The following is a 144,179-nucleotide window of genomic DNA, read 5'->3' as shown; positions in this document are numbered from 1 at the left end:
CACCCAGTCACGGGGATTCGAACCACTGACCTTCCGATCAGCAAACCCAAGGCTCAGTGGTTTAGACCACAGCGCCACCAGCATCCCTTGCATAACTCGGATTTATATATCCATAAATCCAAAAGCACTTGAAGCATTTTTTAAAAATCCATTCTGAAATACGTACACGATCCAAAGCATCCCAGGCTTCATTGCTTGGTGCAAACATTGTATACGAGCCAGGTCCTTCAATCTCTTCTCTCAGTTTTGACATGTCAGAGTAGCGTTGAGTGGAGGTCGCTCCCACAATGCCCAAAGTACCATAGACATGATCGATGGGGGCAACTGAAAAAGACAAGAAACAAGCACACTGTACATTCTGTTTACAACGGGTTTGCCCTCCTCCCCTCACCTCAGTTAGTGCCACTTCATCTGGCATAAATCATTCATGGAATTTGCTGAATTAAATACTGCTTGCTGCAGGACCCCCAATTTAGCTCATGATTTGACTTAGGATGCAGCAGTACACAAACCACGTAACAAAGCAGATGTTCAAAGGAAGGCAACCCACCATTTCAGGTTGCTTAGGAACTTGCGCACTTTCCACAAGGACACTACTGAAAATAGCGTAGTTAGGTGGTCCACACACAAATGGTCCACTCAAGGGTATGAAAAATGTAGTTACCATACTTGGGGAGCAGCCAGCTTATGTCAGGGGCTGTATAAACACACAAGACGTAACCGGCTGTACTTTTGAATCAATAAGGTATAATATTCATTGTGTCAAATTGTAGATTTCAACAGAAGTCTCATAAAGTTCAATGAAAAAAGCAGAAGACCCAGTGGATCAGTTCATTCTCTAGTCAGTCCATGCATAAGGTCCATACAAGTATAAGTATCTACTCCACCTGTCTGTTCATAGAGTCCAATAATCCACTTATACATGTATGGACCTTATGCATGAACCCACTAGAGAACGAACAGATCCACTGGGTCTTCTGCTTTTTTCGTTGAACTTTATGAGACTTCAGTTGAAATCTACAATTTGACACAACGAATATTATACCTTATTGATTCAAAAGTACAGCCAGTTACATCTTGTGTGTTTATTGAGTATGTTTCACATAACCATAGGTTTGCTGTTGTTGTTTTGCTTATGTCAAGGACTGGGCAAATGGTGGAGGAATGGTGGAGACAGCCTCCCCATCCTGACTCTTCCAGGGAGGAGGAAGAGGAAGACAGCATAGATTTACAACAGGGGATTGAGGGAGGTTGCAGCTCAGAAGCAGATGAGGGGAAAAGCTAGGAAATCATGGGGAAACCAGAGGCAGCGGGGGGGGGGGAGGGAGGCAGCAGGCAGACCATTTGGGCAGCATGGAGCCTGTGCGCGCCCAAGCCACCGTGTCTCTCCCAGGAGAGTCCTGCCCGGCATTTTGTCACCCCCCTCAGTGGTGACACCCAAGGCGGCCTGTTCCCACCATCCTCCTTCCTCTGCCCCTGTCCAGAGGAACACCCAGCTGAAACATTGTCATTAGAAATTCCAGACCCTCCATCTCCCAGAACCCGGCAAGCCTTAAAAGTAGGAGAGCAAAGAGCTCAAAGACAGAGGGCACGTAGCAGCACCCGTAGAATGATGAATGAGGAAGTGGGAGAGATGAGGGGTGGAGATTCACTTGAGACAACGCCATTATGCGAGAGGCTGGGTTCTATAGCCTCTCTCTGTAAAGACTGAAATAAAAAAGAACGGTAAGAAACTTTTCCTTGTCTTTGTACTTTTCTGGGCAACCAGCCGGGAGCTGCTGACAGCATCCTGACAGATTGTCCCAAGTGAACTTTAATTGCTGGTTAAGTCATAAATCACACCATGAGAGAGTGTTTTGTCCCAAGGAGCTGGGGGGTGATGGCAACAGGTCGCAACTGCCACCCACCCTGAGAGCAGGTGAGTGATCATTTTGCACAATATTCCTTCAGTTCCTCATTTACGTATTATGCACAAACAGATCCATCTCGTGTCCTTAAAAAACAAGGCCTAGTTTTCATGTGTGGCTCTTCCTTAAAGCAATGCTTCATAACATAACAATGATCTCTCACAAGCTACCTCGTATCCCCACCTGCCCCCTTCTTTTGGGAGAAAAAGTAAGCAAAATATAAGCTTCTTATGTTCTCCAACATTACCTGCAGGGCATCCTCGTTCGCCTTCCATCTTCATATAACCAGGGCAGCATTCATACAAGACAGTTCTACAATATATCAACACAATATATCAATATATCAACATTTTATTTCCCCCGCTGTTGACATGTTAAACTGGCTTCATCATTTTGATTTCTACTTTTTACCAGAAAAGACACAAAGTTACTTATAAAAAATATTTTTAAAAAATGTGCAATGAAATAAAATACACAATACAAAAGAATTGCTGGAGATTTGCCCGCTGTGTTTGACCTGGTGTTTTTGTTGCTGAATCCCTAAACTTCCCTTAATAAAAGGGCTAGTGCCATGCTGTTTTTATTGTAATTTTTACTGTAATTATCTGCATAGTAGTTTTAATTATATTAAATTTATTTTTTATGATCCCCTCCTATGTTTTAAAGTGTTCTTTTTTTATTTGTTAACCACCTTGAGTCCTTGTCAAGAGGAAAAGGTGGGGCATAGGGTTAAGGCAATTCCGGTTGCAATGGCCGTATTCAACAACTTCAAGAGGAAAATGTTCAGGCTACAGTTGTACCCTTTCTGTATGAAGATAAGTCTGTGCAATAGGCTACATATATTTGATTGAGCATGAAATACTAGTTTATCACTTATTAGGAGACACAGTAAAACCAGTTTACTATTGGTGGCCCAGCCATAGCTTAACCTCTCTTGGGTGACTTTGCACTCAAAGAGGGAAATACACAACTGAAACAATCCCTGGAAACAACTGTCAGTTGCACAATACAGGAAAAGAACAAGGATACCAATTCCTAGGCTGACAGGACACTTCAGAACGCATTGCAAAGGCCCTTTTGGACCAGGTATGTTGAGCCTGGTCAACTTGGCAGCGCCTTAGCCACACCGGAAGCAAAATGCAGGTATCTAATTCACCTAATAAGACAGGCCACTTTGGGCTCTAGGTCTTTTCAAAGGGATCATGGATGCAACAGAAAGACATTTTAAACTTCCTTACTAAACTTACGTACCAAATAGGTAAAGGTAAAGGGACCCCTGACCATTAGGTCCAGTCGTGGCCAACTCTGGGGTTGCGGCGCTCATCTCGCTTTATTGGCCAAGGGAGCTGGCGTACAGCTTCCGGGTCATGTGGCCAGCATGACAAAGCCACTTCTGGCGAACAAGAGCAGCGCACGGAAACGCCGTTTACCTTCCCGCCGGAGCGGTACCTATTTATCTACTTGCACTTTGACATGCTTTCGAACGGCTAGGTTGGCAGGAGCAGGGACCGAGCAACAGGAGCTCACCCCGTCGCGGGGATTCGAACCACCGACCTTCTGATCAGCAAGTCCTTGGCTTTGCGGTTTAACCCACAGTGCCACCCCCGTCCCTTATGTACCAAATACTTATAGGATAAAATGGCAGTTTTCATGATTGATGAGACAATTGGTATGCATTTTCCAAGTCAATGTCTTAACAAAATTTGCCTTGGGAGCTACAGGAGAGTGGCCAAACTCCTACAGCTTTGATTTTCCTTTCATAAAAAAATAAAAGAGAGAGGCAGAAATGTAAGCCACCCCTCACCCCCTGCAGTGTTCTACAACAAATCCAGTAAAATAAAGGGGGGGGGAGAGAATTAGGTTAACACAAATTTGATACAGATGCGCCATAAATTTTGCCAAACTGTAATGGCTGCCACTAAAACGTTATATGAGTGTATTTTCGATTATCATGTTCTTTTAAACACATAGCACACTTCCTCTGGGAAGCTCCAGGGATTCATGTCTAGCCAGCAATTGCCTTTGAATATGCAAAGCCATATGTTCCCTCATGGTTCAGTGCATCTAGAAAACTGGTGCCTCACATATCTGAGAAGTGCGGGAAAGAAAGAGTTCCAGGAGATAGATGGAACATCAGTCTTTGCCAACGTCCTTGCGGGGAGGGAAAATATGTTTTTCTGTTTGATTCAGTTTGCGGCACCTAGTAAGCACACAAACATGAGCCCTAAACCAAACACATTTCAGCCTGTTTGAACATGGGAAAGGCTCTGAAGCCAAGTGGCATTCATCAATCTCCTCCTTTCGAAAGAAGAAGGGCGTTTAAGAGGGCTTAAAGCTTAACCCTGTTTGGTCCTGAATAAGCAAGCTAGGAATTCCTTCTAGTCTCATCCTGTTCTCCCATACAAGTAGGCAGGCCCTGGAGAAGAGAAAGTGGGATATTGTGTTCACTGCAAACCCCACCCTGTGTACGGGAGAGGGGTTTGGATCGCATACTTTAGGACTCTCTTGCACACTTTCCCCTTGCGTCACCTCTTCGAAGTTCACATCACAGAGACACCTATGGTTTTCTGGTTCTATATTTCCCTCCCTCACACACACGGCAAATTTGGCAGCCAAATAAAAAACCTATCACTAGTTGCCTTTCCTCAAGTACAGACAGTGCTCCATTGCATCATAGCCACACTTCCACTGTCTTTCCCCCTGGGATTGAAGGGCGAATGCTATTGCTGGTGAAATAGCAGCAAGACATATGCTAGAATAATCATTAAGAGGTCCATTCAGCGATTGCTTCTGTGACCTCTATAAAAACGGCAAATGAAATATATTTGTGTACTTATCTTCAGTAATTCTGTACTTTATTGCATTGCATATGTGAACCCTCCCTGCCTTCATATCATTTTTCCTCCAGCCTACCGAGCCAGGGAACTGTACCAGAGTCTGGATTCTAGGCCAGAGCAAGGCGCACATGGTTTCTTGCTCCTGCTCCCGGTGTTGCCACATGTCCTCATTGCCTGAGAAGCTTATGTCACAGGTTTGGTCACCCAGGTTTAATAGTCATGAAAGGCACGGGACTTACGCTTTTTTGCCACAGATGGCTCCCTGGTACCAATTCCTGCACGTGCTGAAGTATTTCTTGTTGGTGCCCACAACTTGTTGGAGAGCACAGACATTGGGGCTGGGAGAGAGAAAGAAGGAAACGTTAAGAAGTCCTAATGGTTCCCCACACATTTTGGTACTGGGGGTCTATGTTCACCTCAGACAGATCCTTCCAGTGTCTATTTACAATATTTCTAGTTGCTGCGAGTAAGTGACTTCTAGAGAAGTTAACCAACCAATTCAAATAGGAACAAGCAAAGGGGAACACCTTCACCTAGGGTTGTCATACATTTCCTGGACATATCTGGAATACTGTACAGCAGTCAAAAGCAATGTGTGGACAGAAATTGCTAGAAATGTCTCGGGAAATCCAGACGTATGGCAACCCATGTCAGCAGTGTCGTTTTTGGCGATTTCCCTTAAAAATAGCTCAAAAACTTCATTTTTTCTGTTGGAAATATGGCAACCCTACCTTCGCAGCAATATGGTTTCCCTTTATCCCATGGACAACATGGCAATGACCTATTTCCCCACAACAGCATACAAATCAATACCTAACTGACCAAGCAATGTAACACCCCCCCACACATACAAACAAACAAACTACACTGAACACAACCAACCAAGCTTAGGACACACTAATCTCTCACATTATCAATCAAAATAAATAAATACATAAACAATGAACCTACCCACATGATGCTGACACAAATCCTTACACTAATAATAGGCAATAGAACGAATGGACAATACCCCCATCTCTTTCCTGCCTCTCTCCCCTGTCTCTTTCCCCCCAACTTCAAGATGTCCGTGACAAAAATTGTCTTTCACTATATGTAAATGAACAGTGAAAAAGACGGTGAATTGAAAGTGGAGACAATAGATGTACCTTTCCCTGTTTATCTGTTTGTTTTGTAACACACACACACAAAAAAACTTTAATGGAATTATCTCAGGGAAGAAGTCCTAATGGCGCCTAATGCGTTCATCTTAAAAAGCAAAAATTGGCTGGAGTCTCTTTCCGATATGGTAGCTTGATTAAAGTTCATGAGAGTTCATGCAAGTGAAATATTGGGCAGAATTCAACGCTGGGCTGTGGTGAATGTCCAGCCAGCACAAACATTGCAGCTTGCCAGATGGAACGGTCTCTCCTCTATTTCCACGGCACGCTGTTCTCTGGAGGTTCTCCCACCTGCCCCCCCCAGTCAATTTCAGGGGACTCTTTTGATAAATCCTTCCCAAAGTGTGTAAAAGTTTACTTGCACAGACAAGGCTTGCAACATGAAAAATTCTCCCCCCACCCCCACACTTGAATGGCCAAGGCTAGAGATGGACAATAGGATTTCCCAACCACAAGTAGGCACAGTAGGAATTTTATGGTGAGGGTGCATCTAGACCAGGTATCTCCCAACTTCTCAGACCGAGGACCCAATTTTAACCAAAACACGCAATTGGGGACTCATTTCTGAATCTTTCAACATGGCAGTAGTGTTCTTCTTACGACCCAACTTGGATCAGGCCACTAGTTGAAAGACCAGTGATCTAGAACATGCTGTGCCATACACCAAATGATATTTCAAACAGCCACCTCTGAATTTCAATTCAGGAAATTTAATGTTGTTGTTTTTTTTACAGCCAAATCTTATCAGTTCCCAAATGATTTTTTTTTTTTTCCAGAGAGAGTAAGGTAATATGATAGAACTGTTGTTCTATCACTGGCAAGTTCTGTTGTTCTGTTGAAAGTTCTGTTGAAAGAACTCTTGTTCTTTCACTGGCAAGTTCATCACACTTCCCTCCTGTTTGGTGTCATCTTCTGCACAGCTGCAAAGTTTAATTTGCACTTGTGGGGCAGGGGGCAATAATGGAGTAAGGCAAACATTTTTTTTTCCTCTGCCGACCCAAGGGAAACTCTCATCTTCCATCGTACAATCGTTTATTTTGGTTGCCACTGTTTGGAATAGCACAAGAGCAGCTAAATAAATAATCCCTTCACCAAATGAGAAAAAGGGGGGGTGAAACAACCCACCCTTTTGAATATTAATAATGAATCCTTTTGATTTGAAAAAGGAAATGTCTTCAGAAGCTCCACTGAAATGAAGGATAGCTGTGCAAGAACAGGCACCATTCATTCCAATGGGGTTTGCTTGTGCATTCTGCTGTGCGAAACTTCCACCTTCAAAGTTCATGTGGAAGATAACTATGGAACGGCAGTGCTTTGTTTTAGATTAGGTTTCATTTAATTTTTTTTAAAGTATTACAAGCATTTCCATCCTTAACATTTCCATCTATATAAGCAATTGCTGTTTGTCCATAATGAACTTTTAACATACCATTTTAATTAGGCAGAATATCTCATAAACATTGAATAATGTTTATCACATTCAGAGGTTAAAGGTGAATCAAGAAACTGCTTGTTTGGGAAAAAAAGCAAAAACCCTCCCATATCATACTATTGCAATTATTTGGTAACAGTTATCTAGTCTGGGCTACACCTAAAAGGGTGACAGGTTGAGGAAATCTGAAATGGAGTTCTTCATGTCTCAAAAAGAGGTGTCAGGGCTCACATTTTTGTGCCCTCTGACCTGACAGTCTTTTTCTGCAATCCTTGATGAATGTGGGTTCTTGATTACTTAAGGAAATGTGCTCTGAATCTGCTTGTGGGGCAGAGACATAATCTATTCCAGAGTTGAGCCCTTGGAAAACAGATGTCTAAACTGAGCTCTGGCACAGTTTCACCCTCCTGAAATGTCCTGTTTTATGTACATGTTTTATACTGTATATAAACTTGATAATTTCTTTTTCTGTTCAACAGCTAGCTAATTTATTCAGTTAGCAACCTTCAACCTTCCAGTGTGTATATATATATATATATATTTCTTACAAATATTACTTCGCCAAATGTTATCCCCTTTTTGGACCCCTCCACTTTTGGCTGCACAATAACTTTGCGACCCCAGTGATGAATTTTAGGAGGACGAAATGCAGACTTACCCTTGATCACGTGCCCTGATCCGACTGTGGGTTAAAATCTTGTCATAATAAGCAGTGGAAGATTCTGCCGTATGGAAAACGGACAGAAAGCAAACGGTGGCTGTGGCAACCCAGAGGAGCTCCATCCTTTTGTCTCTCTGCTGCTCCTGACTAGTCTGAGAAGAGAACTGGCAAGAGGCTCCAGAGAGCTCAACGTTTATATACATGCTACAAGCACAGTGGGAGGGGAAACAGATCAACCTGAGACTTGGAACCACCCTCCAAGAAACAGGGACATCTGACGAGCCCAGTATGAAAGTGGAACCTAAAAGACACTCAATATCAGTGCTTGTCTTCTCTCCCCTTCCCTTGGCAGCCTGTACTGTGAGAATATAGGTATATAATGCATAGTTTAACACAGACTTGTTCCCCAGCCCCCTTCGGTGAATATTTAAAGCAGTCAGATAAATTGTATTAAAGTATCCATGTGTTGTAGATGTACGATTATTATTTATGACAACACCCTTAGGATTTAATTGGAATTTGTCGAGTTAGTCCAGTTCTTCGCTCAAAAAGGCCCTGGGCCAAGTTCTCCTCAACAGCAGATAAAAGGTAAAACTCCCCCTGCTTAGGGATTTCACATGAAGGAACGTACACACACACACAAAAATTGTCTGTACTCTGAAAACTTGATATCAGGGAAAGTTTTTTTCCACCCCTTGCCAAGCTTCTTCTTCTAGACTTGTTTCGTATGAGCACAATTGTTTTTGCAGACCTCCCCCCGCAGTCTGAAGAAATAGAATCATAGCGTCATAGGACTGTAGAGCTGGAAGGGACACCGAGGGCCATCTAGTCCAACCCCTTACAATGCAGGAATCTCAACTAGAACGTACATGACAGTACCTTCGGAAAAATGTCCGCCCCCTTATCAGCTGTTTATGAGAAGAACTGTGCCCCCATCTCTGCCCCCAGCAAGGCAGACATACTACCCTGGTTTGTAAGGACTTGGTTTTTGTTATTCCCAACTAATGTGCTGTCTGCATCCTCAGGGAAATTGCCATTAAACACTCGACAGGTGCAATACAGTTTATCCGGGTGTGTAACACTTCAGACTGCAGGAAGGGAATCATATATTTCAGCTCACGGGAAATCAGCACAGAGATGATTCAAACTAGCCTTCTCCCTGACATGTTTACAACTGGGTGTCAATAGAGTGTCTTCTGTGTAGGAAAGCCAATACAGTGGTACTTCGGGTTACAAACGATTCGGGTTACAGACTCCGTTAACCCGGAAGTTGTACCTCGGGTTAAGAACTTTACCTCAGGATGAGAATAGAAATTGCGTGGTGGCAGCACGGCAGCAGCGGGAGGCCCCATTAGCTAAAGTGGTGCCTCAGGTTAAGAACAGTTTCAGGTTAAGAACGGACCTCCGGAACAAATTAAGTACTTAACCTGAGGTACCACTGTACACTAATGCCTCCTCGAGTGTAGCAGCTTTGCACAAATAGGGATGACCTGCCTATCCAGACAATTGCACTCAACACACAGCTGTTAACAAAAAGACAAGACAGGTGGCTAAAGGCATAACCCTGTTCCCATCCATATATTAATATGTCGTACTTATAAGTAACCTGTGCATGGAGCTGTGGTGTGAACCTGAATATTCTGTGGTCTTCGTCACAGAGCAGAGAGGTTTCCAGGCCACATGGATATTTCTTTCGTTTTACGTATGAGACAAATCTGAAGGCAGGTGAGAAATGGTCACAGCATTTCCTTCAGCGTCTTTCCAAGGGCCTACTAGCCAAAGTCAATTACTGGTAGTGCTGTTTGTGTGCTAAAGCGAATATGTGTAGGGTTGAAATGTATAGTATATTTCAGGCATCCTCTAACTCAGCCCTCCAGATGTTTTGGGACTACAACTCCCATCATCCCTAGCTAACAGGACCAGTGGTCAGGGATGATGGGAATTGTAGTCCCAAAATATCTGAAGGGATGCCTGGATATTTGGTATAGCATGCCTACGAGATAGTCTTACCCCACATACGCCCATTTGACCATTTCGATCGGCGGAATTGGCACGACTGGAGGTGCCACATCCCACCAGTTCCATGTTTGTAAGGACTTGATCATTGAGTGTGGCCCTTTGGAACTCCCTGCCTATTGAGTTCAGGCAGGCACTTCCGTGTATTCTTTTTGGCTCCTGCTGAAAGCAGTCTTGTTTACACGAGCCTACCCAGATGCTTATAAATTTGAGGTCATTTAAAAAAAAAAATTATTTGTTTTCAATTATGATCCAATAATAGCCTCATCATAACAATACCAATTTATAATACAATTACTAATACCAATCGTTCAAATACCAAATTATATAATTTATATACGGTTTGGTGGTTTTCTTTATTTCTGCATTCCAAAATCTTAATTGATTTCAGTTACATTCCAGTCATAATAATAGTAATCCCTTATACAACAGCTGCAATATTAATAACTTCTATTCGACAGCAGCAAGAATACTGATTGCAAAGTATTGGAAGACACAAGATTTACCCACCCTGGAAGAGTGGCAGATGAAGGTGATGGACTATATGGAACTGGCGGAAATGACTGGCAGAATCCGAGACTTGGGAGAAGAGTTGGTGGAAGAAGACTGGAAGAAATTTAAAGACTATCTGCAGAAACACTGTAAAATTAATGAATGTTAAAATGATGTTGGATTGAAAATAAGTGGCATTAGCAACAAAGTTAACAAGAGTATGCAAAATTGAATTGATAATGGATGAAAATATAGAGTTATAATATGTTAAGATACAGAGTTAAGATAAACGAAAGAGGGTAAGGATTTGCTGATTTGATTACTTAAATGGGAATACAAAAAGGGGAGGTGTGAGGAGGCCAAAGAAATAAGATAATGAGTTAGGGTTACAAAAAATGGATTTGTTTTTATTCTTCTTTTTTCTTTTTCATGTATTTTTTTGTATTTCTCTCTTTTTATATGACCTTTTTAAATTTATGTTTTTGTAAAACTTCAATAAATATCTTTTTTAAATAAAAAATAAAAAATTAATAACTTTTATTCGTGTTGACACATTAAACGATTGATAAAACTACAGTTTGAGGTCATTTTAATCCATTTTCATATTTTAACTTTTAATATGCTTTGAAGCAGGGTTGTGATCCCCCCCCTTGATTTTACTATCTTGTCTTCGTAAGCTGCGTGAGGTTTCTTACGACCAAACGTTGTATATATGTGTTATGAAATAAATAATAATAATAATAATAAAGTAAGGTAGGGTAAACAGGCAAGCAATACCCCTAATGTCCCCACACATGCCAATTCCGCTTCCAGTCTTCGCACTCTGCAACTGAGACCCCTTTTCCATTTGTGCTCAACAAGCAAAGGTCAGGAGTGAAGCTGGAATGTGCAGGGACACAGGGTCAGGGCTTGCTTGCACACCCCTCTCACCACTTTAAGCCTGCACACTTTCAGATGAGCACATAAACAGGGCTAGCTACTTCTTAGCAGGCAAATAATTGTTTGATTTATTTCACTGAATCTATTTTTTTAAAAACGGCTTATAGCAGGCATAGGCAAACTTGGCCCTCCAGATGTTTTGGGACTACAACTCCCATCATCCCAAGCTAACAGGACCAGTGGTCTAGGATGATGGGAGTTGTAGTCCCAAAACATCTGGAGGGCCAAGTTTGCCTATGCCTGGTTTATAGTCTTGGAGGATAAGGTTGTCAATGGCTTGTTTAGTCATTTAGTCGTCTTTGTGACCCCATGGACCAGAGCATGCCAGGCACTCCTGTCTTCCACTGCCTCCCGCATTTTGGTCAAACTCATGTTGGTAGCTTCGAGAACACTGTCCAACCATCTCATCTTCTGTCGTTCCCTTCTCCTTATGCCCTCAATCATTCCCAACATCAGGGTCTTTTCCAGGGAGTCTTCTCTTCTCATGAGTATTGAAGCCTCAGCTTCAGGATCTGTCCTTCCAGTGAGCACTCAGGGCTGATTTCCTTAAGAATGGAGAGGTTTGATCTTCTTGCAGTCCATGGGACTCTCCAGCACCATAATTCGAAAGCATAAATTCTTCAGCAATCAGCCTTCTTTATGGTCCAGCTCTCACTTCCATACATCACTACTGGGAAAACCATAGCTTTAACTATACGGACCTTTGTTGGCAAGGTGATGTCTCTGCAAGTTCTGCCTCTACAGGCAGAGGCAGCAATGCTTCTGAAAGCCAGTGGCTGGAAGCCACAGGAGGAGAGAGTGTGAGTTTGGATCCTGCTTGCTAGTTGGCCACTGTCAGAACAGGATGCTGGACTGCATAGGCCATTGGCATGATCCAGCAGTATTTTGTTATGCCTGTTGCTCATCCATTGCATTCAAAGCTACTACTATTAGAGGGCATTTTTCTTTCGCACGTGGTTAGCTTTCCTGATCTTCAAGACAGTGCAAATTCTCTCCAGCAAACTGGAGGTATATTTAATCTGGTTAACATTCACACATTTTGTTTTCGTACTTTCACACTTTACAAACTGTCCTGAGAAGTTCCTGAACAGTCTGGATCTGTGACAAGGTTTGGCTTATCTAAAATTATTTGTGCCTCAAAGTATTTCTATCTTGAGAAAAATGTTTAATGCGCAGATAAAAGCCAAAATACGCATGGAAAGTGGGTGTTGTGTTTCATTTGTTGCCAAGCATTTCAGTGGGTACACCAGCAACAAGGGCAGGGGAGAGAACTTGATCACTGTCCCCTCCATGCCCCCAACAACCATGCCCCCCTGGAAGTTTTAAGGCCTGGGAGCCATTGGTAACATCTGGAACAGCAGTGGCAGGAATAATGGCAGCAGGGAGTTGATGAACTTGGATGAGGATGCTGAAGAGCATCTGGCCTGCAGTAGAAGAGAAGAAGAAGAGTTTGGATTTGATATCCCGCTTTATCACTATCCGAAGGAGTCTCAAAGCGGCTAACATTCTCCTTTCCCTTCCTCCCCCACAATAAACACTCTGTGAGGTGAGTGGGGCTGAGAGACTTCAGAGAAGTGTGACTAGCCCAAGGTCACCCAGCAGCTGCATGTGGAGGAGCGGGGAAGTGAACCCAGTTCATCAGATTACGAGACTACCGCTCTTAACCAGTACACCACACAGTTATTTGAAGGGAAGCAGATTCTGGAGCCCAGGTTTGTTTGATACCATGAAAAGCACGTAGTCTTGCAAAGACACAGAGCTCAAAGAGGTGGCTCGTTCCTCTCATCTGGGGAATGTCCTCAGACCATCAGGATACCACTATTAGGAATGTAGCTTCTGAATACCAGAAGACACTTCACAGGATCTGTCACTGTGAGGGCAATATCACCCACCGATAAATCTGACTCAGTTATTGTGAATAGCTTCAATCGTTATGGTATATAAAAGTTAGGAATTGGACTCAAGAGGGCGAGATGGATGAGAAATGGTGGAGATGACCCACCACTTCTCCTGATGCTGCGGTAGAAGAGGAATGCAGCATCGATTTACAGCAGGGGTTTGAGGAAGGTCACAGCTCAGAGACAGACAAACAAAAGAGTTGGGAAGTTTTAGAAGAAGGGAGGGGGGAATTGCAACAGGGCAGCCAGCTGACACATTGTCACTGGAGAGTATTTCTGTTCCCCCTTCTCCCAGAACGCGGCGTTCATTAAGGGTGCAGGAGCAACGGAATCATTTGACCACAAAGAAGGCTGCTCGCCGAAGAATTGATGCTTTTGAATTATGGTGCTGGAGGAGACTCTTGAGAGTCCCATGAACTGCAAGAAGATCAAACCTCTCCATTCTGAAGGAAATCAGCCCTGAGTGCTCACTGGAAGGACAGATTCTGAAGCTGAGGCTCCAATACTTTGGCCACCTCATGAGAAGAGAAGACTCCCTGGAAAAGACCCTGATGTTGGGAAAGATGGAGGGCACAAGGAGAAGGGGATGACAGAGGACGAGATGGTTGGATAGTGTTCTCGAAGCTATGAACATGAGTTTGACCAAACTGCGGGAGGCAGTGGAAGACAGGGAGTGCCTGGCATGCTCTGGTCCATGGGGTCACAAAGAGTCGGACACGACTAAACGACTAAACAACAACAGCCACCGTAAAGGGAGATGCTGTTGTTAGGAAAGAGGGAGGAGGAGCCCAGTTTGGAGCAACGCCATTGTTAAGGTTCGTTGCGTTCTTTTGTCTCTCGCTATTAGGATTGACTAAAACTCATTAAATAGGACTCTGCCTTGTTTTCTCTGCTCTTGCTGCAACGGGGGAGGAATAGCTGTCCCGAGGCCTTGGCAGAGCATTGGCAATAAATTTCTGCACGATAAATCAAAAATGAATCCTCACCACATCCAACCCAGCCTGTTGCTCTCCTTTCGCCATAAAGCCTTCTTGTGATTCTTTCGGCAGTTGTACTGATCAATCCACACCACTAATTCTCAGTTTGTGTGATGGACATGACAATACACCTGCCAAAAGAAATCAGTTACAAGATGCTGCAATCTTCAGTGCTTGCCCACAATGGATGGCACCTGTTAGATGTCTGAAGGAAGCTCTGTTCTGGCCTTCTTTCTTGCCGCGCAGCCTTTGCCCTGCCCGTGTGATTCTGCCTCATATTCTACATCTGGAATCACTGAGTCGTTTTTTAAAACAGCAGAACTATCTGCCCTCAGAAAATGTTGCCTGTCCCCTTTGTTCATAAGCCCCTGCTCCAGACTTGTTTTGTGGCTGATGCTTTTGTTTTTGTAAGAGTAACAAATGGTTTACCTTCCATTGTAATTCCGGGGGTATGTGTGTGGTGCCTCAGCTATCAGAAACCAGAGGCGTGCGTGCAGCGGGAGCTGCCCTTAGCAAAAGTGTGCCTCAGGATAAGAATTGTTTCAGCTTAAGAATGGACCTCCAGAACAAATTAAGTTTGTAACCAGAAGTTTTAGCGGTTTTTAGTGGTATTCACATAGCCTAAAAAGCCAAGTTGGTCAAGATATGGAGCTATTTGTGGGCTGGAGGTCATTAATAGGCAATAAAGATAGAGTTTATTTAAGAGCCTCTACAGTCGTACCTTGGAAATAGACTGGAATCAATTCCGGAAGTCCGTTCGATTTCCAAAATGTTTGGAAACCAAAGCACTGCTTCTGATTTGCTGCAGGAAACTCCTGCAGCGAATCAGAAGCCATGGAAGCCCTGTTGGACATTCAGCATCTAAAAATAGTTCGCAAACTGGAACAGTCACTTCCGGGTTTGCGGTGTTCGGGAGCCAAAATGTTCGAGAACTAAGCTGTTAAAAAATCAAGGTACGGCTGTGTTTGTACACAGTGCTAGAGTCCAACTGTGTTAGTCCAAGCTAACGTTACCTGGATTGGGGCCTTTATGGGCTTACTGCATGATTTCAACAGCCTCACTTTACCTTACTATGAAATGCAAATATTGATGAGCTCAATGAATTATCTGTGAATCATATAGTTGTAGGGTTGTAAGGGACTATCATCTAGTCCAACCCAATATGCAGCTGTCCCATACGGAGATGGAACTCATAACCTTGTCATTATCAGCACCATGTTCTAATCTAACCAACGGAAGTATCCAAGCTAAAGATTGCAAAGCCCTTCGCTGCAGAATTTTGTCAGTCCTTCGGCATAGCGGAGGGGTGCACATGACACTTCACAAAGGTGTGAGGGAATTGTGGGGTTGTATTTGGTGGGCTCCCCTCCTCCTGTGCAATGACACATGTGCTAAGCCCTGCAGTTGGCACGAATATGAAGGGGTCCTTCACACAACTACCACACATCCATTGATTGGGAAATAGCCCCAACAGCTGCCAAGCATATGCTTGGTCATGATAGCAGCCGATGAGCACATTGTCATATGGGGTGAAACTAGCCCGCAGGATCCTATGAGCTGCCGTACATGCTTTTCAAAGTGCAAGACAGTTTCCTCTAGAAATGCCCCTGAATGCATCAACCTTAGCATCGGCAGAACATTGTAGGACCAAGCACATAACTGCTGATTTTTAAGCCTACGCTAACCTATTTTGCAATGGTAATTTCAGATATACGTACATATACATGGAACAGTAACAATGCAAGCTTATTATTTTTAACCTTTGCCTTGGGAACCTTTAAACCTATCCTATTTTGAAGCTAATCATTTATGAATTTAATTTAACTAGACTTAAGATCTTGCTTAGAAAACTTCAGTGCCCTTTCTAAATATATTGCAAACCTAATTCTAAAGCAGGTTGTTTTCCTAAGGTGGGGATAGAACTATCATACATTCATATTATTTTCAAAATTTTCAAAGAAACTTCCATCTGGAGCATAGCTGGGGAAAAGAACACTGGACAATTTTGAAAAAAGTGGGAATTGCTCCAGTTCCTGTGTTTGCATCTGGTGAGGAACAGAAATCAGTCAAGCCAATATGATTGATAGTTGTTGTTCACATCTCTGCAAATGATACATAATTTTCTTTTGGGTTTTTTTACATTGTTTTGACATTCGCTTTAAAACCATTGGAATGGATTTAAGTTAGCTAAATAGTTACATAGTGGGCAATGAGAGGAATAATGTAGTATCTGGCAAAAACTGAACTGCAGGCAAAGTGGAAAGAGCGCTGATTGTGATGAATACAGGTCAGAATGGAAATCTCTGCCTTCTTAACATCCCTAGCTGGGGATTCCACATTCTCATCCTATGAGAGGAGGGAAACCAAGGGAAATCAACTGCATTCATCCATTCCTTACCATTTAGATCAGGGGTCAGCAACCTTTTCCAGCAGGGGGCCGGTCCACCGTCCCTCAGACCATGTGGTGGGCCGGACTATATTTTGAAGGGGAGAAAAAGAACGAATTCCTATGCCCCACAAATCACCCAGAGATGTATTTTAAATAAAAGCACACATTCTACTCATGTAAAAACACCAGGCAGGCCCCACAAATAACCCAGAGATGCATTTTAAATCAAAGGACACATTCTACTCATGTAAAAACACACTGATTCCCGGACCGTCCGCAGGCCGGATTGAGAAGGCAATTGGGCCACATCCAGCCCCCGGGCCTTAGGTTACCTACCCCCGATTTAGATTTTGTCCCCCACCTGTCTTTCAACAAATGTCAAGCTTAGAGCTGGGCTGCTATAAATTTACTACCCCGTTTTTCAGGTGGTGAATATGGGTAACCATTTCTGGCAATTTCTTCAGAGAAGAGGTTGGGCGGCTATTTTTGTGGAAGGGGTTTATGGGGAGCAATGGTAGTGGCTTTTTCTTTTTTTAACCTTAATTTCAAATAATTAAAGAAAAAGACCCTAGTTGTTTGCTAAGCACCGCAACAGTGAGGAAAATCAGTGTCAGTCAACAGCAGACAAGTGACTGTAGGAGTTTTGAACTTTTCCTTGCATTTTCTGCCATCTATTGTAAAGGCCTTTGAATATATACGATAAAAAATGACTTGATGTGACTATAGGAGTGTCTTCACTGTTATTTGCAATGCCTGTTAAGAAACCGAAATTTTTATAACCTATTAAAAAGTTTTTGTTGTTTTTTTAAAGGAAAACTTGCTACCTTCTCTCAAAAAATTGTAACCTCCTCCCGCAATTGGCCAGTAATTTTCAAGCCCCCTTTTCACTGCCCCCAGTCTCCTTTAAAAGCTTATCTAGGGGGAAAACAATCAGATCAGCACTCCTCTGGATAAAAAGTACTGCATCTTCTTTTGCATTTCTCTGGAGACCTCTAGTGGGCAAAATCTTGTAAACATTTTTGTTCACCTTTCTAAAAACGTTTGCATCTATTGCGATACACAGCCAGCTTGCTTGAGTTTTTTTTAGTTGAGTTTCAAGAAAAAAATACAATATAGTAAAAAAGAAAAGAAAAGTGTGATACAGCATGTTTGCAAATGCTCCAACGTTTGCGGCAAGGATTCTCATACAGTATTGGATTCCAGTTTTGAATTATGGTGCTGGAGGAGACTCTTGCGAGTCCCATGGACTGCAAGAAGATCAAACCTCTCCATTCTGAAGGAAATCAGCCCTGAGTGCTCACTGGAAGGACAGATCCTGAAGCTGAGGCTCCAATACTTTGGCCACCTCATGAGAAGAGAAGACTCCCTGGGAAAGACCCTGATGTTGGGAAAGATGGAGGGCACAAGGAGAAGGGGACGACAGAGGACGAGATGGTTGGATAGTGTTCGCGAAGCTACCAGCATGAGTTTGACCAAACCGCAAAAGGCAGTGGAAGACAGGAGTGCCTGGCATGCTCTGGTCCAGGGGGTCATGAAGAGTCGGACACGACTAAACGACTAAACAACAACATTGGATTCCAGACAAGAATACTCATGTTTCAGTCAAACAGCATGACTGGCCTCCTCTATCAACTCATGCAGCTTTAAGGAGTGATATGGAGTTTGACTGAGTTAATACCAGCCCAGCCTTTCTCTTCATGCTTGGCTAGCTGATGGTTCCCTGATTGCTTTGCTTAGTGTTTGTTTATCCATGTGTTATGGACTATATATTTGTGGGAGATTTCCCATTGCCTACTCATTTTGCTCATGAACAAATGGATAGGTGCACACACTCTGAGGTGGTGGTTGTTGTTTATTTCCTTGCTTGTTTTCATTTGCTATGGAAAGTGTTATATATAGCCTCTTTCTAGTGTGCTTTCAAAATAGATTTATTATTCTTACCTTGTCTCCTTCACAGACACTCTGGCTGGATCTACATGGACCTTTGTAACATTATTAGAATGGTATTAGATATATCATTCTAAAATGTTGCATACTGATAAATTGAAAACATTCCTTACCTTATTTTGTCAGTCAAAAGGCAGTTCCCCTACTGCGGGTTCCTGGTTGCTGTGATAGGAATTTTGAGGTCTTGGATATATGTTAAATGTTCATAAGTGTACCAACCAAGCACATACATAGATCAGCACAGGAAGACCGACCTGGAACCATTTTGATTCCCAAACTGTCCCAAACTGACCAAATGTTTTCTCTGCAAGGTCAAAGGAAAATGGAAAAGCCTCCCCATTGTCTTTTCCTTCACAAATCCTGTCTTAAGGGTATGTCTGTGTTTGAATAGGGTGTGAGCCTGTGACCTGGCCCAGGAACTAAGTATTTATCATTACAAAAGACTGGCCAGGCTCCCCAGGAAATCCAATCAAGTAACCTGCCAGACAGGAGATAAACAACGACAGGAGAAAAACAACATTCAAATTTCTGTTTTAAGACCGCCTTTTCTCTGATGTATCTGAGGGGTGGTCTTAGGTTACATCCGTTCTGTGATGTATGTATGATGTTTCTGGGGGTGGTCTTGATCTACAGGGTGGCAATTTCAAAAGTCTTTATAAGGCCTTGCGCGCCATTTTTCTGGGTTCCTCCTCTCCTGCGTGTGAGGGGAGCACCCTGTTGCAACAGATCAGTAAAGATCAAGCTTATTAGCTGCTTTGCTTCTCAATATTCTCTGGTTGGCCTCTGTTTTCTTCTCCTATCAATAGGGAACCTATGTAAGGACTCTATATGGGCTCTTGGATACCCCATAAGGGAAAAGGGCAATTTTTGTTTACAGCATTGCTCTGCAGCGCCCTATGGTGTCACATTTTAAATAACGCATTATGAATGTTAAAAGCAGAACTTAATGTGTCCATCCTCGCTATGAAAACCCTTCCTTAACCCTTCCTTAACATTATAAACCATGCTGCACCGCACTCACGATGTCATGCATGTGCAATGCGCTCCTCCCCAAATCTTGGGCGCAAGACAGCACCTCTGTTCCATGCTAAGGATTCTCAGGAAAGAATTGAAAATAAAACTGCTGATATTATAATGCTGTTACATAAATCTATGGTGTGACTGCATTTGGAATATTGTGTACAGTCCTGGTCACCTCGCCTCAGAAAGGATCTGGTAGAGATGGAAATGGTTCAGAAAAGGTTTTAAATGATGAAGGGGGGTGGAGTGGAGGAAAGGTTGCAGTATTTTGAACTTTTTAGTTCAGAGAAAAGGTGAGGACAAGTCGACATGATAGAAATGTTTGCAATTATGGATGACAGGCAGAAAGTGGATAGTGAAAAGCGTTTCTCCCTCTTTCATAACACTAGAATTCATGGACAACCATCAAAGCAAAATCTTGAACAATTCAGGACAGATAAAAGAAGGTGCTTCTTTGTGCAAACTATGGAGGTTCTTCCCCACAGAAAACTGTAATGACTACCTGTCAGGGACTGGACATCGGAGGACAAATGGTCTTCCCGAGAAGAGGTGGACAGTATAGATTTACAACGGAGGACTGCCTGCTGGGAGCCTGAAGGGCTCTGGCCTGCCTATCTCCACCTGGCTTGGGGCGGGGCCTGACAGGCTCCATAAAGGACTGCTGCTGCTGCTCGGCAGAGAGGGCTCCTTTTTAAAATTGTTCTTATTTCTTATCTATGTCATTTTAAATCGTAATTGATATTAATGTTGTATTTTTAGTTTTAGATTTTATGATTTATGTGGAAATTGTTTTCCATTTGGCTGTGTACCTTCTGACCACAGGATCCCGCCCAGTAGTTGCATCATATTACATCACCTGCTGCAGATAAGTGAGAAAGATCGAGTCTCACTGGAGTTTTAGCAAAGATTCCTTTAATCTGGTTGGCATGACTTAATGGGTTATTTGGGAGGGGGGAAATGGGCCAGCCCCATAGCCCTCAGAAGTATTTATCACAAGTGCAAGTTGTAACGGTTTCAGACTACAGTCGTACCTTGGTTTTCAAACAGTTTAGTTCTCAAACGTTTTGGCTCCCAAACACTGCAATCCCGGAAGTGAGTGTTCCGGTTTGTGAACTCTTTTTGGAAGCCGAACATCCAACTGAGCTTCCGTGGCTTCCGATTGGCTTCAGGAGCTTCCTGCAGCCAATCGGAAGCCGCGCTTTGGTTTCCGAACGTTTTGGAAGTTGAACGGATTTCCGGAATGAATTCCCTTCAACTTCCAGGGTACGACTGTATTCTGCACCCACGTTCATGCACCTTCCAACCATGCATCTATCTTTGTTACAGGATTAATTAATGCAACATTTTAACTGAATTTCGCCCCTCCGAATGCAGCTGCAAGTGGGAATTTTCTTTATATGGAATGGATCGGGGCAATAATTTGTAGAGAACTTTATGAAAACACACAGCCTGAATCTTGTGCTTCTGGAGGTGAATGTATGAGATCAAAAGAGCAATTTATATCTGGGGCTGGGGCAAAAGGTTTAGCATTTTTCTTCGAAATTGATTCTTACCGCATGTGCGCGTTACAGGCAAGGAATGGAAGTACACATTGTCCTGCTCCTTCTCCACTGGTGGCAGCCTGCTGTCCAAGGTAATTAGTGTTGCCATTTGTGTGCAACACAGTGGCATTTTCAGCAGAGAGATCTCCATCCCCAGGTTGCTTTCCCCAGCATGCCTCGGCATTAGAAAAAAAACACCTGCTTTTAGGGAACTGCGAGGAGAGGAAAATGGGAAAATAGTCTCACTTTTATTGACAAGTTAAGTATTCTGCACTTAGATATGTTCAGAATCTGGATCATACAGTGTTCGAGCTCCTGCGGAGTTAATTGGGCTATTTCATTTGGATATGTTAAAAACAGCAGAAGGCAACTAAAATAAGTCCACTTTCTTTTTAGCATTACAAATGGCAATCATGCAGCGCAACTATTCAGAAGTCAATATTAAGAAGGTGTCATTGCAATTACTTTGCAACAGGGGCTGCTGGGCGGGAGTTTTCTTCAGTAAGGAAGGACTGAAATCTCTCACACAAAAGTATATTTAAAAAAATGAAACAGAATAATCTGAACATTTACTTTCTCCTCATATATTGTGCATTGCCTGGACAGAGATACTGTGACCTGTGCACTGGCAACCTCACCACTGGGCTGCTGAAATCTCCTCAGTGTGGGGCTGCCCTTAAAGTTGGATTGGAAACTGCAGTCGGTGTATAATCCAGCTGCTATACATAAAGAAGTTGCACCGGCTGCCAATAAACAGGGTTAAGGTTTTTGTATTGACCTACACTGTGGGTTAAACCACAGAGCCTCGGACTTGCCGATCAAAAGGTCGGCGGTTCGAACCCTGCGACGGGGTGAGCTCCCGTTGCTCGGTCCCTGCTCCTGCCCACCTAGCAGTTCAAAAGCACGTCAAAGTGCAAGTAGATAAATAGGTACCACTCCGGCGGGAAGGTAAATGGCGTTTCCATGCGCTGCTCTGGTTCGCCAGAAGTGGCTTAGTCATGCTGCCCACATGACCCGGAAGCTGTATGCCGGCTCCCTCGACCAATAAAGCGAGATGAGCGCTGCAACCTCAGAGTCGGCCATGACTGGACCTAATGGTCAGGGGTCCCTTTACCTTTACCTTACAAAGCCCTGAACAAATTTTGGACCATAATACCAAAGGCAGCCCTGTATAGGGAAGGTTTTTAAGGTTTAATGTTTTACTATGTTTTTATGTATGCTGGAAGCTGCATTATTATTATTATTATTATTATTATTATTATTATTATTACCTGAATGCACCTGTCTGTCTAGAAGTGTGTGTTCATGTGTGCCAAGCACCTGGCAGGCAAAACAAACATGACAAACTTCAGAAGTTACTATTCTCTGTATGTGTAAGACGTACATCACAACCAGATTATCTTTGTAAAGTAGCTAAAAACACAGCTGTGAAACATTCCTGAGACTGGTTACATATTTTTTTTTGGTCATGTCTTCTGCATTATGCGTTCCCACAGTTGAACTGATCAGGTTGCAGTAGGCATGTGTCAATCTTAATTTTTCTGTGTTTTCTTACTGTAGATGATGACATAGGGAAGAATAGGAACATAACCTAATATAGCAAGAGATCCCCCCCCATCCCAAACTTTGGTGACACTGGTACCAGTCAGACCCCAGCCTCAGCTCCTGAAAGGCATTCAGAAAATTCTGAGTTCCTCACATTTTGCATAGAAGACAGCACATGCAAATTTAGTTTCCAAGTAAAGTCTATTCACTCCCTGAATGGAGACCATCAAGAAGATAATGTTAGATGATTTGAAGGCAGAGAGCAGAGAAAATGTAACCAGTTCAGTCGCAGCCCACTGGAATGCTAGACTTTCAAATGCTTAATTTGCAAGATAGGCAAGGTGATGATGCTTTTGAATTCTGGTGCTGGAGGAGACTCTTGAGAGTCCCATGGACTGCAAGAAGACCAAACGTATCCATTCTTAAGGAAATCAGCCCTGAGTGCTCACTGGAAGGACAGGTCCTGAAGCTGAGGCTCCAATACTTTGGCCTCCTCATGAGAAGAGAAGACTCCCTGGAAAAGACCCTGATGTTGGGAAAGGAAAGATGGAGGGCACAAGGAGAAGGGGACAACAGAGGACGAGATGGTTGGACAGTGTTCTCGAAGCTACAAACATGAGTCTGACCAAACTGCGGGAGGCAGTGGAAGACAGGAGTGCCTGGCGTGCTCTGGTCCATGGGGTCACGAAGAGTGGACACGACTAAACGACTAAACAACAACAACAGGCAAGGTGAGAAATGGGCAGGAACTCTGGGGGAAGACGACAGAAACTATAGAAACTGGTCATCTCAAAGCCCCCTACCTAAAATTTGTAGTCAATGGCTCTCTTAGTTTCAACAAGGACCTTCATTCAGCTCAGAGTCACAAGGAATGAACACACACGTACTTAAGGATAGCTATACTCTTCCTCCCTTGCCGTCCATTTCTTAGCTTACTATTATTGTGAGTCCTGCTGACATAACTGCCACACTCACTTCTCTAGGCTTTTGAGACTAGATAGGGATTCTTCCACTCTTTAGATCAATGGTGGGATTTGCTGCTTGCTTAAATTGTAATTTCACTGTCTGAAACAGCATTTATGTCTTCTGCCATGTTCATTTCATATAATAAACCAAGCTTCCTTTGTTCAGGTGTCTCTTGAGAATCTAACAGTAAAACTATTTCTTTGCCTTTAAATTACTGGGTTGCCCAGCTGATAGTTAACAGGGTGTTAGGATCACCCACCCAGGACAAAAAAAAATATCAGGTGTCAGTTTTATTTAGGCAGGAATAGAAGCAAACATATATTCATAAACAGACACAAGTTATAGCTCTAGTGAAAGATCCCCAACCTCCTCATAGTGTGTGCATGGCTACACGTGAGTGCTGGACACATATGTGAGTTCAGACATGCACTGTGACAAATGTCGTCCATTTGCTTATTTAAAACATTTTAATGCTGCCCTTAAGACGACTGATTCCACAGCTTACAAGAGGAAAAAGAAAATATCTAAAATCAAACAACAGCTAGCAGATCAAAGATCATCAAGTCAATATGTTTCGATCGTTGCACTCAAATAGAACACGCTCTATTGATGTGGAGATCACGATGGTCCTGTGCTATCTATCCCTTTTTGATCAGCATCAGTTTGCCATGTTCTCTGCAAGAATGCTTCAAGGTAAGAGTGATTCCTATGAAAATCAATTGGAGCTGCTTCCCCAGGTTCCAGCAGAACTCTTGTTAAGAGCAAGATAGGCTCTTAAAAGCTTAAAATAAAGAACAGAGTCCTCTGGCAATGATCTAATTTTCAAGATTGGGTGCATCATCTTTTTTGTGTCAAGCTTTCCAGACCCCTAATAATAAAAGAGGCCTGTTAAAAATTGTTTTCATTTTAACCACATTACTAAACATGTGGTGTTGCCAGATTTAGTTTCGTGCTATCATAGCTGCCAAGGGTAGATGTTGGTTCTTCTATGTGCTATAAAAAAAACAAAACAATATATAGTCTTCTGGATCAGGCATATTGCATTGAAAAGCAGGAGGACTCCTGGTGTTCGGATGAGATTATCTTAATGATGAGACATTAAGGTCTTCCTGGAAATTGAAACACACAGAGCTGTGATACTGTGAAAGCTCCATCTGTTTCTGCATCAAACCCAGAACACTTCAGTGCACCTTGAATGCGGTGCTAAACTGTTCTGAGAAATAGAGCAAAAAGGTTACTGGAAATGTGAGACAAAACTTGTAATGTGATACTGAAGTCTGTGAGGTGATAAGGCCCTCATTCAAGAAAAAGCTTTCGGTTCAACACACTTCTGGCCACCTAGAGTCAGTCCAACCCCCAACCCCGCTTATAAGTTTTAGGATGAATGACATGCAGCCGTGCCAAACTGACCAGGACCATTTCTCAGATGTTTCACCCCAGCTGTTTTGGAGGCAAAATCCCTCTGATTTTAGAATCTGAATAGAATCAGAGTGACTACTAACCCCTGCTCCCCAAAAGCCCCGTTTGAATGCTGGGAAATTCAAAATGGCTGTTGCCATAAAAAATGGCCGCTCAGTGATGGCTGCCATTAGACTGGACAACAGCTGAATATAAAATTCATGTTGAATTGCTGTTTTAGGGGTTGTTTTTTAAAGTCTGGAACAGATTAATCTGTTTTGCGTTACTTTCTATGGGAAAGTGCGCCTTGGTTTTGGAACGCTTTGGTTTAGGAATGGACTTCCGGAATGGATTGAGAACCAAGGTACCACTGTATTGATTTAGAAGAGTGGTTTGCAGAGGGGCATAGCCCAGAGGGGAAAAGCTGGGAAAGACTGGGTGAGGAACAGCTAGAAGAGAAAACACCAGGAGACAGCTGGCAGATTCAGTGTCCTTGGACAGCATTCCTGACCCCCAACCCTTCTCTTAAGACTAGACGGGCTTTGAGAGTGATAGAACAGAGAGCGCAACAGCAACAAGCTCAGATTACCTGACATAGGTGTGATGTAGATTAATGGGGATGGAGGGGGTGCACCTTAACTGGGAGCAACACCGTTTCTAGAGAGATATGCATTCCTTTGTCTCTTGCTGTGATTATTAAGGAAACTAACTGGTAAGAACGCTCCTTTCATTTGATCTGCTCATTTACTGCCACTGGGGGAGGGATCCAATTTCCCTAAGCCTGACACTTGCAGAGGGTTAAAGGGGGGGGGAGGAGAGGAAAAGGAGGAGAGAAACCCTTGGTACAGTTCAGTGCTGTGTTTCTATAACACCCCCTAACTTGTAGTCTTTTCAAAATATAGAAGAAACACCAACAGGAATGAGCTCTGGATTTAAATAATAGGTGCTGATGATTTGGTTTTTTGTTGCAAGTATGGGCCATTCTGTACACTGGAAGCTCCCCAAAGGACAAGCCTGCTGAGCCACATTGCAAGGTGTGTTGGTCAAGATCTGCAGCACCACAGGTAACCGGGTGAGTCAGTGGAGTGGGAGGATGCAAAAGAACATGGCTCTTTCTCTTCCACCTCCAGTGAAATGGGCCCGTTTCATTCATTCACCGCCTTAGAGCTACATGCATATTATTCCATTTCTGTTCACACTGTGAAAAATATTAAGAGAGAGAGAGGGGAAAAAACAACTACAATGCCCTTTCAATACAAAGCACAGTCACAAGTGATACAGCTGAAAAGCACTTTTTCCATTACAGGAACTGTAATTGTTACTTCATGTGGTTTTCGGATATGAAAAAAACTGTATCACTACCATGGGAATGTAAAATTAGTCTTTTAGAAATGCATTGTAAAAACGTATTTCATTAGCGTGGATTCACACGGAACCTTTGAGGATACAGTACATGATCCGAGAAGGGAGTGCTAGACTTGCATACACTTCAACTTTTTCTACCCAAAACCCCACCAGGCTGCTGCTGCCTGCCTACTGACACCCACCCACTTGCTGCCAGAGCCCAGGGCACCTTCCCCCAAAATGGAGTTGTTCCACTTAAAACAGGGTGCTTAACAGGTACAGGTGTTGGGGGAAGAAAACTAGACTTCAGATGATGCCCATAATGAGCTCCCCATCAAAACCACACTCATTGACTTTAAATGTGTGCTGAGTGTATCATTTCTGTGAGTGTAGTAATGCGGCAGCTAGACTGGTGATTGGGAGCGGCTGCCGAGACCATATAACACTGGTCCTGAAAGACCTACATTGGCTCCCAGTACATTTCTGAGCACAATTCAAAGTCTTGGTGCTGACATTTAAAACCCTAAATGGCCTCGGTCCAGTATACCTGAAGGTGCGTCTCCACCTCCATCGTTCTGCCCAGACACTGAGGTCCAGCGCCGAAGGCCTTCTGGCAGTTCCCTCGCTGCAAGAAGCCAAGTTACAGGGAACCAGGCAGAGGGCCTTCTCGGTAGTGGCACCCGCCCTGTGGAACGCCCTCCCACCAGATGTCAAAGAGAAAAATAACTACCTGACTTTTAGAAGACATCTGAAAGCAGCCCTGTTTAGGGAAGTTTTTAATGCTTGATGTTTTATTGTGTTTTTAATATTCTGTTGGGAGCCGCCCAGAGTGGCTGGGGAAACCCAGCCAGATGGGTGGGGTAAAAGGTAAAGGGACCCCTGACCATTAGGTCCAGTCGTGGCCAACTCTGGGGTTGGGACGCTCATCTTGCTTTATTGGCCGAGAGAGCCGGTGTACAGCTTCCAGGTCATGTGGCCAGCATGACTAAGCCGCTTCTGGTGAACCAGAGCAGCACACAGAAACACCGTTTACCTTCCCGCAGGAGCGGTACCTATTTATCTACTTGCACTTTGACGTGCTTTCGAACTGCTTGGTTGCCAGGAGCAGAGACCGAGCAACGGGAGCTCACCCTGTCGCAGGGATTCGAACCGCCAACCTTCTGATCGGCAAGCCGTAGGCTCAGTGGTTTAGACCACAGCGCCACCCACGTGCTGACCTCTAAACAGCCTCGGCTCAGTATACCTGAAGGAGCGTCTCTACCCCCATCGTTCAGGCAGGACACAGGTCCAGCTCTGAGGGCCTTCTGGCGGTTCCCTCACTGTGAGAGGTGAGGTTACAGGGAACCAGGCATAAGGCCTTCTCAGTAGTGGAACACTCTCCCACAACTGCCTGCCCTGTTTAGGGAAGTTTTTAATGTTTGATGTTTTATTGTGTTTTTAATATTCTGTTGGGAGCAGCCCAGAGTGGCTAGGAAAACCCAGTCACATGGGTGGGGTGGAAAGAAAGATTAGGTTTTGTTCTGAACAATTATCCATATCACACACACACACACTCCACCCTGGGATGTTCGCCACTGAAGAGACACAATATCCTATTTGGGCATATCAGAGGCTGGCAAGTGACACAGATTGGGAATCTTTTCTTGTTCAAGAGAGATCAGAACTATGGAGAGATAAACTTCAGTGCTCCCATTCTAAAAACAATTTAGATTATATGGGATTGTATTTCCGGATGTCTGGTGGAAGAGAAGTGTCTCCTCAGTATTTTTGAGCTGAGACCTAATGCCCTGTTACCAACCACTAACATGAGTAAATCAGATCATTGTGTGTTGCTATGGCAATCCCAGGCACAGAAAGCACAGTCATTTGCGACGCTGCCAATGAGGAAGACCTTCCTTCCTCTAAGAGAGGGAGTCTGCTAAACAGAGCATCGTTTATGTGGAGTGGGCCTGGTAGCAGGTTAATCATAACATTCAGCATAGAAGGTGCTGCCTCAGGTGTAGTGCGGACCAGAACTACATGAACAGATTTCAGGAAGGGTTGCCAGTTCAGGAGTCTAAACCTGAATCCTAGGGGCAGCCCCTGGTGATGTCACAGGAGACGGCCCCCAGTGATGTCATAGGGTAGGCTCTCATGATGTCATTAAGTATGATGCATTAAGTGTTAACCACAATGCCTAACCAACGGGAAACTCATAGAATGGTAGAATTTTAGAGTTGGAAGGAAACTCTACAACTCTGCAAGGGAACTTTTGCTTTCAACTGTCTATGCTCTCTGCCTTACCGCAGCCATGCTAAGTAACACCAAGATTATCACTTTAGAACATGGTGTATCAGCCTGTCCTCCTCACCGACGCAATATGGTAAATAGTGAAATGCTAACTGGAATGGTCAATTTACTAGAACAGATGTTCAGATATGAATGTAGTGTATATTAGTCTTTTTATAACATAAAACACCAGTCGTTGATGAGAAAGAAACAGACTGTTTAATTTCAAAAATTATTTTGGCTGACAGTAAAACACTTGTTTATGAAAATACTCTCAGATTAATAATATTGTACATTTAAAAGCCAATGGGCGGTACTCAACTTCGTTTTAGTCAGAGTATACCTACTGAAATTAATGGGGCTAACACAGTCATGTTCATTAATTCCAGTATGTCTACTCTAAGTAAAACTTAGTTGAATACCAGCCATCGTATTTATTGTGCAAAGAGTCAGAAAGGAGGCCACCAGCATCTCGGAAAGGAGACTGATTCGGTTCAGATTTGTCTTTAGAATATTTTGAATGATTGTCATAATTTGATAGCACATCAGTTAGATTATTCTGAAGCACTCTCGTGTTGCTAGTATAATACACTGGGATTATGAATGCAGAAGTGAAAAGAGACTTCTCACAAGAGTACGACTCACAGATTAATCCAAGCTTGAGTGTGTGTGGAGAGTCAGAACTGCTTCCAGGTTATCATTCAGAGACATTTTATAAAATATGCTCTCCCCCCCCCCCCGCAACCCAGACCATTGAGGGGTATGTGTGTGGCTTGGAGAGGCTAAGGATGGATTAACCCATTTTCCAGCAAAATGCATGTGCAAAGTTGCTTTGACATGGGCATCTTCCACTAAAGAAGTCTTAATATTTTATTTTGCTGCAGGGTTATATCTGAAGTTTTCAAATTTAAAAATTCGGCTGCAACATTTTTTAGGTATGGAAATGGTGATCGCTAATAGGGTATACATAAATAACAAATTTACGCTATTTTACATAAATAGCAAAATGATTACTAGTAAATTATAGGCACTAACAATTTCAATAAATTATTTCACTGTTTAAAATTTTATTTATAAATAAGATTTCTAACTAGTTAAATAATTTTGGGTAAAGCCAGCTAAATCATATTCAGAGCAGACCCACCAAAATCAATCTATTCAAGTTGTCCATTGCTTTCAATGGGTCAGAGTAGATATCCGACATTAATCATAGAGTAATACTGGCTATCACCCTTTGACAGAAAGCACTGACGATTCTCTCTCGTCCATTTTTAGGAATCCTAAAAAAAGGTTCATAAAGGCTCGCACCTTTGTTAAGCTACATTTATTTGCATAGAAAAATATTTACCATAGGCAATTAACTATCACAGGAGAGAAATGGCATTTATTTCAAATTGAAAAAGATAGCTAAAAAGTATCTGTGGGTTATTGCAACAGTACAAGAATACAAGATGCTCCCATTTAATAAAAAATGTAAAAGAAGCTGTGAAAGCTAAAGCAGGCTACAAAACAGAAGGCGCCTCCATTTCCTCTTCTTCACTGAGCTATGTTACAGCTATGTTGCCTCTGATTGCTTTGATTCTTTATTTTCTGATTTAAGCATCACCACCGCCAAGTGTGTTTCTATAGGCTTCTGCCTCTGCTCATCACAATCTTGTTGTCAGGTAATTGTCTTGAACAATTGTTTCTTGTTTCACAACAGAGTCACTACTACTGAAGTCCTGCTCATTGTCCGGAGAATCCTTTGGTGTGGGCAAATTAGCCTTCTTTATTTCAGAAGCAGCAACAATTTTCTCATCCACCTTTGAGTCCAGCGCCTCATTTCTGGCCTGATTATGAGTGCCTACGGTACAGCTTTCGCTGAGATCCCGAACATCGAGTTCACAGTTCACAACCAATGCTTTCACTCCCATATCAGGAGTTTTCTCACATTCTTCTGTTTGTTGGCGGGAAACTTCTTCAGAAATCGAGTAAATACTCGTCCTTTGCTCAGCACTTTTGGATTGTCTGTGAAAGAACCCAAACTTCTTCACATCACTCACAAAATTCACTTTCCTCTGCTTTTCCTTGGAGGAAACTCTCGTCATCATGGCTGACCCATTGCTGTGGCTGTGGGCTTCAGAGGCTCTTGCCACTGCTTTGGGGTGAATCATTGAAGTTATGTCAAAAAGGCTAAGGTTTCTCTTCTTAATTTTCTCGTCTCCTCCATTTTCATTTCCTTCATCAGATTCCGGCAAAGAGGACTCTTCTCTGCTGACTTTCGAGGACTGTAAATTAGACAGCTTGTTTCCTTTTAACAAACCCAGGACTTCAAAGCGGAAACTGGAAATATCTTGCTTTAACTCCTAAAACATTAGAAGAAAAATGCTATGCTTAACATGAAAGGAATTGTAAATAAATAAATAGCCACCCTTCATCTGAAGATCTCAGGGCAGTTCACAAGATAAATGCTGGAATATCATTAAATTGCTATTTTAATAAGTATCTTGCTATTTATGAGTAGCAAAAATGTTTTCGGCTGTTGAGAACTGACTATAGGGATGTCAGAATGAGAGATAGAAGGAAGTCTAAGCTCACTTTGAGCAAATAATATAAGTTGTGAATATGTGTATTGAATTAAATGAAATATGGGAAAATTTAATAAAAATTATGTTTAAAAAAAAAGAGAGAGAATTGAAACTTGGGTTTGCGGATGCAGTGTGGGTTTTGGAGGGGGAAGGGGGAAATAAATAAAAGTTTACTTGAGGCCATTTATAGTATTCCAAGTTCTCCACACCCCCACTTAGTGAATTGTTTCACGCAAGGTGAATACAGTCTGCCTATGGAAAGGTGCAAGAGACGTCATAAAGTTTAGCTGTTACGATTTTTTCACAAACCCTTCCCTGCTATGTTATGAGTGACAGTGTGTGGATTCCTGCCATGTTTTCCTCACAAGGCATCCAGATTTCATGGGTTGGCTATGCTTCTAGGTCTTGGTTTATTTCTACATCCAGTAAACCCTACAGACTGTGTTTCTATTTTTAACGTTTCATATTTGATATTAGACCCTGTATGTGAAAATTGTTGCATTACAATGTATTTCAAGTACGTTTTTGTGTGTAAATGCACTCAACTTTCAGTGGCAAATATCTTAGATTATTCCCCACCACCACATGAAGCTCTTTAATGTTTTGATTCATTGTTATTAAGGTGTCCAACATAAGAGCAGTCACCTTAAAATTCTCTTCGGTCAACCCCTCTTCAGTTTTAGCATCTCTTATCATTGCAGCCACGTATCTCTTAACCAGATTTCTCATGACCTCCTGAAAGATAAGAACAGTCCAATTTTGACAGCACTTCTGTGCTGCTTGACATTTGATGAATCAGAAATTTCATCACCTTTTGCTTTAAATTATGCAATTACAAAAAAAAAGGACTAAAAAAATCATTATATGTAGAGTAATTGCCAGCTGGTCACTTTTCGGGGAAACAGATTCTGCCACACAGGAGTTGTAAGGATCCAGGGGAACCTGTCTTCATTTTGACCCTTGTTTATAGAAAAATTAAATTTGTGCAGGTGCCATGTTTTGAACTGAGCTGAAGGGCCACAACAGCCCTTAGCTTTGGCCTCTGACTTGCTCTAGCACAAGTTGAGACATCAGCAAAAATGTCATTAATTCTCACAGTGCAATTGAAGTAAATACATTTGAAAGTAGCTTGAATTAGCTCAAAGGTGGATGCTGTCCATTACTTTCAATGAGATGATCATCTGGCTGTACAACCAGATATTCAAGCAAGTGAGGATGCCTTCCTGGCTTTCAATGAGATGTGCACCTGCATATACAGTGGTACCTTGGTTCTCAAACTTAATCCATTCTGGGAGTCCGTTCGATTCCTAAAACGGTTCGAAAACCAAGGTACAGCTTCCGATTGGCTGCAGGAGCTTCCTGCACTCAATCGGAAGCCACGTCGGATGTTCGGCTTCCAAAAAATGTTCACAAACCGGAACACTGGGTTTGCGGCGTTTGGGAGCCAAGCTGTTTGAGTACCAAGGTACCACTGTATATTCATTTGCAAATTCCCCAGGCACTAACGTTTATACCTGCAACTGGAAGCATTTATTCTTGGACAGCTTTGGGCAGAAGATAAGCTCGAATAATTGTATCCAACAATGGAACGGCAATATCTATGTTGGAAACTAAATCGGTATCCTATCCTGAGTGACATCCTGAGCAAAATGCTCAATTCCTTCCAGTAAAAAAAGTAAAAGATGAGATTAGTTACCTGATACTGATTATGCCTTCTCAAATTATCAGCTGCACGCCTCTGAAAATAAAGAACATAAATTAGCTGGAATGATATTTGAAAAGCAATTATGTCTGAATAGCAGAGATGTCCACCGTGGCCAAAATCATCCACAAAAGGTCTGCCTCAAAATTGGGCTTAATTTGATGCAAACCTTTTGTCAAAAAGATAATATCCAAGGAAGAATATGAATAGTGTTACATCTTAATGTGAAGTCCATGTCAATTTTACAGGAAAGACCCATTCACAAGAGCTCCCAAATTAAACCTTTTATTTCAAGGAAAGTAACACTTGGCTAAGAGTGATGGTCAAAGAAGAGGAGGAGAAGGAGAAGATTGATTGCTTAAGACAGCTGCAAAATGGTGAGCAGAAATGAACATGGATCAACTTCGGTGTCCAGGAAAGGCATTAGGATTTTGAAAACAGAGGCCACATTCAGACTACTTATTGGATCTAGCCTTGGCTCATGGAAATTGGACAGTGTAGGCAGAGCAGATATGAGGCAGTCAATAAAGAGAAACTTTGACTGAAAATTTAATATGTGTGTGTGTGTGTGTGTGTGTGTGTGTGTTAGGGGTGATATAAGACCTTATGGAGAATGTGCATATAATCTGCCCATGAAGAAGGAATTGTGTTCATTTCCTGGTCAATATACATAAACCAACAGGCCTTGGGGAATATGCATGTATCAACTGCATTTTGTACATTCTCCAGTCAGTATGCATAGCCTCCAAGAAACATGCTCTTGTCTTTTTTAATCTAGCTCTTGTTCAGAAGTGTGAAATCTGTGGCCCCCTGTCCTCTGCTTCTGGCCCACTGCCTAATCTTACATGGATTACAACATGCCTTCCCTGTGATCAGCCAAACATTGGAAAGAGGGGGTAGGTCTTCAGATAAATATTTATTTATTCTTTCTGTTAGGGATTGTGCAGAATGGCCAGAGAGTGCACAAAATGCAGTTAGAGAGATTTAGTCAATTTTCCCAAAGGCCTGTTGGGGTGGGGGGTTTGCATTTATTGACCAGGAAAGGTGCACACTTCCCTCTTCATGGGCAGATTCTTCAGGAGGTCTAGTGAATGAGCACAATGGCCAGTTTTTATGCGTATTAACTGCTCATCTTACATTACACCTAACATATACATTTAGGAAAAATATCCTTTGTAATGGGGAAAAGGAAGTGGCAAAATAGTGACTTGGGAGACGCATGACTACAGCCATGCTCGTGTGTGTGTGTGTGCGCGCGGGGGTGTGTGTGCGTGTGCGCAATTCCACACTTTATATGGCAATTAACTCGGGCTGACTATTGAATGTCCAATCCTGACTCCCTGATGTGTGTATTAATATGATACACATGCACAAACATTACTAATTCAGCAGTCTTTTTACATGATAGTAACTTGGGAGTTCTCATCCATAGCTTTTTGGTAATGAAAACCATCATTGGGGATTGTTTGGGGGAAAGTTATTTTAAGGTGTCAAAGTTACGGTACGTCTTTCCAAATTCGTAACACCTGACTCATTATTTTGGTGGTGATAGGCAACACCGATCAGTTCTGGTTTCCCTTAACCAGAAAAGGGAAGAGGTGGATATTTTCATTTTGTGCCTGTCTCCCAACAGTGGTATGAGATAGATGGAAAATAGTAGTGCCCAGGCTGGCTTTTGCCTAACATGCTGGTGTCTAATATCTATGAAAACACCTAAATATAAAGAAAGGCAGGTAGTGAGGAAAACGGTAATTTTTGCTTACCCCAATTGTTCCAAAACTTTCAGGTTTCTTTCTGATTTTTTTCCTGAAAACTTGTCTCCACAGCCATCTGATCAGGTACCAGAGAGATTTGGGACTTGGTATGACATTAAACGGAGTAGGCAGAGTCCCTCCTTCTTCGAAGTAACTCATCCAAAGTTTTGTTCGAGCAAATTTCCATTCAATGTCTGCATGATCCTGAATACAGGAAATATGGAAATATATTTTCATTTCTTATTGGAGAGAGCTGAAATTCTCCCTCTCTACCTATTTTTACACAGGTGCTGAAAACCTTTTTAGTCCATCAGGTATGTTACAGATAACGGTTTTTATGTTGTCTCCTTTGCTTTTAAAGCAAAAAATTTGAGTTATTTTTATTCTAGAAATTGGACCCAATTTGGATCACGGCTGTGTTACAATGGGAAAGGAACCTCCTCAAGTTGTTACTCTATACCAAATTAGAATCCCCTGTAGCTTTTTTAGGGGAAGCACAATTGTGTGAGGAGATCAAATCATGGATTTTCCACATAACTTTTACTTTGGTTCTAGGAAAGGGGGAAATAGATATAGATCTTGAAGGCAGAGAATATCTTTTTCAAAACCTGATCTGTAAAGCTACTTCAGGAGCCTTTTCTGCTGAAGAGGAGGATGGGAAATAATGAATAAACAAGGACACAGCAGTTAAAAGTAAAGAAAGAAGTAGGACAAAAGTAGGTGTGTTCAATGTACGATAAGTAAAGCAAACTGAATGGTATGGGGAAGAATGTAGGGAAAAAGGAAAGAACAAATGAAGGAAAACAGAAAGGAGAATAATGGGAAGAAGATAGAAAGAACCAGACAGATTTGGTCTTCTCAGTACAAGGAAAAATTAAAGTATGAATGTAAGTTGATGAAACTGAGAAGTATCTAGAAGAGAATCAAATGTATATAAGAGAATATAGGTCTAATAAGATGGCTGGCTAGGAACAGAAAGTCAGTAACATGTTGGCATAATTTGGCAAAACTAGAAATCTCTGCTTTCTTGCTTAGAAAAGTAGGTTCTTTATATGTCCCCCAATGTTGAATACTGATTAAATTATGAGATGCTGGGTGCTGAATACCAAATGGTATGGAAAGCCAGGCTTATTTAATTTTGCACCTGGTGAAAAATTATTCCTGCTGGAATGCTCAGGTAGCTGATTTCTGCTTCTTTGGAGGCTAGAGCACATTCTAGGGAACCTAATTTTGTAAGCATATATAAGCACAGGGCTTATTGTTCTCAAACAGCTGGAATTTTGGTCAACTGACAGATACGGCTTTCAAAGTGAACAAGAATCAAACCAAGGAACTGACAGCAATGAGCTGATAGGAATTGTTCATCATAGCTATCAACATGTTGAGAAGGACGACCAGAGAGATGACATTGTAGGTCCCAAACATGGTGGCCCCAACAAACTCAGTGAATTCATGTCGTGCGTCTACATTGGTCACATAAAGGTTGATGAGCCCAAACACGGACCAAAACAGTGACTGGAGAGTTTCAAACAAACTGCAAAGAAAGAAAAAAAGAAAAGGAAAAGTCTTAAAGAAAACAGAAGCATCTCATTTGTTTTAAATACTACATCCTCACCCCAAACTTTAGTTAAAACCTTTAAACTTAAAACAGCAAATGAGACATTTAAATGCAATTAAGTTATAGCCCAGTTCTAGGTTGTGCTCACTTGGATTCGAGCATTGATTAGCACATGGGGAAATCAGGTCCTCTTGCAAAGCCTTAATGGGTCATAAAGGGATTTTGGATAACAGGGAAATAGCAAAGAGGGATGGTGGGGCAGGCTATCTATCGTCCCTGGCATAGCATCCTAAGGGCACGTTGGTACCAGTGGAAACAGTGCAGCTATATAGGACTTGGTGGCTTTTACATGGCACTAGATTAGGTATTGAAATGCAAATTGGGGCTTGCAGTTCAGTACTGCAATTAGGGTGAAACTAGATGTTACAAATAAACACTGAGCTGCCGCTGAAAAACATCACCCCCAACTGAAGTCCCCCCCCTCCGTACTTATATATGTGCTGACATCATCATGCTTTGTATCTCCCCAGCTACTGCAGCCAATTATGCTGCCTCCATGCAGGAAAACGCACAGGATGAGAATGCATCTGTACATGATGTAAGTTTTGCTGCGTGTTACAGACAGGAATAACTTGAAACAATGCTGTCACTTTGGGTGGCAGCTCCATTTCATCATAACATCTAGATCTCCTATTACATTTCCTCAGTCAAATTTTTGGTACTGTAGGTGGAATATGGATTCTTTCATATCTGGGTTTTTTTTTTAGCAGCATTAAAGGTATGATTCATAAGAATATAAGCAAAGCCTGCTGGATCAGGCCAATGGTCTACAGCAGGGGTGTCCAACTTCCAAGAGACTGCGATCTACTCCCACTATTAAAAAACTGGAAGTGATCTACCCATCAAAGTTGTTGGGCTTTTTAGGGGAGAGAATGAGCCGAAGTTGTTGCGATCTCAATCGACCTGTTGGACACCCCCGGTCTACAGAATCCTGCTCTCACAGTGCTCAACCACATGCCTGTGGGGAGCCCACAAGAAGGATTTGAGGACAAGAACCCTCTCCCTCATGTGGTATCCAGAAACTGGTATTCAGAAGCATTAGTGCCTCTGGTCATGGAGGACAGCATAAACTATCATGGTTAGTAGTCATCAATAGCCTTCTCCTCCAGGAATTTGTCTAATCTTCGATTAAAGCTGTTATGTACTGAGTTGAATAGAATCCAAAATGCAGCAGTCTGATTGGTCCTAGAACAATAGGATTCAGAATGCAGCAGTCTGATTGGTCTGCAGGAGCCACCCAATCCAGCTCCAGGTGGAAGTGAATCCACAACCTGATTGGCCTACAGGAGAATCCCAGAATTAACCAATCATGTGGGGCCCACTGTGAAACTAATGTATATAAAGCAGACATTTTGGGGGAACTTCCATTCCTCACTACCATGAGCTGAATAAAGAGCATGAAATCCACACTTGACTCCGAGTATATTTCACTGGCAATGAAGGTGGGATCCCGCTGAGCTGACCGCCACACACAGCACCGCCACCTGCCACACCGCTGCCTCGCACCGTGTATCCAGGCTTCAGCAAAGCCATCTAAATCAGTGACCATGACTGTCTCCCACTGAAGCGAGTTCCATACTTTAACTATGTGCTGCATGAAGAAGTACAGTGGTACCTTGGTTTTTGAGTCTCCGTTGACGAACATTTCGGTTTTTGAACACGCCTCGGAAGTCAAACATGTCACACGGCTTTCACTGAGTGCAAGATCCTGAGGCCTAGCTGTTGGCTATTGAGTTTTCAGTTTTCGAATGGTTCAGAACTCGAAAGGTCTTCCAGAACGGACTACGTTCGAAAACCGAGGTACCACTGTACTTTATCTGTCCTGAATTTTCCAGCATTCAGCTTCATGAGATTTCCATAGGTTCTAGTGAGTATCAGTTTGTTGCCTTGTATGTTGTGCATTTAAATTCCTTCCTTAAAATGAAACCAGTTTGCCGCCCTAGACAACTCTCTAGCAACAAATCAACACAGAGCACTGTGCAATACAAAAAAGAATACCATGAATTGTTTAAGTAGGAAATGCTAACTTACGTTGAAAATGCATTATTCTGATTTTCACACCGAATCCCTTTACAGCGATTGGCATCATTTGTTTCATAATAGAAATATAGCTGGTTAAGTCCATTTGCAAAAGCTAGCAGCACAAGACAGTAGATGAAAAGAAACTTTAAAATGTCCAGTAACATTCTTCCAAGAGAGATCTGCAATGGTCCCAGATGAGAATTTGCAGTGAATAATGAGATCAGGCGCAGAGAACTAAAGATGTTTGCAATAGCAAACAGTGCCTCAGCCACCAGTGTTGGGTGCCACATATCCCAGCTCTGTCTTGGGAGCAGCCCACTGTACTGAAAACAATAGAGTTATGCAAAATTAGCAAGGTCTTTCCCCAACAATACAAAAACCATTATGTTCTGCAATCACTTTTCATTTCAGCAAGACCATACTCTTCCAAGACAGGCCCTCAATGAGTAATTGTTAGATATGACTCCTTTCATTTGCTGCTTCACAATCCTTTTGAGAATACAGTGGTGCCTTGGTTCTCAAACGCCTTGGTATTCAAACAACTTGGAACCCAAACACTGCAAACTTGGAAGTAAGTGTTCCGGTTTGCGAACTCTTTTCGGAAGCCGAACTTGCTCCATTTTGAGTGTTATGCTTCCGATTTGAGTGCCACACATCCGTTTTGAGTTTACACTGAGGTCTGTCAGTTTTTTCCATTTATTTTGTGTTTTTGTTTCTGTGGCTTTTTGTTTTGTTTTTGTGACTGTGTGGAACCCAGTTCAGCTACTGATTGATTGATTGTGTGACTGCAGTACATTGTTTCTTGCTTTCATTTTATGGATCAATGGTCTCGTTAGATAGTAAAATTCATGTTAAATTGCTGTTTTAGGGGCTGTTTTTAAAAGTCTGGAATGGATTAATCCATTTTGCATTACTTTCTATGGGAAAGCGCACCTTGGTTTTGGAACGCTTTGGTTTTGGAATGGACTTCTGGAACGGGTTAAGTTTGAGAACCAAGGTACCACTGTAATAATAATAATAATAATAAAATTGTACCCTGCCCATCTGACTGGGTTGCCCCAGCCACTGTGGGTGGCTTCCAACACATTTAAAAACAATATTTTGTGAGGTACCCTATATTCTGAACAGATGAACAGTCCTTCGCCTGTAACTGTGACCAGACCACTCCCCTGGAAATTCCCCACAGATAGTTATTCTGTGTTTTGTTTCTGAATATACACCTTCCAGAATATACACCTTCTTCACAAAAGCTAACTGGCCAGAACTGGGTAGATCTTTTGACATTTCACACGCTACAGTCATTGAGAAAGAGAGAGCAGTCTCTAAATAAATTTCTAAAACATCACCTAGACTATGCTGCAAAATCGAAGTTAAAACATCACAAATCTCTTGCAATGATGGCAGTCCTGTGTTCAGGACACTCATTATCTGTGCTAGCCAACCAAGTCTGTATAATCCATGTTCCAAAGTTCAATTGTCTTTTACGACCACTGGATGGTGACCCCACTGGGCACAGTAATCCAGCCAGGGAAAAATGGTGGCAGACTAGGTTTAGGGCACCTTTTCTAGCCCCTCCCCCTTTTTGGAGCCAGCAGAGTGGATCCTAAATAGGACTGCTCAGTCATAGATACAGCTGCTGAGCTACTCAACTGCCTCATTCCTTGAGTCGGAACGAATGAATCTGTATTCACTGCCCATGTGCCGGTTCATGACGAGGGGATTCCAGATTTCACAGTCCTGCCCCCGTTACCATTTGCCAATTGCCATGCGACTTCTTTGGGTCCAGGATGGGCTTTTGGAAGATGCCTGTGCGTGAATTTGTTTTATGTTGCAGTATTCACAGTAAGGCTTTTTTCCGATGGCATGAATAACACAACGACCAGTAGGTTCTTATCTGCTGCAGCCTTCATCCGCCTTCACAGCCACTGTAACATACCACTTGTTATCTTCTGCCTGTTCTGCCGTTGAGGACGTCTTGGATCATTCCTTGTCTCCCTTTGACCTTACTGCCTTGGGTGACCCTGCTGGGAGTACGAGACTCCCGATGGCTTCGTTCAAAAGGTCACAGGAACGTGCAAGCCCAGTCACCACGACAAGGTGATGATCCAGCAAGTGAGACATCAGGAATGGAACAGAACTGGTACATAAAATAATTCATCTCCACAAGCAGGCTGGATTTTACTGATCTCAAATACCTATAAAGTTTAACCTGAAATTGAATCCAGTCAAGATGTGCCTTGCAGGCTCTGGAGTTTGGGAAATGAGTAGATTTCCTGTTCTTGTTGGAATTGCTCTCCCTTGGAGAGTTCAGGTATGTTGTTTGGGAGGTACACCCTGATCTGATTTCATTTCACTAATCAACAGAAATTATTCAGGAAATTGTGGCATTTGAATTCCTTAACACTGAATTTCCATTTTGCTTTTGTCCTATTTGTTCACTTCAAAAATTCTAATTCAGAATGGGCATTTTCCACAATGAGCCAAAACTTTTGTTTAGGATTATCTCTTATCCCCAAGTTACTGATTACTGAATTGGCAGTTATTAATCAACAACGAAAGGCAATATAAAGAGAACAGATCCTGAGAAAGGGAAAACAACAATAAAATCACATTCAAAGTAAATGTCAAGTATATAGTATATTCACAATATGAATAGATGTCTTGATTACCTTTGAAAATGCAACAATTTTTAAAGATATTGTTGCCAGGTACAATGAGTTCATTACAAAATCCATCAGGTTCCACCAGTCATGAATATAATCCTGCAGGCCGCCATCCCACATTTGTTTAATTTCACCCCAGATAAACCCTGCAAATATAGAAAGCAGTGATATAAGTTAGTTGTATGAATTGCTTAAGCTGTTGTGTTTATTTACTTAAAATGAAATAAAAGCACAAGACATTTTAAGCATGCTCAGCTACAACCATAATAGCCATTACAATCTATTAGTCACATATATTGTTACTTTTCATTTGTGATTCACGTTTCATATATATATATATATATATATATGGCATAATCAACGGGAAATTTTCCAGTGCAGTCCCACGGAAGAGAACAGGAGCTGCAGCAACAATGGTTACTATTCTGCTCACCATGTACTTTGGTTCCACTGACTGTAGCCTAAAGGCAATGGGGAGAATTACTCTGAACTTGGCAGGCTGTGAATTCAGGTTCAAATTTATAACTGCTTTTCAAACTTTGATTTTTGACCTTTAAACAACACTTCCTGAAATTTAGCACCAGTGGTCACCTGCTGTTTAAATGGCACTTCAGAGGAACTGCATGTGATGAAAAACTCAGTCACCTAAAGTGAAATTTATTGTTGGGAAATAATTGTTTTATTACTCTTCACAGCAACGAACACCACCTTTTTGTTTTCCATAGCACTCATAACTGATTTAAGACACTCATTCTGGGAAACAGCTAATAGGAAACACTTATCAGATGTTATGCATACAGGCAGCTTTGCTTGACCAAATCAGGATATATGTCAAGCAGCTAATAAATTTCAGTGTGGCTGATATACCTTGGAAAATAATAGTTCTAGGGAGAGAATGTAAAGAGCCTTTTAGGGTGTAATCCAGTACTGAACATCCTTCAGCTGAGGGGCTAAAGGATTTGGTGACAACCATGGTAGATGCCACTCCAAAAATACAGGTGAAATGGCCAAAACAGGGCAGACATGGGTGAGATGTGGGTGGCACAGGAGAGTAAAATACTTGGATCAAATCCTATACCCTTAGAATTTTACAACAGCCACAGACCTGCTGCAAATAACTTTTCTCCCATTGTATTTTTTTTAAAGACTAGGCAACTTCCTGTGCCATCACAAGAGTGTATGATGTGAACTCAGCATCCAGTTACAGCATATTGCTGCCATATATAATTCCCCAAAAGAGATACCATAACTCAAGATGACAGGGTGAACACAACATGTGATTTGGTTATATATTTTTGTGCACATTTAGGAGTTCTCAAGCAGGAGCCATTAAATTCCAGCTTTTTCTCCATCACATTCACACATTCCCAAAACATTGCTAATGGTCTTTTTGATCATCATGAATAGCAGTAACTGGAATCATTGCAGCTAGGGCCAAAATAATAATGCCAAATGTATTCAGCAAAAGGACTTGGAAGTTAAGCGCATGCTTAAATCTCTTCTGTTGATTGAAATCAGTGGGTTAAAAAGAACATATGAGATGGTAAGCAGCTTGGAGGAGATTCTGATCAGAAAAAGGCCAGGAGTATAGAGAGGTCAGCACTTCCTTCCATATAACTACTTTGTTGAAAACTGCAACCAACTGGGGCTGATTTTAGTTGTTGTTTTTTATTTATAAAGAGAAACTTGCCAGGACCTTATTAATGTGCACTTGCATGAAAACACAGAGTTTGACAGTGTATCTTTTGCTCTACTGGTAATCCTCTCTCTCCCCTTCATCTCCGGTAATCTAGCAAAACCAACAAACATTAACCTATATTGTCTCAATACTAAGGTCAGTGACACAAGCAATTATTTTAGGGGAATGTCGCAAGATGTTTAGTGGTATTTACAAAGAAGAATGGTAGCATCTTTATGGGAAGCAAACATTTTGAAACTGCTTTTAGAATAAAGTCAAACTGTTCAAGATCTAACAAGAATCCCAGGAGCATAATGACAGGAATGATTAATATATTTGAGGCTGCATTCCTGCTCACGCCAGTCACAGGTTTCTTCACATAAACCCACTAGAGCTTATGCTTCCTACCCCAAGCAACTGCTAAACTCACTTTTCACCTTACCAACTCCATTTCTGCAACCACTTCTCCAACAGCCCTACAGCCCTGATCTGGACCTGTTTTCCACCTTTGCCCCCATGTCTGTGACTCCCCTTGCATCTTCCTCCTACCTTGCAACTACTAAACATCCTTATCATCCTCCACCCAGCTAAGAAGTCACCATCACCGCCCATATTTCAGACACTTTCGTGTTCCTGCTTTCATCTTTAACCCCTTTCCCATGCCTTCTACTCCCTCGTTTTGTGCAACCCCTTTTGCACCCCACATTTTCACCTCCACTCGCTTTCCCCCTCTACCTTCCTCATTCTTCTTAAATCACCCCCATTTCCATGCCATCTCCTCTCTCCTATTGCACAGCCCAATTTGCACACGTATGCTGATATACGTTCGTTGCTTTCAGATGACTATAATCCTAACAGCAAGCACGGCAGCTTGTTCTGTTAAGAGAATACTAAGTTCAGTTGATTGATGTTTATTTATGGGTGTTTGTTTGTTAATAAACGCATGATTGTGGGAAGCTACGATGGAATATTTGATGGCTTCACATACTTTACTTTGCCGTGCCAGTTCTAGGAGTGATGTAGCTGAGGGGGCTGAGAATCAGCCCCCTTGAGGGACTCTCTAGTGGCTTGCCTTGAAATGCCCTGTTTTGGGGCTCTCTACTTGCTTCTGCTGGTAGCTTACTGAGTTAGGGGCCCCGCCCCACATCGGTGGCACTCCTATCCATCATCAAAGGCCAGCAGAGAGGGGCCTGTACTGTAGTCTACCTTTCTACTGATCAACATCAGGTGTTAGGATTGCAGCCTTAGTGTTCATTGCATGTACCCTGATATGTATGTGCACTAAGCACAAAATGCAACTGACTAAGGAAAAAATAGAGGGAACATAGAGATGTATCAAAACAGTGACAATTAGGTGTCCCAGAAAGCTGCCTGAAAACAGGGACTGCCCCTAATAAATTAGAGCACATGCAGTAATAGTCTCAAGAAACTGGCCCAAAATGCAATGTCAAAAAATCAGACTTTGCCACAAATCAGTCAGTTATTGGCTCTTCAGTGGAAAGATATGAGTTATGGGTGCAGATTCTTATTTATATGGATTGTTTTCTATTAAGACAGAAGAACTTCCATTAAAATGGTGGAAGAAGCCCAGACTTTTGTTATACAATTTACTGCTGGCAATGAAGCATAATGATCTATTTTGTGTTTTCCCTACTGGAATGGTGGAACTTTGTTTCTGATTCCCCCTCTCCCCATATGGTTTTTTTTTAAAGCTACATCATTCCCCATTTTTAAAATCTAGAGCAAAAATGCTAGTTTAGCCTATTTGTCCAAGTGGAGAAAAGCATCTGGATCTGACTGCCCACCATTCAACATATTAATTTGAAAGTAATTTTAATTCTGAAATGAAATTAAAGTTGAAATTCCTTTCCTTAAAAATTCCTTAATCTTAAATGGAATTTTCTGTTATTGACCTAGATGGGTTGCAGATAGATTAATGAACTAGTTTATAATAGAACCATAGAATAAACTACAATGCCCTGCTGTATATGCTAGGCAAAGCTAGACAATTATGGAAGAGTTATGCAAGTCAACTGAATTTTCTTTACTAATACATTTACCCAGGACCCACGGTAATATCATCCATTCGACGATGGTTGGTGGAGGTCCCTGCATGTTCAGATCTGACCTGTCAATGTGCTGAGAGGCAAGCAGCAGAAGGAACAAGAAAGTCAAGTAGGATGCAGTATGGCAGATAAATTTGATGAATGGCTTCCTGATGAACAGACCCAGTGGGCTCTTGGGAGCTATCAGGTAGCAGATAGAGAAGACGGGAAAAAGAAATCCAATGATGACGCAAGTCAACATCTTCACGGCCCAGTGGCGCCTCCTCCAGCCAGGGAACTCATCATACCAGCGAGAGGCAAGCAGTTGTTGGCAGTTTGGCTGGGCAACAAACTAAAGCAAAAGAAAAAGAACAGTCAAATCTCTCCAACCTACTACATCATTACCTGTACATTGTACCATGGTGGAGGAATTTCAGCAGGTACCGAGCTGTTTCACCTGCTTGCCTAATGGAAATTATCTATATGACAATCTGAAATGGACTCCCTTTATGACCAAATATTAAAGGTACAAGAATCTTGTCATCCATTGCCTCCAGTCACATTAATGCATTTTCTTCTTCTTATCTCAGTGGTACAGCCATGGAAAAACCCACCTAGAGGAAATGTTCTCTTCAGTGCAACTTTTACTGGATCCCTCTCAAGGACTGGACTTAGCAACACTACTCAGCCATCATTAGATCAACTTTCAAATTCAAATAAAAATTAAAAGAACACAAAAGTCCCAGTTGCGATGGAATTCCTCTTGGGACTTAGAACACCAAATGTTCTGAACCTGCTGTGTGCTTCCATCTATAGGGCCCTGGAACTGAATCCAAAGTGGCTTAATTCGTGCAGATTTGGGTTTAGCCCAGAACTGCATACACGCACCTTTTAAGAACAAATGTTCTGTAACGGTATTAGGTTTGCCACTGTTTTATCAACCCTGACACTGCATCCAATGCACAGAAATTAGGCAGGTGGAATTTCCCCCTTACGTCAAACCAGCAAATGTTTCATCTTTGTCATTTTTAGCTGCTAGTAAAGACACAGCAGCAACAACTCTAAATGGAATATGCACTTAGTGCACAAATATCTGCAATTTCCTCTGCAACATACAATAGCAGCCACTGATAAAGAAGCAGCAGAGAAACCATAGTTAGTGTCTTTTGTCCTGCCTAATCCCTGCCTCCACTTCATAGACATGGAACAGGCATATCCACAATTAGGATATAATGTGAACAGAACAGGAATCATGAAGGTTATGACTAGCCACAGCTGAAAATAGAACACTAGACTAGATGGACCATCATTTCTGATGTTCAGGACTGCTGATGCTGAGAAAGCAAGAGGAAACTCTAATATTGTGACTATCTTAAAGTGCTTCTCTTGAGGATATACAGGATATACTATTTCCAGTCTGTGTCACTTTTACACCAATTAACTAAAAAAAGAGAAAAGTATGAAAATTTGAATTTAAATACATATTTTAAAATGTCTTTTCTTTATTTCAAAAAATAAGGATTGTGATGCTTTCTAAGTCAAGAATTATGTTGCAATAGTTAGAAAATTTGATTTGCATATTAGTTTGGAAGGGGCGAATCAGGCCAGCTCATACCGGAATTTGTAAAAATTAAATCCAAACATCTCTAGTTTCTCTTCAGAAGATAATCATAGGAACATAGGAATCATAGGAACATGGGAAACTGCCTTATAGTGAGTCAAACCACTGGTCCATTTTGCTCAGTACTTCATTTTCTACACGGGCAGCAACATTCCAGGATTTCAGGCAGAGAATATCTCCCAGAGTTTAGGGCAGGGGTCAGCAAACTTTTTTCAGCAGGGGGCCGGTCTACTGTCCCTCAGACCTTGTGGGCGGGGGGTGGACTATATATTTGGGGGGGGGTGAACGAATTCCTATGCCCCACAAATAACCAAGAGATGCATTTTAAATAAAAGGACACTTTCTACTCATGTAAAAACATGCTGATTCCCGGACCGTCCACGGGCCAGATTTAGAAGGTGATTGGGCTGGATCCGGCCTTAGTTTGCCTACCCATGGTTTAGGGCAATGAAGCAAGCCCAGAGAAGGCTTGAATGCAAGTGGAAGGAAACTCCAGACAAATGGAACCAAACGCTAGTAAAGTGCTCATTTTCATGTTGATTTGGTAGCATTGAAAGCAGTGGAGAAAGCATATTTTTCTGCTTTCATTGCATCTCCACTATTCCATCCATTCTGCCTCTCTCCACATGAACCCTGCATTCATCATCTGAGGCCCTTCTCTGGGTGCCCCTCTGAAGGGAGGTGGGGAGAGAAATGACGTGATAGCAGGTCTTTTTCGGTAGTGGCTCCCCACTGTGGAATGCTCTCCCCAAGGAGGCACAGCTGGCAACACCATTGCGTTTTTAGCTGCCAGGCAAAACCATTTTTATTCTCCCAGGCCTTTGGCCCTGAAGGATAATTTGGTACGTCTGTGGCACCTTTTTGTGCTGATCGCTTTAGTGTGGTGGGTTGGGTCAGTAGCAGTAGCATGTTATTTTATTCTTACTTTTTAAGTCACTTTGAGACACTCTAGTGAAGAAGTGCCAAATAACTGAAATAAATAAATAAATAAATAAATAAATAAATGGAAGCTCTAGTCATTGCACACAGTCAAAGCATGGCCAACAGAAGGAAACCATTAGCGTAATACTTAAGGCACTTTTCAGACTATTAAAACATGATGGATGGTTGAATTTAATTTAATCTACCGGATACTAATGTATTTTTAGAAACTCAATTATCTCTTCTAATTAAACATGTCAGTTGGTAGTTATTTAAATCCTACCAATTTATAATACATGCTTCAATGTGCTAGAATATAAAATCTATAGAAAGCATGGAGTAGGTCCCAGAATGCAATTACCTTACCCCTAAGAATTTTATCAGCATGGAATTATCATCCATACAATTGTTATTGGGTAACTATATAAATGTCAGAAATAAAATAAGTAAATAAACTAGATTTTTTGGGCAAATCTGAAACCCCTACCTTATGCTTGAGGGGTTTATTTTCTTTTCATGCTGTTGGAATAAAAGAAACTGAGACTCCAAAGTGTTGCAGGACAGTAGCAGACGTGATGGTGCTTATCTGAACACATGGTTTAAATATCTATTTGGGCATATGGATTGCTTATATTAATCTGTATATTTAAATAAGAATTGATGGAATATTATTATTGTGGCTGGGGAAACCCAGCCAGATGGGCGGAGTAAAAATAATAAATTATTTTTTAAAATAAATATGATGTCAGCTGAAAAGGCTGTTATCTCGGCTACCTTTTTTCTTTTTGTATTTGCAAATAAACATTTAAAAAGAAGTAAAAAATAATGATTTATACAAAGTACTGTTTTCACTGCCCTGGAGTGTGGGGGGCTGGAAACCCTGGTTGTGTGTGTCTTGTTTTTACCTGTGTTTATTTGTGAGAATGCATGTTTGTGAGAGAGGCAGAGTGTGCCTTCATGCCAGGTGACTGTGTGCATTGTATATGTGTGGGGAATATGCATATATGTGGGTGTGGGTGGGAGAGAGAGTTCACACACATACAAAATTAGCCATTCCCAGTGCTGGCATGTGGCCCTTAAGGAGGTGGGCTGACCATCAATATGACCCTCAAACCAAAAAATGTTTAGCCACGCCTGCTCTACAGTATGAACCTGGCTGATTTTGGAGATCATCTGGGGAGGCCTTCTGACTATCTTGCTGATAACCAAGACTTGATTTGTGGGAACATGTGATAGCACCTCCTCTCTTACTGTATTTAGGCTCAGAATGCCATAAAGCAAGGACACCCAATTCCCTCTCTTCTTGATGTCCTTTTTATTTACGGACATTGTGGTTTTTTTAACTTACAAACTTTATTGAAACATTTAAAAATAAATTACCAAACACAAAGTGTTGTCTTCCAAGACAGATATATGTACAGATATTATGCAGTCATCCATGTGACATCTAAACAAACTTATAAAATCTTGTAAATTAGAGTATACTTCCATCTAAAGCATTAAGATAATTTATCTACTGGCTGCTGCGACTGAGACCAAAGGGAGGTTACTGTACTGTTAATAAACAATAATACATTGAAAACCAACCCTTTATCACTTTCCAAAGGTGAGTCAAGTGTTCCATATGTGCTATATTACACACATATTGGGTCCAAGTTTCTGTGGTGGGAGGGAGTGTTTATTACAATTGGAAGCAAATATTTGCCTCTTTATGTTTAAAATTTGGGTTGGTATCATTTCCCATTGACAGCAGGGCTAACATGGGATCGGGTACAAGATGTTGCCCTATAACGGTGGATTATGAAAAAAATTGGGTGCAGAAATCATTAAGAGACACTCCCCCCACATGTGGAGGAATGTGCCTTTAAGCTTATATCCTCTCCAGCATAAGGGTGAGAGATTACCATATTTTTCTGTCTATAAGACACCCCCATGTATAAAACACCCCCTATTTTTGGGGACTCAGATTTAAGAAAATGGGGGGAGACATTATCCGTGTATAAGATGCCCCCTAATTTTTGACATTATTTTTTTGAAAAAAACAACACAGTCTTATACACGGAAAAATGCAGTAGCTAACTTCTTTAAAAGCATAGGGGCATCCAGGGGCATCTTATAATGACTTCCTACAGTTTAGCCAAAATGGTATGCAGTGTTAGTTTAGATCATATAGAACCCCACTTGTGTTCATCAATTTGTTGGCCTAAATCTCCTTTCCACAACTCTTTCAAGATTCTGCCCATTGCCCATTTGTAGGTTCAATAGTATCTTATAAAGTAGAGAAGACTAATCTTTAAGCTCCATATTAGATCAAATTCCCAAAGCTTCAAACATTACTTTATTTATTAGGATCTCACGCATATCTATGACTAATTATTTTTTCTTGTATTTTTGAATGTTTCAGTTCTTTTACTGAATATTGTCAATTGTGGTGTCATCCTGTTGTAAATGATCCAGAGTACCTGACATTGAGGCAGAAAAGTAAAACATAAGGCCTTTAGATTAAATAAATAGTATATGAAGATGCTGGGGAATATTGTACTCTGATTTTGAGTTTGATGTCACCAAGATACTGATAATTCTAGCTCTCATTTCCATGGTATTCCAGGGAGACTGATGAGATTAGAGCTGTATAAAATTAGAGCTTGTGGTCAGAAATGACTGGGTAGGGGCAAACAAACTGGAGCTCTGTACAGAACGGGCAGATGTTTAAGTCTATGCATTCACCTCAGATAATGTGGCTAAGATGAGAATACTTGCCCTGGAGATATTCCGAATACCTCTGAATGCAGGGTGGCTGTGATCCAAGGAAATCCAAGAAACAGGCCAAAGCTTCAGAATTGCTTGTGTTGTTGTCTAGTTTGATATATTTTTGTGATCTCCCCAAAAGTCTCCATAAATGGAAACCATCAGGCAGTCAGGAGGAGAAAAGCAGAGGATGTGAGTGTAGGTCTGTGATTAATAGCTCTAGTTTCCAATCAGGGAATGTCTTTACTTGGGGTCTCATTTAATTTCCAGTCACATTGCTAGTTCTGCTTTACCTCATGAGTCATGCCCACATCCACCTCTGTCCTAATTAGATCTGCACTATCTGTGTCATTAATGCGAATGAGTAGAGGATGTGTGTGTGTGTGTGTGTATCCCCTTTTGTACATGGTCCAGAACTGTAGTTTATAAATATAAACAACAAATTAAAAATAAGCTGGGGACATCTATCTGAAAGGCCTGGTTTAAGAATCACAATTCATTCTTAAACCATCTCATGCTGAAATTAATTTAGGTACTGAATCTGGTACTGAAAGGAAGGTGAATGAGGCTGACCAGTTATCTTGCCTCAATGTTTTCTGCTTGTATATAATGAAATACATACTTAAAGATTCTACTTCTGATGTTCGAGCAAAACTAGGACCCTGGTTTGAACAAATTAACACACAAACCTTATGTAATATTTTTTAAAAACTCCAACTTGTCATCATGCTCCGCAGTTCTCGCGTTCAGTAGGGGGCCACACCAACTGCGGCATTAGGTATGGTCGGCTGGCCCAGGTGAGCTGTTTAATGGAGGGGAGGTACTGTGAAGCCCTACCCCCTCCATTAAACGTGGCTACAGGAGGGTTTAATGGAAGGGAAGGTATTTCACACAGCAGTTTAGCAAGCCGCTTTGTGAAGCACCTCCCCATTCTTTGATGGGGGGGAGGGAGGGAGGGGGGGACTCAAGAGGGAAAAGGAAGGGCTTGGAGTAAACTCTGGGGGGATAGAGGGTGGCTGGAGGCACTGGATGAAGAGGAGTGCGGGGAGCACACCGCCCCCGGCAGCATGATCCCGGTGGGGTGCTATTGAGTCTGCCACCTGCCTGCACTGGGCGCCACATCCCCAGGACGTGCGCCACGCCCCTGTGGGCAGCGTGCCCCGCCCCCACCTGTTCTCTGCCCCCCAGTGCCAGAGCATGAAGCTCCGCCACTGACTGGAGGGTGGAGGAAGGGGTGGGGGAAGGGTAAAGGAGTAGGTGATGGTGGCAAGCAGAGCAGCAGCACCTAGTTACAGTGGTACCTTGGGTTACAGACGCTTCAGGTTACATACGCTTCAGGTTACAGACTCCAGTATCCCAGAAATAGTACCTCGGGTTAAGAACTTTGCTTCAGGGTGAGAACAGAAATCTCACAGCGGCGGAGCAGTGGCAGCAGGAGGCCCCATTAGCTAAAGTGGTACCTCACATTAAGAACAGTTTCATGTTAATAACGGACCTCCAGAACGAGTTAAGTTCTTAACCAGAGGTACCACTGTATTAATATTTTGTCAAATAACTTCCACCTCTAATCGCATTTTTAGCTTGGCTTAGTGTCAAATTCTGAGTAACTCAGCCACGCATAAGGCTTCTGGCAAATGATAAAGAATGTGCTAATGCAGTCCTTGAGGTTAGCTATTTACAAGTATCTCCTGCTTTGCTGAATCCATTTCTCTGGTAATTAAATATTATATCTCCTACACAGCATTATTTTCTCTTTAGGCTTTTGTTGAATAAAAAGAACATTGATCCACATTTCCGGCAAGTCAGCATTAAATTCACCGTTGTTAGTAGTGGGATGGCCATTTAGACTCTGCTCAAGTTGCACAGATGCATGCCTGCTCTAGAAAGATGTGGGTGGCAAGTGGCTATTTCTTATGCACCTTTGGCTATGTGTTTTCCCAGTTCCTTGGGGTAAAGTCTGCAAGCTGCAAAGAGCTCCTTCAATAATTGAGAAGCAGCTTGGCATGGGCAAGGCATTTCCAAGACCACAATGCAGCCAGCCTTCTAAAAAGGGGGGGGGGGTTTAAAATAGAGAGGTAGGCAGGCAGCGTTTGTGCTTATTTTATGCATTTTATATCTCTCACTATTTTTTCTCTCTAAGCCATGAACAATAAAATTGCATGAAATAACAAAAGGTTCGGCAATCAAATAAACTAATAATGAAAAAGTTGACCACAATCCTGGAAAAAGGTGGCAAACAAAACAACAAAGCAACATTGATATACAGTGGTACCTCGGGTTAAGTACTTAATTCGTTCCGGAGGTCCATTCTTAACCTGAAGCTGTTCTTAGCCTGAAAAGCCACTTTAGCTAATGGGGCCTCCTGCTGCTGCCGTGCCGCCAGAGCACAATTTCTGTTCTCATCCTGATGCAAAGTTCTTAACCTGAGGTACTATTTCTGGGTTAGCGGTGTCTGTAACCTGAAGCGTATGTAACCCGAGGTACCACTGTATTACATTGAGGAAAAATTGAGTTTATTTACTTACGTATTCAAATACGAAACTACAGTATGAACTGTTTTGCATAGTTTAAGTATAATAAGACGGTTGTAATGGATAAAAGAATGAATGCTTGAAGCAATTACTAATGAAGAAGTTCCTCTTTTTTTGGTGTCTGTGCTGAAATTTGTAACTTGTATAGCTATGAAATGATACAACAAAAAGTAATTTGTGCACAATATAAAGTAAAAGGTAAGATAAAGGACCCCTGGACGGTTAAGTCCATATAGGTGAACATGTATGCATACTGCAACTGATCCTTCTTATCAGGGCTCCCAGAAGAAGTCTCCCAGTTGCTCAGGGCCTGGAGTAGCTAGCACAGTCAATCTTATTACCGCTGTGCTCTTTCAATAGAACAGAATATTGCCCTGCGATCAACAGGGCTTGATGCTCCACCGCTCTTCTAAAGTGGACTTGTGATCCAATCTGGATACACATTAGTCAGATCGGGTGAGTCCATTTTGGAATCCAAGTTCTGCAGATCCCTCCTCCACAATTTCCCATCACTATGCAAGTCAGGGAAGGGGATTAATGGATTGTCTTTGTTCTTGTTTTTATTATGTATTTTGTTTCATTTTTAATCTCATATTTTTATGTTGTGATCCGCCCTGAGAGCCACGGATGAAGGGCAATATACAAATTTAATAAATGAAATGAAATAAAATTCCAGCCCACTACCACGTAAGAACTGGATTAAAATGCCTTCCAAACCAGTTGTTACAAACTTGGCAACCACTAGAAATGAGGAGTTCAGCTCAGTCTTCTCCCCAGGAACTGTTTCTAAACTGTTGCCCTCAATGACAGCTTTTCCTCAATTTGCATCTTGATTCTGCTCCTTAAATGGGAGACCTTTGCATTTATGAGGGTGCTGGATAATCCACATCAGTTGCACTCTAGGACGAAAACTCAATCCTTTGCTGTAAATGCAATATAAAATTTCTGGATTTTTATTAGCAATATGCTGTTTCCATGTCGACAGTCACTTTGAAAATTCATTGAAGACACTTTTCTATATTTATTGGAATATGAACCATCCTTACAAATTTTTCCCTAACTTGCCAACTTTTAACTCCTTCCTAATTGCCACATATGGTGAAACTGTTGGCTCTGACTCATTTGCTGCTGCTTTTTATCTACCAGTATATTGATTTTTCTTCCAGTAGGTGTTGTTAAAATCATAATTCTCTTTGTGCAGACAACATGTTGGAGACAAGGAGAGCAAATCAATCCTAGGTCAAGTTATTACATCTTGTTAGTATCCCACAAAAACAATGGGGCTGGAAATAGAAAGGTATACAGCAAAAAGCCAACAATGTGAAATAATTGGCACGAAGGAGGTCAACCCTGTTCCACCATACCCTGGGACAGACTCATAGACTTTGGGCACTTCCAGATTAGCTATTTTCTGGTGGGATTCCATCACATACTGTTATATCTAGCCCTGGCCTGGTACCAGACATGAGGTCCTTGAAGGATCAATCAGACACCCCACAGGTCAAGAACTTTGAGGAGCTAGCAGGGTCCTGTGAAACCAATGCCGAGTATCTCCTTGAGGGGTCCTCCAGGTTGGGACCTGCTGGAGAACCCCTGGAGCTATCAGAGGAGGAGGTAGCACCACCCATCAGTTCTCAAGAACACTGGCGCTAAAATATTTGGGTCAAGGCTAAAGAAAACATTACAGTATGCATCTATGGACCCAAAGTCAGTAGTCTACTGATGAGTAAGGGGTATACACATGAGTATGCAACTAACATCAACTGTAGTCAGGCTGTGGTCCAGGAGGCGGGAGTACATAATGTCTCCTTCCCGAGTCTTTCATTTGCTGGAAACAACACAACCTTGTTTCTAGTTCCCACGGCTTGATGAACTTATGATACTGATCTTGGACTGTTTCCTAGACCGATTCCCTGTGCTTGACCTTGGTTTGTTTGGACTGTGCTGCACCCCCAATCCTGACTATTCTGTTGACTAATTTGGTGAAAGGCTTATGCCTCCTGGGATTGGGACCTTAGCCTTTGAGGATATGCACTGTTTTTACTGATGTCATTGTTACTGAGGATTTGTCCTCCTAATGGTGTTGCATTAGTCACAAGTGCTCCCACATTAAAGTTATTTGTACTTTTAAAACTGATGAGATGGTCACATGGCATAAGTAGCAATCTGTGCATGATCCATAACTTTTGGCACATATCATTAAACTTTTCATACCAGAAATGTTCCCTTTTTTCTTTTTTAACTACTGATGTGCTATGGTACTATGGCAATGTGCCGAATTGAAGTTGCTTCTTTGTGAAATAGCTACTCCCACATGCTTCCTGTTGATGCTGTTTTTGTGGAACCGAGTGAAGGTTTAGCACAGTAATCACAGCCTGAATATTAAAACTGTAAAAGTGGAAGTATGGTGCTGGCATGCTGCCATTCTGCAAATAACTTGTACTTAAAAGGGGGGAGGGGGAGAGATAAAATTGCTGCCCACCTGCTCTTTTTTGCTGCTTGCTGGCAGCTATGGTGGCTCCACTTGTGTCAGGGGGGTGATCAAAGGGAAGCTTTGTGACTGGCTTAGCCTCTTAAGGTTTTGTTTTGCTCAGAGATGGGTGTATGCTTAAACGCAGAACAATGTGGTGGCTGTGTGTGTGCAGAGCAAGAGAGAAACTAGAGAGGTGACACTAGAGACACTGCAACACAGAGGCAACGGACGATTTATGTATTTTCCTCCTTCTTTCCCAGCTCCCTTCTTTCCAGATGTCAGATCTTTGCCCAGCTACAGGGCACAGGGAGGGAAGAAGAGATCAGACTTCCTGCTGCAGACTGAGAGAAAAGAACAGCTGTGCTACTGCTGGTGCTTGGAAAAAGCACAGTGATATGGCAGCATGGTATCATACAGCACATCTAACTTCTACTTCTGTAGAGGGGAAGGGTCAATAGAGTGGATGGTGAGGGTGCAAAAAATGGCCTTGGAATTGCTGGAGGATGCCAGTGCAGAGTCAATAATGCAGGAGTATTGGAAAACATTAGTGTGGCAGCAGGAGGATCAGACAAATACATTATAAATCCACATTGAAAGTGTATAATGCTTAGTGCTGCATAAACCTGGTATAAGACATCTGTCTGGAGTTGCTCAGACTGGCAAATTCAGGTTGTGCAACTCAAGCTGTTTGGGAGGTTGCATGCAACAAGTCTGCTTCCCACAAAATTCAGACTTCTTGCAAAAATAAAAATAATGCAAAGTTGCACTGGGAAGCAATGGGATGGTACTTGCTTTGACACAACATCATCAAACCTCCCCGCAAGCCAATTGGAATGAATACTCATTAAATGGCCAATATCATCTACTCTTCCTGCAAAAAAATCAGGATGTATGTTCAATAAACAGATATTCTGGAAGTGCTCTTACAAAAGAGAGGAAAACATTTTTTTAAAAAAAAATATGCGTGAATGAATTGGATAGCAGTGTTTCATTGCATAAATCAAGCTTTATGAATTAAATTCTTCATATGCTACATTAAAGGCAGATGGAACGGACTCCACAAAAAATAATCTAGGGTTCTTCTAGAATTCTCATGTGATGGGATTCTGTGCAAGCAGAAAATGGCTACATATTCATAATTGATCTACAAATTGTTGCAACAGATGAGCTGTTTGGATAGAAACAGGCAGGTTAATCCAAACAGAGATGCAGGCTGAGACAGTCACCCCTCCTGGCTTCTGTGTTTCTCATTGGAGCTTTTTACACTCCCTCCACACATACTTTTGAACACTCTCTTCCCACTACGGGTTAATCACAGACTGCTGTGAGAATATGCCTCAGTTTTAAAGGAATTTTATTGCTTGGGATGATGGAGCGGCATTAGAAAAGTACAATTCTAAAAGCCCACTTGGGGCTGCAGAATTGGTAGTCATGTGGTTCTTGGAATCTTAGCCATAATTAGTTTCCTCCTCCCTACAGTCTGATTTCAGGTAACAGCTAATTAAAAGGCAAAGGATGCCATCTGTTAAAATGGAGCTTGAGGAAATTGCTCAGCTTCGACGAAGTATCAAAGACCAAATGAAACCTCTGCAATATCATATTTGTTATGATGGCTTTCTAACTTGGTTATACTTTTGTTATAAAGCATAAAATGTTAAGGTGGCACAACCAAATAAGCAATGCACACGCATAACTAAATATCATCTTAGGACTGTTTCTTTAAATGAACTCTGCTTTAAAAATATTTGTATTTATGTTAGCTATTTGCAATGTCTGAAAATCTTAAAATATAATATAAAAAATATTCTCATGTTACACAATAAATTATCAGAGTAGAACCATGTACTATGAGGCAAACAGGATACCCTAACCCTGTGTTTACATTGCAATACTGAAGCTCCATGATTTGCAAACAGTATCTTCCTGCACCTATCTTCACATGACTTTCTAGTTATAAAGAATTATTTTTACTTAGTTATTAAAAATTATATACCACTTGATTATAAAAAACAAACAGAACTCGAGGTGGTTTACAAAAAAAACTCCTATTATCAGTTAAAAACAACTATTAAAAGCATTCAAAAATAATTAAAATCAATGCTAAAGGGTGTGATTAAAATATCAACATGTGGAAATTCATCAGTTATGATAAAAAAATAACTTTGAATCAAACAAAACAGGCTATCATCTCAAGCATCATGTGATTAGCATGGTGATCCAAATCCCTTTATAGACTAATTGGCTGGAGTTAGTCTCACTCACTCAGTGGTTGAAGCAGAAAAATCAGAACTTTCTGAATGAGTCTAAGAGGTGATAAAGGCGGTATTGCTCCCCTTGAGAACTGCATTACTGCATTCCTAATAATATTTTTTATATTTCTTCTTTATGCTTTTCAGCTTCAGTAAGTAAATTGTTTGGTGCAGCCTATTTATTCAAAAATAGGTTCAATTTACCTCAGTGGCACTTATTCCTACTAAATGTGCATAGAATTTTCTAAGACATACTTGCAACTACAGTCGTACCTTGGTTTTTGAACAGAATGCGTTCTGGAAGTCTGTTCGACTTCTGAAATGTTCAGAAACCAAGGCACTGTTTCCAACTGGCTGCAGGAGTGTCCTGCAGCCAATCGGAAGCAGTGGAAGCTGCGCTGGATGTTCGGCTTCCAAGGCAGAGTTCTCAAACCGGAACACCTATTTCCGGGTTTGCAACATTCGAGTTCCAAGTTGTTCATGAACTAAGCTGTTCGAAAGCCAAGGTACGACTGTATCGGACTTATAGAAGACATCTGAAGGCAGCCCTGTTTAGGGAAGTTTGTTTTTAATATTCTGTTGGAAGCCAACCAGAATAATATTACTATTATTATTTCAAAGTCGTTTTGTTCTCATTGAATTACTGGACTATTGTGGCTCAACCAAGAGGAACGTAACCCTTCTAAGTAGTTGTTCATGACCAGCACCTGATGTGAAGGCTGGAGTCAGAGTGGTAGCTGAAGCAGGGGCTGAGCCAGGAACCTCTAGGGCTGAGCCAGGGAGTTCCAGAACAGGACAGAAGGAGCTGGAAGAACATTAATGAGCTCAAAAGGGAGCTGTTAACCTAACAAAGGTTCAGAGAAGACCAAAAGAATTGCACAGTCACCACCAGCTCCTCCTCTAACAGGTTCTTTGCTGGGTCATTCCTTGAAGCTGGATTCTCACTCAAGTAGATCCTGGCAATAAAGCACTGTTTCTGTGACTCTGGCCTTCCTGTTTGGTTCTGCTGCCATCTTCACTCATGAGAGCTGGGGGGGGGGGGAGAATCAGAGATCGTGGCAGAGCTTGGCATGGGGTCCTTGGGTAACCTAAGTTTGACATCTCTGAAGTGGGGTACTTCAGGCTGCCTTTGGGTTTCCTCCAAGTCTTCAGTTGGAAGAGAGTCTGTAGGGGTCCAAGACTCTTCCTCTGAAGGGATCTCACTAGTGTCTGGGTCAGATAGGTTCCTACCAGTAGCCTCCATTTCCTCACCCAACACAGTGCCATCTGTCTGATTTCTATACCTTCACTGATTTGATTATCATTATTACATCATCATGAAAGCCTCCACACATTTACAGGAAGCAACTATTTGCAGTAATGCACATTGCTGCTTGTGGAGGAATTCTAGGCTGTAAAATGAATCAGAAAATACTTCTGTCTTTCCACAGTGCTTAACGTCAGGCAGTTATACTAACAGGATCTTTTTTCATGAGAAAACATGAGCAGCAGTACTTCTGGAATTCTTATATGCTGCAATATTTCAGTTTCTTGTATCACAAGAGCCTAATAACCGAATGTGCCCATTACCTTTTTTAAATTGAGACAATATGGTGAACAAAAGACCTTGACAGCAATTTGTCTCATTTGATGGGTATATCATCTATCTCATACATTATTTCAATTAAATCAGAAAAATATTCTTCTATACACTTACCTCTTTTTGACGGTACTTAATTGCCAGTTTGAGTCTTGCAAGTTCATTACCATTCTGCTCTTCTATTAGACTGTTATCATCTCTGTAGTTAAGAATAATTTCAAGTTCCCTGGAACTCCGTGTCTGATCCAAGAGGTCTTTTGCAAATTGTTTGCATTGCTGTGATAGTTCTTCATATTCAGATTTAAACTCATTTTCCACTTTGCTCAGTTCCTGAAGTTCCCAACTTAATTGGAAAGCTGTAAGAAAAGGATCCTCGCTTGACAGGGAAATCAAAGACGGACTTGAAAGAGCTCTGTAGATATTGAGCCTGGATCGGGAATGGCGAAGGCTATCCACATCTGAGCTAGAGACACACTCCACACAGTTACAGCGGACTTCATGCGGTCTGGGAACAGAAACACCTTTCTGTACTAAAAGTTTTACGATCTCATAATTGTTTGTATGGGCAGCCAGGATAATGGGTGTGATGTCTGGTGTAAACTCTGAGAATTGTTTATCCAAAAGAATGGGTGGTACCTGTGGGAAGGAAAGTGAATACAGTTATATTGGATAGGTGTTATCTGTAGCTCAAGGTACAAGATATCAAGGTATAATCATACAAGGACTTATCCTTTTGGGTAGTACAAACCAATCCAGAACACAACTGAACTGGATAGATTACCTACCTGCCAACAACATCTCCATCTTATCTGACCTACACTTTATTTGCTGCCCTCCAGTGACTCAGCCATTGATTAAGCTCTTCCAAAGTACTGCCTGAATCTGATGAAAATGAGAAATAGAGCTGGGTGCTATCCACATGCAGATGATACCAAATCTACTCCAAACCTTGCGCATTCTGGTTTCCTGACCACATGGAAGCCTATGTGCACACATCTCTATGTAAGGAGGCTTCCTCTTTGCAGACATCTTCAGTCAAATGTGTGGCAGGATCTATGGCCCTGAGATCGGGATGTCCTGCTTCCCCTCTTCATATATTGCTAACATCTAAAAGGCTTGCTTTGACTGGAGAGACTCTATCCCAGTCTTAAATGAGAACTTAAAAGAGAGTGAGAGGAAAGACGCTAGGCTGGCTGCTCTTTTATTCCTCAATTTCAATATTTTTGCATTCCCTGTTTGTTCACCTTCTTAGTGTCGCCGTAATTATTTCTGAGATATCATTACCTTCCTCCCCCCAAAAGACAAATGCTTGTTTTGTACTTCTTATTTACCTACTGTAATACTGTATATAGTCTGGAAACAAGTATTGTCTCCTGGTAATGCTCCTACCATTTCTATAAGGAAGAACAGAACCTGGCTTTGCCTTTTTACAGTAATTGCTCCCAACAAGTGATGAGAGAAATAAAACAGTGTGAGGAGGGTTTTCGTTTTGTCAGTAAATACAGAACAGAGGAGACTTGATACGTTTTAGAAGCAGCTATTTATAGTGCACAGGTGCTATTTTTAAATCACTTACTGATGGTGTGAATATGAAATGATTCTCATAGATACAATCCTGCATTTCCCTCACTATTTGTTTGAATGGACCTCTGCCCAGTCATGACAGAATTCCTTTCATTCCTTTTCCATACCTGAAAATCCCCCAACCACTCCCAATTAAACTTAGGCTAGTTCTTAGCTAAATTCACTTTAAATTCAGCTATTTCTCCATATTTGTAAGCATTTACTTCCATTCAGGACCTTCAGACTTTATTCCACTTATAGTTTTTTCTTGTCTCACTACTGTTACTAATGGTTCAAGAAATACTATCAATGAACTAGGGAGGGAGTAACTTTGCCCTGTTCCTCCTTCTGTCTTGAAAATTTCCCTTTTGTTAGGAACATTGGTGCTGGCATGGTGTATATCATATCCACCCATTTACATAGGATAAATCTTTTAAATCTGACTTAAGCTTTCCTTGTATCTAAAAGAAAATGCAGCAGCTGCCATATATTTTCAATTGCATAAAAGATCCTCTCCCTGGCCTGAGTTTTGGTTGCCCCTGATTTCCTTGACGTCTCTATAGTCTTGCAAAGAGTTAAGTCTTCCATCAGGTGCATATCACTGTATATTGTGTCCCTATGAGGAGCTTCTTGAAAAAAATTAAGGTCTCTTATGAACGGCTCAACAGTTTCGCTAGACTTCTGAGCTCTTTGATAAAAGCAAGCCCTCTCAAAGAAGACAGTTGGCTCATAGTCAGCAAAAGTAAATTTCTATAATTTATAAATGTTGCTGGCTTTTTGCCTGTAACATAAAGAAATGAACTTCGGTTCAAAATTCCTTTGCTGTGAGGCAAAAAGAAGCATTTTTCCCCCTGTTCATGGCATACTGCAGGGTTACTAAAGCTGAAGGTGTCTGACACACTGCATGTGATTTGGCTTGTTTTTCAAAGCTCTACAAGTTTGAAACTTAACTTCTCTGGCACCATACCAGTGAAGGTCATAGAACATCAATCAGCCATGTTCTTCACTGTCTCAAAGGAACAGGGACAAAAGAACAAAAGGAAATTCTCATCTCAGTCAAAACTGCACCTTGACCAAGCCATAGAATGGTAATTTCTCCTCTCAGTTAACAATGCAAGTCTTTCTCCTCATTATATTTGCCTTTGAAACAATGCAGATTATAGAAATGTTTTCAGAGAACACTCAACTATTGGCTTCGTCTTAATCTGAATCCACCTGGTCTACTGCCTTTAGTAATGCAAGACTCTCACAAAAGCAAGTGGTTCAAAACCGTGCATCAAAAACTCCTTACATGCGGTCTGCACTCACAGTCCCTATTATCAATGGGCCTCATCAAAGCAAAGAGTCTAATAGGCCAGCGCCTGAAAGACATCGAACGACAAAACAACCTGACCATCTTAAAGAAACTGTGCCCATGGTATACCTACTTTCCCCCTTCTCATTTTGACTCTCCAGCTTCATACTTGTCTAAACTAACCATCCCGAAATACAGACGTGCCTTTACATTGGCTAGATGGGATGTTCTCCCCTCTGCTGTACTCGAAGGTCGTTACCAAAAGACTCCATTTGAAAAACGACTCTGCCCATGTGGAGATGGTAACACGGAAACAGTGTCTCACGTCCTTCTTTCTTGCCCCCTCTACAAAGACCTAAGGAATGAGATTATTACTCCACTCATTCTCTCCAACCCCGGCCGTTCATCAGACATTACACTGTATTTTCTATTATCTGATACGGAAAGTCAGATAACAGAGAAGGTCGCGAGGTACATCGAGAGAGCTGCGAAATTGAGGGCCACCATCTGAGTGACAGACTTGTTCATCCGACGGACCACCTTTTGCCTGTTCTTTTCTTCCTTTTATCTCTATTTTTTACTTTTAACTCTTGTACAGCTGTGGCCTGTTGGCTTTGCTAATAAAGTTTTGTTGTTGTTGTTGTTGTAGAAATGTTTTTGGGAAACTGTGAGTGAGGACTGTGTCAACTCTCATGCTCTGTAAGTTGTCAGAAAGTTGTTGGGGCATTTCAGAAATCGTGGTAAAAAGAACCTAAATGTGTTCAACCTAAATGTAAAGCTGTAGGGAAAAGAACACCCTCCCCCTAGTGGTGGAAGAAAGTACAGAGCAAAGTAGCATCTGAACCCAGCATGCCACACTTACTTGAATGGATAGAGTTGCACTCTATGTTTTAACGTAACTACTAGAGTAAGTTGTTGTTAATTTATATACAGTACAGTCATACCTCGGGATAAATATGCTTCAGGATAAGTATTTTCAGGTTGTGCTCCGTGGCGACCCGGAAGTAACAGAGCGCGTTACTTCCGGGTTTCGCCACACGTGCATGCGCAGATGGTCAAAATGACATCACGTGCATGCGTGGAAGCGGCGAAACGCGACCCGCGCACATGCAGACGCACAGTTGCATCTTACATTCTGTTCAGAATGTGAACGGGGCTCCGGAACGGATCTCATTCGCATCCCGAAGATCTCAGGGCAGTTCACAACATAAAATTACAGGATAAAAGCACAAAATAAATAAACAAAAATATAAATACTCCAATACAAGGACCACTTGGAACAATGCTGAGGCCCAGTAGTGGACCATAGCCCATGGTTTGAGAAACACTATTCTCGGGGTTTTGTGATAGTGGCATAAGCGGTAGGGGTGACAGTGAAGCCTGCATATTGGAGGGGTTGGGGAGCCAGAAAGGCCTTGGGTTGTCATTGGTTCAGCTGCTCTAATTCTAGAGAAGGTCAGGGCAGGCAGAAAATCCTTAAGTAAAGAGGAGGAGTAGAAGAGGCAGAAGCCTAAAAAAGAAAGAATGAAAGGGGGAGGATGCAGAAACATGAGTGGGAAGAGAAACTGGGAGAAAAAACAAGCTAAGGAGGGATGCACAAGGCTGGGTACCACAGAGTTCAGCATATTGCTTCACAGATTTGAAGTATCGGGCTGCAATACTTCTAGTCAGGTTGTAACATGTTTGTTTGGCAACAGCTTATGATGGGATTCTTCTCCCTCTTGCTTTTGCCTCTTACGACAGATGTTTCCATTTGTAAGGTTAAGGGTCAATTAATGTTTTAGACTCAATATAGGAGCAGAAATGAACCCTGAGACTAGTTTGGAATAACATTCTAAGTTGGGAACCAAAACATTCCATGTGGGTTTACAAGTTTAGAACTCACCATCTGATATTTGTGTGATGCCTTAGTTGAAAATTTAAGAACTTAGGATTGTAAAAATATAGACTTCTAGTATATTATGCCTGCTGTAACTTTGCAAATCATAATACTGACAAGGGATTGAATCACTCAGTATTTGCACAGCAAACCAATATAAGCAGTATATAAACCTTGATAAACTACTGTAAATGCCATTGTCAATTGTATTCCTAATTATTTTCTTCTTTATCTTGCTCCATTTCAGTGTATTGTTATTTCAACCAGTATGAACATAAAATATTCCTTTCTCCCTTCTGGTCATAATAACGTATTAAATTACAGACTGGTCAGCACATTGCAATGTGAGTTGGTATACTGTGGTTGCCATGGGTGTAAGCAAGAAAGTCCTGGGTTGAAATGTCAGTTTTTGTAGTAGTAGAAGAAAAGTCTCCAACCTTTTTTTATGGGCACATTTAGAAATCTAAGGAACTGTTGCAGGCACACCACAAAATAGTAGCAAATGCCATCCACCTCTCCTAAAAAGCCCTGGGCTACACCCAAAGGCAAAACTGAATAAATTCCAGATTTAAAAAAATGAAAGGGTCACCATAGTCACCATATTGGGGATTCCAGAATTATAAACTCACTAGTGAATTGCCATGAGATCTTATGATGAAGGGCAGTATATTATAATAACAATAACAATAGCAGCAGCAGCCTTGGAAAAGACACTAGCTCTCAGCCCCCACTCCCACTTCCATCTTTAGTATTGAGTTAATATATTTATTTTTTAGTTAATAAAGTTAATTTTTAGCATATATTTAATGTGTACATTCTCCTAGGAGCTCACAGCAGCATACAGGTCTTACTCTCTTTTATCTTAACAATATCCTTGTGTGCTAGATTTAGGCTGAGATGGTGCTGCTGACCAAAGATCACTCAGTATTTTTGTTTCACATTTAGCCTGAGGGTGGTTTTGTGCAAATTAGTTTCCCTCACTGTGGTGTTTGGTTGGTTCTAATAAATCAAAGGTATTGTGTGAGTTCTGCTTTCAGGATATGCAGATCATCAAGGAGATTATGACAGCAGAGAACAAAGTGGACCCACATGAACCAAGCAAAGGCAACATTGGGACAAGCAATCTGGTTAGTACAACCAATCCAATTTATTCAAAGAAGTGAATCACACCACACTAAACAGGGCAGCAGAAAAACTAGCCGACAGCAAGAACCAGAGTGGTCCATCAGTATTTCTAACTAACATCTGCATGATGAACTAGTGCTATGGGAAAAGGAAAAAAATTATCCCCTTTGACAATCCATCTTTAGTCACAAAGTGATAGCTGGGTTCTCAAACCTTTACTTGAAGTAGACAAGAACCACAGGCACAGTTTAGCCCTAAATTAGTTTGAGGTGCTCAGTTTGTTGAATTGTTTGCATAGATACCGTATCTTAGGAAGTAATTCTGGCAGGCAACTGACTACACTGAGAACTAGAGTACTAATCTGATTGGCTTCAGGTTTATGCATGTTTTTTTCCCCATACAGAGAAACTTGTTAGTTTTAGCAATTCTTGCAAGTCCACCCGCCTCGCAAAATTGACATAGACCCTAGAGCTCTCATTATCTTGGAAATTTCAGGAAAGCAGCTACAGGCAGCTAAAGGTATATTTGAGCGCAGAATGAAGACTGAAAACAGTTTCCCTTCTCCCTGTCTGTGTAATGTTGCTAAACAGTTTGACATCTCTGCCTTTGTCACTTGCAGCAGAGTAATTCCACAAGCAAGGGAAATACAAGTTCTGAACCATGTGCTTTAATTCTGTGCACTGTAGACATTTAAATAATTCAAGCTTCAAGAGGTCAAATTTCTAGAGAAGAGGTGCTGTAGAAATGTAGAGTCATGATTTGCCCAGGAGATTGTGATGCAATATATAGCATATAGACTGTTCCCAAAGTCTTGTAGGAGGAGCATAGCGAAAGAAGGCAAATACATTGTCATTATTTATGTGTCCATGTTCATACATCTGCTGAATTTAAATGAGTCTGTATATCTGGATGTGACTCACAGTCTCCTCAATTATGATTGTTTCCCTGGCATAACATCATAAATAAAGACCTATCTGTCTTAGTGTGAAGGGGGAACGTTATTGACATTCCAGAGAGCATTCTCAGATAGGTTTGTCAGAATGAAGTGTTCTTGTTTTGCTTACAATATTTGCAGTCACATTCTTCTAAAAAGGAAGGCTGAATTGAAATACAGAGTGCAGCAGCAAATAAACCCTGTTTGGTATTCATGATAAGGGAGATCAGGGGCACAGAGTTATGCCTCAGTCCCTCTGGTGCATTCCTTTTGCCCTGTTTATAGCCCTCCATGAGTTGGAGGGCAAACCTCTAAAGCAGGGGTTCTAAACTGTGGAGGGAACCTCTAAGAATATAGGTGCCCCATTTCACAATTCTGCCTTCAAGCACATGAAGGGCTGAAAACAAGAAAATGACATGGTGGAGGGAGGTGGAGCTTCAAAATCTTGTCCCAGTTCTCCCTCATGCCATTATTCCTGCAGAAGCACACATATAAGGCTTTAGTCTTCCACCCCAAGGTGTCTGCGGCTGTCTGCAATTTTTCTAGCAATTTCCAAGATGGTTGTGGCAGCTGATTTGAGGGTAATCCCAATTATGGAGGGAGCCTGTGTGGGCATCTGTATTATGTGTGCATCAGGTAACATGCTCAGCAGCAATTTCTCACGGTGGTTAGGAAAAATGCCATTAAGATTAAAGCAATCATTTCTGACCATATGCATAATTTCCCAGTCTACATCTGCATTTATTTAGTTTCAACTATATACTGCAGCTGATTCATGTAGCCAAAAATATACAGTGGTACCTCGGGTTAAGAACTTAATTTGTTCTGGAGGTCTGTTCTTAACCTGAAACTGTTCTTAACCTGAGGTACCACTTTAGCTAATGAGGCCTCCCACTGCCACTGCGCCACCACGCCACCGCTGCGCGATTTCTGTTCTCATCCTGAAGCAAAGTTCTTAACCCGAGGTACTATTTCTGGGTTAGCGGAGTCTGTAACCTGAAGCGTCTGTAACCCGAGGTCCCACTGTATTGTGCAAATCAGCCTTTAATTGATTAGCAAATGTAGGGCTCTTTTGGAAGAAAATTCTCTTTGTTTACTGTGCCTATACAATAATAATAATAATCTTAAATTTCTTCATTTCTATTTTTTTCAAAGTATTTTCCTCTGGTAATCATCCTCAAAAGTAGCACCAGAGGTATACTGTTTCTGAGCATATTGATTCATTTAGATTCTCTGGCTAGTAGCCCCTAACTGTCCTCCAGCTGCTTTTTAAATTATTAATGTGGCTATGTTTTTGGACATCACTTTAAAAAAGGCTAAGGCAAGATAAATTTGCAGAAGGTTGGCAGATATCTAATGAATATAACAAGGGGTTAAGTTTATTTCATAAACCTGACAGTTCAGAAGTCAGGTTTGATGAGGATAGGTAAATTTTTATTTAATACGAGAGTTCGCATGCCTGTCAACTCCACTTGCCAATTCTCTTGCCGTTCCCCATCACATTAAACCCCTAGGGCTTGCCCTTCTCACCCCATGCAACTGTAATGCTTGCTTTTCACCTTCTTAAGCCCATTTGTGAAGCCATGTCTATTTTATTGCCCCACCAACCCATCCCTCCTTCTTCCTCACCTTTTGTGCAACACCCCCACCTCCTTGTACACAAGCCACCTTCATGGTGACCTCCTGCATCTTCCTCTTCTTGCACACTGCAATGAATACTAACCAACCTTTTCACCTTCTGCCCAATTATGAAGTCACCATCCCCTCCTATTCTGCAGACCCTTTCATGCCCCTGATTTCATCTCAACCCCCATTCTTGTGTCTACTACTCCCTTTTTCCAACATTATTTGCACCCCCATTTTCACCCCTTTCCCTTCTCCCCCCTCTACTAGCTTTTCTCAACTCTTCCTTCTACATAGATCATCCCTGTTTCTATGCCTTCTCTCTCCTGTTCTGCAACCCCTTTGCTCACGTACAGCATGATCTATGTTACTGTATCTGTAAGATTAATAGAATCTTAAAAGCAAGGCTGTTTGTTAGCTTGTTCAGTTAGAGAAGGTTAAGTTCAGTTGATGGATGTTGTACATCAGAGGCACCGAGTTCCAACCGACATTGGGGGCCTTGTCATGTGCATGTGATGTCAGGGGCAGACTTTGGTAATATGGGGTCCTGAGCAAGGACAAAATCTTGTGCACTCACACCCAAATATTTCTTATTTTCGCAATAATTCCTTTGGTAGAGTTGCTTTTTTATGGATCTTCTCAGTAGGTCCCCATGTAAATATAGGCAATATTGTTATTGTTGTTTTGTGCCCCCTCAGCTCGGTGCCCTGTGAGAGGGAATTGCCTGAACTGTTCTAAATCCACTGCTGGCAGAGCACCCATTTCATGTATATTTCCTGGTACTAGGGAGTAATCCTTGTTGTTATCAGACAGCAACAGCATCTGTGTGTGCACGCGCTCATGGGTTTGTGTGTGAAATCCATATTGTATGATCTCCCCAATCAGGACCAGCAGAACACAGCTAACTTTCTACAGTAAACATTAGGCTGTCTGTAGGTTAGTGAAGCAGCAGGAGTAAGTGTACTCTAATTTTATGTTACATCACATTCCCATGACAGCCATTTTGTGTTATGCCATGCCTCTGACAGCCACTTGGTGACTTACAACATTTTGACAAAATTCGCTGTCCTATGGCTGTAATAAAGATTCTTCTTGTTGTTGTCAAAATTCCTAATGTGCCCTTTTGCCCAGAAAAAGTTGGCAACCCCTGTTCCAGGTAATTGGGCATGACTTCCGACAGCAGTCTAGCATATTCTACAGCTTTTTCAGATTCCTGGCATGCACTCATCTCCTCTTTTACATGTGAATATACACATCCCTCATTTTCTCTTTAAAAATAAAAAATAAATAAACCCTGCTACTGCAGACATGTTGGTAAATGCCCCAAGTTTGCTGTTTTTGCCACATGAAATGGATTCTGTCAAGGGAAAAATAATGTGTGATCAGCTGGGCAATATTTGACATGCAAAGTAGCTAATTTCTTACATTATCACAACTCCAGTTGCCAGCAGAATGTGCGAAAAGCATAACAAACAGAAGATAATTGAATTCCAAAAATAATACATATTCATCAGGAGGCCAACTAGTGGATAATCTTCATCATAGCTGTGCTTTTCACCACTATAGAAACCATTGTTATGTTGCCCTTGAATAAGGAATCTGTTTAATTTGTAATGAGGACTGGCTCCAAAGTTGCTAATTTTCTATTTAATGTTGTTGACCCATCTTCAAAAATAAGAACAGTAGGTCAAGGGATTTTGCAGGGATTTTACAAATGGATGTAACATTATCTTCCTGCCGAATGGATTTGTATTTTACTGGGTTTTTGTTGTTATTGTGATGGGTTTGTGGGTGCTTTGACTCCCCGAAATGCCTGTGTCTAATAGCTGCTGGGTCTAATTGGTGTTGGGAGTTCAAACAATGCTTGGAGTATTGAAATGGGCTGCCAGATGCTGGATTTAGGAAAAATATAGGCCAAACTAGCTTTCCCATTCAGGAAATCACCTGGGAAAAGAACCATCAGGAAGAACAAAGGGAAGGTGAAGAGCCATTAAGAAGATATAGGCTGTGCCAGACAGCAAGGGGATGGAGCCCCTCATTCCATGGAGTAATAGTTAGCAGAGCTGAGTTCAGGATTGCAGGGGTGACTATGTGACCTGGGGGGAAGTGGTTGCAGTCTGTTAAATGCGGCAACCTGAGGGGGGGACGGTCAGAACACAATATGAACTGACAGTTTGAATCCAAGGCTGCAGCAATGGGAGACACAGGACCCTCTTAAAGTGCAATGCTGGAAGCCGCCTCCCAACCCACATCATAGCCTCAGGTTGTATATATGTATAAACTATATATATATATATATATATATATATATATATATATATATGCGCCATATATCAAAAGGACACCACAAAGTCTCTGCTGTGTCTCATTTCCAAAGGAAACAAAGACCCTGGACCCCTGGAATCTTGCACCACTCAGAGATTGGGGTAGTGTGTAACATTATGTCGATATTTATTGTGAGCTGCTTGGAGGGCCTTAGTGGCGGGAGGAAAGAGAGGTAGATTTAAAAGTAAAGTAATAAAGAAGGCCAGTTGGGAATACTTCAGTAAAGTAATGGACAACTGGAGAAAATATAGGCATCTGAATACAATATTCTGAACCAGCTTGTTTGAACCTTTTCTTCTGTGTCAATCCAGAACTGACTCCAACCATGCCTGCAGGACATGAGTCACTAATTTTAATGGCATGGTGCAATTCTAAGGGTCTATAACTCAATGACTGAGCATAAACTCTGAATGCAAAAGACCCCAGGTTGACGCCCTGCTATTTCTGCCTAAATGGATCTTGGCTAGCAGACATGTGGGGACAAGCTACACATTTTAACACAATGAAGTGTGGCCAAGATGGGATTAAAATTTTGAACCACTTGGGCATTGCCCAAATTGCTGTACTCTCACCTATCAAAGAGGGCTAACAAGTCATTGCTAGTGACAGTTTTGTGTAGCAAAGTGTTACAATATTGCAGGTGTTAATGTAGTGTTGCAGCTTGGGCAACATATGAAGTGATAATTTAACAGAATAGATGCAGGAGTCATCTGTGTTGTGATAACAAACTAGATGGAAATCCACCCAGGGCCTTCAGAATAGAACTTCTAATGTTGCTGCAGAAAAAACTGGGCTCTGTCATACTAAAAACTTCATAGAGATCCAAAATAATAAAACCAGGTCATATGGCAAAGTACTTATCATAAATAGAGACTTATTGGCTTAAAAAAGGTAATTAATGCTACAGGGCAAAATAATCCCAATCATAAACTGTAAAATAGGTTGTAATTGAAATAGCTGCAAAATACATTATAAAGATTGGCCTTAGTGACTTGGATTTAATTTGTACAAAGATCTTTTCAAAAATGAAATGCCTCATTTAAACACTAGATGGCATTTAAACTATAGCAAAATCAATAGAAAGTTAGATTGTTCGCTGAAAATACGAACACTAATTGATAGCTAGATCTTCTAGCACCTTATAACTTATTCATTTTGTTCGACAATAAAACAGTCCGGAAAGTAAAAACAACCAGAGATGCAGACTATAAAAGAGCATTCCTTCTACCTCTCTCTCTGTGGCTTCTTCCATGAACATTAATAATGAGCTAAGAGGCTAATCATGTCAGCTTTTTCAGCTTCTTTACAGCTGATGTAAGGCAGAGGTGGTTTTAGGGCAGCGCCACTGGTTCCCAGTAAAGATCTTGGAGTCCTCCTGCTTCTTTTCCCAAAGCTGGGCAAACACTTACTGAGCTTTGAGAAGGAAGCAAGAGGGCTCTAGGACCCTGTCAGAGTCTTACACCTGCTTCCCAAAGCCTGGCACAGAACTTCAGCTCAGGTTCTGTGTCAGGGCCTGATGCTGGGTTCAGCATCTTCACTGCTTACATCACTGGTCTTCTTGAGCTAGCTCCTTCCTCCTCCTTTGTGCCAGGGTTCTGGCTGTTGTTCAGGTTCAGGGTCATGAAATCCAGGATCATGCGCACTAAATATAAATAATAAATCTGGGCTTGAGCAATCTGGGAAGGTTTGGACAGTGTTTCCATGAAAGATGAGTGCCTTTGAAATTCTCCATAGAAATAACACTCCGTAGAAGCAAGTGACTGGAAAACATCCCCAGAACAGTTGATCCATTGCAGCAGCACAGCCAAAGATGGAACAGTCCATGGGAGTACAGACCACTGCAAAGTAGTGCAGCACCTTAATCACTGCAAATGCTTCTGAGTTTTGTTTGTTCTCTCTCCATCTTGCACCCTCCCAGGGGAATAAATAGTAGCTATTATTAGAACAAGAAAGGGGGCTGCTTTTGCCCATTTTGAAGGAAGTATAATTCATGTCTACAAAGTCTGTGGCGTCTATCAGAGCAAAGCTGCAGGTCAGAGCTGGTGCATAACATTGAATGTCTGCCTGAGGCAGGTAGCATCAATGCCATCACCCTGTTTATTCACACACACCCTGGAATGTTTAGTGCTTTGCTGTGGCTAATGTGGCATTTGTGCTGGCTGTATCTTGGCCCCAAGCTCCCTCTTCCCTCTGTCTCACTGAGAAAGGGCCAGGAGTCCTTCAGAGCAAGGAATTTGGGGCAAGGTGACCCATCAGATTGCCTGTGTGGTGTCTAGAAATCTTTTTTTAAATGGTTAAAAGTTTTCAATAATAAAATACAAAACAGTAATGCAGTGTGTATTTACCCATTGTGGCATTAACCTCTTTTATTTAATCCCTGGTTGGTAGTGGTCCTTTGTGTGAGAAATATAAGAAAGCGAATGAAGCAGCCAAGGAGTAAAATGTTACCAAAGCAGCAGCAGCAGGCAAGGGAGAAACCGTAGTGCTAAAAGAGAATTAATTATTCTGTCCCCCTTCCACTGCACTCCCATTCATAATTTTCTCCTCCCCACATTGCAACTTATGAGGTAGTAGATTACAATGGCTATAAAGGCAATGCTATTTGAAAAGAGCAATAGAATCATAGAATTATAGAGTTGTAAGGGACCCTAAGGGTCATCTAGTCCAACCCCCTGCAATGCAGGAATATGTAGGTGGTCCATATGGGGATCAAACCCATGACCTTGGCATTATCAGCACTACACTCAAATGGGAGGGTTAAAGTCCAAAAGTTGATTTCTAGAAGGGAGCTATAAGTCACCGAGAAGGAAATGATTAGAGCAATGTTATGGGCCAAGAAAACAGTGCAATAGTTTATCTACATCTGAATAAATTTTGCATCTATTTTGGAGCTGTTAAGCAGATGCTCCATCAAAAGTGAATGGAAAAAATGTGGCTACTCTACTCCAAATTATTTTTTGGGATGGTGTCTTTGTTTTGGAAGAAATTGAAACTTACTAACATTCAGCCCAGCTCTCTATGGAGTGCAAGGTTTTGTTTTGTTTTGTTTGCCTACAGATATCCATAATGTATCCAGAACCAAATAGTCACTGAAAAGTGAGCTAACCTCTTCAACACTTTACTTATTTGTGCATGTTCTGAGCCCAATTCACTACTGTTTCCTAGGGTTTGCAACAAATCAAATGATTTTGTTCAGTGTAAGCAGTGGGGAACCTTTTTGGTTTGAAGGGCCTGATCCTTATCAGTATCAGCCTTGCAGGTCAAAGTTGACAGATAGTTGGATCTGCCCACCTGTCAAAATCCCTTGTATGGGGTTTGCACTTGGGAACCACACAACAAAGGACAACTGAGCATATGAAGAACAAAGTGGTTGTTTTTCCCTCACCCACCATTAATAAGGATGGGACAAACAAGGCTGAAATTTGCAAGTGGCAGCAGCAAGTAGGACTTCTAGGCTTTGTTGCTTGATTGGGAAGAGAGAAGCTTAACACTGGGTTCAGGAGTACCAGACAGCCCTCTTCAGGCACTCAACCCCAACACTTAAAAGCATATATGATATATGGAAATATGTAGCTCACTTCATAGTTGGGATTTACTGCAGTATTTTGATGTAGCCTGATATCCTTTTTTTGGCTTTGATTTACATAGCTTCCTTCTCTCATTTAGTTGTGCTAGCCAGCAATCAACTCTGAACATAAATAAGGATATGTGTAATAAATCAGACATTCTTGTACACATCAAACTGTGCAATATATATATCACGTTTGAACACATTTTTAGCTCTCCGTAACTCAAAACCTGTTTGCACTCAGATAGGTAAGCTGTTATAAAGATCAAGAGTCTCAGTTCTGCAAAGTCTTGTTCTGTGTTGTTTATATGCTGTGATTTTATATATTGCTACTATTTGCATGTCATTCTTTGTGCTGGAACTCTGAGTTATTCTTGTTTGTAAAGGGAAGTATTTTAATTTATTTTGGTCTTGGATGTTTGTTCCCAAGTCCATTTCTATGTGCACTTGCTATGAAGCAATTCTAATTTTTCTAGAGCGGCATTTGTTACAACTTCAGCATGCTTCTTTAATTATCTAGCTACATACCAGAGACATTATAGAATCAAACTCCGAACAAAGCATTATTTGGCCATATAGACAACTAACTGAGATGGTCCCTTGATGCAAGTATATCTATTTAACATTGACCAATAAAGTTTGGAGGATGACACACATATCCTGTGAGGGGATTTGCTGACATGAATTAGGTGTGTAGGAGTCATGTTATTCTCAGGTGGAAGGAAAGTGTGTTCAGGGGACATTCAGGGTCATGTGCTTAGCTCCATGCTCAAACTCATACTGCTTTCCTGCTCCCATCATTGCTGTCATTGCATTCAGCATAATGCCTGAAACAGGGAGCCTTCTCTATGCGTAGAGAAACTGCATGACTTTGAGTGCGAGACTAAATCAGAGTTGGATTATAATGGTGTAACTACAGCAGCTGCTCCAGGATCCATGCCACAAGGAGCCTCAGACCCTCTCATGCACACTCACTACTCACATACAGACCACAAACATATCCATGCCTCACTCAGTCATATATATATACACTTCACTCATACATCTCTCCCTTTCTCTCTGCCCAAGTGCATATCTCCCACACAGACCACACACACACACACAGCTAACATATTCATATTTATTTTGTACACACACACCTCTCACAGACCATAGGTACAAACAAATGCTTCCCCCTTTTCACTCACACATTCACACAAGTAGGACTTACGCATCCAAAACACGCCATATTCAGGCAAGATTAAGATTGGTTGAAACCTTGGAGCTGTATTAATTTTCAGGGATGAAAATATATAGAGTGGCCCATCCTTTATAAGGATTGTGGAGTTGAGAAAGCATTTCATATGAGAGAGGTTTCTTGTTTGTTTCCATCCTACTAAAAAAAAAATGGGCATAATCCAGACAAATACAAGCATTTATATGTCAGTCTGATGTCAATGGAAGACATGTAAACACACATAAATGCACCAACTGGAAGAATTTAAATGTGCTTAACTGTGGCTGAGTTGTGCTATGTGCTTTGTACTAAGTTTAATTATCTGCCATTTCTGTGCACCAAGAAGTATGTAACTCAGTATTTTTCCAAAAAAAATTAACTTTCTGCAATCCAAACCGTGCCCCAAGGAAAGTTGGATTTTATATTATGTATTAAATAAGCAAATTAATATATTGTATATTTTCTCTTATGCATAATGTATTCTGCAATGTTTGCTGTTTTTACATAATTCAAGCCCCTCTTCCATCTACTGGAATTATTATTCATATTGGTCCTTCCTCCTGGCTTCTGAGATTTCATAAAGAAATTATATGTTCAATGTCATGTTCTGAGCTCTTCCTGCACTCCTGCAGAATTGTGGCATATACAGAGCCCTAGTCATAACTCCAGAGCAAAGTAAAAAGTAAAAGACAGTAAAAACAACAACAACGTGATTCAGGAATTTTGCAGCTTTGGTAAGGTTCATTCTGGGTTCTTTCTTAGGGAGAGGTTTTACTTATGTAGAATTATTACTGGAATTTTGAGTCACAGAAGAATATATGAGGTCTGAAATTACAGGATACAAAACAAGCAATGTAGTATTCTGTATGAATAATATTTAGAAGAGGATATAGAGATTTCTCCTGTTCTCTCTTCCAAAAATGGAAAGATAATAAAGGGGGGGGGGGAGAATTCCAAAGGGGAATTGATTATTCCCTTCCATTCAGACTGCATAGCATTGCAACAGTGCAAAAACAGGGATGATACATTGAATGCTTTCACAATACAACAATGAGCTCTCATTATGCTATTGAAGAAATGAATTATACGTTTTACTTCTCTTTCACTACTGAATCCACAATGAGAACAAGATAGTGTAATTAAATGATACCTTATGCATTGTGAAATGCCCCCAGACATTTCAATATGCTGTTCATTTCAATATTTTAACAGTGCCCTGATAATGTATGAAAATTAAAGCAGACAAGAAAAGACCAGAAACTTACATCTATTTCTAATCTCTACACAAAAATGTTCTAGCACATCATTCAGGGGTGCAGGTCTTATATTATCTCTCTTGCCTTCTATACATGCTCGGATTTTCTATTTGCTAGGACTCTTCCCAGTGTTTCTGACTGACACAGAGCAGCATTTGCTGCAACCTCAGAGCTACTTTTTGCAGTAATCTCACTTACCAATCTGCCTTCACCACACCTTTCTCAACATTTCAGGGAGTAGAGCACCTATCAGCTTTGCATAGCACTTTACTATAATCCTCCACTCTTCTCCTATGATATTACTGCCATTCTGGATACACACACTGTGGCACAGCAGACTGTCCACTTCTGCATATTAAGCCACTTCTCTCCTCCTGCCTCATTGGCTGACTCTTACCCAAGGGCTCTGACATCCAAACTATTCTCATCAGAAGCAGGAACAGAGAGGCACAAGGGGACCTGGACAAATGTTGGATACTGGATACTCTAAAGTGGGGCTTGGGAACTGCTGGTGGCAAGGGAAAATATAGGTACAGTGCTATCTCAGTTTAAGAACAGCCCTGTTTACGAACTATTTGGTTTACGAACTCCACAAAACCAGAAGTAGTGTCCCAGTTTGGGAACTTTACCTTGGTCTAAGAATGGAAGCCGAATGGTAAAAGGACACCAGCGGCGGGAGGCCTCATTAGGGAAAGTGTGCCTCAGTTTAAGAACGGTTTTGGTTTAAGAATGGACTTCCGGAACGGATTAAGTTCGTAAACCGAGGTACCACTGTATATAGAAAGGAGACTTTCTGGTTGCCAAGATCCAAGTTTGGGGCAAGTGCACTTTGGTGAGAGAACCCAAAAAGAGATTTAAAAACACAAAATATGCAGCGAAGCAAATCATGGAAATAGACCTTTAAAATATGTCCTTGGGAGTTCCAAAATTCTTGCCTTAACATAGAAAAAGGCCACACGATTGGTAAGTTAAAAATGATTTACTTACAAACTCTCCAAAGGTCAGATTCATGTGTTTTTCCATACAGCATTCAGAAAGAGTTGCACAGGCAGTAAAATTTGGCTTAGCTACAGTGGTGTAGGTTCCTAATTATTGGTATTGGAACACAGTAATGGCTTGTAAGAGCCATGTGGTCTCAGCTGTAGCAACCTGCTCAAAACCTCTTCTTCTTAGGTAGGCTGGGAGCGAACAGTAGGCTTGATGACCTAGTTCCTCCAAAGGTGAGCTGAGCCTGGCAGGACAGCTTACTCTTTAGTCTTTCATACATTAATTAGACAAGTATGTCAGTTATGTGTGTCTGGTTATCACATAGGAACCTTACGTCAGGGATCAGATGCATCCCTCCAGGTGCTTTTCAGTTACTGCACAGCTGTCTCCCACTAAGGGTTAGGATCTTTACAACTGGCCTTTTCAGAACAGTTTAGGAATACAAACCTTTCAAAGGCCTAACCATTTGATGCATCCACATGAGGTAATTGGGTTTGGTTTTTTTGGTTTTTTAAATACATTCGAGGCACAGTCTCCATTAATTTCCTGCAGCATGGGAGGAGGTTTAAGTCTTTCTACACCAACCATGATCCTGAAAAGGATCGCCCCCTTTCCACACATACAGAGACTTAGAGCAGCAATTATCAACAGACAAAAAGCTTCCATTGGAAAATACCTGTTTCTCCCCACTGGGCCTCTTGTGGTTTAGCAGCAGCTCAACAGCTCCAACTACCTCTTTCCTGATGGCATGTAGCAAAGCATCCCCAACATAGACGTTAAAGTTCAAAAGTAGCTCTATGAGCTCCAGGTTCTCATTTTCTATTGCAATAAGAAGAGCCGTTCTTCCAAGGGGGTCAATGCAATTAATATTGATCTTGAAATATATCTCTGCTTCTTCCAGGGCTTGCTTCACACTGGCATAATCTCCTTTTTCCACAGCATTCAAATAGGCTTTCTCAGGAGGTGAGAGTTCAGACTCAGCTCGTACAATGCGTAGCGGGATTCGATCTCGGTAAGGGGCACTGACGCTTCTTCTATAATAGAACTGGGCCATAGTTCACACCAGCCTAACCATGTCTTTCTGCAATAGAAAAGAGAACGCACATCAGTTGAACATTCCTGGAGCACAATATAGTGAGTACACCATTATTATAGCAATGGAATTTCACAGAAATGGCTGTGTTCATGTTTAGCAACAGGAAGACGAAAAACTGCATAAATACTTAGATCAAAGAAGCTTAACTGGTTTTATGAATTTATGTACATAGCATTTTGTATTATCTTAATATTATTGAAAAACAATAGATGAATTAATATGATTTAATTGAATTACATAATAGACCAAAGACAGCCAGAGAGCTTAACCAAGAACAGTATTTGATAAGTATTATGCAGAGTTAACTCAGGTGGCCTTTGCCTGAAAATACAAACATTTTTCTTGCAAAGAAAAATTCAGAACCAAACAAAAGCCTAAGTCTTACTCGATATTTCTTGGGACTGCAACATAAGGTTTGCGTTTAGGCCCTCAAGCATTGCAAGGTTGCTCCATATTGTAGTTTAGGATTCTGTTGGGAGGCACTTGAAATCATTTCATTAATGTACTGAAATATCTACTGACTGGTACTGATTCTGTTGCTCTAAATTTATATCCTTTAAAGTTGGCCTTGCTAAAAGGAAAACACCTGGCCATTACCACAGTAACCTTTCTTTCCTCAAATTCTGTGTAGTCTCAGGGCAATATTTTTACCTCCTAAAAATAAAGACTGAAAATAAAATAATTCTGAAACATTTCGCTTGCATCTCAAAAGCAAAGGAAGCTTGTTATGATTTTGCTCTCCTTTGTTCCCTCAGGTGTCATTTTTTAAACGAGGCCAGAAACCACAGAATGAAGTTGAAAGACTAATATAATAGAAAAATGGGCCTAAACTCAAACCAAACTCCACAATAATAATTTTTCTTGTTTAGAATAAAAAACAGGTGTGTGTGCAGCAGGGATATCTGAACTGTGCAATGTTTTAAATGAAAAGGTTACTATTGCTCTTGTTTTTGAATGATCAATCTTACACATTTTCAAAAACATTATTGGCCATTTTAAACAAAACAATTTGGGACTCTTAAGTGGCCATGATATCTTGCAGAACATCTGCTGAAAGGCTGAGAGAGACTGTGCAGTAAGGTGAATCCGTGGTAATGTTAATACAAGGAAATACTATAGCTTTTTACTGTGAGTTCCTTCTGCAGCCTCTTGCATCACATTTCTTGCTTACCACTAAGCATTTTCTTACAGCTTTCAGAATACCCAGTATTAATCACAATTACAGCATAGTTTTCCACGATACCCCAACTTTTTTTGTTGAACCCTTTAGACTACATTGCACATCCTCATACACTATTATACTGATCTCTTTCTTTCATCCATCGATTCCCTTTGTTATCTCCCTTCTTTCAATATTCAAAACGCCACGCACACTGATTATACTGTATAAGAACAAACACTTGCATTGCATTAGGAAGGACTGTAGTTTGGGACTAATGCAGACTATTTCAGATAAGGAAATAAGTCTATGAGGAAGACCCTATGAATGACATGCCCCCACAATTATTCCATTTTGATTTTTATGCTAAAAGGGTGGCAAGTTCATATCAGTAAAGAGAGGCATGAGCCTGCAATGACCTTTATAGAACACAACTGAATACACCATGTTCATTACCAAGGAAGCAGTCTGGGTTTGGTGTAAGGGTCCTTAAAGGCAAGCCGCCTAGATCATTCATCCCCCTGCACTGGAGCTACAACCTGAATCCATTTCTGTCATACAGCCATGTAAAGGGATTTCTTCTTGCCCCCTACACCATGTAAGAAGACTCAAAAGACACCATATTGGTGAAATGTTATACAGTATTTAATGTTGTATGACAATCAGAATATCTGCAAAGTAACAAGCCAATTAAATAAGTGTGGGCAGGTGTTGTTAACTCACAAATCTGAGGGAAACATCTGCATTTTGTGGCTTCCCGTCAATGACTGGGATAAATATCTCTTCTTGCTAAAAGAACCCTGGAAACATGATCTGAGCCCAATGTAGCTTGCATTTCTTTATTAGACCCTAACTTATACACACATGTAGCATGACACCAAAATGTTCTAGGCACGAGAGGAAAATTTCCTTTGAGTCTTGACTCAGGAATGACTCAGAGGGGTAGGAATTGGAGGCACTGTATCACATTGGTTTCACTCCTACCTGCAGGGTCATCACCAGAAAATAGTACTAGGAGATTGTTGCTTGGTTCTGTGCCTTTTGAGCTGTGGGCTCCCACAAGGGTCCATTTTCTCTCCTATGCTATTCAACAGCTATATGAAACTGTTCTCTGTCATCTGTGGAGTTGGAACATGGCGCCATCAACATGCTGATGACAGGTAGCTCTTTCTCTCTCCATTCAATCTGAATCAGGAGAGGCTTGGAAGGTGTTGGACCAGTGCCTGGAAGCAGTGAAGCACTGGAAGGGGACCAATAAAATGAGGCTGAATCCTGGTCCTGAGGGTGGTTCCCATGTCTGAGAATTAGATGTACAACCTACATTGGGAGCAGCTGCACTTCCTCTGAAGCAACAGGATCATAGTACTCATGGATTCCAGTTAGTCACTGGAGTCTCAAGTGGCTTCTGTGGTCAGGAGTGCTTATGCCAGCTTAGGCTGTTTCCCAGTTTTGGTTGTTCCTGGACCAGTATAGGCTGGCCTCAGCTATCCACACTCTAGTGACTTCTCAATTAGGCTACTTCAATGTGCTCTATGTGAAGCCACCCTCTGAGACAGTCTGGAGGCTGCCTCTTGTGCAGAATGTGGCTGCTAGGTGGGTAAGCATGGCAACCCAATGGGACCATGTGTCACCTTTCAGTTTAGTAAGGTGCTAACATGCTCTACAGGGAGCTGGTTTCTGGCACCAGGCCAATTGGCAGACCAACTCTGTGCCACAAAGATGTCTGCAAACGTGACATGAAGGTGGGCAACCTTCATCAACCCTGCCATGTGGGAATCCCTTGCAGAAGACCACAGTGCCTGGAAACAGGCAGTCAAGTCATGAATTAATAGCAGTGACCAGAGGAGGAATGACCGCTGGGAGGAGCTCAAAGAGAAGAAACACCAGAGTGCATCTACAGCAGCACAAACGGATGCCTTCATCTGCCCCAGCCATAACAAAACTTGTCTCTCCCATAGTGGTCTCTACAGCCACAGTAGGTGCTGCGACCTTCCAACAGCTTGACCTCACCCACAAAGGTGCACCCTTCACTGTGTCCCAAGACAGACAGATGCCAACAACGTAACAGTTTGTAAAACAGCAATGTTTAAGTGTCTACAGTATCTTTGCAAGTGAAAAGGATAGGGAGAAAAGCAGAACAACTTGGTCACACCCCTGTGACCTCCTAGCAGCCCCACTACCTGTCACTAGTCATATGACATCTCCATTTTAATTGTGCTTTAGGTAATGGCAGAAAAGCAAGGCCTCAGCTTCACTAAAGGGCTTTATTATAGAAGCACTTATAAAGTAACAAAATCTAAAAGACAGTGATTGCATTGTACAAAATGATAGTTTCACATACCGTATTGCAAAATACAATGGCTTTGTAAATCCTGGCAGACCTCATTAAATCAAGCACTAAATTGCAAGCAAGTCCCTCAGCTGCAGTAAACAGAATTCATACAACAGGGTGGAGTGGGGAGTTCTTATTGAGTAAATAAACAAGTGGGGCTTATTATTAATAATAATTTGAAAGTTTTCAGAAGTGGTTACATTTTAACTCTGAAAGAATCAGTCTGGAAAAAAGTATTTTTTGTCTAAAAATGGTGTGTGTGTGCACGCACACATGCAAAAGGAATTTCGTGTATTTGATTTTATCATTAGTGAAAACGATCTATTTTAACAGTTGGTCAAACTTTTCGGTGCCAAATTTTAATGACAAATTGTGACATTTTCTTTCAAATATTATATGCATTTTTTCAGCTTTGCAGATGGTTAGTAACTGCATAATACACAAATCATTAAATCATTCTAACCAGCATTTGAAACCTGTTAAAATATGCTAAAATGGCAAACTTTCAAAAGATACTCATCTCTTATTAAATATACACTTTCAGGTCCAAAGAGATTTATCACTATTATTCTAAACCAACTAATTTGTTGGAAAGTAACCCAATGCCACTGAACTTCACATGATAACACATACAAGTAATTTCCCCCTGCTATGTGTTTAAGTCTCTTTTCCGCATGCAGTCTTTAATTCTTTCAGCTCAGTTCTACTACCTACATGGCCAAGACTTGCTATTGAGGGCAAATAAACTGAAGCAGTGCTCACTGGAAGGACAGATCCTGAAGCCGAGGCTCCAGTACTTTGGCCACCTCATAAGAAGAGAAGGCTCCCTGGAAAAGACCCCGATGTTGGGAAATATTGATGGCACAAGGAGAAGGGGACGACAGAGGACGAGATGGTTGGACAGTGTTCTCAAAGCTACGAACATGAGTTTGACCAAGCTGCGGGAGGCAGTGGAAGACAGGAGTGCCTGGGGTGCTCTGGTCCATGGGGTCACGAAGAGTCGGACATGACTAAACGACTAAACAACAACAAAGTGAAGCAAAACTAGCCTTGTGGGTATATGGTTTCCAGGTTTGAGACAGGTCAACTACCTGTTCTGGGCAGGGTTGCACTCTCCCTGAAGGACCAGACATGTCGCTTGAGTGTGCTCCTGAATTAATCTTTGTTGCCTGAGGTCCAGGTGGCTTCAACAGCTTAGAGTGCCTTTTACCAGCTTTGTTTGGTATGCCAGCAATTACCATTTATGAATAGGGCTCACTCAGCCACAGTGGTTCATACACTGGTGACCCTTATAAAGAGTATTAGGAGCTGATAAAAAGGCTCCCATTTTGAAACAGCTTTCTTTTTCCCTGCAATGAGATTTCCTTTTTGTTTGTTCCCCCTTGCTTTTTTGTTCTGGATGCAATTACCTATTCTCCACAAAGGCTCAGTTGGCAGAGGCTAGCACAGTTGCGTTCAAAAAAGTGTACTTGGGATCCCTACAGTGCTCCTATGTATAAGGAACCTGACCGCATTTTGAAAGGTTTAGGCCTTTTCTCGGGCACCGGGGCCTTTTTTTGGACTAAGGAACCACTTGCCACTTAGGAGCTGTGAGATAGTGGGGCAACTAACAACAGTTGTGTAAAATGGGCTGTATCACAACTTCTGCTCAGCTAGCCACTTCACTCTTTAATTTATGAATACTGCTTTGAAACTTGTGTTATCTTACAAGCTATTCAGGTTTTGCCCCTCTGAAGCTATGTGGGAATTGCATGCTTTGCTTATTCAAGGGGGTCTTATACACTCCAGACATCTGCCTTGATTCACTGGAATATTTTAATTGAAATTTGTGTTCAACTGCTCCATTTTTTTTCACAGGGCAAAAGTTAGTGCCTCTTAATGATTAGATTTTAGCCAGCTCATCCAAGACTGGGATAGATTGATCATCTACCCAGCTGTTGAGGTTTCGTTCTTTTTGCTGCTGCAGAGAGTCAATAATGAACCCTTCTTTTACCTGTGGATTTTATTTCTGCTTTATCTTAAATTTCTAGCTTTTTATCAAAGTGGGAAGAACCATCTGGCTTTGACCACCCATTTTTTACCACCCTAAAACCTGGTTTCAAAAGCAAAATTTATTTATTTATGTATTGATGCCTTTCATAAAATTTACACATTGTTTAATTTTTAAAAACCCCAACCAGAAAGTGGCTTACAAAAATGTTGAATTTGCAGTTCCTTTCCTCCCCACTCCAAAGCTTTCTTGACCTATAATTAAACTGTCCCTCTCTGATATCTGAGTGAGGAAAATGAGATAGGATGACAAGTATATACTGAACTGTGAAACCAAAGTAGCTAGAGTGGCTGCAATCCCAACCTCACTTATCTAGGAGTAAACCCCACTAAATGCAATAGGACTTAATTCTGAGTAGACATAGTTAGGTTGCAGCCATAGTTAGATTTATGATGGGCTATTAGCCACTTTATGAACTCTGAAAGGGAACATGCCAGGAAGTTAATCCAAATATCTGTTAATGGCTGAGACAAGCTGTCTGTTATAACTATTCATTAAGCAGACATATATTTCTGCATCAGCAAATGATGAAACAAAACATGGACTTGTGCAAATTAAGCCAACTGCAGCCGAGTGGAAAATACCAGATGAAAGTGCAAATGAATATCATAATGGATTGAGGCTTGTCCGTACCTCCCTAAACTCAGCAGAACAAAGAATATAACCATATTTTTAAAACAAATGAAAATCTGAAGTAGCAAATAAAAAGCAGGCTAGGATATGTTTTATCTAACTAGAGTCATCCTCCACCCACCCACAGAAAACCTCCATGAAATAAAATATTAGTGTTGATTTCACAAGAGTGCTACTGCTGGTGGGTGGGAAGAAGAGAGATGGATATGTTTTTATGCCTATGTGCTAGTTTTGTCACATGTGGTTCTTTTCTGTTGTTGTCTTTATAGTATAAGATAATTGTTTTTGTGTGGCACCACTTAATCTTCTTTTGCACATGTCGTGGTATAAGTGCATTTTGGAATTGAAATCAAGCTCCCATCCTCAAACAGCATTCTCAGCACAAGTTTGGTCCTTTAGTGACTGGGTCGTGGGAGTTAAGCAGGATTTCAGAGTGGTGGCACACAGTAGAGCCAATACTGAGCAAATGCTTTCCTAAAAATTATTGTCCCAATTCAGCATGAAGCTTTCCAATGCAAGCCGCTTTAAAATGAACAGGAGCTACACATGAGCACAGCATAGTTCTGACTAGTTTCAGTAGAGTTGGTGCAGAAGTATTTCCAGTTAGATTGTGTTCTTTGACAAATGGCAAGCTATAATGAATCACAACTTTTTCTTATAAGCAAGTTTGGGCTGGTGTCAAGATTATATTTGCTTTGAATAAATAAGAAGCACAGAAAAAGAACTCCTGCAATGAAAATAATACTTTACATCTAAACAATCTTTATCCCCACCACTGTTAATGAATGCACCCTGAACCTATTTTCTTACAGTCAGAAAAATATTCTCTGGGCCTGAAGCCCTATTCTAATTCTGGGGAATAACTCAGACGTACCAAGAGCTTCCCGCAAGTCACTGCAGGTGCTGCTTTCTTCCAAAGAAGCCTGTCTTAACTCTCTGTCAGGGCTGGCCTGACTTCACAAGCAGTACAAGTTTTTTGTTTGGAGAGCAGGGATTCTAACGGAATAGGATGAAATACAAGAAGTTTACCCAGGATCTACTGAATTCATCAGATGAGTAGTACAATGCCCAGCCTCTTCTGCAACCTTCTACTTTCATTCTGCAAGTGGTTGTCATCAGCAAGGAAAGTTTGCTCACTCTGCAACTACTCAACTGCTATTTAGCAGCAATTCCACAGAGCTGCAAAATGTAAGGTTCTGTTTCAAGATCAGTTAAAGTCTAGTCCATTTTTGGTGGGGGGGAACCTAAAGAAGCAGCCCCTTGCATTTCCGGAGGGGCTTCAACTGCCCACAACCCCATTCAATCATCCTCAACTGTCCACTCTGCTGACAAAAATCCTCATTCCTAGAGGCCTAAACTGACCTAAATCCCTTCTTCAAAATTCTGGTAAATGGACTTTGGTGCAGCCCAGTAGTAGAGCCACACATTCTTAAATCGCATAAATCCCCAGGCCCTGATGGGTTTACAAGTGAAGTTTACATATATTTTCGTGATGTTGCCTTATATCCGGTACACCTCCTAAATGGGATCCAGGACAGTGTCCCATTTTCTGATTTGTGGACACAATCGAGGATCACCCCCTGAGGATAGAATCCTCAGTATTAAATGTTTTTTATTGCTTTGACTGTTTTTTGTGTTATCTTTTGCAGTCCTCTGCATCTAATCCAAACTCTTCTAGACATTATAATGTGGACTTGAATGGACTTCTGCTTTGGATGCAGACTTCATCTCTTGGTGTGTGTGTGGGGGGTAATTTTTCTTGTTAATTTTCCATTTATTTTGTAATATACTAATGAAATGTTTTTTAAAAAAACAACAACAATAACCTCAGGGAACCACTTTGTTCCCTCAAGGGCAAGATAGTTTACCTGGAGAACCTGAGCAAGAAAAAGAGATTGGTGGGTCCCCTTCAGGGATGTAGAGTTCTCCCAAAGTTCTGTATTGGCACCTGGGCTTATTAACTTATTAATAAATGATCTGTAGTTAGGGGTGAGTAGTGAAGTGGCCAAGGTTATGGCAGGCACCAAATAATTCACAATGGCAAGAACAAAATGGAATTGCCAGGTACTCCAAAAGGACCTCTCTAAACGGGACGGATGGAGTGTAAAGTGACACACATCAGAGCAAAGAATCCTATACATATGCCTTCCTTCAAATATACTCTAATCTAATGGGGTTCAAACTAGAAATGACCAACCAGGAACAAGCCTTTGGTGTTAGCATGAATAGCTTGATGAAAATGTTGACCCAAAGTTTAGAAGATCAATAGGAACAGAGTTTAAAATAAAACTGCCAATATCATAAGGCCATTAATCTATGGTGCAAACTCACCTGGAATGCTGTGTACAGTTCTCATTGCTTTGTTTTAAGCTACCACTCCCCACACCTGCTGTGTCTTGCCCCCCTGTCCACTATACTCAACCCTCTGTCACTTTTCTCCTCGGTTTTTCTCCACCCCTGCTTTACTCAAACATCACCTGTTGCTTAAAAGCACTTTTCCCATTTCGGTGTTCTTCCCTTCTCAACGTACTCAAACTTCTCCCTCTTCCATCCCTCAGCTGCCCAATTTGAGATATGGAGGCTGCAGAACCCTCAAATATTCCAGTTTTTTACTCAAACTTTTGTCATTGTTTAGAACTATTTTCTTTTCACTTTTCTCCATATCTGCTTTACTAAAACCACCTCTTCCCCCCCCCTCTCAGTGTCTGTCCTTTCTCACTACTATTCCAAGGCCACTGCTGTTGAGCAAAATGATTTATTTTTTTTTGCTCCCCCCACCCCAACATGATGCAAATCCAGGATTCTTATGAGACATTGCAAATCCCCCAATGGCGGCTGCATGATGACAGCCTTACATTTTTATGCATTATAAAAAGAAACATTTTGCAAGAAATAAACATACATCTAGAAGTACTATGATTAGAGAAACAATATCTTCCAATACCAGGAAACCTAAGTCTGCCCTTGCCATAGCCTCAGCATACTTATGCCTTGCCGATCTAAGATAGCAACCAAAACCTTGCTCTACCACCACAGAGTCATCCCACTCCACATCCCACTGCTTTCTGCTATGCCTATCCTTCTGTGGACTGGGCTCATAGTCTCTCTTTGTTCTGCAGTTTGCTAACTTCCCTGGGGTAAATGTGTCTCTGATTTAGTTTTAGTATACATTTGAGCCTTCAGATGTGCTGGGCATGTTCCCTCCATGGGGAAGGAATTCTTGGATGAGGAAAGAGCTTCTGAGATTATCTACACCCTAGGGAGCCCAAGAGGCTTCCTGGGGTGCCACACACATCTTACTTTGTGGTGTGTATGATAAGCACTCTCTGTACTTTCTTACTTTCTCTTCCTTTAATATTCCTGTCTGGCGTAAGAAGTTTGTTCTGGAGTGGTCATTTTTAAATACTGAGCATTTTTTCACTGTCTCATTTAAATATATTTTGGTTGCCAGGTGTGCTGGGAATCGATCGAGGAGATGCTAGTGGAGGCAGTGCTTGTAAAAATCAAAATTGCCCAGTAGTGTATTCCATAGTTCTGAAATTCATCTTGTCCAGATTTATCCTATTTTATGGCATACCAGCTACTTCTTTTTCGATTCATGGTGCCTGTAATTTAGCCAGACCATCTAGGAGCTTACAAAAGTGAACACAATGCACAGATGAATTCCTTCAGTCACTAGGTTTACCATATAAGTCTGTCTGTTGCTCCTCTCACCACAGTTCTTTGCCATATAACCAACCTCTCATTTTCTTCTCTTCCCTGACTCCTTCTCTGTGCTTGCAGACTTCTGTAGCACTTGGCTTTATATGCAAACTGAAAAAGAACAAGCCTAAAGGGCTGAATGCTGCAATATTCTACTTAAGATCTGCTGCATGTTTAACTGGCTCCTATCAACTTTGATTTTTCAGAACTGAAAAAGATTTTTTTTACTGTAATCTCAAAGTTCACAAGAAGAACAAGATTCTTTGGAGGAACCTTTGAAAATTTGCAAGTCTTTCTGTTTAACCTTGAAAAGCAGTCTCAAACTGCAGGTGATAGTAACAGAACCATTTTTAAAGCGATGGTAAATAAAAATGTGAGGGCCCAATTTTAAGATTGTAAGGGGCAGCTGAGTGCCCCCTTTGCCCATGGCTTACCTCCCTGCAGTTCTTCCAGCAGAGACAGATTTAGGGTAGTTCCGCCGCATTGGGCACTGAGCCAAAGGGGATGCCAAAGGGTTTAGCAACTATGATGTAGTGCATGTGTAGAATGGAAAGGGATGCCAAATTTTGGCGTGCCACTGAAATTTGAAAGACTGAAGTTCGCCCCTGCCTCTAGGCACTGCCAGGATCATTTTTGGTATCAGAGACCAACTGTGGAAGGGAGCAGGAACATAAGCTGCAGGAGGGAAGGGGAGTTCATAACCCCTTACCTATATGGCCACCTGCACTTAAAAGTACCTCCCCCTCCCAAGTCTTGCATTATGTGATTAGAAAAGGCCCAGGTTTAAACAAATGAACCGCCAGATTCATGTAGAAAGGGCTAAGGAAGAAAGGTGAATTTCACGGGGCTCTGAACCTCATTCTCTCACTTATTTTACAAAACAAGGTTTCAATCGGATCAGTTTTTTAAAAATCAACATCTGATTGCAATAATTATGATTAAATTTCATGTTAACTCAATACAGCACAGTATTTTTCTGTTGGTCCTCACTTCTCCAAAATTCTTTCCAGATATCACTGCATGTTTCCACTCTCCTTCTCTGATGAACGTATTGCCTCATAAACCAATTCAGACTAATGCTTTTGTACCATACTTTCATTTCTCATCCATTTCTAGACAGAAAAAATGTCAAGCAAAAGTTGAAATTCTACAGAACAGGACTGTATTTCTTCTGCATCAATAACACCGAACCAATCTATTCAAATTCATCCAATGATGATGTGGGTAAAATCAAAAGGAGCAGCATTGGTCACCAAGGCTACTCATCTGTACAATAGGGTAATGTTCTCCCTTTAGTGCTACTGCCGTGCTCATATCTAGCAAGTAGATTTGAGAAACAAATCAATTTTTTTATTGACAGGATAGAACTGCAAAGTTATAGATAGCTGTTGTTTTTTTTTAAAAAAAAAACCAGCAACTGACAAGTTAGTAGTGAAATACCAAGACACATCTTGGTTCTGCGTGAGATTTAAAAGAAACAGCCTTGAGTACAGTTCACACATGTTCAAGCGATGTACACATATATGCATGAACCGGCTCTTGACCGTACACATCACTGTCTTACAACTTCAGTCCTACATCTGAAAAAAACGGGAACAACTTCTCTCACTGGCAGCATTATAAACAGGATTAAAAGTGCTGTCATTATTTTTTTTATCCTTTGCCACCTAGCAAAACCGATGACCCTCTCTCCTATGTTCCATTCTATAGTGTTTAAAAGGCGCTCCTATGTCTGGGGGAAAAAACACAAGAGAATTGGCTGAGGCACAGAGGCCGGTGTTTGCTTGGACCCGTTCACAAACACAGAAATAATTTGACAGAAACGAGGCAGCCCGGAAAGGGGAGACACAGGCCTGGGTTTTTTTGCTGCAACGTGTGAAGTGACCCTTCTGCAAGCCTTCAAAGAGAGCAATAACAATGCCTCCCTCTCTACCCCACAACCCGCCTTCTTATTTTGTGAGGATTTTAAGTTCCTCTGGATCTCAGCATCGGGAGGATGGGGGGGGGGGGAGAAGTCATGTTTGCCCCTCCAAGTTATGGGTCTCCCTAACCCACACCATCTTTTTCACACACCCCTTCTTGGGGAGAAATAGCCCCTTTCTAAAGCTTATAAGCGCCTCTCATGAAGGGGAACGAAAAAGTTACCCCTGGTGCTAAGTGATGGAAAACCTATACAGTACTTCCCATTTGACTTTCCTCTGGCAATGTTTCGTTCCGGATTGTTTTAAAACCGCTTCGAGGTGATGGTTGCCTGCCCCCCCCCCAATAATCTACGATTATGAATAATCACCACAGAAGAGTTGAAAAGGGACCCCCAAGGGTCATCTAATCCAACCCCCCCCCTGCAATGCAGGAATCTTTTCCCCCTAAGAATAATAAAAACCGTTCTAGAGATACAAAAAAAAAACAACAAGTCCTCAAGCAAGCCGGGGAGAACTTACTGGGCGTGAGAAGGAAAGGCAGGCTCGGCGAGGCAGCCGCATTTTCCCGAAGACAGCGAAGGTCTCTCTCTTTCTCTCCCTCAAGTCCTCTCGCCCGCCACCCCGAGGCGCCTTCGTCCGGCGCTCCCCTCAGGATCTCCTCAGGATTCCCCCCGGCGGAGGTGCCGCTTCGCCGCGGCGCAACAGATGAGTCCGGGCGGGGTGGGGGACCGGGAGAGAGCAGCGGCTTCTCCGGGGTTGGCGAGGCGGGAGGTGGGCGTGCGTGGGGGATCCTTCCGACCCACCCACGCCGGCTCCGGCAGGGCGGGCAGCGTCGTCGGAGAAGCTCCTCTTCGGCTCCCCTCGCACAAGGAACGCCGCTCGCCTCAGACGGAGGAGGGTTTCTCCCCGACTGGCTCCCTCAGTCTGCCGATACCAGCAAGAGCGCGCGCGGGCACGAATACACACACACACACACATAAACACCTGGGAAAGGCGGGAATTGGCGCCTCGCCTCCGCGCGCCCCCTCTAGGTTCCTGAGGGAACGCAGGCTTTACAACCGGTAGTAGCTGGCAGGGCGACCCGGCGAGGGCTCCGCCGTTCTTAAGTCAGGGCCTTTCCCCCACATGCCCTTACAGTGGTACCTTGCTTCTCAAGCTTAATCTGTTCCAAAACCAAAGCGTTCCAAAACCAAGGCGTGCTTTCCCATAGAAAGTAATGCAAAATGGATGAATCCGTTCCAAACTTTGGAAACCACCCCTAAAACAGCAGTTGAACATGAATTTTACTATCTAACGAGACCATTGATCCATAAAACGGAAGCAATAAACAATGTACTGCACTTACACAATCAACCAGTAGCTGTACTGGGTTCCACACAGTCTCAAAAAAAAAAAAAAAGGAGCCGCAAAAAGAAAAACACAAAATAAATAGCAAAAACAGACAGACCTTAGTGTAACACTCAAAAGGGAAGTGTAACACTCAAAATGAAGCATGTTCGGCATCCGAAAAAAGGTTCACAAAACAGAACACTTACGTCCAGGCAGTGGCGTAGCGTGGGGGGTGCAGGGGGGGCCGGCCGCACCGGGCGCAACATCTGGGGGGGGCGCTCGCACTCACAGCTCTCTGCCCCTACCTGGCTCACTCACTCTCTCTCACTGCAGTGCTGGCTGTGCGAATCCGATCCGAGCCGCCGGGTCGCCGCCCACTGTGGAGGGGGTGGGTGCCAGGCGTGCGGTGCGGAGAGAGAGCGAGGGACTATCTGGGGAAGGGACAGTGCAGCGGCCGCCCAGCGCAGCGCTGAGCGCGGGAGAGAACCACACCAGACCAGACCAGGCAGCAGCAAGAAGAAGCTGGCAGCGGCGGCAGGTTAGGGGTTGGGGGGCGCAAATTACTTGCCTTGCCCCGGGTTAGGGGGCGCAAATTACTTGCCTTGCCCCGGGTGCTGACAACCCACGCTACGCCACTGCGTCCAGGTTTGCAGTGTTTGAGTTCCAAGTTAATAATAATAATAATAACAATTTATTATTTATACCCCAGCCACTCTGGGCGGCTCCCAATCGAATGTTAAAAACAATACAGCATTAAATATTAAAAACATCCCTAAACAGGGCTGCCTTCAGATGTCTTTTAAAGATAGGATAGCTGCTTATTTCCTTGACATCTGATGGGAGGGTGTTCCACAGGTAGGGCGGCACTACCGAGAAGGCCCTCTGTCTGGTTCCCTGTAACCTCACTTCTTGCAATGAGGGAACCGCCAAAAGGCCCTCGGCGCTAGATCTCAGTGTCCGGGCTGAATGATGGGGGTGGAGACGCTCCTACAGGTATACAGGACCGAGGCCATTTAGGGCTTTAAAGGTCAGCACCATCACTTTGAATTGTGCTCGGAAACGTACTGGGAGCCAATGCAGATCTCTCACGACCAGTGTTATGTGGTCCCAGCAGCCACTCCCAGTCACCAGTCTAGCTGCCGCATTCTGGGTTAATTGCCGTTTCCAGGTAACCTTCAAAGGTAGCTCCACGTACAGCGCATTGCAGTAGTCCAAGCGAGAGATAACTAGAGCATGCACCACTCTGGCGAGACAGTCTGCGAGCAGATAGGGTCTCAGCCTGTGTACCAGATGGAGCTGGTAGACAAACACCCTGGACACAGAATTAACCTGCGCCTCCATGGACAGCTGTGAGTGCAAAATGACTCCCAGGTTGTGCACCTGGTCCTTCAGGGGTACAGTTACCCCATTCAGGACCAGGCACTGACACAGGACATTCACCGCCTTCACTGGTTCTGATTTCAAAGAGAGGTAGAGCTGGGTGTCTCCCTCACCAAAAGCGTTTGAGTACCAAAGCATTTGAGAACCAAGGTACCACTGTACTGAAGTGCCTGGCTACCTTGGCAAGGTTCAACAATGCCACTCCGCAAGAACTTCCCAGTTCCTGGCCAGCGGCGTGGTTATGGGAGATGCCAGCTTTGTTGCCCCCGGAAGGTGAAGGGTGCCAGCTGTCTGCCCCTGAGCCTGGCGTTGCCATCCGGCTGCTAGAGCTGGTGGTGCCAGGGGCCGACCCACCCGTGAGGCAAGGCAAGGCAAGGCAAGGCCTCTTGGCAAACAGGAGGTGCTGTTGGTTCAACCACCCGTTGTTCCTCAATGTAGGTTTTTATGCCCCCCCCCCTTTGTTCCTGAGGTAGATCTTCGCTCACTCCTTCTTCTGTGGCCGGCAGGAGGTGGTGCCATTTGGCGGCTCGCCTCAGGTGCCAAAATTTATTGAGCGGGCCCTAGTTGTTGTTAATGTTATTACTTTATATCCCGCCTTTTCACCCTAACAGGGACCCAAGGTGGCTTACAGATGAAAATAAGACCCACTGAAAACATAATGGGGGGGGTCTCACTTAAAAAGCAATGGAAGCAGTGCTTTTCTTCTAAAAAATGTTTAGGGGTACTTTCATTTTCCTACTCATATTGAAGTACTGCCCCTCAGTGAGGCCAAACTTAAATTCACAAAATGTTTAGGGGCATGCGTACCCCTGCATACCCCCCAGAAAAACAGCACTGAATGGAGCATTGATAAGATTAAAACACACATATGCACACACTCTCCGTGTAGGTAAAAAGGTAAAGGACCCCTGGACAGTTAAGTCCAGTCAAAGGCGACTATGGGGTTGCGGCTAAATGGCACCTTAAACCCAGGTTATGGGCACAACAACGGAATGTCCAGGTACATTTCTTTTATAACAAGGACACAAAGTTGAAAATGAATGAACTGCAGCTAAAATATGATGTTTGCTTTTCACATGGTCTAGTCAGTCCCCTGCCAACCCCCCTAGTATTCTTAAGAGGGTCTGTTCTCCAGTCTTCAGAGAGTAGCTGAAAGTGGGGAGGCAGCTTCCACTCTGCAGTGGAAATCTGAGGCGCAATACTGCTCAGAAACAGCTCACGCTAATGAAATTCCTTGTTGCAAAGTGCACCTAGAACAATGGGAGTTTCAAACATTGGTCTGGCTGCAGCTGTTTGAGCCAGCTGAAGTTTCTGAGAACTTTTCAAATGCAGCCCCATGTTGTGTTTACTTGCTTATAATTTGCTTTTTCCCCATTTTGTCTTTTTCTCCCAAGAGCAGCTAGGCAGGGGGAGGCCTTGGGATACATCACCGGGAAGTACAAACTGTAAAAAGGGCTGTAATTGTGGGGATTGAACTAACTCAGAGGTGCCATGCACACGCGATGGATCCCCCAATGTTGGGGGCAACTTGGCGCACCTGAGCTAGCTTCTGGGGTAGCCAAGTCCTATGTATTTGTATGTGTGTGCATGGAAATTCATTCTTCAGCTGCGGAAAATGGAACTGAAGAATTAAGTTCCTCTAGTGGGCACCACAGAGCTGTTTTAAGTGTCACCAAGGCATTACATTAGTACCATCATCTCACAATTATGACGTGCACTCTGGTTATTTAAAATGGTCTATCCTATTTTTTCTTCTAAACCAAAGAACCCAAACATAGACATAAAACAAAAACATAAAACAACAAAATCAATATTAATGCTGAATCTATGATTTAAAAAATGCAAAAGAAAGGGCCAGGGCTGGCTCAAGATATTTTGCTACCTGAAAAAAAGGACAAGATGGTTACCTCTCTTATTCAATGTACAGAAAGTGACCGTACTGACAGCTGAATTTTTCTTCCAGCACTGGGTGGGATATTTGGATCACTATACCTGAAAGCAGGAGTCTAGCAAAGGGCAGGCCATGTAGCCAAGGGTTTTCTGGGCCCAGTCTACACTTGCCAAATAGCACCCGCATTTGCATAAAATTGCATATACTTTATGTCACAGGCAAATTTGTACCCTCTTCCACAAGTGGGAAAATAAAAAAATAAATCAGGAGTCACACACAAGTCATAAGATGCCCAACAGATAGAATATCAGCAGCTGAAGCTTTCCCCATAATTGTAGTTCCATACTACAAAGGGCTTACTCTGATTAATATCTGGCTGCCACATAGCTGTTAAAGGGACAAAAGTCATCCTCTCTTCCAGAGCCAACTCATGCAAGAAACTCAAGTTTCATGAGGTTTAACTTGTAAATGAGTTACGTTACTGCAGGTCTTTCACCTTATATTGTTAGGCAGGCAATACTACATTCATTGCAAGATCAGGCATAGTATTTCAGGTGGAGGGGGTAAAAAAATGACTTAAGATTTACAGCACGTCTGTTTAGAATGCTTGGATAAATTCATGATTTAAAAAGTTGAAAAGCAAGCAGTGTAATCGTTTAAAAGCAAAAGCATTTTTTTCCTTTTTCTCTTGGAAAAAAAGGGAGGGAGGGATTTGAGATCCCCACCCAGCCATGAAGCTTTATCACTTGCATGCCAAGGCTTTGTGCCTCCCACCACCCTGACTGCGTAGAATAAGGACGCCACAACACATGACTTTGGATCGAATAAGACCACAACTTTATTGAATACAGATGAAAGAGGTTTGGCATAGGCACTGGGTAACCATTAATTCTGGCCCGCTTGCCGGAAGTGATGCCATAGGTCAATCCAAGCACGGGAGTGCCTAAAACTTACATCAAAAAGGAGTACCCCTGCAGAGATCGCTGACTTGAGAAATGCTATAAGCCCCAGCCCTCATCTGAGCATATGGACATAGGCAACTCCTGGATCCCTTTCACAGGATCCCTTAGGATTGGAGGGGCAGGTAGAAACTACAACCTCCGCCCATCATGCTTTGATTGCTGTGTTCCATTTCTGTTTCTTTTACAGAAAACAAAAGCAAAAACCAGTTTGCCTATACAGTGGTACCTCGGGTTACATATGCTTCAGGTTACATACGCTTCAGGTTACAGACTCCGCTAACCCAGAAATAGTACCTCGGGTTAAGAACTTTGCTTCAGGATGAGAACAGAAATTCCGTGGTGGCGGCGCAGCAGCAGCGGGAGGCCCCATTAGCTAAAGTGGTGCTTCAGGTTAAGAACAGTTTCAGGTTAAGAATGGACTTCCAGAACGAATTAAGTACATAACCAGAGATACCACTGTATAAACAGACAAACTATGTTTCCCACAGGGATCTGGTTAGCTAATGAGAGAACAGGATGCTGGACTAGATCTGCCATTGGCCTGATCCAGTAGGCTCTTCTTGTGTTCTCATGAAATATACCTACATTAACACATGCACTATGATGCGCGTGGCGCTGTGGTCTAAACCACTGAGCCTCTTGGGCTTGCCAATCAGAAGGTCAGCTGTTCAAATCCCCGTGATGAGGTTAGCTCCCGTTGCTCTGCCCCAGCTCTTGCCAACCTAGCAGTTCGAAAGCACACCAGTGCAAGTAGATAAATAAGTACCACTGTGGCGGGAAGGTAAACGGTATTTCCATGCAGTCTGGTTTCCGTCACGGTGTTCAGTTGCGCCAGAAGCGGTTTAGTCATGCTGGCCTCATGACCCAGAAAGCTGTCTGTGGACAAACGCCGGCTCCCTCGGCCTAAAAGCGAGATGGGCACCACGACCCCATAGTTGCCTTTAACTGGACTTAACCGCCCAGGGGTCCTTTATCTTTATGAACATGAGCAGTTTCACATTTTAAATTCACTTAACTCATCATTGTCTTTTCCTTACTTTCTTTCTTGGTCCAGTCAACAATTCTCAGTCAAACCTACCTGACATCCAGGCTTTATGTTAGGGCGCGGGCAAGACACCCACCTGTCACCATAATCTGTTTGGCTCTGTCTAGCAGATTCGGAATGAAATGTCTCAACAGCAGTTGTTTTAAATTACTTTCTTTTGACCCCAAGTGTTCAAGTGCTCAGAAAAATCTGTCAAAATCTCCAGTCATTTGAAAACTATTTATTTTTAAATAAAAACATTAGCATCCATCCACACTTCATAATAGAATCTGCAGAAAAGAATTTATAGGGAGTATCTGATCTCAAACAGAGATTACAAAGAGACAGAAACCACTAGCCAGAAAGAAAACGGCAGAGAAGGGGAGCACAATGCCTCTTTAGGACTTCAGGGATTCCTGTTGTCCAAACAACTCACTTCTCACAGACACACCCTAGCCCAGTGATGGCGAAACTTTTAGAGTGCCCAAACTGCAACCCAAAACCCACTTATTTATTGCAAAGTGCCAACACGGCAATTTAACCTGTATATCTCATTTTTTCTGTGTGTTTCACGTTTCTTCTTTATGACTGCTGTTGTAATACATAATCCTCCATGCAAGTTATTGCACTGCTTTCTTCATTAAATTATCTTTCCATTGATATATGATCTTATGGTATAACTCAGTGCTTTTTTTCTAAAATAATGTTTATGGGTACTCTCATTTTGACTCAAGAAAATCACCACCGGGGGTAGGGCGGATAAATACAGTTCAATCGCGGAAAATAAATACAGTTCAAATTGGGGAAAATAAATACCTTCAGGTGGTGCAGGGGCTCTGGCGATGGTGTGCGTGCCCACAGAGAGGGCTCTGAGTGCCCTCTCTGGCACCGGTGCCATAGGTTCGCCACCACTGCCCTAGCCCCTGTATCTACCAACAGAAGCAGCCACCTCACTCTACCTAGTGCTTGGAAAAGATGACACACTTCCATTGATATTGGATTTTAAGAAAGGCAAGTCTGATTCTGAGACCCATAGGCTGTGTCCACAGTTGGGTGTTAATATGGGGGTGCTTTTTCTGTGTGTTCATCTGCACCCTTTTGTTCACATGAGAGCACTTCCAATTTTATCCCTCCCAAATGTGACTTGGTGTTTCTGCCCACACAAGTGGGTGGTGCCTGAGGGGATACATTCACGCTGTGTGTTGTTTTCTTCTCCCTTCAATTAGCACTTCCTAACCCACCATAGGGACGCGGGTGGCGCTGTGGATTAAACCACAGAGCCTAGGACTTGCCGATCAGAAGGTCGGCGGTTCGAATCCCCGTGACGGGGTGAGCTCCCATTGCTCAGTCCCTGCTCCTGCCAACCTAGCAGTTTGAAAGCACATCAAAGTGAAAGTAGATAAATAGGTACCACTCTGGCAGGAAGGTGAACGGCGTTTCCATGCGCTGCTCTGGTTCGCCAGAAGCGGCTTAGTCATGCTGGCCACATGACCCGGAAGCTGTACGCCGGCTCCCTCAGCCAATAAAGCAAGATGAGTGCCGCAACCCCAGAGTCAGCCACGACTGGACCTAATGGTCAGGGGTCCCTTTACCTTTACCTTTAACCTACCATAGCTTCCAGAAACCTGAGATTCATTGTGAGCATGCCTGCAGGTATTTATTTCCCTGTGCATCCACACTTGGGAGGGGGGGCTCATTCTTTTTTTTTTTACAAAAACCCAGATTTACACAAAAGAGCAAGCAACAGCAACAATGTGTGTGTTGCTCCAAGCCATGAAACAAGAGATCCGTTTTGACATGCATCCCTTTGCTGGAGTGGAGCAAGTTCAGTTTCACTAGACTGTGAACAGACTTCAGCATTTCTTGCTAAGTTTTGGCAGAATATCACATCAAAACACGGCAAATTGACATTTCTGTTTCAGAAAATATGCAAGCAAAGGGGAGTGAATATGCTTGGTTTAGCATGTTTCACTAGTATTCTCGATCACGTATAAAGGTTCAGGAGAGGTAGAAGCATCCAGTGTATTTATTGCATCTAAACAATAAGCAGCTGCATTAGACAATGAAGTGTGGGGCTATTTAATTTTCCTGTCTGCAGAGGAAGTGAACCAGAAAGCAGCTGCAGTGATGTTGTTTACTGTTATTTGTGGAGCGTAACTTGCCACTGGCAACAGCAGCAGCCTCTGCAGTTTCTGTCAGTGTGCACGATTCACTGCCATTTCATTATCCTTAAGCAAAAGAGCAACGGATGTTTTTATTCTTAGTTCCACTGACATTGCCCTAAAACTGCCCTTGTCGTATCACTGTAAACATGACACTTTTCCTAGAGAGAATCGCCATGTTGGAGAAACACATGCAGGTCAACAGTGGGAGAGAATTTTTATTCTTTGGTCTAGAAAATTCAAATACCAAGAAAGAAAATGAAAAAATGAAAAACAGAACAAGTCATGGAAAACACATATGTTAAGAAACAGAAACACCAATGGATGTATGATGTAGACAAAGAGAAATAAAAAGACTAATCATTTTGCTATATTCTTTGAACCGTGGTTTTTTTTTCAATACACACGTGCACACACACACTTCAATAAAGCAGTGCATGAAAACATTTTTAAGGTAGATGTTTGCTAGAACATTAGAAGAAAATTGCAAAACATTATGCAGAACAGGACAATCAAAAGAAAACAAAGACCAAACATCTGGTGTATTCTGGCATTATCACCCCACTGATACCTATTTGTTGGTGTCGACGGAGTTCAAAAAGCATTAATCCATAATTTGGCTTGCTGTTCATATACAATTTGAATGGGAACTATGTTATAGTAATTAAAACAGTTTTATGATCTTCCAACATTTAATTCCCCCCCACATATTCGTTCTGTCCATCTTCCTCCTGAGAGACCTCAGACAACCTTCCAGAAATGTTGCCACTTTCATTTTGTTGAGATCCTCATGTAGTAAGTTCTCACTGCAGTCCTCAAAGATGGTTAAGAGTCTGTGAAGGCTCAATTTTCTGCAGAGTTATGTCAGGCACGATAACGAAGACTTGCTTCCAAAGCTATCTATCCCATTCAAAATGCTGCCACATATCTGCTAGTGTCCTTCTTTCTTTACATCCTAGCAGTACAGAAAGAATAAGTTATTGATTCTGTGAAGATGTAGCAGAGTATAGTACCACCTGTAAATCAGCTACTTTGATCTAGAGTGAAATTGTTTTGATGATTTCGAGACCCACAGTGAACTCCATTGCCGCTCTGAGATTGCAGGAACTGTAACTCAACAGTTTGACTTAACTCACAAAGCCACACTCTTCCACTGTCTTCCGAGACAGACGGATGCCAATCATTTTTGGAATTTTATTTCTCGTTCTACAAATTGCGTTATGACTTCTGTTGGTTGTGGGATGCGATCAACAAATTCACTAAACCACTCATCCACAAATAGATCGATCTTGTGCCTTACCTTATCGATTTGCACTCCCTCTGTGTCTTTTAGGCACCAGATTTCATCTGCTGGAATAGGTTTTGTGGTTATTAGAATAATAAGTGTAACCCCGTGTGACTTGATACAGCTGCCGCCATGATCACACTGAGACTATGCAAGTCCAGTGTGTACAAGGCAGTCAAACTCTGATTTGAGCTGTGTCTCTCTCTCTCTCTTTTATTTGAAAACATAATTTATTTTTTTTTTTAAATAATATTTATTGAAGTTTCAAATAATTACAAAAATAGGGGGAAAAAATAATAAAACAAAAAGTACAAAATACTGAAAAATAAAAACAATTAAAAACAAATCAATCCTCCCATTACTTATCTTTCATTGGCTTATTTCCCTGACCTCCTCACACCTCCCTTTTTTGTATTCTAGGTCAATTATCCATTTCAGCAAATCCTTTCCCTCTTTTCAAATTATTGTCCTGTAAATTTATCTTGAAACTAATATAATTTTACTTTCCCTCCTTTCACGAATTAACAGTCTATTTTTCCTAAGTCTTTATAGCATATCTGCTACAGTCACATAGATTCATTTCAACATCCTTCTAACATTCATTAATTTTACAATGTTTCTGTAAATAGTCTTTAAATTTCTTCCAATCTTCCTCCACCGACTCTTCTCCCTGGTCTCGGATTCTGCCAGTCATTTCCGCCAGTTCCATGTAGTCCATCACCTTCATCTGCCATTCTTCCAGGGTGGGTAGATCTTGTGTTTTCCAATACTTTGCGATGAGTATTTTTGCTGCTGTTGTAGCATACATAAAGAAAGTTCTATCCTTCTTTAGCACCAATTGGCCGACCATGCCCAGGAGAAAGGCCTCTGGTTTCTTCAGAAAGGTATATTTAAATACCTTTTTCATTTCGTTATATATCATCTCCCAGAAAGCCTTAATCCTTGGGCACGTCCACCAAAGGTGAAAGAATGTACCTTCAGTCTCTTTACATTTCCAACATTTATTATCGGGCAAATGATAAATTTTCACAAGCTTGACTGGTGTCATGTACCACCTATATATCATTATTTGAAAACATAATTTAAACCATGTATTAAAATATCAGTTTTCTAAACAATTTTAATTTTTCTCAAGCATCTCAGCAAAAAAATGCTTCTAGTCATTCAGGTAGTAAGAAGAGCCTAAGGTAAGATGCAAACACCTCCTTTCCTTGCTCCTTCCATTGGGATTATGAAAGGTTGCTTATAGTACATTTGTTGACTAATCATATGCCTACTTCCCTGTGCTGTAGATGTGCCTGCTGTACTAATTTGTCCTCTGAACCCAGATCATTTCAATTGACGTGTGAGCTTATTGCTTCAGGTACATTCCTTGGAGCAGCATTCTGTCTATATGTCCCTTCATACAGCCATTTCTGTCCATCTTTTAATGATATCATAGAACCACAAGGATGCAGGTGGCGCTGTGGTCTAAACCACCGAGCCTCTTGGGCTTGCTGATCAAAGGTTGGCGGTTCGAATCCCCACGATGGAGTGAGCTCCTGTTGCTCGGTCCCAACTCCTGCCTCCCTAGCAGTTTGAAAGCACGCCAGTGCAAGTGGATAAATAGGTACCACTGTGGCGGGAAGGTAAACGGCATTTCTGTGCGCTCTGGCACTCATCATGGTCCTCTGTGTGCCAGAAGCGGTTTAGTCCTGCTGGCCACATGTCCCAGAAAGCTGTCTGTGGACAAACGCCGGTTCCCTCGGCTTGAAAGCGAAATGAGCCCCACAACCCCATAGTCGCCTTTGACTAGACTTAACAGCCCAGGGTCCTTTACCTTACCTTACCTTACCTTACCTTACCTTACCTTACCTTACCTTACCTAGAACCACAGAATTGTATACAGTCATACCTCGTGTTGCGTTAGGTTCATGTTGCGTTTTTTCAGCTTGTGAATGCTTCCGGGTTTCACCCCGTGTGCATGCGCAGAAGCATTCTGCGTGCTTTGGGCATGCGCAGAAGCGCTTGATTGTGCCGCACACATGCACAGAAGAGGCGCTCTAGTTGTGGACTTTTCAGGGTGCAAACGGCACCCCGGAACAGATCGTGTCCGCAACTAGAGGTACCACTGTAGTTGGAAGGTACCCCTAAGGGTCATCTAGGTGTGCAATGCAGCTATCACAGCTAAAGCATCCCTGGCAGATGGCCACCCAATCTCTGCTTAGAAACCTCTTATCCATCACCTTCTGAGGTAGTCTGGAGCTGCTATTTTCCCAGCTCATTTACCTTGCGGCGTAATCTGCAATTTAGCTATGGCTACAAAACGCAATTCAATTTCTTAAGGCAGGGCTCTGTTGATCTAACTGTGGAGTGAAGGACAACAGATTATTTGCAAATGCAAAAGGTCACAGAACAGCATAAAACGGTTAACCAGGAAAGAGTCCCGGATGATGGGCTCCTTGTGACAAGGTTTGCATGGTCTCTTCATCCCAAGGGAGCCTGCGGGGAGGAAAGATTGTACATTATACCAGAAATTATAATTAAGTCCAGCATATTGGCATTAAATCCTTATAAAGGTTAAACTGAAACCCTTTGATATTCTTATAATGAGCCACAGAGAGTCGGAAGAAGCACTGAAAATGGCCATTTTATCTTGTAGGTGACAGTTTTTCAGGAGGTGACAACGGGTGTGGGATACTGATCACTTCTCATTCTCCTTCCCCAGGCTTCGGAGTGCAGCTGAGCAGAATGAGTCCCGTGGTTGTCAAGTAACAGCAGAGCAGGAAAACACTGATTAAAGGGTGCCTGCTTCCTTCTCAAGCCTTTCTTAGATATTGGGCAACTGAATCCAGGTGCAAGATGCAGATCAGCAGTTCCTGTATTGCCTTGGTGAAGCTGTTTCACAATGTCTATTTTGCCACTTTCTGGCAGCTGCATTTAATTCTCCATAAGCTTTCCTTCCTCCAAAGACACCAAACTACCTTGTTTAAAAGCATGTTTTCCCCAGATAAATCACCGGAAGCAAAAAACTGTTCATCAATGACAGACCTTGATTTACCGGTATTTGGGAGAGAGAAGGTTAGTTTAGTAAATGGTTTAAAATGATTTGTGAACACAAAAGAAGTTGGAATCAGTCAAAGTTATACGAGCTTCCAAAATTCTCTTAATCTAAATTACTCTCATGATTTTTGAGTCTCAATACTGCAAGAGCACATTGAAAAAGCATGGAGAAAAGGCATTCTGTTAATGTAGAGAATACATGTTTATAAATAAAAACTCATTAAAAACTCATTTATTTACAAACAAGAGTCAATATGAGGGTGAATCCATATCAGGAAATGTCAAGGTACAGTGTTACATTGGGTTAAGAACTTAATTTGTTCCGGAGGTCCGTTCTTAACCTGAAACTGTTCTTAACCTGAGGTACCAGTTTAGCTAATGGGTCTCTCGCAGCCACCGCCGTGAGATTTCTGTTCTCATCCTGAAGCAAAGTTCTTAACCCGAGGTAATATTTCTGGGTTAGCGGAGTCTGTAACCTGAAGCGTCTGTAACCCGAGGTACCACTGTATTATCACAGTGTGTGTTTATGACAAGTTTGATGCTTTCAATTCAAATGTGCGCAGGACTGAAACTTTGCTATTGAACTCTTGATTCGGAGCGAAAATGGCTTAGTGGCTTTCTTTTTAAAAATGTGAAATGGCAAGACATCACAACTTAAAAAGAAAAGAAAAAAACCAGCTTACTGTTATGCTACTACAACTGTGTGCTGCTTCAGTGTGGGAGAATCTGGGGCAGGGGTCAGCAAACTTTTTCAGCAGGGGGCCAGTCCGCTATCCCTCAGACTTTGGGGGACAGACAGACTATATTTTGGGGGGAAATGAACAAATTCCTATGCCCCACAAATAACCCAGAGATGCATAATAAATAAAAGCACACATTCTACTCATGGAAAAACACACTGATTCCTGGACCGTCCACGGGCCGGATTTAGAAGGCAATTGGGCTGGATCTGCCCACCGGGCCTTAGTTTGCCTACCCATGATCTGGGGAATTCTTTCAAACTTCTCACTAAGGGGCAACAGATTTGTTGTTGTTTAGTCGTTTAGTCGTGACCGACTCTTTGTGACCCCATGGACCAGAGCACGCCAGGCACGCCTGTCTTCCACTGCCTCCTGCAGTTTGGTCAAACTCATGCTGGTAGCTTCAAGAACACTGTCCAACCATCTCGCCCTCTGTCGTCCCCTTCTCCTTGTGCCCTCCATCTTTCCCAACATCAGGGTCTTTTCCAGGGAGTCTTCTCATCTCATGAGGTGGCCAAAGTATTGGAGCCTCAGCTTCACGATCTGTCCTTCCAGTGAGCACTCAGGGCTGATTTCCTTAAGAATGGATAGGTTTGATCTTCTTGCAGTCCATGGGACTCTCAAGAGTCTCCACTAGCACCATAATTCAAAAGCATCAATTCTTCGGCAATCAGCCTTCTTTATGGTCCAGCTCTCACTTCCATACATCACTATTGGGAAAACCATAGCTTTAACTATACGGACCTTTGTTGGCAAGGTGATGTCTCTGCTTTTTAAGATGCTGTCTAGGTGGGCAACAGATAACTGCTAACTATATTAGGTTCGGGGGGGGAGGGGATGAAACTTCCCCAGGTTTCCTGTTCATTTTTATTTAGGAGGGAGCAAGAGTCACAGAGCAAGAATTAAAGTGGCATAGAAAGTGACACAAAGTGAAAGGAAGAGAGCAAAACGAAAAGGTGAGAGGGAGACTAAAAGGCAACACTAGCAGGTGAAAGGAAGTAGAATAAGGTGGAGGGGCGGTGGTGCATAGAAATATTCTAGAACTCTAAAAAAGTAGACAGAAAATTGGTAAGGTGTGGCACCCAGTGTGGAGAAGAAGGAAAGGGAGGGGGCAAAGTACCCACTGGAACCCTGGGAAACTCTGGGAACTTTTAACAATTTCTAATTAACCTTCATGCTCATTCCTTCTCTCTTACAAATGTCCAGCATGGGGGCAGAATCTTAGCACACACTCACTCTCTAATTTGCTCTCTCTCTTGCTGTCTCTCAAAGTAAGGCAACTGGACATCTATAAAGAAAGTTAGAAAGCAAAATGTGGAAGCAACATTATAAGACAGCAACAGAGGCACCACTGTTGCTAAGAATGCAGAATCGTTGGATCACTGTTGCTCAGCAATCAGATGGAAGGGATGCAAAGCATTCCCCTGCTGAAAAAATCCACTCTTGGTACAGGAGGGTATTTTGCAGTGAGAAGTATAGGTACAGGAACAAAGCAAATGATGGCTTATGTCTTTAACCACACATTATACAGGGTAAGCTTTTTCTAGTACTATAGGGAAATACAATTTAAGGGAAAGATCCATTTGTTGACATTCTGTCTGTCAGACATTTTATTACTTGCATGTGAGCCCGATGTACTTTTGGGTCCCATACTTTAGCACAGCAGCTTGTGACATTCTGAATGCCAATCATTTGTTGCAGTTGTCAAAAGTTTTATGAACTAAAAAGTTCATTTGGAAGAACTTGAACTGATCTAGCTCATTCTGTAAATGAACTGAAACGAGTTCCTTTTTGTACAGGATGAATCATTATTATTAATAATAGTATTAATTACATTTATATATTGCCCTTCATCTGAAGATCACAGGGCAGTTTACAACATAAAATCCTTTCAGAAACGAACTAGTTATACTCAGTCTCCTTGCTTCATTTTAATTGCCTTCCTGTAGCTCCTTCCCCCTCTTACATTTTCTCACCTTGCTTTGTGGGTGGAAAATACTTTTTATTATACAACTGTTTTTAGACCCCTGTGTGTATGTGTGTGTGTGTGTGCGCGCGCACACACACACACACACACACACACTATAATTGCTATAATTTTCTGAAACCTTAAGTTTTTCCAATGGTGCGGTAAAGAATAAACTTCTCAACAATGTCTAGAAATTGCTTGCATGGGTATTATAAGTGCAGAACTCAATTTCAACTCTCTTTACAAGAAAGTCTGCAATGCTGTGTTATGCTCACCAAGAACCTTGCAAAATAGAAAGTTACTGTCATCTTTTGTTGGAGTTCCAACAGGCTCATAATTCTGTTTCCTGCAACAACAATAAAAGCACTTGTAATCAGATGGAAAACCACTGGCCGGATCTTTAGAAGATGAAAAGCAATGCTTTCCCATTTCCATAGTATCCATACTTAATGACATTTGAGAAGAACATGAAGACAAATGAAGGATGAAACACCGCTTCAGATTTCAGGGCAGTGCGTGTGAGTGGATTTCTAGGAGGAAATAATATTCAAAGCATGATTCAAAGATCTCCTGTAAAGTACAATCAAAGAGTGAACTGCAAAAGGCCGCTGTACTTGAAAAGCATCCATTATTGTTTATTTTTACATAATTCACAATGGGCGGGAGTGGTACCTGGTACTATGTCACAGAAGGTGCACTTAAATGTGTACAGTTTAACAATAGCCAATCAGCCATAGAACCGGTTAGCTAGCCAGAGATGCAGGTGTTCCTGTAGTCTAAAACAAATAAGGGAAGGAAGACTGATCCCAGACTCTGTGAATCCTGTGTAGGGACCAAGGCCATATTAAAGAGGTTGGGGGGTCTTGGTGCAGTCCCAAAAATAGCCCCTACCCCACCCTCAAAGGAACACATGAAATAAGGGATCACAAAATATTTTTGTGTTAACTCCTTTTTGTCAGCCAGCAACAGTGTAATTGTGCTTGTGTGTGTGTGTGTGTGTTTGTGTGTGTGTGTGTGTGTGTGTGTGTGTAAAAGAGAGCATACCCTTCAACATTTCTCTGATGAAAATAAGGACATCCTATTCCATCACATATATAAAAAATATAATATATAAAATATATTAAAAACATAATTAAACATTAAAACAACTTCCCTATACAGGGCTGCTTTCAGGTGTCTTCTAAAGGTTGTATAGTTACTTATCTCCTCGGCTCAGGGGTTGTGTAACTCCATATCCTCCAACATTTCTCTGATGAAAATAGTAGTAGTAGTAGTAGTAGTAATTTTATTATTTATATCCCGCCCATCTGGCTGGGTTTTCCCAGCCACTCCGGGCGGCTTACAGCACATAAAAAATTGTAAAATGTTAGACATAAAAATTTCTCGACACAAGGTTGCCTTTAGATGTTTTCTAAAAGTCAGATAGTTGTTTATTCTGTTGAGATCTGATGGGAAGGACATCCTAAGGGAAAGCGGGACATTCTGGGATCAAATCAGAAACCAAGACAGCTTCTGTAAATCTGGGACTCTCCTTGGAAAACAGGGACACTTAGAGAGCCTTAGAGAGAAATCAGTATTGTGTGATCTCCACAGTGAGGACCAGCAGGACATAGCTGGTTTCCCACTGTAAGCTTGAGGTTGTCTGGGATGGATGGATGGGGGGGGGGGGGAAACTGGCAATGACTGTACTCTCTCTAATTCTATGTTACGCTAATGGCAGCCATTTTGTGATTGGTGCCCATACAGCGCTCCATCAAATTTCAAATGTACCTGCTGATCCCAAAAAGTTGATGATTCCTGCTGCTATTTATATGGTAAAAGGTGAAGGTAAAGGGACCCCTGACCATTAGGTCCAGTCTTGGCCGATTCAGGGGTTGTGGCGCTCATCTCGCTTTATTAGCCGAGGGAGCTGGCGTACAGCTTCCGGGTCATGTGGCCAGCATGACTAAACCGCTTCTGGCGTGGCGGAAATGACTGGCAGAATCCGAGACCAGGGAGAAGAGTCGGTGGAAGAAGATTGGAAGAAATTTAAAGATTATCTACAGAAATATTGTAAAATTAATGAATATTAGAAAGATGTTGGAATGAAGTTATATGGCTTTAGCAGAAATGTTATAAAGAATTAAGTACAAATAGATTGTTAATGGATCAAAGGGAAAAATAAGGTCAGAATGTGTTAAGATAAATTATAGGACAGAAAACTGAGGAAGACGGAAAGGATTTGCTGAAACAGTTAATTTAAGCGGAATACAAAAAAGGGAGGTGCGAGGAGGTCGCTGAAACAAGTAAATGAAAAGATAAGATATTGAAAGTATTGGATGTGTTTTTAATTGTTTTTATTTTGTTTTGTTATGTATATGTAGTCTTTTTGTTTCTGTATTGTATTGTATTGTTTTGTTTAATTCTTTTTCTTTTTATTCTGTAATCTTTAAACTCTTAATAAATATTTTTTTAAAATTTTTTAAAAAATAAACCGCTTCTGGCGAACCAGAGCAGTGCAAGGAAATGCCGTTTACCTTCCCGCCGGAGCAGTACCTATTTATCTACTTGCACTTTGACGTGCTTTCGAACTGCTAGGTTGGCAGGAGCAGGGACTGAGCAATGGGAGCTCACCCTGTCGCGGGGATTCGAACTGCGACCTTCTGATCGGCAAGTCCTAGGCTCTGTGGTGTAACCCACAGCGCAACCAGCGTCCCTATTTATATGGTAGTAAGGCTAACTAAACACAAAAGACTTACTTCTGAGTGGAGCTGGATCTACACTAATCTAAAAAGGGAAAAAACACATTATATAGCGCTCAACGCAATTTTCCATTGACTGCTGTACAGTGCCCCCTGGTGTCTCATTTATAACATTATAACCCACCAGTATAGATCAGTCCCTATAATTTTACTGTAAATTGATGATACGGTGCCTGCATAGCAGGAGACACGCCTATACCTCTTTGCAAAGTTTCCACATTTTGCCTTTGCCTTGGAGTGGTCTTTAGCAAATGGATATATTTGTCCTGCAATGCAAAGCATCTCACTGAGAAAGTCCTGGCACAATTTAAAGGGATCCCAGGTCCTTCAGAGAAACATCACTTAAAAACCTAGCACAGTGACAAACCAAGTCTGTACAGACGTCCTCGGAATTATGCCGGGTTTGACTGACTAGCACTAGGAAATGCCATCTGAAACCATTTGATAATGTTTTTAAAGTTTTATTTAACAAAATGTGCATAATGCTTAACTAAACAAAACCTCTAAGCGGTTTACAAAGATAACATCATATAAAATTGTACGTAAAAAAAATAATCAGAGTTGAAAACAAGATTATATAAAAATGGGTTAGTTTAGGAAGGGTAGTGGAGAATTCAACTTTTGTCTGGGTTTGGAAGTAAATACCAGCCAATTTCAATTCTGATTGACTTCCGTTCTTGTCCATAGATGAGCATGCGAACTGCAACAATTTCTGTTAGTGGTAGAATTCTCCAACATCCTTAGGTGGGAAGGGGGAATTTTTCAAAATTGGGCAGGAGTTTACATGATTTGGTGATATTCTGCCTCTCCCAACAGCACCCCCCACCCCAAATCTGTATCCCACATTGTTGCATGAATAGGGCTACTCAGGGCTGCTTTTTTCCTGGCCAGAGCTCACTGGAACTCAGTTCCGGTGCCATTGCCATTCTAAGAGAACAAGGGAGGTGTTCATGGTGAGTTCCAGCACCTCTTTTTATAGAAAAAGAGCACTGGGGCTACTCAAAACAAAAGTAAATAAATGTACTGATGTGAAGAAGACACCTTCACCCCGGTATGGCTCCCCTTTATCACATACACAGCCCAACAGGACAATGACAATAATCCACCAACAGCATACAAATCAATATGGCTAACCTGATCCAAAACACCCACCCACCTCACTCACACACGAAAACAAAGATCACCACAGCCAACCACAAACAAACAATCACACCCTAGGCCAACCCCAACCTCTCTCACCACCAAAGGAACACAAGTGAACAACACAAGCACGCTGACACCAAACTCTACATACATTAAGCATAATAGAAACACCGCTACCCGACCCCACCCCCATCCATCTCCCCTCCCTCCACCCCCCTTTCTTTTTTTCTTTGTTTTTTCTTCTCTCCCTAATGCCTCATCAAATGCAACGGATTTGTAAAAATGTTACATGGAAGAAAAAAATATGAGGCATTACACTTACACTGTAAAACAAGAAAACCCTTAATAAAATATTTTTTAAAAAATAAATAAATAAATGTACTGATGTTCCTGTAGTCCCAAAAATAGGCTGGATTATATATAAATAAACAGTCCAAGGAAAACATACTCCCCAGAGAAAAAGTAGTTCCTTCATCATCAGTCCTTGAGATGTTGGGCTACAACCCAGCAGAAAGCTAAGCATGCCTTAGCCATTCACTTCGCTGGACTTAAATGTTCCTCATGTTGTTTCAGATTGCAGTCAGAATATGTAAATAATAATACTAATAATAATACTAGTAATAATTTATTATTTATACCCCGCCCATTTGGCTGGGTTTCCCCAGCCACTCTGGGCGTCTTTCAACAAAATATTAAAATACAGTAATGCATCAAACATTAAAAGCTTCCTTAAACAGGGCTGCTCATGGGAGCTCACCCCGTCATGGGGATTTGAACCGCCAACCCAATAATAATAATAATAATAATAACAACAACAACAACAACCCGCCCATCAGGCTGGGTTTCTCTAGCCACTCTGGGTGGCTTCCAACAAAATATTAAAATACAATAGTCTGTTAAACATTAAACACTTCCCTAAACAGGGCTGCCTTCAGATGTCTTCTAAAAGTCTCTTTGACATCTGGTGGGAGGGTGTTCCACAGGGTGGGTGCCACTACCGAGAAGGCCCTCTGCCTGGTTGCCTGTAACTTGGGCTTCTCGCCCTTGGTGCTGGACCTCAGTGTCCAGGTAGAACGATGGGGGTGGAGATGCTCCTTCAGATATACTGGACCGAGGCCATTTAGGGCTTTAAAGGTCAGCACCAACACTTTGAATTGTGCTCGGAAACGTAAAATATGAGTCAGCAGCTGGAGGCCTCGGGGGCCCTTTTTGGTCTGTATTGAAATGCCTGACTGGATTGGTGAGGTGGGGGAAATTTAAAAGGATCAAATGAAAAGGCGTGGGTTGACAAATCCCCCTCTTTCCCCTCGTAGAAGAAGCTGGGAATATGGGGGTAAGCAAACCGTTAGAGCAGCCAGGAGTCCTTTGCTCTGCATTTCACAGCCTGAAATGAATTAGGTAGGAGAGCTGCTGCTCCTTGCTCCTTGCCTTCACAGCAAGCTTACAAAATAAAACCATAGAAGTGGAAAAGATCCTATGAGAATGAGATAAACAGCACTCCGCTGCGGTTTCAGAGGGTGTACTTATTATTCCGCATAATCATAATACATCTATTATCTCTCTGTTTTCACTTGTATGGAAACAAAGAACAGGCAGGCAGGCCTACCTACTTTCTCCCCCAGAGCCGAGTTAAAACACATTTTATTCGGCGCCAGCACTACCAACAAAAACACCAAAAAAGAACCACACACCCCTACCCAACATAATTCATTTCATTATACAATAAATCTCCATTTTGTCAGAAGTCAACACAAGCAGGTTTCTCATCATCCTGCAAGTGGGGTTGAAACACAGAAGTTGGAGTCAGATCTACTTTTTATTGTAGCCTCATTTATACATTCCACCTACACATTCTCAGGCAAACGGTAGGTGTATCTTTCCCAGTCCTTTCTTCCTCATCTGCAAAGGGGAAATAAGTAGTTTCAGATGATACAGACTCACTGGACCCAGCTTCTTTAGCCTTCTGCATTTATTGATTTCTTATCCCTGTTGCAACTCACTCTTTTTTCAAGGAGCTCAATGCAATGGGGAAGTGGGTTAAGGTCCTGCCATTTTGTCCTCAATACTGTGAGCTAGGCTAAATTAAAGGATAATGATCAAGGTCATATATATATATATATATATATATATATATACACACACACACACACACACATACAGTGGTACCTTCCAGAGCCCTGTTCGCATCCTGAAGTGAACATAAGACGTGACTGTGCGTGTCTGCGTGTGCGCGGGTTGCGTTTTGCCGCTTCTGCACATGCGCGTGAAGTCATATTGTGCGTCTGCACATGAGCGAATGACGACCCGTTACTTCCGGGTTGCCGCAGAGCGCAACCCAAAAATATTTAAGTTGAAGCATATTCATCCCGAGGTATATATATATATATATATATATATATACAGTGGTACCTCGGGTTACATATGCTTCAGGTTACATACGCTTCAGGTTACAGAGTCCGCTAACACAGAAATAGTACCTCGGGTTAAGAACTTTGCTTCAGGATGAGAACAGAAATTGCGCAGCAGCGGGAGGCCCCATTAGCTAAAGTGGTACCTCAGGTTAAGAACAGTTTCAGGTTAAGAACAGACCTCTAGAATGAAGTACTTAACCAGAGGTACCACTGTATAACATACATTATTATTCAATATCTTTGTAGGGGTTCTTCTGACCCCCGGACCTCCCCCCACTCCTCTCCTCGGTTTTCAGTAATTATCTCTTCTCCTTTCTGTGTCTAAATACTTTTATCCAATCTATTAAGTAGATGCATTATAAATTGTCCTCTGCATTCCCCCTCCCCCAGAACATCAGCCCCAAGCAGCGAAGTTGTGTCATGCGAAACATCTGGGAAACAGCAGGCTGAGAAAAGCCACACTTTCTCGGCTGTACGTTGAAATAATAAATATGAAGTCTTTTGAACACTCAAAACAGTGCTATGGAAGTTCTCAACGTTATTACAGTACTTGCTGTGAACAGCTTCCAAATACAATTGCCTCTTTAATTAATACCGTTTCCCCTGGAATATTCAGGTCTACTATCTAGTCTTCTGCTGGAAATGAAGGGCTTATCCATGCTTCCTCTTGACCCTCTGCTTTCCCTCAGGAAAAACTGTTCTTTAGTGCTCAATCAAACCAAACAGCAATTCAGGTTTTCCTTGGAATTTCCATTTGTTCCGATCTATCTCCAAAGAGTGGGTTTTCCCTGGGAAAGTAGTGGGGCAATCGGAAAACAGCTTGGATCCATACTTTCTAGGCACGGGAGAAGTGGAAGTGTGGATGAGCTCTAAAGCTGCAATCACATCCCACCTACTTGGGAGTAAGCCCCAAGGAACTCAATGGGACCTCTTCTGAGTAGGCATACATAGACTTGCTTGCTGGCTATTATTGAGGGCATGTGAACTTTACAGGGGGAGACAGAGAAAAACACAGGCAGTGATAGTTATTTCAAGCAATGAAACGATGCTGAGAAGGCACTCTAAAGAGTCAAATATTTAAATCTTGCAGAGAGTGCTGTGGAAAAACAAACTGCATCCAGTCAATGGCTTGGATTAAGGAATGCTGAAAGGGGCTGAAAATAGAGATCCTACTTCTTCACCCTTGGCTTCCCTACTTGCCATCAGTAACAATTTGAACACACCCAATTTCTGTGAGAAGCAAGGATGTTAAGTCGATATAACTCTTGCATTACAATCCTAAAGTATCCAAGATTACCAACATTTGATTGAAATGTGTGCCAGAAAAGGTAAAATATTTCAGAGAATATACCCCACTAAGCAACTGAGAAAGCAAATTTAAACCAGCGTTTCTTGGTTCCTATGAAGAAAATAAAGAATCTTAGATTTTGTCAGCCTTTGCTGAGAAATAATTTAATTATTGCATTCTTCATGTTTTTAAATTACTGCTGGCCCTGCCACGCACAAGTGCAACCAATGTTCAGTTCAGTTCCATCAGTAATTATTGGTTTTTTCAACAGGCCCTTCCAGAGGACAGAATCTGCTTTTTCAATATTTGTATTGATTTGTATTGATATTTTTATTGATTTAGGGGGGGCAGCTGCCCCTTTCCCACTCCCTGCTATGCCTGTGGGGTGGGAAAAGGGTGTCAGAACTTAGCAGAGAGGGAAAGTTAATGGTCAGAGGAATGGAAAGGAGCAAAGTCGGGGATCTTTGCTGTGCTGAGAGGCAAAAAGAGATACACTTATGCACACTGATATTAACAGACAGGATGCCCCTTCCGTTCCCAGCTCTTTGTTCCTGAAAGCACAGTGCACAGTCTAATGGAAAATAAAGGCTATAGTTCAATGACTGCTGAACAGTGGAACAAATGTTGCAGAAGACATATTAATACTGCCAGCTTGAGAATAGTTCAAGGGTCCAATGAGGTGACCTGTGGATCAGGAGATGGAACCTGAAGAATGTTGAATGTTATAAATTACCACATTTACTTGAGTCTAATGTGCCATTGAATCTTAACGCGTACCTCAATTTTCAGAACCTTGAAACCAAAAAAAAGTATTTGCTGGCGAATGTAAATGTGCCATTGAATCTAATGTGCACCTTAATTTTTGCAACATAATACAGTCATACCTTGGTTTTCGAACAGCTTAGTTCTCAAACGTTTTGGCTCCTGAATGCTGCAAACCTGGAAGTGACTGTTCCAGTTTGCGAACTATTTTTGGAAGCTGAACGTCTGACGGGGCTTCCGTGGCTTCCGATTGGCTGCAGGAGCTTCACAAGCCGCGCTTTGGTTTCCGAACGTTTTGGAAGCTGAACAGACTTCCGGAATGGATTCCAAGATATGACAGTGTGGCCAAAAAAAGTGAGCATTAGATACGAGTAAATACGGTATTATTCCCCAGGTTCTGTTTCTGAAAACAGATCTTCTTGTCTATGGTTAAATAAAAACAACAAGTAGCACAGCATGCAAACGATGTAGACTGGTGGTGGCAAATGGACTACTAAAAGATAATTTCTTGAAGCGGCCATCCAGAAATGCAGTAGGCATAACACAAAGTCTTAATTCTGGGAAAGCTGTTGTACACAATTCTGCATGGAGCCAAAGCAATTAACTCCCAACAGCTTCCTGGTGGTCTGTCTTAATACATGGATGCAGCCCAGAAAATCTTGAGGAATTAAGTTTTAACACATCAGTCAGAGAGGCTCTCTCACACACAATAAAACTTTACCTGCAATTTAGACACTGACTGGATTGTATTCGGCTCACTGTCAAGTTCTCTAGGAAGGCTATCTAAAGCAGTCGCTTGCTTTTGATAATTCAGTAGTGAGCCATACACTATGGAAACCAGAGATGAAGATGGTTGGCTGCCGTGGGGACAAGATCCTGGGCTGTATGGTCCATTGGCCAGATCCAGCAGGCTCTTCTTGTGTTCTTACACATGAGCCGCCCACCATTTCTCCTCCCAGCCACGCAAAAATAAATGCAAAATGATTACATAAAAAATAGGGATTAATTATAGAAAGAGACAGCATCGCCGAGTGCCTGTCACATGTACTCCTCCTTTTCCCTATTGAGAGGTGGCAGATGTCAGGTGGGAGCCAAGGATCCAGATGGATGTTATCTACGTGTGGTGGGCATTATAGTTGTAGCAGGAGGTGGCTCTGATAATTCACAGATACTTGCTATAATTTGTGAAGAGTGAGCAGGGACATATCTGTGATGGCTGGTTGGTTTGTTTTTGCTTGTGTTTTTGTTATAAGCCGCCCATAGTGACTGGAGCAAGCCAGTCGGGGGGTATAAGAAATTAAATTGTTACTGTTGTTGTTGTTGTTTCTATTACAGTGGTACCTCGGGTTAAGAACTTACCGTATTTTTCGCTCTGTAAGACGCACCTTTTCCCTCCTAAAAAGTAAGGGGAAATGTGTGTGCATCTTATGGAGCGAATGCAGGCTGCGCAGCTATCGCTGAAGCCAGAACAGCAAAAGGGATTGCTGCGCAGCAATCCCTCTTGCTGTTCTGGCTTCAGGGATAGCCGTGCAAAGCCTCTTCAACAACATTTGAATATTTTTTTTCCTGTTTTCCTCCTCTAAAAACTATGTGCATCTTATGGTCGGGTGTGTCTTATAGAGCGAAGAATACGGTAATTTGTTCCGGAGGTCTGTTCTTAACCTGAAACTGTTCTTAATCTGAGGTACCACTTTAGCTAATGGGGCCTCCCACTGCCGCCAAGCGATTTCTGTTCTCATCCTGAGGTAAAGTTCTTAACCTGAGGTACTACTTCTGGGTTAGTGGAGTCTGTAACCTGAAGTGTCTGTAACCCGAGGTGTCTGTAACCTGAGGTACCACTGTATTATCCTTCACATCACCAGCTACCATGTTAAGCTGTGTTCTTTTCTTTCCCCTGTTTTAAGGGAACAGAGAAAAAAAGGTTTTGTATCATGCTGGTGCCCCAGCGCACCTCTTTCCTCCACCCTAGCTGCATGGAAAAATACATTTTGGGTTGAAGTGGGTTGTATTTTTTGCTTGCTGTCAGCACCTCACATTTCTAACTGAGGGAACAAAGCACTTTAAACCAGCAAGACTCTGCCTCCCAGAGAACAAAAGTCAAAGATTTCCACTGGAGGGTTGTGGTGGCAGCAGGTAATGTGTAGGTATAGGCATCAGAACAGTCTTAAAAGTATGAAATTAGTATCCTATTATGAAATTTCCCCTGCAGACTGAAGGTGGATACTGTGATGATGAATTAGATATGAAAGCCAGAGAGAAATGTAAACAGTGAGAAATGATGTGCATGCCTGTGTCAATTTCTCTCTCTCAGTCCTTAGAACAGGGCCTTGGAAGTTGATGCTTTCTGCTCTTCTAAAATAATTCCCCTCAATTTCCTTTAATGGTATAGTTGATTACTAAGATCAGGCTGTATACATGCCTGTTGGAGAAGAGCGCTCCTTCCTCTGCCCCACTCTTTCAGAAAGGGAACACAAGCCGCAGAACTGGCAGGCAACTGTGTGGAATGACATGGAGAGGCAAGCAAGGAGAATATATTTAAGACTTCTTTCCCCCACACTCCCATCAGACTGCCAGTGGTGCCAAGTGGTAAGTGAAGAAGAGCAGCCTGTGCCAAATGGCTTTCATAACTGGCCTGCTCAGTGTTTGGGGAGTCTTGGCAGGGTCAGGCAGGAGTGGAATAGGTGAGCAAGAGGTCGAGTGGACCATGGAGCAGACAGGAGGTGGAGAGAGAAATTCTGCCCCACAGTTTATTGGCGCCTCTAAAGGTCATCTAAAGGCCCCCAAGAGCAGTTGGATCATTGAGGGCAAGGCAGCAGTACCCAAGATAGCGGTTGGCTTTTAGGTCCCAAGCGCCCCCAAAGACACTGATTGCACCACTCCATCGTTCTGCCTGGACACTGAGGTCCAGCGCCGAGGGCCTTCTGGCGGTTCCCTCGCTACGAGAAGCCAAGTTACAGGGAACCAGGCAGAGGGCCTTCTCGGTAGTGGCACCTGCCCTGTGGAACGCCCTCCCATCAGATGTCAAAGAGAAAAATAACTACCAAACTTTTAGAATACATCTGAAGGCAGCCCTATTTAGGGAAGCTTTTAATGTTTAATAGGTTATTGTATTTTAGTGTTTTGTTGGAAGCCGCCCAGAGTGGCTGGGGAAACCCAGCCAGATGGGCGGGGTATAAATAATAAATTATTATTATTATTACCACTAGGAAGATGTCACAAGCCACAGGGCTGAAATCTTTGTCCTTGGCCTTGGAAGAGTCTGTTGACAAGGAGCAACCTGGACCATTGAAAGAGCAGGAGTACCAGAACACATTACTATGAAATGGTGCCCGTGGAGGATGAGTCCTCAAGTCATGTGGTTGTGGGGGCTACAGTTTGGGATCAAACTGGTATAGGGCTGGTCCCATTAACTGGTGCAGAGAGCAGGACTTTTCTGTGCAGGGAATGCCACTGGGTCAGATTAGGGAAGTGTTGCCACAGCTGGGATTTCTGCTAGCAGGTCCAGATGGGCAGTCCCGCACCACCCAATCTTTGTTGGCAGTAAGGTTTTGAAACTAAGCAAGGAAGGGCACCCCTTCATGGATCACTGCCTTGCCGTGGCGAAGGGGCTTGAATAACTCAGAGCAGCTATGAACTATGCCGAGCAGGGCACCCAAGATGAACAGGTCATAGTGGAGAGTTTTGACCAACCGTGATCCACCTGGAGGAGGAACCGGCAAGCCACTCCAATATCCCTGCCAAGAAAACTCCATGGACAAAGACAACAGGCATATAAAAGTTATGACGCTGGAAGATGAGCCCCTCAGGTCGGAAGGCGTCCAACATGCTACTGGGGAAGAGCGGAGGACAAGTACAAGTAGATCCAGAGCTGATGAAGCGGCTGGGCCAAAGCCGAAAGGACGCTCAGTTGTGGATATGCCTGGAAGCGAAAGGAAAGTCCAATGCTGTAAAGAAAAATATTGCATAGGGCAAGATACTTGTATTCAGGAGCATAGGTGAAGGACATGCTTTATGACCTCCTTATCTGATGAGATCCTTGGAGCAACAGAGACGCTTGAAAGAGTCAAAATGACAGCAGGAAAAATCCCTTTACTTTGTCATGACAAAATTGGTACAGACAGGAGTTTGCCCGATGTCTGCCCCCGAATTCTGAGCCAGCTTTTTATACATTTGCAGAATACAATACCACCTGATTTCTTGTAAACCACCTGATTTCTGGGAAATCGAAAGTTATAGTAAGTTCCTATTACCAGGTAAGGCCTTGGTTTCCCTCCTTCCTGCAATCTTCCTCCTCCCTGCCATCTCCCACATCACCACGGCCATGTGCATTCCTGAGTTTGCTTATCTCTTTACAACCTTCAATAATAAACATTTGAGCCTGTTCCATCAATGCCAGCCTTGTTCTCCTGACGGACCTCTCCTTTCTAAGAAAGGCCTTTGGGGGGTTTGCTATGGCCCTACATAGGGAAGTGTCCCTTCTCCTTGACAATTACATGCTGCTGGGTATGAGAGAAATGTGGAACCAGATTTTCTCTTATGCTTCCTTCCGGGACCTGAACTGCCAGGCTTTTCATCTTGGATCATTGAGAAATGACCCACACACCACTTATAATTTAGGGCAGAGGACAGTCTTGACCATGAGTTTAAGGGCTCATAAGGATCTGTAACTGGTAAGATGTTGGGTACCAGGCATGGTCATCTTCTGATTGGACCTTTTACAGCACAGCGAAAGCAGGAAGGGACCAGGAAGCCTAGGGAAATTGATAGGGCTGGAAGGAAAGTCAACTTACACAGTACACCTGTGTTAATTGCAGGAGTATTTACTCGGGCACCAGTTTTGTTTCTTCACCTGTATAGAGATGGGAAAGATGTGGTGTGTTTCTGAACTCTGCAATATGGCCATCATGGCTTCAGGGAGGGTTGTTCAAAGCAGGGTACATTGGTGCTGTGGTCTAAATCACTGAGCCTCTTGGACTTGCCAATCAGGTCAATTCTGTGTCCAGGGCAGCTGTTTACCAGCTCCATCTGGTATGCAGGCTGAGACCCTCCCTGCCCGCAGACTGTCTCGCCAGTGTGGTGCATGCTCTGGTTATCTCTTGCTTGGACTACTGCAATGCGCTCTATGTGGGGTTACCTTTGAAGGTGACCCAGAAACTACAACTAATCCAGAATGCGGCAGCTAAACTGGTGACTGGGAGCGGCCACCGAGACCACATAACACTGGTCTTGAAAGATCTACATTTGCTCCCAATACGTTTCCGAGCACAATTCAAAGTGTTGGTGCTGACCTTTAAAACACTAAATGGCCTCGGTTCAGTATACCTAAAGGAGCATCTCTACCCCCATCATTCTGCCTGGACACTGAGGTCCAGCTCCGAGGGCCTTCAGGTGGTTCCCTCGCTGCGAGAAGCCAAGTTACAGGGAACCAGTCAGAGGGCCTTCTTGGTAGTGGCACCTGCCCTGTGGAATGCCCTCCCATCAGATGTCAAAGAGAAAAACAGGTACCAGACTTTTAGAAGACATCTGAAGGCAGCCCTGTTTAGGGAAGCTTTTAATGTTTAAAAGACTATTGTATTTTAATATTCTGCTGGAAGCCGCCCAGAGTGGCTGGGGAAGCCCAGCCAGATGGGCGGGGTATAAATAAATTATTGTTGTTGTTGTTGTTGTTGTTGTTGTTATTGTTATTATTGTTATTATTAACAGAAGGTCGGCAGTTCAAATCCCCGTGATAGAGTCAGCTCCTGTTGCTCTGTCCCAGCTCCTGCCAACCTAGCAGTTCGAAAGCACACCAGTGCAAGTAGATAAATAGGTACCGCTGCGGCGGGAAGGTAAACGGTGTTTCTGTGCACTCTGGTTTCTGTCACATGACCCAGAAAGCTGCCTGTGGATAAACGCCGGCTCCCTCAGCCTGAAAGTGAGATGAGCGCTACAACCCCATAGTTGCCTTTGCATGGACTTAACCGTCCAGGGGTCCTTTACCTTTTACCTTTTTACATTAGAGAGCATGGCCTACCCAAAGCAACCTTTCTAAGGCTTGAGGGGATCTGGCATGGGAAACAACCTTAGGTACTTCTTCCTTCCATGGAAACCCCACCACCAAAAGGCTTAAAAGTTTGGTAATGCAGGATGCTGCCAAACATTTCCTCAACCTTTCCCCACCATCGATCCACAGGAACTGCAGTTTTATTTGGGATTCTTCTCCGTAGCTGCAAAGATGCGATAGCTGCTTTGAGAATAGAAAAGCACAGATGTTCGATGCATCACTCATCACATTCTGCCTAGAAGGTGGTAGCAAAGACAGCTCTCTCCATTGCTTCTGTCTCATCATGTGTAACACCCCTGCAGCTGGGAGTGCTGGCTGTAGCAACAGATGGGATCCTGAATTGGACCCAGCCCTTGTGCAATTGCACTTGGACTTGCATGACAGTTATAAATATCAAAATCAACAGCCTGCCAAATGGTCCGGTGCTAAAGAGAGTCCCAGTCGTAGTCAAAACTTTTCAACCACACGAACACAGTGGGTGGTGTCGGGCTGAGTTGGCAGCTGCTGCTATTCCTTTGCCCTTCCATTAGATGCTCCAGCCTTCCATTTCTCTGTTACAACCCCATTCCCAGTCCTGTCACTCTCATTTCTCACAAAACAGTCCAGCCAAGTGGAGGCGAGGGAAGTTCCACGTAGAGCAAGAAGGATGGGAAAGGAGCAGACATTGGGTACAAGTCAGCGGCTGTGGGGTAGAGAGCAGATTTGCATATTGTGCCCTTGCTTTTTCTCACCTAAGTAGTAGGCATGAAATATACTAGCAGTCGAGTGTGGATTTCATGCTCTTTATTCAGCTCATAGTATTGAGGAATGCCAGTTCTCCCAAAATGTCTGCTTTATATACATTATTTACACAATGGGCCCCACGTGATTGGCTAATTCCGGGATTCTCCTGTAGGCCAATCAGGTTGAGGATTCACTTCCACCTGGAGCTGGATTGGGTGGCTCCTGCAGACCAATCAGACTGCTGCATTCTGGATCCTATTGTTCTAGGACCAATCAGACTGCTGCATTCTGAATCCTATTGTTCTAGGACCAATCAGGCTGCTGCATTTTGGATCCTATTGTTCTAGGACCAATTAGGCTGCTGCATTTTGGATCCTATTCAACTCAGTACATAACAGGCAGTTGGGGTTAGAATATGAACTTGTGTATATATTGAACAATAGTGGTTGGCGCCACATTAGAGGTATAACCTAGTGCTGGAAGATGAAGCCTTTCCTCAAACAGACCCAGATTCGAGTTTGCCCCCAACCCCCAGCCCTTGGCATTGTGAGTAGGTGAATGCTATGGGGGAGTCCTGTGTTACTTACAGGTACTATCAGTCACCTTGGCTAATTTTTCAGCCGCCTAATTAATATTAATGCAATCAAATATATTTATTAGCATCCCTTTGGGAGCATATACATTTATAATTCCTTTGCTGGTTGACAAACAAGCTAAATAGGCTCCAGAATAAAATTAAATCCATGAGACCATGCAGCCACAAGGACATCTTCTTAACATCATTATACAAGTTTGGACCAGCAGACATTTAACAATTCCATTTTCCAGCAGCAGTGGCTTTGTGGTGTGGTGTTAGGGACTGGCTGGATGAGGAGAAGTGGTGGGGGTAGGAGCCGACAGCCCAAGAGTCCCCCAAGGAGGGCTCTGGAGATGACACCTTAGAGCCTGCAGCCTGGTGGTAGGACACTGAGCAGTGTTCAGCAGAAGGGCGTTTCCCTAGAGTGGACACAGGCAGGGGGATGTTCCTCCAGCCAGCAGAACTTCCTGTTCCACTGTTCTGGAGCATCCTCCCTCTGCATGTGACCAGGCAGATGGGCGTGACCCTGGCTGACTCCATAAAAGAGCCGAGTCACGCAGCCATCTTTCGCTTGATGCCATGCTGCTCTCCTGCAGCCATTTTGTTCTCTTGGTGCTGTTCTCTTAATGTATTTTGCTGTCTGCTGGCTCTCAGCCAGCAGTACATGGGCTCAATCCCCATCTGGGAGGAACTCACACTTAGTTATGCAATTACAAGCTAAAGCTTGCCTTCAGGGATCATACCGTTAACTGAATGTGAGTAAACATCTTATTACTTTTAAGGAAAAACTCTTGTGTCTTTATTCTTTAAAGAGGGATAAAAGGGGACACCAGGACTAATCCATCTGGGCAAGCCAGACTGGATTGCTTAACTAAAGAGATTCAAACGAATCTGCAAACTAGCCTCCTGCTGTACTGAGGGGAATCTTCTCTGCTACATGACTCACTAGCGTGAGTGAAGGAAGGATAATACAGTGGTACCTCGGGTTACATACGCTTCAGGTTACAGACGCTTCAGGTTACAGACTCCACTAACACAGAAATAGTACCTCGGGTTAAGAACTTTGCTTCAGGATGAGAACAGAAATCGTGCTCCGGCAGCAGGGCGGCAGCGGGAGGCCCCATTAGCTAAAGTGGTCTTCAGGTTAAGAACAGTTTCAGGTTAAGAACGGACCTCCGGAACGAATTAAGTATTTAACCCGAGGTACCACTGTATTTAAGGGACACAGGTGGCACTGTGGGTTAAACCACAGAGCCTAGGACTTGCCGATCAGAAGGTCAGCGGTTCGAATCCCCGCGACGGGGTGAGCTCCCGTTGCTCGGTCCCTGCTCCTGCCAACCTAGCAGTTTGAAAGCACATCAAAGTGCAAGTAGATAAATAGTTACCACTCTGGCGGGAAGGTAAACGGTGTTTCCGTGCGCTGCTCTGGTTCGCCAGAAGCGGCTTAGTCATGCTGGCCACATGACCCGGAAGCTGTACGCCAGCTCCCTTGGCCAATAAAGCGAGATGAGCGCCGCAACCCCAGAGTCAGTCATGACTGGACCTAATGGTCAGGAGTCCCTTTACCTTTACCTTTTTACCACTGTATTTAATCAATATATCCTCTCCTACTATCCTTAACATCCCCACAAGTTTACCACCTGAGCAGGAAAGGGACCAATCTGAAAGGGTAGCTTCCATGAACCAAGACAGTCCAAAACATGAGTGGAATCAAGGCTGCTTCTAGTGACTCACACCAAAATTCTATAGCAGCTTGGTTTATTAAGATAGCAAAAGTGCAGCAAGACAAAGATCCTGTAACCCAATGAAGAGTTTTTTGGTTTTTTTTAAAGATAAGTTATAATTACAATTTTAGGAACATTTGACTCACAGCACATGCACAGCCAGAAAAGAAGAAAAAGCTAGCTTAGGTTGCAAAGCTTTTTACCACCAAACCTCCGAACCCCCAAAGAGAATTTATCTTGAGGAGCCTGGTCCTCAAACAGAGCTGAGGGGAATTCACGTTAGCAAGGGTGCTAAGGGGTAGCAGGGTGGCAGAGGACCTGCAAGGTAGAGATGTCTCTTACTTCTTCGTCCAAAGAGAGCATATCCTGTCCTCCAACAATCCCAGGACAGGGTTGCTGGAACTTTCTAGAAACTAGTCAGGAGAAGGACCCCTGTGGCAGGCCAGGCTGCAAGACATTATTAAGACTCAGGAATGCACAGTCACCTTGGGACTGTGGTACCAGCCACAGGATAAGGGCTGTTAATCCCAGGCAGATAGTAGCCCCTAAGAGAGGAACTGGATTCTCTCCTCCCCCCAATATAATTTTAATTGAATTTCCTCCCCCCCCCCAATTAACTTCAAATTAAATAGTTTCATTATTTCATGTACTGACTTCCCACCCACCCCACCACAGGTTTTTATTCAAACTCTTTTCTACTGCATTATATATCGAATTCTTGTCTATTACCAAAATCCTTCTAATACAATTACATTATCATTTTTCTGCTGCTGCTCCTGTCTTGAATCCTGCCTGCAATTTCATTTGTTTGTAGTGCTTTCCCAAATAGTCCAAAAAGGCCTCCATTCTTCTATAAAACGTTCATCATTTTGATCTCTTGATATTGCTGTCCGCTTTGCCATTTCCGCATAGTCCATAACTTTTAAAAGCCGCTCCTCCTCCATTGGAATCTTCTCTTCTTTCCATTTCTGTGCATATAGAATTCTAGCTGCTGTTGTCACATACATAAATAAATTGATCGTTTTATTCAGGACGTCCGTCCCTAATATCCCTATAAGAAAAGCTTCGGGTCTTTTGGGAATAACCCATTTAAACATCTTCTTCATTTCATTATATATCATTTCCCAAATGCCTTTAGCTTTTTTACATTACCACCACGTATGAAGAATGACCCAAAAGAAACTGGATTCTCAGGGGCCCAGGAGCCTAGCTGCCAACAAGCCCAAGTTTGCTCAACAGCCCCAATTTGCCCCCAAAGTGCCCAATTACGAAACGTAACAGATCTAATTAATAATTAGTTCATCGCCAGGTTGGGAAAACCCTGACACCCCAAACCATTTTGATACTGTCATCCACATCCTTTCGGTCTGAAACTGCTTTAAGTTTGCATTGTAAAAAAGGAAGCCAATGAAAGCAGCAAGGGTTTGGGCTGAGGGGGCTTGGCCGGCTATTCCAGTTCTTTCATTGGCCCTACAATCCAAAGCAGGTGTGTAAATTAGGTATTGAAGAAGGGGAGCAATTTCGATTCCAATCTGCATTGTTCACAATCAGTGTTCTTTCTGTTCTGCTGCAGTTCAGATTCTGCCAAATACCACATTATTCATGTTATGTACTGAAGTTCTCACCCTGGGCCAGCAGGGGGATACTGTAGATAGTTATGCAAATAAGGGATTGAAAGTGACGTTCAGTGATTGGATAGTTTTAGAAAATTGTTACAGTTACATTGTACTGGAGCTCTATATAAGCAGGCTGACTGAACCTTTCAGTTCAGTTCTGCCCTGGCCTGTGAATAAACAAGAGCTGTTTGAAGAATCGCTGTGTCGTCTGATATGTTCACCCACAACCTAACAATTCATCTCACCATCCTCTGTTTGATGCAAATTATATACTCATTCATATAACTTATGTAACTTGCATTCATATAAATGTAAAGGAAACATCAAAACGAGGTAAAACAAGTCAGTAGTTACATATAGTTTGCAGACTTAAAAATAACAATGTCGTATTCACTTGACTGATTTCCATTCCTGACCATAGACAAACATTCAAATGGTAGCAATTTCTACCTTCTTTTCTATTTTCAGTAGAATTCTCTGACATCCCTGCTTAGAATATTTATACGGCGTACCTAATGCTTTATCGCTTTTTTGACTATGACCGTGGCAAATAGAGGAACATATCTAATGTAAAATTATGCATTATATTCCAAGAATTGCACTATGCTGCACTGGAGATACACTTCTTTTTCCTGGTGTGGTATTTTTGAAATAGATAACAGATATTCAAAGCAATATGGATGATGAATGAGCTCTCCCAGGCTCAGGTTAGGATCAGCTCGCTGCAATCACAAATTAAGCTTGTTTAACCTCAGTCTCATTCTTTGCTAAGGCCTCCCCTGATTATGCTACCCATAGTACAATGGAAGTTTTCCACAGCCCATTGAAGCTGCTTCTGCTGTCCTTTTACCTTTCTCAGAAACCTACCTGATGGTCCTGCCAAAGCCACACACACAGAGGTTTTCCCTGATGCCCATTAAGGTCTCTTCTCCATGCTGAAATCACACTTAAAAGAAGTATTCTATATATGGCCTTTGAGATCCCTTCCAACTGGACCCTGTGATTTATTTATTTTTTAAGCGAAAAGGCTCGGTTGCGGTATGTGCTTGTTTGTGTGCTTTTTGTGTGCTGTTAATGGTGCCCACTGTGGTTTATATGGTTTGGAAATGTGCCTAAAAAGATTGGCGACCCCTAAGGAAATCAGCCCTGAGTGCTCACTGGAAGGACAGATCCTGAAGCTGAGACTCCAATACTTTGGCCACCTCATGAGAAGAGAAGACTCCCTGAAAAAGACCCTGATGTTGGGAAAATGGAGGGCACAAGGAGAAGGGGACGACAGAGGACAAGGTGGTTGGACAGTGTTCTCGAAGCTACCAGCATGAGTTTGACCAAACTGCGGGAAGCAGTGGAAGACAGGAGTGCCTGGCGTGCTCTGGTCCATGGGGTCATGAAGAGTCGGACACGACTGAACGACTAAACAACAACAAGGCTGCGATGGGTCAAGACTGTGTCAGACCAGGGCTGAGAAGCCCAGTCCCTCTCTCTCTCTTATGAATTCAGTGGTCTGTGTTTGCCTGAGCTTGAGTCTGGACTAAGGAGTCTGAGCTCCTGTGTTCTGGTTTGATACATGATATCCAATCACAGAACATTTCAGGATTTGGGCCTCTGCCATTGGCCCTTAAACTCTGAGTCATGATTCGCAGCTTGGAAGTTTAGACAACCAATCACGTTGGGAGTGGGAGTGGCCCAGGCCTTCAGAAATGCATATAAGCAGTTGCTTTGCCCCTGTTGTCCAGTTCTGTTAGTTCAATAAAAGTTTGTGCTGTTATCACTGTGTCTTGCCTTGTGGGAACCCACCTAGACTTTACAATCTACCTCACAGGGTTCCTCATTTATGCTGCTTTGAACTGCAAGGGAGATAGGTAAGATACTTCTGCTAAAAGATCTCCCATGGATCATTGTGTTTGGGAAGCTGCTACAGCAGCACTCATGGTCTGATGGAAGAGCCATAGCAAGATCTGTGCAGCACAGACACCCAGTAGGCTTGATGGGAAAGGAAAGACTGCTGTGCCTGGTACGGCCATAGCTGGCCGAGTCCAAGTTTGTAGGGGGTTTGCACTTGGCTCTGAATTTCCAAACCCCTCAAATTCTAAACTTTTGGTCCTATGAATAGTAACCAGAAGTGTTTTGAAACACTGCCACACCCCAAATGTCATCCCTAACCTTAGCATGAGACTGCTTGGGGAATACAGCCCAAAGTGGGTGGTGAACCCCCAACTTTAACGACATTATAAAATCTTGTAAAAAGAAAAAATAATAACCCTCCTTTCTCCTCTAAAAGAACTACATTTCAGTCAAGTCTTTAATACTATAATTGCAACTCATCACTTTGTTAATCTGATATTACTAAAAGCCAGAGAATTGCTTTATTGAAGCTCTAATTTCAGACACAAATATATTTTTGAACTACTTACAGCAATTTTGTTAAAATGTGATGACTTTCCTGCCTTTGCCTTTCACACTCTGTATTTTCTGATACTTATCGGCATGCAATTTTGGAGAGAAAAAGACAGCTGTCTCCAGAGCAATAACACGAATATGAATATATTAAAGTAGCAATATCCAGACTCCTTTAAAATTACAGGATTTCTTCTTCTTCTTCTTCTGTATGTACGAAGCAGATTTATCAGCAGCCCTTCAAACATTTCGGTAACTCAGACGTATAAAATTTGTAAGCACTCTCTGATAATTGCTCTAAGAGAGAGAAAGGGTGGGGACATTGTGCATGGTAAATGTTGTGCTACAACAAGGCAGCTGATTTTATGATGAGTTATATTCATTCAGCCCATCATGGGAGTCTGAGGAACAGAGGTAAATAGTGGTAACCATAACAAGAGATGAAGTTATGGGCTTTATAAACAAGTTACAAACTAATAAAACACCAGGACTGGTGGCATCAGCCCAAAGAGCTCTTAAAGATATCCAGTATAAAACTCCTTATCTTCTCAGAGTCTCACCCAGACCCAGCAGTAAAGTGCACATTTTACTGATAATAATAATAATAATAATAATAATAATAATAGTAAGTTTTATTTATACCCCGCCCTCCCCGGCCAGAGCCAGGCTCGGGGCGGCTAACACCAGTAAAATTACAGTAAAAACATAATAGGAGGGGGGAAACCAATTTAAAATATAGGTTAAAATGCAATTTAAAATGCAGCCTCATTTTAAAAGTAGCCAATAGATCAAAACCATAAGGGGAGGGAAACATAAGGGTCAGACTGAGTCCAAACCAAAGGCCAGGTGGAACAGCTCTGTCTTGCAGGCCCTGTGGAAAGATGTCAAGTCCCGCAGGGCCCTAGTCTCTTGTGACAGAGCATTCCACCAAGTCGGGGCCAGTACTGAAAAGGCCCTGGCCCTAGTTGAGACCAATCTAACCACCTTGTGACTTGGGACCTCCAAAATGTTGTCATTTGCAGACCTTAAGGTCCTCCGTGGGGCACACCAGGAGAGGTGGTCCCATAGGTACGAGGGTCCTAGGCCGCATAGGGCTTTAAAGGTCAAAACCAGCACCTTAAACCTGACCCGGTACTTCACTGGAAGCCAGTGTATGTTTTGACAGCTGCCTGTCCTGACCTTCCTCAGATCCACCTCATTATTTTTCCTGTCATATGTTCCTTTTGGTGTCCTGAAGTGAAATGGGCAATTTGTACTATACTATACTATTTGTACTATACTGTGCCACTCCACAGGGCCTTCCCACTTCCCCCAGTCAAAAATCCCCCCCTGCTTCTCCTTGTGGTCATACGTGGTGTTCAATACTCTTTTTTGAAAGAAGGACTGTACTGCATCCGGTTGACTGTCTTTGTTTTACTTGATACACATAGCTTAGTAAAGTGGTTTTCAAATAGTGTGTCGGGGCACTGTGGGGTGCCTTGAATGATGGTTGGGGGGCCCTATGGGCAAACCCCCCTCCTCCCAGATTATACATTTTATTAGTTTTGCAATCAATTTAACATTTCAAAGTTTGACTTCCCTCCCCCTCTTTCTGCGGTTCCTCAAATTTATTTTTTAATATCTTCTGCACATTCACATTCATTTAATTTGCTCATTTTATTATCTGCTTTAAATACTGTATTTTTCGCTCCATAAGACGCACCAGACCACAAGACGCACCTAGTTTTGGGAGGAGGAAAACAAGAAAAAAAATATTCTGAATCTCAGAAGCCAGAACAGCAAGAGGGATCGCTGCGCAGTGAAAGCAGCAATCCCTCTTGCTGTTCTGGCTTCTGTGATAGCTGCGCAGACTGCATTCGCTCCATAAGACGCACACACATTTCCCCTTACTTTTTAGGAGGGAAAAAGTGAGTCTTATAGAGCAAAAAATACGGTATATACTCTTATCACCCCAGAGGAAATAGATACGGTCCTCAAAAACCTGAAACCACACAAAGCCCTAGGCCCAGATGGCTTCACAGCAGAATTCTATAGGAAATTCAAAGAACCCTTGATGCCCTACATGACCCGCCTATTCAACAACATCATAAAAGGGGGGCCCATCCCCACAACCTGGACCCACTCGAAAATAAGTCTCCATCCCAAAACCACTAAAAGACAGCCTCAAAGTAGAATCATACCGCCCAATCTCATTAAAATATATACTCTTATGAAACTGCAGGTTATTACAATAATCCCACCAATGTTTTTATCTGTTTGCAATTTATCTGTAAATATTCAATAAACCATTTCCATTATTTTATTTTTTAAAAAAGTTTGTTATCTTTATTTCTTATTCTTCTGGGAAGTTTCGCCATTTCTGCATATTCCAGAAGTTTTTATATCCATTCTTCCTTTGCTGGGATTTCTGCTTCTTTCCACTTTGGGGCAAGTAGCATTCTTGCTGCTGCGGCAGCATACATAAATAAACTTCTATACAATTTAGGTCGTTCTGTCCCTATAATTCCCCAAAGAAGAGCTTCTGATTTTTTTTACAAAAGTTATTTTGAACATCCTTTTCAATTGGCCGTGAGCAACACTGGCCTCTGTCCCTCTTTCCTTCCCTCCCTCTTCTGATGCCCTCTTGCGGCTGTTTGTTGCAGTAGCCCTGACTACAAGTTTCCCAATGGTGCCTTCTAGAGGCACCTCTCTTTGGGGCTCAGAGACCAGGGACAGCAGCAGCAGCTGCCTGGAGGACTCCCAAGGAGTGGGGAGAGGAGAGGAGACTGAAGGAACACCCCACAAGGGAGGGTTTCAAAAAAGGGTGAGAGGCTGCCAGCTCTGCAGGCAAGGGGCGACATAACTGGGCTCCTGAGCGAGGAGAATGCAGATAACACACTCTTTTCTCCTTTTCCTTTGCAACTTTTTTTCTTTCCGGTTTTTTAAAAAGTGCATTTTAGGGCAGCTTATTCACACTTGCAAACAGATTGCAGGGTACGGAAAGCAGCAAGGATATTACCAAACATTCGTAGAGGAACGCCTAACCAGTTCTAAAACACTTCAGGTCCCTTAATCCTCACGACAGCCCTGCAGGGTTGGCCAGCATGATTTAGTAAAGGTAAAGGGACCCCTGACCATTAGGTCCAGTCGTGGCCGACTCTGGGGTTGCGGCGCTCATCTCGCTTTATTGCCTGAGGGAGCCGGCGTACAGCTTCTGGGTCATGTGGCCAGCATGACTAAGCCGCTTCTGGCGAACCAGAGCAGCGCATGGAAACGCCATTTACCTTCCCGCCAGAGCAGTACCTATTTATCTATTTATGCCGCAGAAAGAATGCAATTGGTTAAGGGAGCTGTGGACTCAAAAAGGTTGAAAACCTCTGGCTTCGTCATAGAGTGTCTGTGTCATGGACTGGCACAAGAGTGATGGGAGGCAGGAATGGCAGATGAAGATGATGGACTTTTCGGAGCTAGCCACCCTGACTGGAAGAGTCCGCGACTAGAAGGAGGAGGAGTATCAGAACGATTGGATGAAATTCAAAGACTATTTAGTTAAATATGCTAAGATAATTTAATTGGAAAAACTTCCAAATACCAGATAGGCTTAGGATTTAAATATGTGATGTTAGAGAATAGAATGTTTAAAGTTAAAATGAAAAGGAAGAAAGAAGTTAAGTGACTAAGTTCATTTTTATGAGAAAATTGGTTTTGGAAAACTGTTAAAATGATATACAATGAAAATCAGCCAGGGGGGTTTGAGGAAGTCATTTAACAATGTTACTAAGTTTGGATTAAGTACAGTTAAGATTTATGTTTGTTTGTTTAAAATTTTGAAAAAAAAAATTGGGGGGGGGGGGAGTGATTGGAGGCACCATCTGGGGAATCCCTAAGGAACCTGCAGGGGAAGAAGGCTTAGAGCCAGGATATTGATGGAGGGATGATGATGAGTGGTCAGAGGCAGCAGACAGGGAGGAGGTGGTGTCCAATGCAGTGGCGGAGCAAGGTGATTGGGCGCCTGGGGCGGCATGTGTGCCCTGAGCCCAGGGGCAGGGCCAGCTGCCCATGGGGCAGGGCCAGCTGGGGCAGGGCCTCTTAGGAGTCTGCCTGCCTCCTCCCACTCAGCCGCCCTACAGCTGAGGGGGAGGCAGCGGGTGGACCATTTGGGGCATCGTGGAGCCTGCGGACGCCCAAGCCACCACGTCACGCCCAGGGGAGACGCATGGCTCAGACGCGCTGCAGGCCCCACGGTGGATGCTGCCTGACATTTTGTCACCCTCCTCAGTGGTGACACCCGGGGCAGCCTGCCCCCACTGCACCCCCCTTCCTCCGCCCTTGGTCCAAAGCTGAAGAGGTAAAATGGTACAGTGGTGCCTCAGGTTACAGATGCTTCAGGTTACAGACTCTGCTAACCCAGAAATAGTACCTCAGGTTAAGAACTTTGCTTCAGGGTGAGAACAGAAACTCGGCCCTCCATATGTTTGGGACTACAACTCCCATCATCCCTAGCTAACAGGACCAGTGGTCAGGGGTGGTGGGGGTTGTAGTCCAGAAACATCTGGAGGGCCGAGTTTGCCTATGCCTGATATAGATAGAGGTGAACTGGTCAACCTCATGTACTTAGGCTTTCAAAAAGCTTCTGATAAGATCCCTCACCCACGACTCCTGGATAAGCTTTGTAGTCATAGGATTAAGACAGGGATCAATAACTAGTTAAGGAACTGGTTAAGGAACAGGAAGCAGCAAGAAGGAAGGAATGGAGCGATGTAGAAAGTGGAGTTTTCCAAGGATCAGTATCGGGACCTGTGCTTTTTAACATGTTCATAAAATATCTGAGTGAATGGTGCAGCAGCAAATTATTCAAGGTGGTTAAAGCAAAAGGGGATTGCAAAAAAGGATCTCTCCAAACTGGTCGAATGGGCATTTAAATGGCAGGTATGATTTAATGCATCCCATCACCTCTCTCTTATTACTAATTCCTTGTTATCCTTCCTCCTCCTCCTTTTTCACAAAACTTACAGTGGTACCTCGGGTTAAGTACTTAATTCGTTCCGGAGGTCCGTTCTTAACCTGCATCTGTTCTTAACCTGAAGCACCACTTTAGCTAATGCGGCCTCCTGCTGCTGCTGCGCCGCCGGAGCCCGATTTCTGTTCTCATCCTGAAGCAAAGTTCTTAATCTGAGGTACTATTTCTGGGTTAGCGGAGTCTGTAACCTGAAGCATATGTAACTTGAAGCGTATGTAACCTGAGGTACCACTGTATTCTTCTCACGGATTCAGTCTATTGGGTCACAAAGTATCCGACTGGACCAAATCCTATTGCCTTTGCAGCTCCAGCTTTAAGATACCATCGCACAGTGGAGTCTGATGCTGCTGAAAGAGGCAGGAGTCCCACATACTCTCCTATTCTCTTCTGCACTCTGCTGCTACTTTTGTGGGAAGGATAAATGTACAAGTCAGAGGAGAAAAGAACACACAGATGATCAAAGCGAGCAAAAAGGCTTGTTTTTCCGACAGCAGTTAAGACTAATAGACGCAAGCAAAATTTCAGTGCTCTTCCTTAGAAGCAAAACGCAAATTACCAGGCTGGAGGAGAAGTAGATTTCTGTTGATCTCAAAGCAGATATTGTACTGCTATTAGTCCATTTATAATGAGACCACACTCCTGCAAGCAGATGTTGGTTCTCTAGCAACATTTAATGTAATGATTAAGTAATTTTCCTCTGACATTGGTGCTGTGTGAAGATAGCATGGGCAGATTAGAACACTAAGTACATAAAAGGTTTTTAACTGTCTGCCTTTACATCCATTATGGTACTGCTGTGTTCTCTCAGAGAGGGGGGGGGGGAGATGGAGAGATGGGGTGTCCCACCTATTTTTTTCCTTTGACCCTGCTTCCTGTCACCAGTATGTGACCCTCAACCACTTTCCCTAAGACTGAAAACGAGACACTGGAGTTGAGGGATTTAATTAATGTGTCTCTGATGAAGGTATTAATAGAACCCATTTGCCCTCTGGAAGATCAAGTTGTCACATCTACTGGAAATAATTAGTTTCTGAAAGGAACAGCACACGTAAACTTGCTTCATGATAGAGAGCTGGGTGTGTTAAAATGGCACAACTGCAGAATGAATGGCTCTTTATTTGCGTCAGCCATCGGCCATAGCAATAAAACAACAATACGATACACAAAGAATAGAAATAAAAAGTCAATTATACAAAATACATTTTAGGGTTTTGAACCAATAGTCAAATAGTGGATCTTTTTCTGATTGCCCCAGCTAAAAACCTTGCAACCTTTGCTGTCACCTGCTCATCTTGATATGCCAAGAGAAAGGACACTGTGGTAGTGGTTGGGCAACCCAGAATGGACAATAAAATAGGGGTGATAATCTCATTCCTCAAACCTTCACAACTGTAGATGTGCAAATCGATGTTATAATCTTTCGTATACAATGTAGGAGAAACATAAACCTTTGTTCTGACATAATCTGTGCTCAGATATTCTCTCCTTCTTTAGCTCATAGCATCATGCATAACAAAGGTAAAGGTAAAGGTACCCCTGCCCGTACGGGCCAGTCGTGTCCGACTCTAGGGTTGTGCGCTCATCTCGCTTAAGAGGCCGGGAGCCGTCGCCATCCGAAGACACTTCCGGGTCACGTGGCCAGTGTAGCGAAGCTGCAACTGGCAAGCCAGCACCAGCGCCGCACACGGAAACGCCATTTACCTTCCCGCTAGAAAGCGGTACCTATTTATCTACTTGCACTTAGGGGTGCTTTTGAACTGCTAGGTGGGCAGGAGCTGGGACCGAACGACGGGAGCTCACCCCGCCGCGGGGATTCAAACCGCCGACCTTATGATCAGCAAGCCCTAGGCACTGAGGTTTTACCCACAGCGCCACCTGCGTCCCATCATGTATAATAAGTTCATTAAAAGTGAAGTGTCATGAAGCTAAACTCAAAAACATTATGTTTTGCTTCTTTACCTTCTTGATATATTGCACTGGTGAAATCTTACCTGGTTTCATTATGGAAACAGGTGAGATCTGTTTATTGTTTAATCACCCTCATCTATAGATCAATGGCACCTTGGGACTTCTGTCTCTGGACCAGGCTGAAATTAGGTTAAAAACAAGCCCAGGCCAAGGCCTAGAGCCAATTGCTTGTGCTTTTTTCTCCTTCTTGACATTTTTGTAAAAGAATAGCAGTGATTCCATGTATTGTGCTGCTGGCTGAGTACTGCAGTGCATCCTATACAGTTGTCCCAAGACAGAAATTTTGTTTGCTAGAATAAATGCAGCAGCTTTTACAGCAACAGATGTGTTATGACATGGTCTTTGAATAGATGAAAGGACCCATTTCAGGAAATTCTCCTCCATAAGCCCCACTGAGATGAAAAAAACATTTTCTTCATTCAGCACTTAAATGTTTTCTGCATCAGTTCCGCTACAGCCAGTCATGCTCTAGAACGTCTTTCCTAGGTCTGCACATGAATTAGCTTTTTCCCCCTAATCGACCTAATGAGAAAACACTGCAAATGCCACTAATATTCAATTTAAATTCAGTAACTGGATGTAGATGGCGACAAATATCCTACCAAGATAACAAGGTCTCTTTAATGATACACAAGGTTAAAATGATTCACATAATAATTTTTTTTTGTAAAATCAAGTTTTACAATGGCTATGCTAACCCCACACCTAAATAAGTGAGGGCATTTTATGATTTGCAGCATGTTTGGGGTTGCCATATTTCAAGAAGTAAACCCCAAATTTGCTGAGCTTTTTTTTACGTAGATGCCCAAAAACACAATTCTTCGGTCCAGGACAAACCACGGCCGATTGAGGGCATAAGGAGAAGGGGATGACAGAGGACGAGATGGTTGGACAGTGTTCTCGAAGCTACCAACATGAGTTGGACCAAACTGCAGGAGGCAGTGGAAGATAGGAGTGCCTGGCGTGCTCTGGTCCATGGGGTCACAAAGAGTCGGACACAACTAAACGACTAAACAACAAGAAGAACAAAGGCAATTGAGGAGGCAGGACTGAGACCAAATGAAAACCAAAAAGCAGGACAAAAGAACATCTAATGGGTACAGGAACATTCTAGAGCTCAGGAAGACCTTGTTACTCAAGCTACGCTCAGCAGGAAAAGGGGGGGGGGGAGAAAGACTCCCTCCCTACCCAGGAAGATGCAGTGGTCACTCTTGGAGGGGAGGTGCTAAGCTGATGCAACACACACACTCCAGTGGCTGACCACATGAGGTAGCTGCATACTGGTTCCCAGTCCAAGCCCTGACAGCTCCATGCTATATAAAAATGCAAACCAAACACACAGCGTTCCCTTTCCCCGCATAAGCTACTGCATTATCCCCACCCGACCCATCTCTTAAAATTGGTGAAATGCTCCTGATTTTGTCTCAGGCAATTTTTCTTTAAAAGATGAAGTACAAAAAAATTATTAAGGTTGCTATCCTACAGCCAGTTATAAGCCAGCTGAGGAACTTGCCTACTCCTCTGCTGGCCCCTGGGCCAGCCCACCCATGAGGCAGACTGAAGCAGCTGCCTTGGGCAGTGGAATCCTGCAGGACGGCGCTCCCACCAGAGTTGCATGATGCAGCTTCCAATGAGATCTCTCCAGAAGCCACCATGTGACCCCAGGAAGAGAGGTTTCAGGGGGAGGGAGGCACCTTACTGTTCTGCCTCAGGCGGCAAAATGGGACAGGCCACCCCTGGTTACCAGAGCAGGAGTTCCATACACATAATGACAGTTACACAACTTGAGGCCTCCTAGAAAGTTCTTCCAGTATAGATCTCTGACCTGTGGTGTTCGATCAACAGCGGGGGCAAAAGAGAACATTCTGGAGATGTGTCTGGGCAGCTGCGGCTTAACAGGATTCAGACCCACCTTCTCCCATCATGCCCACAAAGCTGGTCTGAAAATACAGTGGTACCTCGCAAGACGAATGCCTCGTAAGACGAAAAACTCGCAAGACGAAAGAGTTTTTTGTTTTTTGAGTTGCTTCGCAAGACGAATTTCCCTATGGGCTTGCTTCGCAAGACGAAAACGTCTTGTGAGTTTGTTTCCTTTTTCTTAAAACCGTTAATACCCAGGGAATCCGTGCTTCGCAAGATGAAAAATTCGCAAGACGAAAAAACTCGCAGAACGAATTAATTTCGTCTTGCGAGGTACCACTGTACACCGGACCTGATACAGTGGTACCTTGGGTTACATACGCTTCAGGTTACAGACGCTTCAGGTTACAGACTCCGCTAACCCAGAAATAGTACCTCGGGTTAAGAACTTTGCTTCAGGATGAGAACAGAAATTGTGCTCCGGTGGCCTGGCAGCAGCAGGAGGCCCCATTAGCTAAAGTAGTGCTTCAGGTTAAGAACAGTTTCAGGTTAAGTACGGATCTCCGGAACGAATTAAGTACTTAACCCAAGGTACCACTGTATAGTTATTTCTCACTGGAGTCAGGAAGAGAAAAAATATTTTAAAATTGTGTCATATTCGTCTTCCTGTCCTGGTCACAAGCTGGTAGGGGGATGAGTGGGTGGTTGCTTGCCACAGAATCTCTCCCTTCCCAAGGGGAGCACCACATGTGCTTCAATTGTACGTTGATTGGTTCACATATATCATTTATTTACCTCTCAAACGAAAATGTCAAGTACATGAAATAATCACAAGTCTAACGAGGTTGCTCCTGCGTTTTAAAATCCCACTTGAAAAGCTTTTCTCCAATCTCGTGTATTCAGAAGTCACGCCCAGTTCAGTCCAGTTTTTCTCATTATGCTAGTTTGCCCGCAGTATTCCTTCTCGCAGTCAGTTAATGCGAGCAGATCTCTAAAAATTGTCACTCTTCACGAGGAAACATGAAGGCAGCAGTTACCTTAGCAACAAGAGCCATGTGAAACTTCTCTCACCACAGTTCCTTTGACATTCAGATTTTCCCTAGCAGAAAAATGGTTAAAATAACAAAAAGGGAAACAAATTGTGTCCAGAGCACTGAGAGCAATATTTGATGGGAAGAACTGCAGAGGTGCAGCTATTGTCCGCAAATGGAAGTCGGGGATCTTCTCCCCTCAAATGCTATGCTGGCACCACAGCAGAACTAGTCTACACATCTCTTTATTAGCTGCGGCCGGCAAAATTCTTGCAAGGATCTTAGCAAACCGTCTCTTAACAATATCCGAGGCGACCCTTCCAGAATCCCAAAATGGTTTTAGACCTTCATGTCCAAAGTCTGTTCCAGGGGCCTAATCTGGCCCACTGGTCGGTTTAATCCAGCCCCTGTGGCAGTTTATTTCCTGGGATAAAATCCTAAAAAGCTCAACAACTTCAATCTTAATAAAAGGTTGGCCCTTTGGTGGGCCCTCACAGCCCTTCACTTCATTATATCTGGCCCTCATTGAAAAAAGTTTGGAGACCACTGTTCTAGGGGGACAGTGGACATGATTTTCACCACTCAAGAGCTTCAATAAAAATGCAGAGAGCAAAACAACCCTTGCATATGGCATCTATTGACCTGACTAAGGCCTTCAACACCGTAAATCGTAATGCCCTGTGGACTGTTCTTCTGAAATTTGGCTGCCGAGATAAATTTATGTTTATGAAATTTTGTTGTTGTTTTTCTAGATGGAGAAATCCTAGACCAGTGTTTCTCAAAAAGTGATCTGGGAGCCACCAGTGGGCCTTAAGCCACAGCCTGCTTCCCGCATCCTTACTTGCCTGCTCTGCCTGCTAGTTATACTATAGCCTTTTCGATGGACTGATGCCAGCAATCCCTAGAATGCTGAGTAATAGTAGCTGGAAGACAGAGACACCAGGAGGAGCAGATAGAAAGAAAGTCTCCCTCCCCTAAGGGGAAAGGCCAGAGATGGTGAAGGAAATAGGTGAGGAGATGACATTTTTGTGCCTGGTTCTGCTCCCGCAGCAGCATTTTGTGACCAGTGCTGTCCTAAACATCATCTAACCAATGCTTTAAAAAAAAGACTTCAGAAACAAGACCGGGTAATTTGGAACATCCATATCCTATAGTATTCCAAATTACAGGTATTACCTTTGTTGGTGCTCTTTTTATGATGTTATTTAATTGTTTTCAGAGAATTCTGCACTGCTCTGAGGACTCGCCAGCACCCAAAAGCAGCATATAGTTCTAAGCAAGTAAATAAAATCCATGGGGATGATTCAGATGATGAAAATTTTGCACACATCATTGCTGTAATGATCTCTGGCAGGCAAGCAAGCCCAGATAAGAAGTAATGACTCTCCGGCAGTTTTATGTACGTTTATTTACAACACAACACATCCAGAGCACTGGCTTCTCGCCTGCTTACATTGACGATAGTTGGTCAGTCTGAATCTTTGCCCCTCCCACAGCAGGAAGGATGCCAAACTCCCACCCCTCCCCTCCCCTCTTGCCCTTCTGTTGTCGTCTGATCTTATCCAGCCTCCTAGAACAGGGACTGAGAGGCTGGCCTTCCCCCTCCCCACTTTCACTTGACACAGTCTCAGTCCTCTGCTTATCTGCTGATTGTCTAGCAACGATCTGGCTGCCTTCCAACTCTTCCTCTTCTTGAGAGCTAACAGTGTCTTTCTTGAGAAGGGGGGTCAAACTAGCTTTTCTCGATTCTGTCAGCCAGCTCTCGTCTGCAGAGTCGGTCCCTCTTTCACTTAACTCAATTTCTGAGTCTGTCTCTTCCCTTGCGTTCTGGTGAGCCACGTTCCTGACAATTGCTGTCTTATTCCCTAATGACTAGGGCATCATGGGGCAGGGGCGAAGCAGGTGAAAGCTGCTTTCTCCTTTCCCTTTTGCAATGTTTTAACTCCTTTGGTTCCATTTTCTCATTCTTTCACGAATCTTCCTTTCCATCCACCCTTTATGATTCCTGAATATTGATTACAGTTGAATAAGGCAAAACTTTTTCCATAAAAATATTATCATCTGTTATATCAGCAATTTTTGGTTTCCATAAACGTATTTGTGTACCCACTCTGTATGTGTTGATGATGAATGGGTGCCAACTGATCACCTGGGGATTTGCTTCCCTCTCTTATCTTGTTCCTACCCTCTGCAGCTTGCTGTCTCCCGATAAGGTTCCTGATTCTTGATGGTTATCTTTGGGATTGAACGTCTGTGCTTGCAGTTTGTAACCCTTACAAAATAAGACCTTGCTGTTCTGATGCTGAGTTGGTTTTGCAAGGTGTGGATGTCCAGTCGAATCCTGCAAGGTGTGGATGTCCAATCGAATCCTGCATTCTTTTGATTTTGCTAAGTCATACTTACTTATTTACTTGGAATAATTATATGTAACCCCACAGCATATTTTCTGTGGGTAGTTTCCAACCCAGTGATATCTTGATGTGAGGCAGGGGTTCTCCCTCTGTTAGTCCCTCAAATCTTTATTTGAATGATATCTCTCCCAAATTACAATCTCAGAAACATCACTTACCCAGACTGGCCAAACAGAGATTCCATTGGTATTACATGCTGATAATGCTGTACTACTTTCACAATTCCCGGTTGGATTTAAAAGATGCATGACTAAATTCTCCAGCTACTGCAAGACATAATGGTTGACAATGAACTGATGATAAAACCCAAGAGTTGATTTTTACAACAGAATGTAAGAAATAGAAATGGGCCGTGACTGGATATTCAGTAGAACAATTCAATACTTTTAAATACCTGGAAATTACTGTCCTTCTCTGTTCAGATTCAAAATACAATGCTGGGATCACAGAATAGTTTCTATTATACAAATGGACAGATTAAACATTCTGCTCTGAAGGTGTACAAAGTATGTATATTTATTAAATATAGGCAATCTATCCTCTGCTTTGCTGGACAATTATGTTGCATCTGACTAAAATATGTTGATTATGAAGTTAACTGCATTGGTTCTTTATGACCCCATCTTCTACCACTTAGGTTACAAAAAAGGAACCAGCTGCATTAAAAAACAGAGGCGTGTACATCTTGATTAGCTCTACCAAAAGGATTTTGCTCACTAGTGTATCTCGGTCTACAACCAAGTCATCCCTCCAGGTATTTAGAAACATTAAATATTAGGGCTGCGCAATGGCTTCAGACAAATCCCAAATCCCAAATTGAATTGATTTTAAAGTAATTTTAAAGTGGGCCCAGTCCAAAGTGGATTCAGACACCTCTGGATTGCTTTGAAGAGGATTGACTGAATTTGCCGCACTTCCAAACACTAAGAAAGCTGGGAAGCCTGTCTCCAAAGTGTTGCAAAACAACACCATATAAGGAAAATGCCAGGGTGGGGAGACGGAAAAGGAAGCTGAACTTTGCTCATTGGCACTTTTACCTTCCAATCCAGAGCTATAAGAATATCCAATCACAATGCTTGGCGGGGGGGGGGGGAGGGAGAGTGAAGTGTTAAAACTAGAAGCTCACACTGTCTTTTACTTGTTTGTCAGTTCTCTGAATGTTAAAAAGTGTTTGGTAGCATTGTTCAATTTGTCTTTTGTTTATCCTTGAATTCATACCAGTACCCAAACTTCCTTACAAACCTGTTTGCAAAACGACTGGAAAACCTTATCAATTCCAGTCCAATCCTTACCCAAAAATAAATAAAAATGGTTGTTATCCGTGTCTTAGTTGCTTAGTGTCCCTTTCCTTATCCTATAACTCATTTGAAATGTTAGCCCGAGTTCTTGATTTATAAATTCTTGATTTATCTCCCTGGTACTTACCTTACATTTCCAGTTTAATGGCAGACTGCAACTCGAAGCTTACTGAAAATACAGCCTCACTATAGCCATCAAACTAGGACACAGCAGTTAAAAGGAAGATGAGTTCTGAATAAAAAAATTCTGTACAAGCAGCAACCGTTTTATGCGCGTCCAATATGTGCATGACTGTGCATGCATGCATTGTGCCAAACCCAGAAGTGACCTGAAAATGTCAGAAAAACATCACAGAAAGGGGCGGAAGTGGAATAGGGCGTTTGCAGCCTTTTTCGATGGAGTTTCAAACATACACGATTTCACTCAAAGGTACGGCGCCGTGCAACATAAAATAAAGGCAACTCCCAGGGGTTATTTTATTTTATTTATAAATAATAATAAATAATAATAATAATTTATTATTTGTACCCCACCCATCTGGCTGGGTTTCCCCAGCCACTCTGGGCAGCTTCCAAGATTAAATATTAAAAGATTAAATATACATTAAAATGTCACACATTAAAAACTTCCCTGAACAGGGCTGCCTTCAGATGTCTTTTAAATGTCAGGTAGTTGTTTATCTCTTTGACATCTGATAGGAGGGCGTTCCACAGGGCGGGCGCCACTACCGAGAAGGCCCTCTGCCCGGTTCCCTGTAGCTTTGCTTCTCGCAGTGAGGGAACCGCCAGAAGGCCCTCGGCGCTGGACCTCAGCATCTGGGCAGAACGATGGGGATAGAGACGCTCCTTCAGGTATACTGGGCAGAGGCCGTTTAGGGCTTTAGAGGTCAACACCAACACTTTGAATTGTGCTCGGAAACCAATGTAGGTCTTTCAAATGATTGTGGATTTTGTTATACTCCTTTTAAAAGGCACAATCTGTATGTATGCTTTTTTTCTTGAAAACTCAATACAGTATCTGATATTTGTGGTCTATAGAAGAAATGATCTTATGATCGCTGAATTCTCAAGTTTCCAATAAAATATAATTCCATTATAATTCCAGTATGGTGTCACCTCATAACCAATTTTGTTTTAAGAAATAAAAGTGCCTCACAGTATCAATTCTACATCAGATTCTCATCTAAATGATAAACTAACAGACCAGTCCCAATCATAATCCAAGGCTAGGAGGATTGGAGCAGCAGAACCACTATTGTATCTAGCTTGTACTGACCAGAGAAGATGATGTGACGGGAGCAGCTTCCTTTCTCTATGGCTTTGGATGTCCCATTTTCGGACCTCCTGTGTCGAACTGTCAGTAGTGCTATAAGAAAAACTGTTCCCTTTCCCTTATGGGGCATTCCAGAGCCTGTAAGGTAAAGGTAAAGGGACCCCTGACCATTAGGTCCAGTCGTGACCGACTCTGGAGTTGCGGTGCTAATCTTGCTTTATTGGCTGAGGGAGCCGGCATACAGCTTCCGGATCATGTGGCCAGCATGACTTAAGCTGCTTCTGGCGAACCAGAGCAGCGCACGGAAACACCGTTTACCTTCCTGCCGGAGCGGTACCTATTTATCTACTTGCCCTTTGACGTGCTTTCGAACTGCTAGGTTGGCAGGAGCAGGGACCGAGCAATGGGAGCTCACCCCGTCGCGGGGATTCAAACCGCAACCTTCTGATTGGCAAGTCCTAGGCTCAGTGGTTTAACCCACAGCGCCACCCGCGTCCCTTCCAGAGCCTGTATAGAGTCCTTAAGTAGGTTCCCTACCGGTAGGAGAAAGCAGAGGCCAGCGAAAGTATATTGAGAAGCAAAGCAGCTAGTAAGCCTGATCTTTATTAAAGTAACTGTTGCAACAGGGTCCCCACTCACCACATGCAGGAGGGAGGAGAACCCTGAACAATGGTGCACAAACCCTTATATAGACTTTTGAAATTGCCCACCCTGTAGCCCAAGGCCACCCCCAAAAAACATCATACATGCATCACAGGAGGCAGTCTAAGGCAGAAATCCTGTCTGCCAGGATACCTGATAACGGTCACTGATTGCATTACCTGGGCAACCTGACCATTCTTTTGTGATGGTTAATACTTTAGTTCCTGAGTCCAGGTCACAGGCTCACTCTATTCATACACAAATATGCCCTTAAGACAGGATTTGCAAGCAAAAAGACAATGGGAAGGCTTTCCCCATTTGCCTTATTGCAGAGGAATATTTGAGGTCACTGGGAGAGTCAAAATGGCTTCAGGTTTGCTCTCCCATACTATTTCAGACACATGGTTCATATATTTAGATATGTTTGCATTTATGAATATTTATTCTATATTTGAGACCTAAAATTCTTATAACAGTAGGACAGCCACCAACAATGACGTTTCAGCCTGGACATTCAGCTTGGGGCCTCTGCTACAGCAGACCCTCACATACAATGGCAACAGTGCTTTCCTCGCTTGAAAAGAGGAGTGTCTGCACCATCCATTTATGTAAAGGGGGTGGGGTAGGATTGTGTTATATGACAATTTTTCAAGTGCAAAAAAAACTACTTAATATACAAGCATATAAAATAATTTGGTACCTGTATTCCCCTCCCCCCCCCCAAATGAGAAAACAAATTTGGTACTCAAAATAAATTATGCCAAGTGTGTAAATTGGGGGGCGGGGAAGGATTACCCTGACTTGCATAACTTATTGATGATAACTGATGCATAACTGTTGATGATCCTAGTTTTTTAAAGCATGGAACTGGTACATTTCATAGAGCAGGAGTTTCTGTTCCTGCATCAAAGGTTGCAAAGGTTGATCACCTTTATTATGGGCACTTTTTTATGTTTGTGCTCAAACCTGAACCGTTCAGGCATTAAGTCACGAAAGTCTGTACAAGATTGTGTCAGAAGATTGTGAGCAGATAATGTTGTCCTGTATGCTCCAAGCACAAAAATAAAATGTACACAGTATAATTACTATAATTTGCAGTAGATAAAGAAATAACTACCGGGTGTTCATCTTCACAGTTATTGTCAAGAATTTATCTAGATTGTGTAGACTTGGATATGTTACTGCTTCTGCAACAGACTACACAGCTAACTGCAAATGCTCCTAGAATCATACTTAATATTCTGTGGAGAGTTACCAAATTCTCCCCTATGGCAGCTGGCACAGCATGAACCTTAGTGTGTTTTGAGTGAAACTTGGTTGAATGCCACCCTTCATGAGAATGAGCCTCTTGGGCTTGCTGATCAGAAGGTTGGTGGTTCAAATCCCTGCGATGGGATGAGCTCCTGTTGCTCTGTCCCAGCTCCTGCCAACCTAGCAATTCGAAAGCACGCCAGTGCAAGTAGATAAATAAGTACCGCTGCGGTGGGAAGGTAAACGGTGTTTCTGTGCGCTCTGGTTTCTGTCACGGTGTCCCATTGCACCAAAAGCAATTTAGTCATGCTGGCCACATGACCCGGAAAGCTGTCTGTGGACAAACGCCAACTCCTTCGGCCTGAAAGCGAGATGAGTGCCACAACCCCATAGTCGCCTTTGAATGGACTTAACCGTCCAGGGGTCCTTTACCTTTACCATACCTTACTCCTTTACCTAAGTCATGTATGTTCAATAACATTATGCCCAAGATAAAACCCTGCAAAACTCTACAGTGGTACCTCAGTGTAAGTACTTAATTTGTTCCGGAGTCTGTAACCTGAAGCGTATATAACCTGAAGCATATGTAACCTGAGGTACCACTGTAAGCTAACTAGCCCCCCCCCCTGATGATTGCATTATCTGCAGTGAAAAGGAGAGCTTGC

At 42.5% G+C, this 144,179-nt stretch overlaps 2 protein-coding genes and 1 long non-coding RNA gene across 34 annotated transcripts in view; 1 reads left to right on the top strand and 2 right to left on the bottom strand.

Moving 5' to 3' along the window:
• Window positions 1-8,226, bottom strand: part of POSTN (periostin) — a 53,226-nt gene extending 45,000 nt beyond the window's left edge. For 30 of the 31 annotated variants that reach the window (XM_083593064.1, XM_083593086.1, XM_083593065.1 and 27 more), the window contains exons 1-4: window positions 7,995-8,215; window positions 4,984-5,082; window positions 2,155-2,219; window positions 167-324 (exon numbers count right to left, since the gene is read on the bottom strand). In XM_083593064.1, coding sequence (XP_083449190.1) covers window positions 167-324; window positions 2,155-2,219; window positions 4,984-5,082; window positions 7,995-8,200 — 528 coding nt within the window. In that variant the 5' untranslated portion in view covers window positions 8,201-8,215. Of the gene's footprint in view, window positions 1-166; window positions 325-2,154; window positions 2,220-4,983; window positions 5,083-7,994 lie in introns of all 31 variants that reach the window. The other variant, XM_083593089.1, reaches the window with a different exon arrangement.
• Window positions 8,227-28,937: 20,711 nt separating this feature from the next.
• Window positions 28,938-90,545, bottom strand: TRPC4 (transient receptor potential cation channel subfamily C member 4). Of its 2 annotated transcripts, none has more exons than XM_083594244.1 (11): window positions 90,092-90,545; window positions 77,355-77,759; window positions 59,026-59,544; window positions 44,802-45,138; window positions 41,070-41,209; window positions 38,410-38,723; window positions 36,099-36,294; window positions 34,770-34,964; window positions 33,001-33,042; window positions 31,950-32,039; window positions 28,938-31,082 (listed from the first exon to the last, which is right to left on the bottom strand). In XM_083594244.1, the coding sequence occupies exons 2-11, from the start codon at window positions 77,730-77,732 to the stop codon at window positions 30,384-30,386; spliced, it is 2,910 nt and encodes a 969-aa protein (XP_083450370.1). In that variant the 5' UTR covers window positions 77,733-77,759; window positions 90,092-90,545; the 3' UTR covers window positions 28,938-30,383. The 2 variants fall into 2 exon arrangements, with proteins under 2 accessions (XP_083450370.1, XP_083450371.1); XM_083594245.1 differs by having other exon boundaries at window positions 44,970-45,138.
• Window positions 76,871-77,172, top strand: LOC310753182. The gene is made up of 2 exons (XR_014543263.1): window positions 76,871-76,982; window positions 77,018-77,172. It is a non-coding gene; the product is annotated as an uncharacterized lncRNA (long non-coding RNA).
• Window positions 90,546-144,179: the final 53,634 nt, after the last annotated feature.

This window comes from Podarcis filfolensis (assembly GCF_964270895.1).
Source record: "Podarcis filfolensis genome assembly, chromosome: 17".
NCBI classification, from domain to species: domain Eukaryota; kingdom Metazoa; phylum Chordata; class Lepidosauria; order Squamata; family Lacertidae; genus Podarcis; species Podarcis filfolensis.
Note: the sequence above shows the minus strand (reverse complement) of the source record. Positions and strands in the feature narration are given on the sequence as shown.

Bases quoted from the DNA above. Each gene is read 5' to 3' on its own strand.
- TRPC4 (XM_083594244.1), bottom strand. From the start codon at position 77,732: ATGGCCCAGTTCTATTATAGAAGAAGCGTCAGTGCCCCTTACCGAGAT. The intron at 32,040-33,000 runs GTAACTAATCTC...CTTATCTTTCAG, and splicing joins GAAGGCATAATCAGTATCAG to GAGGTCATGAGAAATCTGGT. The intron at 31,083-31,949 runs GTGACTGCTCTT...CTAATGTTTTAG, and splicing joins TGACCGAAGAGAATTTTAAG to GAGTTAAAGCAAGATATTTC.